The sequence below is a fragment of the Cherax quadricarinatus genome, chromosome 42 (assembly GCF_038502225.1).
Source record: "Cherax quadricarinatus isolate ZL_2023a chromosome 42, ASM3850222v1, whole genome shotgun sequence".
Taxonomy (NCBI): Eukaryota; Metazoa; Arthropoda; class Malacostraca; order Decapoda; family Parastacidae; genus Cherax; species Cherax quadricarinatus.
This window is the reverse complement of record NC_091333.1, coordinates 18,825,004-18,969,182: the sequence shown is the minus strand read 5'-3', so window position 1 is coordinate 18,969,182 and position 144,179 is coordinate 18,825,004. Positions and strand designations below refer to the sequence as shown.

Sequence of the window (144,179 nt, the reverse complement as noted above, 5' to 3'; positions counted from 1 at the left end):
GCTGAGTCTCTCGTTATTGTAATCTTTGAGTAATTTTTCTCATCAATCAGAAGTGAACTTCATTTGTTTTTTACACAAATCCATCTTACAGGCTAAAAGTTATTATCCTACCTCAGCTCATTTCACAGCCCAGCCTTGTGTAAGGTATACTGTCACCCCCCCCCAGGATGCCACCCACATCAGTCGAGTAACACCCAGGTACCTACTTACTGCTAGGTGAATAAGGACAGCAGGTGTAAGGAAACATGTCCCACTGCCGGGGATCGAACCACGGACACTCAGCATGTGAGCTGAGTGCGCTACTAACCGAGCCATAGGACACTTATAATGAACTCATTATTACTGTCATATTCTTGAGGTGATCTCTGGTGTTTTGTCACCGCCTTGTACACAGTCGCCACAACTCTACTTCTCTTGTTGTTGTGCTCCCCATTATACACTTTGTATACACAAGAAACTTTGTTTTATATAACTTTCCAATTTTACATTATTCCTTGATAGGGCGAAGAATTAAACACATGTGTGTAATTTTTTATATTGCGGGCATTATATGCCATTTATGTACAACTTGTCAGATAGCATCATGAATGTTGACAAATGGTTCAGGGAACCGATAAGTTGATAAATTAGACACGTGTACAACACTTGGTTATCTTTACAGAGGAAACGTTTCGCCACACAGTGGCTTTATCAGTCCATACAAAGAAGAATGGTGAAGATGTAATCAGTCAATGTAATCAGTTCATCAGTCTTTTCAAGACTGATGAACTGATTACATCGGCTCCAGGCTAAGGGACTGATTGCCTCAGCCTCTTTCTGATCTTCACCATTCGTCTTTGTACTGGACTGATGAAGCCATTGTGTGGCGAAAGGTTTCCTCAATAAAGATACCCAAGTGTTGCACATGTGTTTAATTCTTCATCTAGTGGGTATCATATACCGTTCATGTACTTGATAGGTTGTCCTGCTCTCCTGCTGTTGTTGACCCCACTGTTTTATCTTATTGCTTGGCATCTCCTTGGTTATATTGCTTCTGTTGGTATCAACATTGTTTTGTGTCTGTGATTACTATTACATTCACGTTGTCATTCTTCACCTTCTCTTCTAGTATATTCGCGGGGGCGTTGACCCCCGGAACTCTCTCCAGGTAAACTCCAGGTATTCGTGAGATGTGTGAAGTTGTACGGAAGCTGGGATGCTGAGTGTCAACAGTGGGATGTGTAGATTAAGTAAGTTTATTGAGGTACAGTTACACATAAGCACAATTATCATACACAGTAACATATGTGCAACAAGATCACAGTAAACAGATATCACAATATGCAAAACAACAAGTGGAAAAAATAGTGAGCTTCCAAGCGGGTTAGGTGTCTGATGCTGACCTTATAAACCTTTTTCTATGTTATTATTTTTACATTTCCTAGATAATGTGAGAAATCACGAATGCGCTTGGAAGGCCACTATTTTTTTCACAGTGGTTGTTTTGCATATAGCAACATACGTGTAAATTACCCAGCAGGATAACCCAAAAATAAGTAAAATTGGGTTGAAGTATTGGACACTGAGTCTGAGATGGTATAGCAGGAGGGACAGTAAGGAAGGGACACTGAAGATGATGGGAAGGTGTTGTGATGAGGTGGAGGATGATGGGTAGGCTGGAGGATGAAGAGAAAGAGGTTGTGGTGTAGTGGAGGATGATGGTTAGGCTGAAGGATGAACATTGGTGTCTCTGCTCACTACTTTCCATACACACACACACACACACACACACACACGGCTCCTTCTCCCTTTATAAGTCTGCAACCTCGTATACCCCCCCCCCCCCGACCTCTGACTTCTGTGACTGGCGTGTGTGTGGGGGGTGAAGGAGGGGGAAGGGAGCAGCTGATCATGATGGTTGCTCACCATTCACATCTTCCATTCTCTACCTCTGATCTCTCACCTCATATATTACATTATGCTTCTTAAATGAGATTAGTTAATTGTTCTGTATTATCATGTCCTAAATCCTAATATCATCTTGAAAAATGCTTATTGGTTGCAGGTTTAAAGATACGAGACATGTAATATTTGATTATTTTATTATAACGTACAATATGTCAGCATGTTTTAAATTGTAATCCGGTACGGATTACAATTTAAAACATGCTGACACATATTGTACGTTATAATAAAATAATCAAATATTACATGTCTCTGCCTTTTTGATTGGCACTTATAGTGGGCTGAAGAATCATCTCTTGTCAATGTCCAGCAATAGTCTGCAAGCATTCTTGTGCCCCATTTGCCCTGGTACTATTTTTCCATGGTTGAAATATCTTGGCGAAACCTTTCACCATGTTCGTCACTAACTGCCCCACAGTTCGCTGGAAAAAAAAGAAGTCTAAATGTGAGTCCAAAAAGTGGATTTTAAACGACATGTTACATCCCTTGGTCTTGATGAGGTTTTCCACTAATTCTTCATAGTTGCCTTCCCTTCTGTTTCCCAGAAATCCCTTCGCCACTAATTTGAATGCTTCCCAAGCAGCTTCTCCTCCCCATAAAGGTCTGATTCAAAGTCACCATCTTAGCGTCGCTCAGTGAGGGGAATTTTGATATTAAATACTTGAATCCCTGACCGGATTTGTCCATAGCTTTCACAAAGTTTTTCATGAGCCCCAGTTTTATGTGTAGTGGTGATAGTGAACATTAAAATGGCATAAAATACCGACAGGTTGTTAGGTAAGACACATATGCATATGTGTCTTACCTAACTTGACTTAAGAAATCGTAATGACACGATTGCAAATAAACCATACCCCCGGCCGGGATTGAACCCGCGGTCATAGAGTCTCAAAACTCCAGCCCGTCGCGCTAGCCACTAGACCAGCTAGCCACAATAAGATTCATCCAACTAGGTATATTTCTACACCATAGGAAAGTTAGCACAGGCACCTCTGTGACCACAAATGCAAGTTTTTACAGACGAATCTCCAGCTAGCGTGGCCGTGACGAACTCTAGCTCAAGTCCCTTCACTGCCGTCAACATGACTTAAGAAATCGTAATGACACGATTGCACGATTTGCAATCGTGTCATTACGATTTCTTAAGTCATGTTGACGGCAGTGAAGGGACTTGAGCTAGAGTTCGTCACGGCCACGCTAGCTGGAGATTCGTCTGTAAAAACTTGCATTTGTGGTCACAGAGGTGCCTGTGCTAACTTTCCTATGGTGTAGAAATATACCTAGTTGGATGAATCTTATTGTGGCTAGCTGGTCTAGTGGCTAGCGCGACGGGCTGGAGTTTTGAGACTCTATGACCGCGGGTTCAATCCCGGCCGGGGGTATGGTGTCTTACCTAACACAGTGGTGATAGTAAAATTTTGTTTGGTTCAATGAGAAATAGATGGTGAACATTTTTCATCCTACACTCCAATGATTGATGACGTGACCAGTTTCTTCTGATGTAGTGGGAACCTCTTGCACGGCTGTCCCATTCACATAGAAAGCAGCAGTAGTTGGTGTATCCCCCCTGCAAGCCCATCACAAGAGCAACAACCTTTAAGTCACCACAGAGCTGCCATTGATGTTCATCATATTTCATGCATTGCAACATATGCTTTATATTCTCATAAGTTTCTTTCATATGTGGTACATAGCTCACAGGAACTGATGGCTTGCTATTACCGTTATACAGCAAGTCACCTTTCAGATTCGTTTTTGATGAATCTATGAACAGCCTCCAGTGACTGGGTTCGTAGTCGATGCCAAGTTCTTCCATCAGAACATTAACATTGTTGCAGGTCACTAAATCACCTTCCTGAACCTGTACTCCCTGGAACGCAGGCGGGAGAGATAAATGATTATATACACCTGGAAAATCCTAGAGGGACTAGTACCGAACTTGCACACGAAAATCACTCACAACGAAAGCAAAAGACTTGGCAGACGATGCAACATCCCCCCAATGAAAAACAGGGGTGTCACTAGCACATTAAGAGACAATACAATAAGTGTCAGGGGCCCGAGACTGTTCAACTGCCTCCCAACATACATAAGGGGGATCATCAATAAACCCCTGGCAGTCTTCAAGCAAGCACTGGACAAGCACCTAAAGTCGGTACCTGACCAGCCTGGCTGTGGCTCGTACGTTGGATTGCGTGCAGCCAGCAGTAACAGCCTGGTTGGTCAGGCTCTGATCCACCAGGAGGCCTGATCACAGACCGGGCAGCGAGGAAGTTGACCCCCGGAACTCTCTCCAGGTAAACTCTGAACGTTTGTCATCGAGTGTGTATGTACTCTGTACGCTTGTCATCGTGTGTATATGTACTCTGTACGCTTGTCATCGTGTGTGTATGTACTCTGTACGCTTGTCATCGAGTGTGTATGTACTCTGTACGCTTGTCATCGTGTGTGTATGTACTCTGTACGCTTGTCATCGTGTGTGCATGTACTCTGTACGTTTGTCATCGTGTGTGTATGTACTCTGAACGTTTGTCATCGAGTGTGTATGTACTCTGTACGCTTGTCATCGTGTGTGTATGTACTCTGAACGTTTGTCATCGAGTGTGTATGTACTCTGTACGCTTGTCATCGTGTGTGTATGTACTCTGTACGCTTGTCATCGTGTGTGCATGTACTCTGTACGCTTGTCATCGTGTGTGTATGTACTCTGAACGTTTGTCATCGAGTGTGTATGTACTCTGTACGCTTGTCATCGTGTGTGCATGTACTCTGTACGCTTGTCATCGTGTGTGTATGTACTCTGAACGTTTGTCATCGAGTGTGTATGTACTCTGTACGCTTGTCATCGTGTGTATATGTACTCTGTACGCTTGTCATCGTGTGTGTATGTACTCTGTACTCTTGTCATCGTGTGTGTATGTACTCTGTACGCTTGTCATCGTGTGTGCATGTACTCTGTACGTTTGTCATCGTGTGTGTATGTACTCTGTATGCTTGTCATCGTGTGTGTATGTACTCTGTACGCTTGTCATCGTGTGTGTATGTACTCTGTATGCTTGTCATCGTGTGTGTATGTACTCTGTATGCTTGTCATCGTGTGTGTATGTACTCTGTATGCTTGTCATCCTGGTGTTACGTATCCATATGATTTCGTCTGGTAGGTTTAAAGCCCATCTGGTGCACGCTGGTTATTAACACTGTAACATACCTGTATGTTCCCAGTCAAGAATACTTTACTCCTTAAAATGGAAGGTAAAGTAGATTATATATATATATATATATATATATATATATATATATATATATATATATATATATATATATATATATATATATATATATATATATATATATATATATATTTATATATATATATATATGTATATATATATAGATGTATATATATATAGATGTATATATATATATATATATATATATATATATATATATATATATATATATATATATATATATATATTTTTATATATATATATTTTTATATATATATATATATATATATATATATATATATATATATATATATATATATATATATATTATATAGGATGGGGTCCACCTCTGGTGTAAATTGTGGGACCCACAGCCTCGGAGAAGTGGATAAAAAGGCTTCAAGGAAGAATATTTGGATTTCTTCCTTAAGCCGTATGAATATTCCACTTCCCCTACCACCCAATATTTTAATATATTTTTTTTACCAATAGGAGTATTTTATTACATAATATGGTACAGAAGATTTAAGAGATACATTGTTGATATAAAGGTGGCATATACGGTACATGTTGTTACGTGTGTATCACCGATTATAAGGCGAAAATCTCATCCAGCTCCTCAGAGCTGGGGCGTGTGCCCAAAATACAGCAGGCATTATCCCTTTGAACAGCCGCACTGAGCCGCTGGAACAGAAAACTAGCTGCCCTGGGATCCCTAGTTACCCTGATGAGTCTTTTTCCCAGCTCCTTAAGGAATTTAGATGCACTCTTTCCCCATGAGCCAAGGGTCTCTGAGCCTATTGGAACAAACATATAATGATGGGCAAGTTCTCCATATTTTCTAGACTTTTGGGACTCCCTGAAGCTGGCAGCTGCCCCTCCTTCCTCCCTGGTGTATTGGAGATAGGTATCAGCCAAGGTAGATGCACATGTATAGTCCCACACCACCTGTTTCCCATCTGTCCAGGCTTGAAGGGTGATACCATCTGGACGCTTCTGGCTGCCATCAGATCTGCATAGTTGGGGTGACTCCCTTACTGCTGGGCATCCAGCTGTTGTGAGGCTCCTCTTGATAATGTTATTAACCTCCTCATGTCTTGCAATCTTTCCCTCGCATTTACGGCACACAAGACCATGGTACCCGAATCGGTCTGCTGCTTCACTGCCACAAATACACCTGTGTTCGGCGAGAATAGGGGCGGCAAGTCGAAGGGCAACACCGATGCGGATGGTCTGTGGGTCGAGGCGTGTGCCAAGGCTGGAGTTGGGAACAGTCAACAGAAAGTCCCCAGCATGAGGGGCTCTCACTGCCAGGAGGCGGGCTCTATCCTTCCCTGACACACTCTGAAGCATTGTTGAGGTTATATTTTCCACTATTGGACCATCCCAGTGCGATTGTTTGTAGTTGTTGGGGGGAACAGGTCTGGTTTCAGAGCCCGTTAGATTATCCCAGATCATTGCTCCGTCAATGAATTTTTGGTCCTGGACTCCAATCTTGTCCCTAAGATGTTCAGGGAGAATCGCTGCTACAAGCCCTCTGGATGCAATACACGAGGACAGAAAAGCAGGTAGCGCAATCTGTGATGACTTGCGGACACCAATGCCTCCTAGTCTGACTGGAAGTGTAGCTTGGTTCCACTGCCCGTCTTCTAGAGTAAGGTTAAGTACTTTCGTAAAAATCTGCCTCAGAATACTGTCATATTCGTGCAGTATAGGGTTATCATATGAAGGTGCACATCTTAGGAAATATGTCAACCTGGGCAGACTCAAGCACTTTGTGAGAAGGTACAAAGCATCGTGGGTGTCTAGATTGCCTATTCGTTGTTCCATTCTCCTTAACTCTTCCAATTTCTTCCTGAGAATTGTGTCAGTGGAAATGTACTTAATTTTAGCGCATCCCACCTGTACGTTACCAGGTGTGATGCGGTAGATGGACTCTGAACCAAGTATAAGTAATTATCTGGATATATAGTTACCGATAGCAAGTATATTGAATAAGTGCATACACACCTGCAGGATGACATGCGTGTTGAGCAAGTGCATACACACCTGCAGGATGACATGCGTGTAGAGAAAGTGCATACACACCTGCAGGATGACATGCGTGTAGAGCAAGTGCATGCACACCTGCAGGATGACATGCGTGTAGAGCAAGTGCATACACACCTGCAGGATGACATGCGTGTAGAGCAAGTGCATACACACCTGCAGGATGACATGCGTGTTGAGCAAGTGCATACACACCTGCAGGATGACATGCGTGTAGAGCAAGTGCATACACACCTGCAGGATGACATGCGTGTTGAGCAAGTGCATACACACCTGCAGGATGACATGCGTGTTGAGCAAGTGCATACACACCTGCAGGATGACATGCGTGTAGAGCAAGTGCATACACACCTGCAGGATGACATGCGTGTTGAGCAAGTGCATACACACCTGCAGGATGACATGCGTGTAGAGCAAGTGCATACACACCTGCAGGATGACATGCGTGTTGAGCAAGTGCATACACACCTGCAGGATGACATGCGTGTTGAGCAAGTGCATACACACCTGCAGGATGACATACGTGTAGAGCAAGTGCATACACACCTGCAGGATGACATGCGTGTAGAGCAAGTGCATGCACACCTGCAGGATGACATGCGTGTAGAGCAAGTGCATACACACCTGCAGGATGACATGCGTTTTGAGCAAGTGCATACACACCTGCAGGATGACATGCGTGTTGAGCAAGTGCATATACACCTGCAGGATGACATACGTGTAGAGCAAGTGCATACACACCTGCAGGATGACATGCGTGTTGAGCAAGTGCATACACACCTGCAGGATGACATGCGTGTTGAGCAAGTGCATATACACCTGCAGGATGACATGCGTGTAGAGCAAGTGCATACACACCTGCAGGATGACATGCGTGTTGAGCAAGTGCATACACACCTGCAGGATGACACATGTATATTGCAAGGTAAACTGCCTTGATGCTGGTATTAGTCATGCAGTAACTTGCACACACTTGCTAGCACCTCACCTGTACCCTACACTTCTGCTGACTAAATTCTTAATCACAGCATCACAGTAACAGTTCACTGAGACGTCTGCAAAGTTTGTCAACACAGAAACTGAAAAAAAAATGTTCAGGTATCACACATTATTCAATAGCATGCAGTATATGTTAAACAATAACATACTGTATACTATAAGACGAAACAATATGCATCGAAGCTGTCTGAAAGCTGTGAGACCATCTGAGAGCAGCTGGTGGTCGCAGATGGCAGCCGTCAGGTTCGATTTCGTGACTGATTTTATTAAACCATCTTTTCCATATATATTTGAGTGTATAAACTTATTTTATGGCGGCGTGAGTGTAGTGTTATAAGTCACTCAACACCGTCACTTTCACTTTGTATTATGATGGTGGTGGAGACGTGTATACCTGTATGCTCCTCTCATACAACACTACTTAAAATTATACTTATACACTTACATACTCTGGAAAAAATATAGCACTTAATGTTTTATATTTAGGAACTGATGTAAATGAAAGTACAAGAAGATGTAACTTGTGGATGTTTGTGGTACTTACGAAGTTCTTTATATTACAGCGTCTGGCACCGTACTGTGTATGATATTTCACAATGATGGAACAGTAACTGTTTGCCTGACACACCAGTCATGCAGGATGATTTTCACGGCATACTTCATCACTAAGAATGGTTGTCAGGTGATGCTCCGTTACAAAGAATGGTTTTCGTGTCATATTGCACCATTCAACACAGGTTTCAGGAAATACTCCATCACACAGGATAGGTTTTGAAACCAGGTAATGGAATCGGTGAGCCTGAGATGACAGGCTTCAGTAGATGGGCTAAATATCTTTATTATACACCCTATACCCATGATATGGGTGGTAGTCACACCATACCAATGCTGTGGGTAGTAATCACACCATACTCATGGTGTGGGTGGTAGTCACAGAATACCCATGATGTGGGTGGTAGCCACAGAATACCCATGATGTGGGTGGTAGTCACAGAATACCCATGATGTGGGCGGTAGTCACAGAATACCCATGATGTGGGTGGTAGTCACAGAATACCTATGGTATGGGCGGTAGTCCAAAGATTACAGAGGTACCTAATGGGTCCAGGGCCTCGGCTGCTAAGTTCTGATACCTAAACAAGTTACAGTTACTGTATATTCTCCAAAAATACAGTGTACACGTTTACATCTGTTTACAGTCGTTATGAGGATATCATCAAGAATGGGTGGCATTGAAAATTGGGTTGGTCAAATGTTTGTTAGTGGGATGAATTGTAAAGGACCTGCCTAGTATGGGCCAACAGGCCTGCTGCAGTGTTCCTCCTTTCTTATGTTCTTATGTACTGTGTGGGTTCACCAGCTACTCCAGCTATGCATGTTTCCATCAAGCTGGGCTGGAGTCACTACCACACTGAGGATTACCAGTTTGGGTGCCAAATTACTCACAGAAGATAAGAATATCATGATATTTTTTGTTATAACCAACAATGAAACATGCCACAAATAAATGCAACTCAGAAAAAATCTGGTAAATTAATGCCATCAGGCAAAACAGCAAGATACGTTTGAACATGTAGTGCAAATAAGAGTTTGTAATATATTACTTACAAAGATTATCATAGCCAGCTTCCGCATACAGTCTCCCAGATCTCTTTCTCATATATAGGATGTGGTCAGTCTCACATTCCTTCCTCATACACAGGATGTGGTCAGTCTCACATTCCTTCCTCATACACAGGATGTGGTCAGTCTCACATTCCTTCCTCATACACAGGATGTGGTCAGTCTCACATTCCTTCCTCATACACAGGATGTAGTCAGTCTCACATTCCTTCCTCATACACAGGATGTGGTTAGTCTCCCTAAGTTGACCCCATCCTGAGTGACTAAGTATGACCAGAAAACCATCGTATGTGAAGAAGTGTGACCAAAAAACCATTCTGCACGATAGCGCATGACCTGAAAACCATCCTCCATGATGGAGTATGACAGGGGAGCTGTGGAAAATACTGTATATTCTCCAAAAATACAGTGTACTCTATTTTACATGCAAATTGTTGGCCTATATTGTAGGTAATAAAATTAATTTGTAAATAAATAAAGAAGCAGTGATGGGTGAGCATCGCTGGGGGGAGAGACGCCATTGTTTTGAATGTGGTAAAACCACGTTAGTGAAATGTGCATAAATTTTCGTCGTTCTAGGGGTTATATTGGGCTTAAAACCTCTCAAATAGGAGCCGAAATTGTTGGATTTGCAGTCCTGCATAACGTGAGCATTAAGCAGATGGACAGGACAGCTTCGGAACCCCAGCTAAGTCATGTCTATTTTGTGTTGAAATTCTGGCCAGTATTTTCTTCATAAATTTAGGCAGGGGGGTTTGTATGACACACCGTATTCTCCAGACTAATTGGTGAGTCTTATTATAAATTCTCCTTTAATGTATATGTATTCACATTTTAAATTTAATATACAGTCCACATATTTATATTTATGTTTTTACCAGAATTCCTGGTGATGTATATTTCATTTGAAATTAATATAGGTCCAGAGTGACTTATGGATATGACAGTAGTAGGTATCGAAGGAGGACATTTTTTGCGACCTAGATGTCCTAAAATTCCTACTTGTCTCTGTAACCTTGATAAAGAATAATTATCTTTGTTACCATTTACTGGTATGTATCTTATGAGTTACATCCAGGTAAATTTAATTTTCCACAATGGTTGCCATGCTGTGTGATGGTATATGCCAGGAAATAAATCCTGTAGGGTGGAGTATGACAGGTAAACCATCCTGTGTGAAGTTTGACAGGTAAACCATCCTGTGTTAAATATGACAGGTAAACCATCCTGTGTGAAGTATGACAGGTAAACCATCCTGTGTGAAGTATGACAGGTAAACCATCCTGTGTGAAGTATGACAGGTAAACCATCCTGTGTGAAGTATGACAGGTAAACCATCCTGTGTGAAGTATGACAGGTAAACCATCCTGTGTTAAGTATGACAGGTAAACCATCCTGTGTTAAATATGACAGGTAAACCATCCTGTGTGAAGTATGACAGGTAAACCATCCTGTGTTATGACAGGTAAACCATCCTGTGTGACAGGTAAACCATCCTGAAGTATGACAGGTAAACCATCCTGTGTGAAGTATGACAGGTAAACCATCCTGTGTGAAGTATGACAGGTAAACCATCCTGTGTGAAGTATGACAGGTAAACCATCCTGTGTGAAGTTTGACAGGTAAACCATCCTGTGTTAAATATGACAGGTAAACCATCCTGTGTGAAGTATGACAGGTAAACCATCCTGTGTGAAGTATGACAGGTAAACCATCCTGTGTTAAGTATGACAGGTAAACCATCCTGTGTTAAGTATGACAGGTAAACCATCCTGTGTGAAGTATGACAGGTAAACCATCCTGTGTTAAATATGACAGGTAAACCATCCTGTGTTAAGTATGACAGGTAAACCATCCTGTGTGAAGTATGACAGGTAAACCATCCTGTGTGAAGTATGACAGGTAAACCATCCTGTGTGAAGTATGACAGGTAAACCATCCTGTGTGAAGTATGACAGGTAAACCATCCTGTGTTAAATATGACAGGTAAACCATCCTGTGTTAAATATGACAGGTAAACCATCCTGTGTTAAGTATGACAGGTAAACCATCCTGTGTTAAGTATGACAGGTAAACCATCCTGTGTTAAGTATGACAGGTAAACCATCCTGTGTGAAGTATGACAGGTAAACCATCCTGTGTTAAATATGACAGGTAAACCATCCAAATATGACAGGTAAACCTGTGTGAAGTATGACAGGTAAACCATCCTGTGTGAAGTATGACAGGTAAACCATCCTGTGTTAAATATGACAGGTAAACCATCCTGTGTTAAATATGACAGGTAAACCATCCTGTGTGAAGTATGACAGGTAAACCATCCTGTGTGAAGTATGACAGGTAAACCATCCTGTGTTAAGTATGACAGGTAAACCATCCTGTGTTAAGTATGACAGGTAAACCATCCTGTGTGAAGTATGACAGGTAAACCATCCTGTGTTAAGTATGACAGGTAAACCATCCTGTGTTAAGTATGACAGGTAAACCATCCTGTGTGAAGTATGACAGGTAAACCATCCTGTGTGAAGTATGACAGGTAAACCATCCTGTGTTAAGTATGACAGGTAAACCATCCTGTGTGAAGTATGACAGGTAAACCATCCTGTGTTAAGTATGACAGGTAAACCATCCTGTGTGAAGTATGACAGGTAAACCATCCTGTGTTAAGTATGACAGGTAAACCATCCTGTGTGAAGTATGACAGGTAAACCATCCTGTGTTAAGTATGACAGGTAAACCATCCTGTGTGAAGTATGACAGGTAAACCATCCTGTGTTAAGTATGACAGGTAAACCATCCTGTGTGAAGTATGACAGGTAAACCATCCTGTGTTAAGTATGACAGGTAAATCATCCTGTGTTAAGTATGACAGGTAAACCATCCTGTGTGAAGTATGACAGGTAAACCATCCTGTGTTAAGTATGACAGGTAAACCATCCTGTGTGAAGTATGACAGGTAAACCATCCTGTGTGAAGTATGACAGGTAAACCAGATCACAAATAAACGGCTCGGTTGCCCATGGCTAACTAACAGCATACTAAGATCCATTGATAAGAAACATCAATATGAAATGCAATATAAACTGGGCTTAATACACAAAGATATTATTAAACACTATTCATCAGTTCTCACCAAACTAATAAAAAAAGCCAAACAATTGTACTACTCCAGCAGATTCACTGAAACAAGAGGAGATATATACAGCCTATTGATACAGTTAACAAGATAATTGAATTCTTCTCAACCATAGGATCTAATCCCGCCAGTAAAATCCCAGGTACTAACGCCCGAGCCAGTGATTACTTAGATGGAAATTTCCCAAACTCCTTCTATCTTGCACCTATTGAGCCCACTGAAGTCACCACGATTAACAAGTCACTTAAAAATAACTCAGGGAATCTGTCTCAAGTCCCACCATTATTGTACAAGCGAGCGGCCCATGTCCTCTCGCATGAACATAAGAACATAAGAAAGAAGGAACACTGCAACAGGCCTACTGACCCATGCGGAGCAGGTCCATGTCCCCCCCCCATATTAGGCCAATGATAACCCCCCCGGAAAAGCCCAATGCCCCACCCAGTCTGGTCATCTCCACTCAAGGATGGAGCACGGCACCAGACCCAGCAGCACAAGCTAGTCAGGTCCAACTCACACCCATCCACACCCACTCATGTATTTATCTAACCTATTTTTAAAACTACACAACGTTTTAGCCTGAATAACTGTACTCGGGAGTTTGTTCCACTCATCCACAACTCTATTACCAAACCAGTGCTTTCCTATATCCTTCCTGAATCTGAATTTTTCCAACTTGAAACCATTGCTGCGAGTCCTGTCTTGGCTGGAAATTTTCAGCACGCTATTTACATCCCTTTTATTTATTCCTGTTTTCCATTTATACACCTCGATCATATCCCCCCTAATTCTACACTTTTCGAGAGAGTGCAGATTTAGGGCCTGTCTATCCTCATAGGGAAGATTTCTGATACATGGGATCATCTTTGTCATCCTCCTCTGTACGTTTTCCAGAGCATTTATATCCATTCTGTAATACGGTGACCAGAACTGAGCAGCATAGTCTAAATGAGGCCTAACCAAGGATATATAGAGTTGAAGAACAACCTGAGGACTTTTATTATTTATACTTCTAGATATGAAGCCAAGAATTCTGTTAGCTTTATTGCGAACACTAATGCACTGTTGTCTTGGTTTTAGATTACTGCTAACCAGAACTCCTAAATCCTTTTGGCAATCAGTAGTATTAAGATCTACATCATTTAGTTTATATGTGGCATGGTTATTTAACTGTCCAACATTTACAACTTTGCATTTGTCAATATTAAACTGCATCTGCCACTTCTCTGACCATTGCATCAGTCTATTCAAATCATCCTGGAGTGCTCTAGTGTCCTCATTAGAATGAATTGGACGGCCTATTTTGGTGTCATCAGCAAATTTGCTTATGTCGCTATTTATTCCCTCATCTATGTCGTTTATGTAAATTGTGAACAACAACGGGCCCAACACTGACCCTTGAGGAACACCGCTTATGACGTGCCCCCATTCTGATTTCTCCCCATTTATGCAAACTCTTTGCTGTCTATTTGCCAGCCATGCCTCTACCCAGGAAAAAATTTCTCCTCCTATTCCGTGTGCCTTAAGTTTCCTCAATAGCCTCTGGTGTGGAACTCTATCGAAAGCCTTACTGAAGTCCATATACACAATATCATATTCATTACCATGATCTACCTCCTCAAACACCTTAGTGAAAAAAGTTAGTAAATTCGTAAGACAGGAACGCCCCTTTGTAAAACCGTGTTGAGATTTATTAATCAGTCTGTGCCTGTCAAGATGACTACGAATTGCTTCGGCAATTATTGATTCCATAAATTTTCCCACTATGGAGGTAAGGCTTATTGGTCTATAGCTTGAAGCCAAGGACCTGTCACCTGCCTTGTAAATAGGTATTACATTTGCCATTTTCCACTTATCAGGCACTATGCCAGTTTGTAGTGATATGTTAAAAAGATTAGCCAGAGGAATGCTAAGTTCCTCTTTACATTCCTTTAACACCCTTGCAAACAGTTCATCAGGACCTGGGGATTTGTTAGGTTTTAGTTTCTCTATTTGTCTGAGGACCATGTCACTAGTTACCGCAATCGTACATAGTTTATTATCATCCTGTTCTACATAATCTATTATTTCAGGAATATCGCTAGTATTTTCCTGGGTGAAAACTGAGAGGAAGTAGGTATTTAGAATTTCACACGTATCCTTATCACTGTCAGTGATCTGACCAGAGTTACTCTTAAGTGGGCCTATCTTGTCCCTAATCTTACTTCTGTATACCTGAAAGAACACTTTTGGGTTAGTCTTTGAATCCCTTGCGACATTAGCCTCATAATCCCTTTTTGCTTTTCTTATTCCTTTCTTTATTTCTCTCTTTAAATTAATTTATTGATTTCTTAACTGCCCATCCCCTCTTTTGATACGCCTATATATGCCTCTCTTTTGACCAATGAGATGTTTTAATCTATTGTTCATCCATTTGGGATCATTTTTGTTAGATCTAATTTCCCTACTCGGAACAAAAGTTGTCTGGGCAGCTAGAACTATGCTCTGAAAAACGTCATATTGGCAACCAAGATCACCTACCTGACCCATAGTCAGGACATCCCAATTTAGCCCACCCAGGTAATTTTTCAGTCTCATGAAGTCGGCCAAGCGAAAATCTGGGACAGAGATTTGATTGCAGTTATCTGGGTAATTTCATGATATATTGAAACTAAGTGATTTGTGATCACTTTCCCCAAGCTCATCATTAACCTCAAGATTATTAATTAGTGAATCTTTGTTGGCAAGAACCAAGTCAAGCAGATTGTTTCCTCTAGTTGGTTCTGTCACAACCTGTTCTAAAAAGCAATCCTGAACCGTATCAAGAAAGTCACTAGACTCAAAATTTCCTGTCATATTGCTCCAATCAATTTGTCTAAAGTTAAAATCTCCCATTATCACAACATTTCATGCTATTTCATTACTTTTTAACAAGTCACTAGAAACTAGCACTACTCAAGACAGTAAGGGTTACACCACTACACAAAAGTGGTGACCCCACAGATGTAAACAACTACAGTCCAATATCAAACTTACCATTGCTATCCAAAATCTTCGAGAAACTCGTGCACAAGAGAATACATTCGTTTATAACAGCACAAAGCATACTCAACCCCTGCCAATTTGGCTTCAGAAAAACAAAATCACAAACGATGCAGTTGTAAAAATGCTAGATCTGCTTTACACAGCACTGGAAAATAAGGAATATCCATTAGGACTTTTTATTGACCTAAGGAAAGTTTTTGACACAGTAGACCACGGCATCCTACTCCACAAACTTGACCATTATGGTATAAGAGGCCATGTACTTGCATATTTCAAATCCTAGCTTACTAATAGGTATCAGTACGTCACCATTAAAGACACAACCTCATCAACACGACCACTTGATACTGGAGTGCCACAGGGAAGTGTCTTTGGTCCCCTGCTCTTCCTCTTATGCATCAATGATCTTCACAACGTATCACAACACCTGAAACCAATTCTCTTTGCTGACGACACGACATATGTCATCTCCCACCCAAATTTTGCCACACTCAACACCATTGTTAACGAGGAGCTGCTAAAAAATATCTACTTGGATGACATCCAATAAACTTACACTTAACACTGACAAAATCTATATTATGTTTGGTAACATAGTGGGTGTTGCACAACCGAATATTAAGATCGACAACACTCTTATTGCCAAACATAATGAGGGCAAATTCCTAGGCCTACACCTCGACAGCAACCTGAAATTCAGCACCCATATCCAACACATAACAAAAAAGTATCCAAAACGGTTTTGATCCTCTCCAAGATATGTTACTACGTGCCACAAACAGCCCTTCTTAAACTGTACTATTCACTCATCTATCCCTACCTCACCTATGCTATTTGTGCCTGGGGATCAACAGCAGCAACACACCTAAAGCCAATAATAACCCAACAAAAAGCCGCAGTAAGAATAATCACGCAATCCAATCCCAGGTAACACCTCCCCCCTTCCCACTCTTCAAAGATATAAACTTACTCACTGTACAGAACATTCACACTTACTACTGTGCAACCTTCATTTACAGAACCATAAATTCCAATATTAACCCAGAACTAAAACACTTTCTTGATAGTTGTGACAAGACCCTCAAGCATAACACCAAGCACAAAAATCTCTATGACATTCCCCGTGTCCGGCTAAATCTATACAAAAATTCAATGTACATAAAAGGACCAAAAATCTGGAACACCATACATGAAAACTCTAGACCTGCAGATACAACTAACTAGCGTTAGAAGACATCTTATCTCCTTGACACACCCCACCGTCAGCTAACTACATGATAACCAGCCATTCTCTTGTATCATACACATGAAAAACAACCTCGACCTACTCTCGGTATCTGTGATTCCCCACAATTTACACTTACATTCACCCAAATGACTGTAAACATAAAATTACGTAATAAAGCTATTGCCTAATAAATCTTAAGCTAGTCATAAGTTTGCCTGAGATACTCCATTATAGGAGCTTTAATAGAAACTGTGTATCATACCAAGACAAAACCATTCTCATTGCTAAATTTACAAACTGTAATACAGTTATCTAGCTTTAATATCAACATGCTCCATAACCTGTATCAATATAGAGTTAGAATTAATCTTAGTCTGCCTGAAATGCCAAGTCATGCTATACATGATAATGGCCCTCTCTCTACTTAGTGTTTTATAATACGTAAACCACACATTGTAACCAATATTTTATCAGTGGAGGGCATGTTTTCCAGAGCCCTACCGAGAAATTACGGTCAATAGACTCCTTCATTTGGCGAGCTAATTATATGTAAGGGACTGGCTTCCTTTATAAGCGGGTTCACATTAGTTTTCGGAGGGGAAAGAGTATGAGGAAAGGTTTTCGCGAAAGAATGTGAGGGTCGGGAAGGTATGTAAAGAGTTGTGCTGTGTTGACATGTAAGTTTAGTGTGAAAGGTTTAGCATGGCTCAGGATTGTATAAATTAGGGCCTTGAGTTATAGAAGGAGAGGTTATGTGAAGCAATCAGGTTTAAAGATTGACTTAGAAAAATGGTATTGTACGTATGGTCATACCAGCAACATTGCGTTATTATAGGTTGTAGATGGCCACTAATAAATTTTTGTGTAATTCAGAATATACAAGACATGTGTGAACGACATCTTGTGAACGAGGTAGGCTGATGTTGTTTAAAAAAATGTTTGAATATCTTGCATATTGAATTTTTGAGTAATATGACAATGTTTCGAGGTTTGGGAGGCAGTTGAACAGTCTCGGTCCCCTGACACTTATTGTATGGTCTCTTAACGTGCTAGTGACACCCCTGCTTTTCATTGGGGGGATGGTGCATCGTCTGCCAAGTCTTTTGCTTTCGTAGTGAGTGATTTTCGTGTGCAAGTTCGGTACTAGTCCCTCTAGGATTTTCCAGGTGTATATAATCATGTATCTCTCCCTCCTGCGTTCCAGGGAATACAGGTTTAGAAACCTCAAGCGCTCCCAGTAATTGAGGTGTTTTATCTCCGTTATGCGCGCCGTGAAAGTTCTCTGTACATTTTCTAGGTCGGCAATTTCACCTGCCTTGAAAGGTGCTGTTAGAGTGCAGCAATATTCCAGCCTAGATAGAACAAGTGACCTGAAGAGTGTCATCATGGGCTTGGCCTCCCTAGTTTTGAAGGTTCTCATTATCCATCCTGTCATTTTTCTAGCAGATGCGATTGATACAATGTTATGGTCCTTGAAGGTGAGATCCTCCGACATAATCACTCCCAGGTCTTTGACGTTGGTGTTTCGCTCTATTTTGTGGCCAGAATTTGTTTTGTACTCTGATGAAGATTTAATTTCCTCATGTTTACCATATCTGAGTAATTGAAATTTCTCATCGTTGAACTTCATATTGTTTTCTGCAGCCCACTGAAAGATTTGGTTGATGTCCGCCTGGAGCCTTGCAGTGTCTGCAATGGAAGACACTGTCATGCAGATTCGGGTGTCATCTGCAAAGGAAGACACGGTGCTGTGGCTGACATCCTTGTCTATGTCGGATATGAGGATGAGGAACAAGATGGGAGCTAGTACTGTGCCTTGTGGAACAGAGCTTTTCACCGTAGCTGCCTCGGACTTTACTCTGTTGACGACTACTCTCTGTGTTCTGTTAGTGAGGAAATTATAGATCCATCGACCAACTTTTCCTGTTATTCCTTTAGCGCGCATTTTGTGCGCTATTACGCCATGGTCACACTTGTCGAAGGCTTTTGCAAAGTCTGTATATATTACATCTGCATTCTTTTTGTCTTCTAGTGCATTTAGGACCTTGTCGTAGGTTGATACAGTCCTTGCATAATAAAATCTGTGATTGGATATGTAATGGGCTTGTATGCTAAGTAACATTCATAGGTTGGTTTTGAGTCGCGTATTGTGTGAGGGGATGGATGAATGAAGTGTAGGGGTGTGAGTGAGAATGAATGGTAAAGTATGAGGCGTACGTAATGTGCTCAAAGAAAGGGAAGTTCACTGTATTTGGTATGATCTGGTGGAACTACAGTTAAGATGAAAGTTAATTGTGCCAGAGTTTATTTTGTAGTTTAGTTAGCACATATCATATGTAATTGTTAGTGATCATCAGAAAGCTGCCATATATAACGGACTTTTTGTTAGTAGAGCAGAATGAGGAAAGGAGATGGCAGTATGGTGATGTGGAACCAACTGTTAAGAAGTATGGTGATAATTGATGAAATGTTACTGACGGAAGCATAGGCAAATATTGTTGGCGAGTGTGCTGTTATAAATTGTGGCAGGGTGGGATAGGGAAGTGTAAACTTATTGGATACTAACAGAACAACGCCTTTGTTGGTAGTTATGACTAGGGTGGGGTAATGTAATTGTGATAGTGTATATAGACAATGTTAAGGCATTTGTAAGTTGGTATGCAGATTCTAACATGGTTTGAAAAAAATCTGTCTTAAAATAACATTATACTTCATGATTTTGTTAATTGGTAGAGTTTTCATATCATGTATATGTATATTGGATAAAAGTGTTTTTAGTTGCAAAATTTTAGGAAGAAAGGGGTTGTGCCATTATTGTGTGGCGGCAGCAAGGGTTTCCTCACCCTGCATATTGCAGGTTTTGAGTGCGTGTAATCAGAGTGTATATTTTAGTGTTCTCTAGATTGGGATAGATTATGTTGACGTTGTATTTTGTGGAAATTTTGATGTTGGTCCATATATTGGACAACATTTTGACGGTTGTGTACATTTGTGTATTCTGTAAGTTTTTAAATAAAATGTATAAATAAATGTAGTTGGGATAGTGCATATAGACATTGTTAAGACATTTGTCAGTTGGTATGTAAATACTCAAAAAGTTGGGCAAAATCTGTCTTAACATAACATGTTACTTAATGACTTAGTTTATGTAGAGTTTTCATATCATGTATATATATATATTGGGGAAAAGTGTTTTTTTAGTTGCAAACTAAGTTAAGGGGAAGGTGGGTGTGCCACTTTTGTGTGGCACCAAGGGTGCCTCATCCTGCACGCTGCAGGTTTTGAGGTAGTGTTATCAGTGTGTATGGGTTTAGTGTTCATTGGATTGGTATAGATTGTGTTGAGGTTGTAATTTGTGAAAGTTTTGACATTGGTCCATATGTTGGACAATATTTTTATGTTTGTGTACATTCTTGTATGCTGTAAGTTTTTTAAATAAAATATAAAAAAAATTAATCTTAGTCTGCCCGAAATGCCTAGTCATGCAGGACATGATAATGGCCCTCTCTGTACTTAGTATTTTATAATACTTAAACCACACATTGTAACCAATATTTTATATGTAAACCCCACGTTGTAATCTTTATAGAGAAATAGAGAATAAACTTTGATTGATTGATTGTGTGAAGTATGACAGGCAAACCATCCTGTGTGATGGGTCTGCTCAGTAAACAGTGTCAATTGTTTCTCTACACTGTTATATAGATCACAGTAGCCACACTGATATGCCTCCTTCCTAAAGTATATAATGAAAAAGGCGTGTTAAGATGAGTCCTGGGGCACCCGGAGAGGATAAGATGCTTAAGTGAATCCCAAACGGATTCAGGAACAGGAGATCCTGTCCTGACGAATCTAATGAAGTTCTCTGGTAATTACAGATATAAAACAACAGAGACTGGAGTGGGTGGACTGCATCTTCAGTTAGTTTAATATCTTTATTATGCAGCCCAGACCCATCCTGTGGACGGTAGTCAAAAGATTACAGAGGTACATAATGGGTCCAGGACTGGACCCCAAAGTTATGATAGATGAACTAGTTATAAAGGTAATGAAGACTGCAAGTACGCATTTTAACGTTCTTTTCTGCCAGCGACTGATTCATATGCTAAAAGAACAAGCAAGGGAGAAAAGGAAAGTTTTAAGTGGAAAACACAGCAGCTGAAAGACAAAAGAGAGGGACAGTAAGAGGGGAAGTGTGAGGATGGGCAAGGGTATCAGGTGGGATCCCACAAGGATCGGTACTAGGGCCGCTGCTGTTAGTGGAGATTTTTCTCTGCGCCACTTGTGCAACACCAGAACAACATCTGCAACACTAGAACAACATCTGCACTACCAGAACATCTACACTACCTGAACAATATCTGCACTACCAGAACATCTGCGCTACCTGAGCAATATATGCACCGCCTTCATTAGGGATTCCCGAAGAGGTATTTTATGCTGGTTGGAACTTCATCAGTAACTGACGATGGATATTCACTATTAATTGATCTGTACCAGTGATAGATCTTCACCGTCAACAGAGTTGTACCAGTGATAGATCTTCACCATCAACAGAGTTGTACCAGTGATAGATCTTCACCATCAACAGAGTTGTACCAGTGATAGATCTTCACCGTTAACAGAGTTGTACCAGTGATAGATCTTCACCGTCAACAGAGTTGTACCAGTGATAGATCTTCACCGTCAACAGAGTTGTATCAGTGATAGATCTTCACCGTCAACAGAGTTGTATCAGTGATAGATCTTCACCGTCAACAGAGTTGTACCAGTGATAGATCTTCACCATCAACAGAGTTGTACCAGTGATAGATCTTCACCGTCAACAGAGTTGTACCAGTAATAGATCTTCACCGTCAACAGAGTTGTACCAGTGATAGATCTTCACCGCCAACAGAGCTGTACCAGTGATAGATCTTCACCGTCAACAGAGCTGTAACAGTGATGGATCTTCACCGTCAACAGAGCTATATCAGTGATAGATCTTCACCGTCAACAGAGTTGTACCAGTGATAGATCTTCACCGTCAACAGAGCTGTACCAGTGATAGATCTTCACCGTCAACAGAGTTGTATCAGTGATAGATCTTCACCGTTAACAGAGCTGTACCAGTGATGGAGCTTCACCGTCAACAGAGTTGTATCAGTGATAGATCTTCACCGTCAACAGAGCTGTACCAGTGATAGATCTTCACCGTCAACAGAGTTTTACCACTGATAGATCTTCACCGTCAACAGAGTTGTACCACTGATAGATCTTCACCGTCAACAGAGTTGTACCACTGATAGATCTTCACCGTCAACAGAGCTGTACCACTGATAGATCTTCACCGTCAACAGAGCTGTACCACTGATAGATCTTCACCGTCAACAGAGTTGTACCACTGATAGATCTTCACCGTCAACAGAGCTGTACCACTGATAGATCTTCACCGTCAACATCTTCGTCAGTGGATCATTAGTCAGAGAATTGCGTCAGTGGTATAAATACAGGCTCTCAAATTTTCGAAAAATCGGTTACATTTTTCAATGTGAACAGCCTCTTATATCCCTATTTTATTAATGCTGACCTATTACATCACTTATACAAATTACCATTATGATATATCTGTAACTCCGTATTATAGAATCAAAATCAAACCAAAATCTAAATTCTTTATTTTTGTGTGTAGTATACAAACTGCAGCTTACGTGTAAAGTATTGTTAAGCGGCAAGAAAGTCACATACGTACTTTGTAACTTGCCATGATTGTGACCAGATCTAACTGGAGTTCATTACCTTTGTAACTAGTTCAACTATCATAACTTTGGGGTCCAGTCCCTGGACCCATTATGTACCTTTGTAATCTTTTGACTACCGCCCACAGGATGGGTATGGGCTGCATAATAAACATATTACACTTAAACTAACTAGTAACTGGATCACCCATCCAGTTATTGGCCAGTATGTATATTGATTACCTGCACCAGGAGCTACCTGGGTCACCCATCCAGTTATTGACCAGTATGTATATTGATTACCTGCACCAGGAGCTCCCTGGGTCACCCATCCAGCTATTGACTAGTATGTATATTGATTACCTGCACCAGGAGCTCCCTGGGTCACCCATCCAGTTATTGGCCAGTATGTATATTGATTACCTGCACCAGGAGCTCCCTGGGTCACCCATCCAGTTATTGACCAGTATGTATATTGATTACCTGCACCAGGAGCTCCCTGGGTCACCCATCCAGTTATTGGCCAGTATGTATATTGATTACCTGCACCAGGAGCTTCCTGGATCACCCATCCAGTTTTTGGCCAGTATGTATATTGATTACCTGCACCAGGAGCTCCCTGGGTCACCCATCCAGTTATTGGCCAGTATGTATATTGATTACCTGCACCAGGAGCTCCCTGGGTCACCCATCCAGTTATTGACCAGTATGTATATTGATTACCTGCACCAGGAGCTCCCTGGGTCACCCATCCAGTTATTGGCCAGTATGTATATTGATTACCTGCACCAGGAGCTCCCTGGGTCACCCATCCAGTTTTTGGCCAGTATGTATATTGATTACCTGCACCAGGAGCTCCCTGGGTCACCCATCCAGTTATTGGCCAGTATGTATATTGATTACCTGCACCAGGAGCTCCCTGGGTCACCCATCCAGTTATTGGCCAGTATGTATATTGATTGAGCCTGGATGATTGGAAGGTTAGTATTTAGGCTTCTAATCGTCCAGGCTCAATGTTTAGTGGCCCGGTGGTCTGGTGGCTAAAGCTCCCGCTTCACACACGGAGGGCCCGGGTTCGATTCCCGGCGGGTGGAAATTCCGACACGTTTCCTTACACCTATTGTCCTGTTCACCTAGCAGCAAATAGGTACCTGGGTGTTAGTCGACTGGTGTGGGTCGCATCCTGGGGGACAAGATTAAGGACCCCAATGGAAATAAGTTAGACAGTCCTCGATGACGCACTGACTTTCTTGGGTTATCCTGGGTGGCTAACCCTCCGGGGATTAAAAATCCGAACAAAATCTTATCTTATCTTACCTACCTGCACCAGGAGCTCCCTGGGTCACCCATCCAGTTTTTGGCCAGTATGTATATTGATTACCTGCACCAGGAGCTTCCTGGATCACTCATCCAGTTATTGGACAGTATATATATTGATCACCTGCACCAGGAGCTCCCTGGGTCACCCATCCACTTATTGGCCAGTATGTATATTGATCACCTGCATCAGGAGCTCCCTGGGTCACCCATCCAGTTACTGGCCGTACCTACAGTTGATTAAGTCAGACCAAAACGTCATCAATAAGTTTGATACTCCTATGTGCGCGTTATTTGTGTATTGTTGCAGTCACGGCAATGTGACTTTTTATTATTCAGGTAGAGTGATGACCTGCGCCGGGTAGGAGCGCACCAGCCACGCCTAACCTTTCCTCTTACTCCCTAGATCCAGTGATGACGTCGATATCCACATCCAGTTTCTCTCTCTTTTCCTGTAACAGTTTCCATGATTGAGTGGCTTTATGTTTCGTCTGTGTAATGTACTTGTGGAATTTTTTACGTAATTTCCTAAATGTAGAACAAAATGAATAATACAATAATTGTCTAATAAAATATTATGCTGAATGACCTTTTTGAGAAATTTCGAGTGGGGGGGGGGGGGGTAGAAGAGCTGCAGAGTGACGCCGGGGGGGGGACGCTATTTTGAATGTGTGAACACTAGTTATAGTGGGAAATTTTGTTAATAATCGGGCGTTCTCGGAGGCCTAATAGGGTGTATTGGCCTCAATTTGTAATTTAGAAATTGCCGACAAATTCCTTCTGAAGAATTGGGACAGGAACTTTGTAGGACCGCAAGAACTGAGTGTGGAGGACGAAAATAGAGGACGTCAATGAATCCTTCCCAAAAACACACATTAGCTAAGTGATGATTACCCATAAGGTACAGTAGTTTTTGCATTGACCATCGTAAATTCTAGCTGCCAGGGGTTAGGCTAGGGTGTGTTCCGTCAGTATTAAATGTCTTCCAGTAATTAAATAATAAGTGGTAATACAAAGTTCTTTATGCTACTAGTTATAATTTTGTGTATCCAGCAAGCCTAATCTCATACAATCCACTAAACTTCAATGTACCAGAGTAGCTGGTTTTAATATTTATTTATTTATTTATTTATTTATTTAAAAATTTGAGCACACATACAGAGGTACAAAAAATACAGATAAGAGCAGCATGCCAAAGCCACTTATACTATGCATAGCATTAATATTATAATTATTAATTTAATGTCAGGTCTAGCTTTTTGTGAAAGTGGAGAGGAAGTGGGCAGTCGAAGGAGATGCAGTTCAGTGACCTACTATGACTTAAGTCCCACTTACCTCATCCAAATTACTTACAGGAAAAAGTTCAGGTGATGTCCTGTAAGTAAGTAAGTAAGTAAGTAAGTAAATTTATTCAGGTATACACAAATACAGTTACATAGAATTATCATACATAGCAGCATATGTGTAGAGAACCTAGGATAACCCAAAAAAGTCAGACAGAGTGACTTATTTCTGCAGGTGATTTGCTCACATAATAATAATAATAATAATAATAATAATAATAATAATAATAATAATAATAATAATAACATAAAGTAAAAATAATATGAATGAAGATATGCATGACTCTAGTACATCTGGTTTATCAGTAAAGGCTGACAAACCATTTTTTTATAATTCATTGTGTGGCTGGCAGGAGATACATGCAACATGATGGTCACTGAACACACATAGTTACGTCTTAACTATGTAAGAGTTAAAAGAAAAAATAAACACTCAGCTGGGTGAAAGACACACACAGCTCTTGGTCTAACTTGGTAAATAATAATAATAATAATTATTATTATTATTGATCGCTAGTAAGACGCACATCGCAGGTGTTCTGGAGACCCAGACGTTGTTAGGGTTCCTTGAGATCCAGACGTTGTTAGGGTTCCTGGAGACCCAGACGTTGTTAGGGTTCCTGGAGACCCAGACGTTGTTAGAGTTCCTGGAGACCCAGACGTTGTTAGGGTTCCTGGAGACTCAGACGTTGTTAGGGTTCCTGGAGACTCAGACGTTGTTAGGGTTCCTGGAGACTCAGACGTTGTTAGGGTTCCTGGAGACCCAGACGTTGTTAGGGTTCCTGGAGACTCAGACGTTGTTAGAGTTCCTGGAGACCCAGACGTTGTTAGGGTTCCTGGAGACTCAGACGTTGTTAGGGTTCCTGGAGACCCAGACGTTGTTAGGGTTCCTGGAGACCCAGACGTTGTTAGAGTTCCTGGAGACCCAGACGTTGTTAGGGTTCCTGGAGACTCAGACGTTGTTAGGGTTCCTGGAGATTCAGACGTTGTTAGGGTTCCTGGAGACCCAGACGTTGTTAGGGTTCCTGGAGACTCAGACGTTGTTAGGGTTCCTGGAGACCCAGACGTTGTTAGGGTTCCTGGAGACCCAGACGTTGTTAGGGTTCCTTGAGATCCAGACGTTATTAGGGTTCCTGGAGACCCAGACGTTGTTAGGGTTCCTGGAGACCCAGACGTTGTTAGGGTTCCTTGAGATCCAGACGTTGTTAGGGTTCCTGGAGACCCAGACGTTGTGAGGGTTCCTGGAGACCCAGACGTTGTTAGGGTTCCTTGAGATCCAGACGTTGTTAGGGTTCCTGGAGACCCAGACGTTGTTAGGGTTCCTGGAGACCCAGACGTTGTTAGAGTTCCTGGAGACCCAGACGTTGTTAGGGTTCCTGGAGACTCAGACGTTGTTAGGGTTCCTGGAGACTCAGACGTTGTTAGGGTTCCTGGAGACCCAGACGTTGTTAGGGTTCCTGGAGACTCAGACGTTGTTAGGGTTCCTGGAGACCCAGACGTTGTTAGGGTTCCTGGAGACCCAGACTTTGTTAGGGTTCCTTGAGATCCAGACGTTGTTAGGGTTCCTGGAGACCCAGACGTTGTTAGGGTTCCTGGAGATCCAGACGTTGTTAGGGTTCCTGGAAACCCAGACGTTGTTAGGGTTCCTTGAGATCCAGACGTTGTTAGGGTTCCTGGAGACTCAGACGTTGTTAGGGTTCCTGGAGACTCAGACGTTGTTAGGGTTCCTGGAGACCCAGACGTTGTTAGGGTTCCTGGAGACCCAGACGTTGTTAGGGTTCCTGGAGACCCAGACGTTGTTAGGGTTCCTGGAGACCCAGACGTTGTTAGGGTTCCTGGAGACCCAGACGTTGTTAGGGTTCCTGGAGACTCAGACGTTGTTAGGGTTCCTTGAGATCCAGACGTTGTTAGGGTTCCTGGAGACCCAGACGTTGTTAGGGTTCCTGGAGACCCAGACGTTGTTAGGGTTCCTGGAGACCCAGACGTTGTTAGGGTTCCTGGAGACCCAGACGTTGTTAGGGTTCCTGGAGACCCAGACGTTGTTAGGGTTCCTGGAGACTTGTTAGGGTTCCTGTAGACCCAGACGTTGTTAGGGTTCCTGGAGATTCAGACGTTGTTAGGGTTCCTGGAGACCCAGACGTTGTTAGGGTTCCTGGAGACTCAGACGTTGTTAGGGTTCCTGTAGACCCAGACGTTGTTAGGGTTCCTGGAGACCCAGACGTTGTTAGGGTTCCTGGAGACCCAGACGTTGTTAGGGTTCCTGGAGACCCAGACGTTGTTAGGGTTCCTTGAGACCCAGACGTTGTTAGGGTTCCTGGAGACTCAGACGTTGTTAGGGTTCCTTGAGACTCAGACGTTGTTAGGGTTCCTGGAGACCCAGACGTTGTTAGGGTTCCTGGAGACCCAGACGTTGTTAGGGTTCCTGGAGACCCAGACGTTGTTAGGGTTCCTGGAGACTCAGACGTTGTTAGGGTTCCTGGAGACCCAGACGATGTTAGGGTTCCTGGAGACCCAGACGTTGTTAGGGTTCCTGGAGACCCAGACGTTGTTAGGGTTCCTGGAGACCCAGACGTTGTTAGGGTTCCTGGAGACCCAGACGTTGTTAGGGTTCCTGGAGACCCAGACGTTGTTAGGGTTCCTGGAGACCCAGACGTTGTTAGAGTTCCTGGAGACCCAGACGTTGTTAGGGTTCCTGGAGACCCAGACGTTGTTAGGGTTCCTGGAGACCCAGACTTTGTTAGGGTTCCTGGAGACCCAGACGTTGTTAGGGTTCCTAGAGACCCAGACGTTGTTAGGGATCCTAGAGACCCAGACGTTGTTAGGGTTCCTGGAGACTCAGACGTTGTTAGGGTTCCTGGAGACCCAGACGTTGTTAGGGTTCCTGGAGACCCAGACGTTGTTAGGGTTCCTGGAGACCCAGACGTTGTTAGGGTTCCTGGAGACCCAGACGTTGTTAGGGTTCCTGGAGACCCAGACGTTGTTAGGGTTCCTGGAGACCCAGACGTTGTTAGGGTCACTAGCACGTTAAGAGACCATACAATAAGTGTCAGGGGCCCGAGACTGTTCAACTGCCTCCCAGCACACATAAGGGGGATTACCAACAGACCCCTGGCAGTCTTCAAGCTGGCACTGGACAAGCACCTAAAGTCAGTTCCTGATCAGCCGGGCTGTGGCTCGTACGTTGGTTTGCGTGCAGCCAGCAGCAACAGCCTGGTTGATCAGGCGCTGATCCACCAGGAGGCCTGGTCACAGACCGGGCCGCGGGGGCGTTGACCCCCGAAACTCTCTCCAGGTAAACTCCAGGTAATATATATATATATACATATATATATATACATATATATATATACATATATATATATACATATATATATATATATATATATATATATATATATATATATATATATATATATATATTTCAACAAACCGGGGGTATCCCACCGAGGCTGGGTGACCCAAAAAGAAAAAAAGTTTCTCTGTTTAACTTTATTAATGTGTATAGGAGAAGGGGTTACTAACCTCTTGCTCCCGGCATTTTAGTCGCCTCTTACAACACACATGGCTTATGGAGGAAGAATTCTGTTCCACTTCCCCATGGAGATTGAATATTTCGACTTCAATTTCAAAATATATTTATTATCATTCGACAAAATAATTTAGTAGCTTTAAGTATTTAAAAGCATTAGGTTCGTAAAATTTCATTTGACAATTATTTGTTTAGTGTTATAATTTTACTTTCCTAGTTTTATTTTTACGGAAATTTCGTAAGTGTATCTGTAAGCGTCAAAAAAATACTTGGGAATTCGGCATTAGTTGCTTGTTCCCTGACACACAAAACGAGTCTTCCCTGTCCCTCTCATCGACCAATGAGAATTCCAGTCATTGGCAGAATATACCAGAAAGGCTGGAGCAGAGCCAATCAGAGCTCAGGAATTTGAAAGCAACCTTAAGTATGATTGGTTGTCTCAAAGAGGAAGAGCCAACGGGAGTCTTGATTTCATAGCAAGTGGGAAATATGAAAAACATAAACATGGCGATGTATGGCGATATGCATGAACAAATCTCAAAATAACATGCAACAGGTTAACAAGAATGAACAAAAAGAACGAGATTGGAGGTTCAATTGAGGTAGTGTAAAGTTCAGTGTTCAGCAGATGTTAAGTTCAAGTATACCAAGCAGGAAAATATGTAAGAAATGAAAGGATTTTCAAAATGTAAGACAACGTTTGGCGTTGTCGATCAATCATTGTAAGGATTTAGATATTTATTTAGGTTTACATTATCCCCAAAAATGTTAGGCAAAGAATTTTAGTCTTCATTGAGATTGGAAATTGTCTCCATTTTATAAATTTTTGTTGAAATTAAGAGCAAGAAGTCCCTTGATAGTGTTGCTGGATTAAGCATCTGGGCGCCGCCTTACACCTGTTGCTCGGGAAATATTTTATTACATAAAGATGACGAAACTTCGCTTATTACATCATTATTCGGGAAATAATACCTTGAGACTTGGGTTAGCATAGGCTTAAAAACTTTAGGTTAGTTTAAGTCCTAACTCGTTGACGAGCTCCAGTTTATGACTATAAATGACACCATTATCTACTCCACCCATTAACTTGGGGGGGTTGTAATAATGTTGGTAGAATTACCCACAATATGTAAAGTAAAAGGTCACAAGTGCAACTAATGTGACATTTTTATTGTGGCAACGTTTCGCTCTCCAGGAACTTTGTCAAGCTTTGACAAAATTCCTGGAGAACGAAACGTTGCCACAATAAAGATGTCACATCAGTTGCACTTGTGTTCTTTTACTTTAAACATGTAGGGGGGGGGTTCCACAAGCCAGTGTTCTAGGACCACTTATGCTTGTAAGGCATGAGTTATTAGGCCATTTATTGGAATATTGTGTTTATCAGGGGCTTTATCAGTTCAATACAGAGACCAGGAAACTGTATGTAAAGTGGGTCTAGTCAGGTGCTTCATGAGCTTTGGGCAGAACTTGAGTGATGGCAGTGTTCTGCTTAGGTACAATGACATATGGTGCCTCAGGCAGTGTTCTCGGCCCTCTGCTTATCCTCATGTACATCTATGATCCTCCCAGTACATATCAGATACTTTGTCCTGTTCTGTTTGCAGATTACAACTTTTGTCATCTCTGACTGAAATTAAAATTTTCTCAGTAACACTGTTAATGAAGAGCTCATAATTATATTTCCCTGGACGACTACCAATAAATTCACTCTTATTATTAACAAGACCTTCTGCATGATGTTTGGGAACAGAGCCACGGATGTCCAACTAAATATAATTAACAGTTCTCTCATTGCAAGACAAACTGAAGGAAAATTCTTAAAGTCTGTACCTTGACAGCAACTTGAAATTGAACACCCACATCCAGCACATAACAAAGAACATAAACAAATCAGTAGACATCCTCTATAAGATGCAAAGAGCACTACTTATTTTATACTATGGTATTCATACCTGGGGTTCTACAGTAGTTCACTTGAAACAAATAATAACTCAACAAAAGCAATTGTACAAATGATTGCCCAATGTAGTGTCAAACAATGTGCTTCCCCACTCTTCAGAAGTTTAAATTTTTTCAGTATACATAATATTCACTCATACTAATGTGCATACTATATATACAGGACAGTCAGTTCTAATATAAACCCTGCTCTGAAAGTCTTCCTTGATAGCTGCAACACAACTCATAGGCATAATACAAAACACAAAAAATCTCCTTCATATTTCGCAATGACCTCACTGGAAATGCACAAGGACCCCAGTGGAAATAAGTAATTTTGTCTTGACTTTTTTGGGCTATGCTAGGTAATCTACACATATGCTACTTTGTATGATAATTTATGTAACTGTATTTATGTGTACCTGTACCTGAATAAACTTACTTATGCCCAGTTCAGTCTGTAAAACGCTCAATGTGCATAAAAGGTCCTAAAATTCTTGGGTGTTGTATTCACCTTAACAGCAAACTTAAGTTTAACACACAACAAGCACATTCAAGACAAAGCTAAGTAAGTTTCCAAAATAGCCTTACTAGCCTTACTTCTTACTGCTCTTTAATCTATCCTTACCTCACTTATGGTAGACTGTGAATTGGGATCATAAGAACATAAGGAAGAAGGAACACTGCAGCAGGCCTACTAGTCCATGCGAGGCAGATCCAAGTCACCTACAGGCTTAAGCCACTGACCCAATCTAGTCAGGTCCAGGTCACATCCACTTAATGAAGGAGCATGGTATCATACCTATTAGCACAAGCTAGTCAGGTCCATCTCACACCCCACCCACACCCACTCATATATTTGTCTAACCTATTTTTAAAACTACACAACGTTTTAGCTTCTGTGACAGTATTTGGGAGCTTGTTCCACTCATCCACAACTCTTTTGCCAACCGGTGCTTTCCTATATTCTTCCTGAATCTGAATTTTTCCAACTTGAACCATTGCAGTGAGTCCTGTCATGGCTAGATATTTTTAGCACTATTTACATTCCCTTTATTTATTCCTGTTTTCTTTTTATACACCTCAGTCATATCCCCTCCTAATTCTGCATTTTCTAGAGAGTGCAGATTCAGGGCCCTCAGTCTATCTTCATAGGGAAGATTTCTGATGCATAGAATCAACTTTGTCATCCTCCTTTGTATGTTTTCCAGTGCATTTACATCCATTCTGTAATACAGTGACCAGAACTGTGCAGCATAATCTTAACAAGGCCTAACCAAAGATATATAGAGTTGAAGAACAACCTGAGGACTCCAAATATTTATGCTTCTCGATATGAAGAAGTCATAACATAACAGGCTTTGCATGAATGACATTCTTTTCAACATACAATCTTATCTTATTGTATTTGTTTCATAATAGTATAAAAATTGTAACCAAATGAATTGCAGATCCCATCCAATGTAACTTTTATGTATGTTTCTAAAGAAAAAGGATTATTAATTTTCAGAACAATCACTCAACCACCATTCCTCATCCCCACTATTTGAAGACTTGAACTTAGCCTACAAAGTATCTACACATGCTACTGTATATGCAAAACAACCACTGTGAAAGAATAGAGAAATTCAAAGTGCTTTCGTGACTACTCACATTATCAAGGAACATATTCTGAAATCACCTGTTTACTATGATCTTATTGCATACTACTGTATATATTATATATAAAATATATACATATAAGTTACATATATACAGTGGAACCCCGAGTTTCGGCCATAATTCTTTCCAGAAGGCTGTTTGAATGCCGTTACCAAACGAATTTGTGCCCATAAGGAATAATGTAAATTAGATTAGTCCGTTTCAGACCCCCAAAAATACACTTACAAAAGCACTTACAATAATACACTTACATAATTGTTCGAGTTGGGAGGTGGCCGAAACTCGGGGTACCACTGTATAAAGAATACGTAAACAGCAATTTGCCTGCACAACAGGCTTTATCAACCCTTTAATTATATTTTTATGAAGTGTCTGTAGGCCATGTATTATTTACTTGATGTTAATTTGCTACTGTTTTTGGCTGTTATGCACAATAGGTATGAAGCTAATATATTAGTCGCACTGACCCCTCAGAATTTGTTCCATATACATATGTCTGTTTAATCTGACATAGTCAGCTGTTAAGACATTTAAAAACTGAAAAAAATATAATCAATTTATCAACAGACATGGTACTTGATGAATTTTTGCCACCTAGTAATAAATTAGCATTCAAATACTAATTGCTAATTCATGAAATAGTCCTATGGATATGTCTTGTTAAATATTTCCAAAATTCCCTTCGTGGAAACACGTGTGTTTATACCTTTTTGTTTCTAAATTAGAAAAAGTCGATATATTGCATGACCCTTGCAATGACCTTAAAATAATTTTTACTAAAATCATTAGGCATACATACATCTGCAGCAGTGCTGAAATTGAACTGATACTTGAATCATTAGTTTGAGGATACAGTACATGAATAATTACACACAATGTATTTAATTACTGATTATAGAATTTTTTTCAACACTTATTTACCTCACTGTCTCTTTGTGTATGCATTAGTATTTTTTAATTGATTTATTATATAATTTCAGGAATATGATGTAGGGACACACTTGGGAAGGGGAGGCTTTGCCACAGTGTATTGTGCCAAATGTCGCAACACAGGAAGAGATGTGGCCATCAAGAAGGTACATTATAACATTTTTGAACTGGTGTTTAAATACAGTACTGCTTTTAATTTATAGATTAGTTAATGGAAAAATCTGAGTTGCCCAAGTGTGCTGGACCAGAAGAATATCAGACATTATTCAAAAGGGATTTTTGTAGGTACATTACTTTTATTACTAAATGTACAAAGAAGAAAGACTTTAATTTCTTCTTATTGGGTCACCCTGCCTTGGTAGAAATTGGCTAGTTTATTAAAAAAAAAAAATCTTTTAAGACTGGAAATTAAGGTGAGAGTTTATTCCATATAATAAATATTGAATGGAAAAAAGAGACAATGCTACTTTACTTTTCAGGAATAATAACAGTTTTGACATTTGAATTTCATAAAAATTGAAATCCCCATATGTAAAAGTTCTTTTGATATTTTTCTGTTGAATTAAAAATTTATTGTGTTTAAATTATGTACAGTATATGTAGAGAATGATAACACAGTTGTCTCCATTAGTTATCACTGGTCATTACATATTTTGAAGATAATGTTAACTAGAATACATGTATGTATGTACGTTTAGAAGTGACTTCGAAAAGTGGCTATTAAAGTGATGCAAGATTTTAAGATTAATGCTCATCTCTCTTTACTAGATGCTCCTATGAAGAAATTTGATGATTATGAAGGGTAGCAACATGAAATGTAACTGGTCAATTTTAAATGACTAAAGTACTGTATGCATACCATTGTCCAACACAATTTTTACCTAATTAGGAATATTGCATTATTACATTGTATATTATTTAGGAATATTGTGTTGCTACATTGTGTAATTTTGAGGGACATTAGAATGTGTGGGTGCTTTCTGTGTGCAAATTTCATATATAAACCTTTTAACCTCTATAACACCAGTAATACACTCCTGAACAGGTATTTTTTTTATGCTCAGTATGCCATATTGTTTACCTCGTGCAGATTCACTGTGCTTTCTATCTTTGCTTGATTGAAGACATTATTGTACCTTGAAAAAATATACATCGTTGCTCTGAACTTTCAAAGTTGCTCCTCTCTACTGACAGTGTTCTGTATTACTGTACGCAGTTACAGTGTTCAGAGTGTTTGGCTGCACCTGTTGATCAAAGTGAGGACTCAAACTCCCAAATCATTTAAAGTTTAAACTGTATCTGGTGTAGATACAATTTAAACTTTCCCTTCCCTGTCTAACCTGCATGTCAAGCATTCAATTCTTGTATTGTGATAAATATTTGGAATACTGAGCAAGGGGCTAGTAACCCCTTCTCCTGTATAAATTACTAAATTTAAAAAGAGAAACTTTTGTTTTTCTTTTTGGGTCACCCTGCCTTGGTGGGATGCGGCCAGTGCGTTAAAAGAAAGAAAAATTGGAATACTGCTCCTCCACTTAGTATTGGCTCCAACTCACTACTTAACAAACTACAAGCAGGCTCTGAAACACTCCCACATTTTTTTTGAGCATTTGCTGCTGGGGTTTTAGATCTCATGTTGATACTCTTCTGGTTTGCACTACTGTATTCTACAATATTTGGAAGTACAGCATGCCAATTCACCAGTCAGAATCTTGTTAGTGATATGCCCAGCCTGGGCTTAGCAATATTTTAGCAGCTACTGTACTGTATGGCTGATATTTACAAGGCTCACCCATTTGTGTTCATCCTATAGCAGTCACAATACATTACACCCAAATCAATATTTTCAGGAAATGCTTCTTTTGGTCAGGACTTGTTCTCTTCCCAAGAGTTTTGTTGGCCATGTCCCTAGTACTAGGACTTGACATTTTCAGGTTTGGCTCTCTCACACTTACCCTGTTCTGATAACTCGAATCCTCTTCTATACGAGTTCTGCCATATGTTGAAGAAGATTTGAAGGCTTACCCTTGTGATTCCTGGGAAAGTGATGCTCACCATTTCTGATATTTTTTTTTTTGTGAGGCAGAATATTCTACTGTGTTACATCATAGATACCACACTTTCTTTCCAGCATCTTCTTAACTATCATCAGGTTGTGTTTGAGAGATAGGAGGCCTTCATATTTCAGTGTACAACACTAGATATATAATTTTATGACTGTGGGGAGGGCAAATCAAAGTACTGTACTGTGTACTGTATTGAGGTTAGAATGGGCCTCCACCAGTTTACAGCTTCCCTGTGTCTGGAATATATTAGCTATAATGCCCTTACAATTTCTTCTGCCCATTTTAGTTCTTTTCAATGATTTGAAAGGACATAGTGACTTCAGTCCTTTCTGTTCAACTGTGGCAGTTTTTCCCCCTTATTACAGTTTTTCCTGCATAAATGCCTCATATTGTAGGATTCTCTAGTACCAGTCTCAAGGTTCCAGGGCTATCTTTGGAGATAACCCTCATGCCAGCCTATCATGTAGGTCTGGTACGAGGGATGCTAATGAAACTTTAGCCTTCATTGTTGGTGTTGCACTTTGTTAATGCTCTTCAGTAAAATAAGGTACTGTATTTTATTAATTTATTATATATTTCATTTGCACTTTCAGATTAACAAGAGTGAGATTACAGCTGGTGGTCTTATTAGCAGAGTGCGCCAAGAAGTTACAATTCACTCCCAGCTCAGTCATCCAGCTATACTTAAACTTTATACATTCTTTGAAGATCAGCAGTTTGTTTATCTAGTCCTAGAGCTTTGTACTAAAGGAGAATTGCAGAAACATTTAAAAAATCTACGAAGAGTCCTCGCTGAAAATGAAGGTGTGATAAGCTAATTATTGTTGTGTAGCACAGTGTTAATATTAAAGTATGTAATTATAACACCACTTAAAGTAGAAAGTTTATCATATACAGTCCTTTCAAGAAGAAAGGGATGCCTTGATGTTGGTTAAGAGCTCTTGATATTAACCTTCCCTTCATCAGATCAAACATGATTGTTTCCCATTCCTCGGGCAATGTATTACCCATACAGTTTTAGTACTTCCCAATGAATATACTGTAATAATGTAATATGAAGTGTCACTATACTAGAAATGAGGAAGGTTGTTTAATATAGCAAAATATCTATATAATATATTCTCTACTTTAGATTGTACTGTATGTACAGTTTAATTATTGTTATAATAAGTTTTCACTTGTAAATTTTATTGTGAATTTTACTTTCAGTAATGATATTCATGTTGCTGTTGGGTATTTTTATGCTTATTGCTCACTCCAAAACTGTCAATGGTATTTTTAATAAAATTTAAATAACAATAATAATAAAAGTAATGCTAAAGCAAAATTAAGTTAAGAGACCTGCAGCACGCAATGTATGAGTAATATTTATTTTCCATGGCTAGCCAGGGAATACTTGAGCCAGATCGTATCAGGAATGCTTTATCTTCACTCCCAGTCTATTATGCATCGGGATCTTACTCTATCAAATATACTTCTTGACAATCATGGAAGGATAAAAATAGCAGACTTTGGGCTTGCTACACAGCTTAGGCGCCCAGATGACAGGCACACTACCATGTGTGGCACTCCAAATTACATCAGGTTAGTTTTTTATTTTCTGTAACGTATCTTCCCATTTCACTTTTTTTTTTCAGCATTTGATATACATAGAAGCTTTTTCTTACTTTGCCCATTCTTTACCGTTACAACTCTTTTTAATATTAGCCAATTCTCACCAAGGAATTGATTATAAAAAGGAATCATTTACTATCACTCCCTCAAGGGAAGTTCCTTGATGCTGGTAAGGGGCTTTTGATGCAAGAAATTACATATATCCTCCCCTTCTTGGATCATATCTGACTGTCTACCAATTTCCCAGGTGCTGTGTAACCTCTATAGATTTAACACTTTCCTCTAAATATACTAATACTAACTAGATATATTTTGGTCATTATGCAGTCCAAGAAAGGTATCTCTGTATTCCATAACCCTAGTCCTCTGTACCTCTGAACAAATTGGGAATCCGAAGAGGCATTCTCAAGTCACGTGGAAGCTAATATCCTAATTTCTTCCATAAAAATGATAAATTAAGATGTACACAGCCAAATCTAATTGAAACCTTTCAGAGAGAGATGAATATCCAAAAGTGCACAAACACTTTAAGCTTGAAGCTGTTCAGACGTATTATCTAGTTCTTTCTCTTTCAACAAACCGGCTGTATCCCACCGAGGCTGGGTGACCCAAAAAGAAAAACAAAAGTTTCTCTTTTTAAATTTAGTAATTTATACAGGAGAAAGGGTTACTAGCTCCTTGCTCCTGGCATTTTAGTCACCTCTTACAACACACATGGCTTATGCAGGAAGAACTCTGTTCCACTTCCCCATGGAGATAAGAGGAAATAAATAAGAGCAAGAACTAGCAAGACAGCAGAAGAAAACCCAGAGGGGTGTGTGTATATATATGCTTGTACATGTATGTGCAGTGTGACCTAAGTGTAAGTAGAAGTAGCAAGATGTACCTGAGATCTTGCATGCTTTCTTTCTTTCAACACACTGGCCGTATCCCACCAAGGCAGGGTGGCCCAAAAGGAAAAACGAAAGTTTCTCCTTGTACATTTAGTAATATATACAGGAGAAGGGGTTACTAGCCCCTTGCTCCCGGCATTTTAGTCGCCTCTTACAACACACATGGCTTACGGAGGAAGAACTCTGTTCCACTTCCCCATGGAGATAAGAGGAAATAAATAAGAACAAGAATTAGCAAGAAAGCAGAAGAAAACCCAGAGGGGTGTGTGTGTATATATATGCTTGTACATGTATGCGTAGTGTGACCTAATTGTAAGAAGAAGTAGCAAGACGTACCTGAAGTCTTGCATGTTTATGAGACAGAAAAGACTCGAGCAATCCTACCATCATGTAAAACAAGTACAGGCTTCCGTTTTGCACTCGGCAGGGAAGTAGTACCTCCCTGGACAGTTGCTGTCCACCAACCTACTACCTAGGGTATTATCTAGTTATGAGCATGGAAAGGTTGAAGCTGATCACTTATTTATTTTTTTTTATTTACACATTGGCCATCTCCCACCAAGGCAAGGTGGCCCGAAAAAGAAAAACTTGCACCATCATTCACTCCATCACTGTCTTGTCAGAGGCACACTTACACTACAGTTATATAACTGCAACATTAACACCCTTCCTTCAGAGTGCAGACACTGTACTTTCCATCTCCAGGAATCAAGTCGGGCCTGCTGGTTTCCCTGAATCCCTTTATAAATGTTACCCTGCTCACACTCCAACAGCACGCCAAGTCCTAAAAGCGATTTGACTCCATTCGCCCCTATCTAACACGCTCACGCGTACTTGCTGGAAGTCAAAGCCCCTCTTACACAAAACCTCCTTTATCCCCTCCCTCCAACCTTTCCTAGGCTGACCCATACCCCGCCTTCCTTCCACTACAGATTTATACACTCTCGAAGTCATTCTATTTTGTTCCACCCTCTCTTCATGTCCGAACCACCTTAACCCTTAACCCTTTCAGGGTCCGTCCCGTAGATCTACGGCTTTACGGTGAGTGTCCAAACCGTAGATCTACGCCATGAGCTCAGGTCACTCTGATAAACTGTGAGTGGTACATTTGGGCCTAGATATGAGAGAATACATCTATGTGGTATGTGTGCACCACATAAAACAGATCCTGCAGCAGACTGTGTATAATGAGAGAAAAAAACTGAAATCATGATTTTTCGATTAAAACAGCAACTTTGCAGTGTTTTTTCGTATGTTTTTTATAGTTGTATTTGCGATTTCTTGGTCTCATTTGATAGAATGGAAGACATATTACAGAAATAGAGATGATTTTGATTGGTTTTAGCACTGGAAATGGCGTGAAACTGAGCTCAAAGTAGTGGAAATGTTAAATTTTTGCCGATATTCAAGAGTAAACAAACGACCTCACACATCTAATACACGTCAGCTGGTGGGTCTAATATACATTCACAAATATGGTGAAGATATTTATACAATTATTACAGTATTGCATAACAGTAAATCTTCTATTTTTTGGTGCGAATAAAAATTCATTATGTGAATAAAAAATCAAAATGGAATTTATTTGTAAAGCCTCAAAACATAACTAACGAACAGAGGAAATGTTAGTTTAGTGCCAGGAATGCCTACATTGTTTATTCTGGACCCTATTTTGAAATTGAAATATTTTGAACTTTGTGTAAAATTGGCCAAATTGACAATTTCCGATCACTTTATTTTGTAGTTGAAACACTTGACTTGGCGATTTCTTGTAATCAATCGATAGAATAGAAGTAATACTAGTGAAATAGCTAAGAATTTGGTTGATTGGAATAATGTAATTGGCCTAAAATGGGAGTCAAAGTCGGCAAAATCGCCGATTCGTAAATATCGCTGACACATCAAAATTCGCGAGAGCATAATTTCGTCAATTTTCCACCAAATTTCGTACTTTTTGTTTTATTACCTTCACAAAAAGATTCTCTACGATTTCATAAGAAAAAATAACAAATTTTTTTTTTGAAAATTCTTGGACACTGGTGCGTGACTCCAGATTTGGGCCTTGGACCCTGAAAGGGTTAAATGGTCCGAATGTATATATACGTTTTTTCAACATTTGAAAGTATGTAAAAAATTGTACATCATCTTTTTTTTTACATTTGAAAATGTAAAGTGCTCTAGCAATTGAGCTGTGGGACACCTAAATAATACTACAGTGGACCCTCGACCAACGGCTTTAATCTGTTCCAGAAAGCTAGCCTTTAGTTGAATTAGCCGTTAGTTGAATTAATTTTACCCATGAGAAATAATGGAAATCAAATTAATTCGTTCCAGACAGCCAAAAGTACTAAAAAAAAAATAATTTTTTTCTACATGAAATATTCATTTCCCTACACAGAAAACAATGAGACATGCCCAATACATGCATGAATAAATATTAAAATGACACTTACCTTTATTGAAGAGTATTGTTGAGTGATGAGACACTATTTTTCTTGAAAACACTGAGATTTTCACAGCAATCTCCACTAGCATTACAACAAAACATGAGAGTTAGCCTGTCTTTCATAGGCTTGTGTTCTGGGAATTCCTTTTCCTCTTGAGTAATGAGTAATGTAGGTCCTGTTTGGCATTTTCTTCCAGAACAGGCCTGTTTCGTCACAATTAAACACTTGTTGGGGTTGGAATTTTTCAGTTTCGCCATGCCTTATCACACTGTGTATGCCACTACGATTCTTAACCCCTTCAGGGTCCAAGGCCAAATTCTGAAGTGGTGCTCCAGTGTCCAAGAAATTTTGAAAAAAAAAAAATTTTTTTTTCTTACAGAATTAAAGAGCATATTTTTGTGAAGGTAATAAGACAAAAAAAAAAAAATTCTGATACAGCGCCAAGAAGTTTGTCCAAAATGATGTGGTGGCGGCAACATCGACGAATTCCACATACGCGCATTACTTTATTTAGCGGTTTTTGTAGTTTTTTCTTTTCTTTTCCAATTTTTTTCTTTTCCTACTAACATTTGGGGCCTGAGAGACCAATACTGTATATAATGTATATATATAAACTCACTGTATTGAACACAATAACCGCACTAAAGTTATTATCATATTATTGTTTACCACTGTTGTTTATTACAATAAACATGCACAAATCTTGTATAATACTAATGTTCTATCATATATTTACATATTTACAATCACTGGACATGGTTTTAGAACTGCTGGAGCTTGTGGAACTCCTTGAAACAAGGCACCATGCACAGAGGTACCTTACATTCCTCACACATAAACCGAGTGTCTTTGCGTCTTTGTTGCCGTCGTTTTGTTTGTGCACAGACGATGCATCTCTTCTGAGCAAATTTCTTCTGAGTTGAAGGAAGCTGTATTATGAAATGATCACCTTCCCTCCTCAAACGCTTGGGTATATCCTGAGGAGTTCGAGGACCTTGTTGTATAGCAGGTGTTCTTACCTGGTACTTCATAACGAGTTGTCTGACAAAAGACAAACAAAATTCACCATACGGTGTTCTGTTGCCAGTCTTTATTTGGTACATATTATATGCATTGAGCAGTGAAATGTCCATGAGATGGAAGAAAAGTTTCATGTACCACTTGTAACTCTTACGAACACAATCAACAAAACCAATCTGCATGTCACATTTGTCAACCAAGCGCATGCTTTGTGTATAATCAATCACTGTCACTGGTTTTCGAATACGTTCATTAGTCACTCGATCAACTTTGCCACTGTCTTGCATTTCATTACGGTGAATGGTTGTCAACAATGTGACATCTCATTTGTCATGCCACCGTAATGCCATGATGTCATTGGCAGTAAGCACCTGCACGTCATCACCACGAGCACCCGCGTTGAGCCTGGGCATATGTTTACGATTAGAACGCACTGTGCCACACACATCTGTCTTGTTCACTCGCATGAAATCACTGAGTAATGGGCTTGTGTACCAGTTATCGGTATATAATGTATGCCCCTTACCAAGATAAGGTGCCATCATGTTTCTCACTATGTCACCTGAGATACCCAATAACATCTTGGTATCTTTCAATGTTTTACTTCTCGTGTATACAACAATATCCAACACCAGGCCACTGTCACAGTCACAGAGTACAAACAGTTTTATACCAAAGCGTTTCCTCTTGCTCGGTATATACTGCTTGAATGACAGTCTACCTTTGAAAAAAATCAAAGACTCGTCAATTACAAGATTCTTGAATGGATAAAAGTATATGCTGAACTTTTGTTTGAGATACATGAAAACATTTCTAATCTTGTATAACCTGTCACTTCTGTCAGGCCTGGTTTTGTCAGAGAAGTGCAACATACGTAACAGTAAGATAAACCTGTTCACTGGGATGATTTCACTGAAGACCGGGATAGAAATTAGCCGATCTGTGGACCAGTATGCTTTTATATTATGCTTATAGACATGAGGCATAAGCATTATTGTTGCAAAAAGCAAATACATTTCTGCAACAGTCGTCTCTTTCCACCTGTGTAGTCTTGACTGTGGTGATATGATCGTATTTGCCATGGTGTACTCAAAATACTTATTACTTTCCCTGACAATAGTTTCCATCAATGGCTGGTCAAAGAATAATTCAAAGAATTCCAGTTCATTGGCCGTGGTTCCAAGGGGACAAGTAGGTAGAATTCCACTTTGAGAGTCATCAAAGTGGTGGGGCTTGGGTACAAAATTGGGATTTTGCTGCCAATCCCAGATATGGTTTGCTGGTGGATGCTGGACATCATAGGCTGGTTGTGCGGGTGGTTGTGGTTGTGGTGGGCTGGTGGCTGATGCTCCGCTTTGTCCTTGAACTGAGTCAGCAGCGTGGGTCCCAGCCTGGGCTGGTGAGTCACGCATGGCGGTGCCACTACCATCACCACTACCACCATCTACTGATGCCTGTGGTCTATCCATGCCAAGTGTAGCCACATCATCCTCACTATCACTATCTAAACCTGGTGTAGGGCCACGGGATGTACTCCGGGATGTACTCCGTCCCCTGGGCACAGCATAGGGTACCCTACCCGAGTGCATGCGGCGGCGCACATACCGACGCTTCACTGGTGAATATGATTCCTCACTATCACTACTCGAATGATCGTCAAGCGCAATAAAATCACAATCCACGTCACTATCATCATCATTACTGAAGTCAGTGGCCTGGCCATGCAAAAATATTAGTTTTCTCTTGCGTTGAGGTACAACCGACCGTGAGTCACGAGTGCCCACACCAGAGGTAGAAGGTTGAGGATCGTCAGGGTTTTCTGCACTATTATCGATATCCTGGTCATTCCTTTCGGTCACTAACTGATCAAAGCCATAGAATTCGTCTTCATTTGCACTTCCATCAGTGTCAGAACTATCAGATAGGAAGAGGAGAGTCCCAATTTTCCGGGGAGTGAGAGCTGACTTGCGACGAGGCATGGTGAACAAGGGTAACTGAGCCGGCGTTCCCACAATGCTATGCGGACGCCTAGATTTTTTGTTTATGGCGCACACCCACCACGCAGACCTGTTCTCTCACATGTAGGCCTATGAGCGCTTTCGCGCTAAATTTGACGGCGCTAGAATTTTGGTGTAGATCTACGGTTTGGACACTCAACGTGAAGCCGTAGATCTACGGGACGGACCCTGAAAGGGTTAAATCTCTCAAACCAACCTTTGCTGGCCTTAAATTCACCAATATGAGCACTAGTTCCAGGCATTTTTTCCTGTTCACCTGGGTGTTAGTCTACTGGTGTGGGGACAAGATTGAGGACCCCAATGGAAATAAGTTAGACAGTCCTCGATGACACACTGACTTTCTTGGGTTATCCTGGGTGGCTGGCCCTATGGGGTTAATTGTTTCTCGGTATTCTCGATCAGCCACACCAACAACAGTCTCTCCACATCTTCAAGTAGTACAGCTGACCGTGGTGCAGCAGCAGCTGACTGGTACGATAGTATTTCTCACCCTTTTTACCACAGGGTTGGCACTAGAAGCTTTCTTGGGGCCCATGGTGGCTTATTTAGCAGTTACAAGCACTAAAAACACTGGAATAATACAAAATATATCGCAGGTACACGTGGAATCGTCTGCAACGGCTTGTAAACATTGGCACACTGAGTCTTGGAGTGGCTGGGCCCACTCAGGCCATGCTCCGGCCGCATGGACACATTCAGGACGAAAGCCGTTAGACGAGTTTTTCGCCGTTGGTAGAGCCAATATTTTTACGATGCCGCCGTTGGTCGGGGATCCACTGTATACCATTTTGAGATTAAAAGTGGCAAAATGGCATCTGCACATTCAATTAAATATACCAGCCTTCTTCTAAGTAAGTATAAGTGTTAAAATTTTGAAACCAGTCAGAGGATCCTGTCCCCAGTTACTGCATAAACACGAAATTTGAGAATGGCCTGTGTAACATTGTGTATAGGGCACCCATGAATGCAAATAGTCCCGTGAGTTTTGCCAAGATACAGTCAAACCTCGGTTTTCGTATGCCATAGTTTTCGTACGATTTGGTTTTCAATGACTTTTTTCGTCAAATTTTGTCCCAGTTTTCATACATTAGCTCAGCTTTTCGTACAGTTGAAAATGGTCTGTACCAAACTTGTCCGCCTGCCCGCGTGATTCGGCCATTTCATTTCGAGCGCCTACACAAAGCATCCCATGCATTTGTGAGTCAGACTGCCTTTGTTTCTCGTTGAGTGAGCATCAACCCATGTATTCATCCGAAACACTTCGTAGTAATCCATTGTTTTTTGTGCTTGTTTATTAAGTGCGACTGCTAAATAAGCTACCATGGGGCCAAAGAAAGTTCCGAGTGCCAGCGCTTTAATAAAGAAGGCTAGAAAGACAATAGAATTCAAGAAATAACTCATAGCATAGTATGAAAGTGGCGTACGCGTGGCTGATCTCGCCAGGATGTACGGGAAGTCCGCATCAACGATCAGTTTCATCCTGACGAAGAAAAAAGAAATCAAGGAAGCTGGTGTTGTGAAAGGGGTAAATGTGCTAACAAAACAGAGATTGCAAGCAATCGAAGATGTTGAGAAGTTGTTGGTGTGGATCAACGAAAAACAGTTAGCGGGAGATAGTGTTTTGGAGGCGATAATTTGCAAAAAGGCAAGGTAGTTGCATGCGGATCTCGCAAAGAAAATGCATTGAATGACTGCTGCTGTTAGTGAATTTAAAGCCAGCAGAGGCTGGTTCGAGAAATTCAAGAAGCAAACTGGCATACACAGTGTGGTAAGGTATAGCATGGCTGCAAGTTCGGACAAATGTGGGGCTGAAGAATTCGTTGATGAATTCGAGGCATACGTAGAGGCTGAGGATTCCTCCCCCAACAACTCTTCATTTGTGACAAAACAGGCCTCTTTTGGAAGAAAATGCCAAAGAGGACCTATATCACACAGGAGGTAAAGGCACTGACAGGACACAAGCTTATGAAGGATAGGCTAACTCTTTTGTTTTGTGGTAATGCTAGTGGGGATTTTCAAAGTGAAGCCTTTACTGGTGTATCACTCAGAAAATCCCTGAATGTTCAAGAAAAACAGTGTCATCAAGAGTAAATTGTGTGTGATGTGGAAGGCTAACAAAAAGGCATGGGTCATGAGGCAAATTTTCATTGAGTGGGTCAATGAAGTGTTTTGCCTGAGTGTGAAGAAATAACTCCTGGAAAAGCAGTTGCCACTCAAGTGCCTCATGGTAGTGGACATTGCTCCTGCTCATCCTCCAGGCTTGGAAGACCAATTGTTGGAGGAGTTTAGTTTCATCACAGTGAAGTTCTTGCCCCCTAATACCACTCCTCTCTTCCAGCCCATGGACCAGCAGGTCCATGGGCTGGAGTGACCTCGGACACTGAATTGAAGTGACCTCAGACACTGAATTGAAGTGACCTCAGACACTGAATTGACCCTATGAGAGTTCTGGAGGAATCACTTCAGTATTCTCAATTGCATAAGCCTTATAGATAAGGCTTGGCAGGGAGTGACCTTCAGGAGGATGAACTCTGCTTGGAGAAAATTGTGGCCAGAATGTGTCCTCAAGAAGGATTTTGAAGGGTTTGAGGCTTATCCTGATGACCTTATGCCTGTTGTGGAATCTATTGTGCCTTTGGGGAAGTCCATGGGGTTGGATGTGAGTGAGCAGGATGTGGAAGAGTTGGTGGACGACCACAGGGAAGAGCTAACCACTGAAGAGCTGCAAGACCTTTAACTGGAACAGCAACAGACCGCAGCTGAGGAAATTGCTTTGGAGGAGGAGGAGGAGAGAGGGAAGAATGTGCTTTCTTCAGTAATTAAGTACGTGTGTAAAGTGGAATGAGTTGCAAAGTTTTGTAGAGAAATATCACCCTAACAAAGCTGTTGCACCCTGTGTCTGCAACATGTTCAATGACAATGCCTTGTCCCATTTTAGGCAAATCTTAAAGAGATGCCAGAAACAGACCTCTCTGGACAGATTTTTTTGTGCGACAGAGATCCAGTGACTCAATCTTGTCCTAGTGCCAGTAAAAGACAAAGAAGGGAAGTAACCCCAGATAGGGCCTTGATATCTGAATTCCTTATGGACAGGGATTTTCCTTCCAAACAATAACCTCTCCTCCTTCCTCTCCCCTCCTCGTCGTCTTCCATACGCCAACAAGAGTCTTCAATAAAGGTAGAAGTGATGTTAAATGTTGATTTATCCATTTCATTAGTCATTTATATTTATTTCTCATTGTTTTCTGTATGTAAAACTATAGTTATTCTCTATAAAATGTATTTTTTTTTAATTGGGTATATGGAATGGATTACAGTAATTGGATTTGCATTATTTCTTATGGGAAATATTGCTTCAGTGTTCGTACGATTCAGTTTTCGTCAGACTTTTTCGAACGGATTAATCACGAAAACCAAGGTTCCACTGTACATTATAATTACCAGTGTTGAAAAGTTGCTTGAATAAGGCTTTTTTGAGTAATTGAAAATGTGTAAGAAGGTAAATAAAAGTGTACCTGAAAATGTTGCAAAAATAAGAGTTTTCCCTCTTTAGCCCCTTACCTGTCCAAACATAGATCGACATGCTTACCGCTAGCACTCCAAATGTAGATCTGTGTTTTATTTTTCCTGCCTCCAAATTTGGCACAATTGCCCTGAGATGCCTGGTCAGTATAGGATGGGTCTTAACACTTGGTGTGCGTAGTATTAAAAAAAATCTGGGACCACTTAGTACCTTGTGGGATCACCAGTTCAATGGAGCACCAGCTAGAGCAAATAGTCTGGCAAACGCCAGAGAGTCACTGATGTCATGTCATATTAACACTCCCCTTTTAAGAGGAAAGTGATGGATGTAGTCACACGTGGTCAAGGAAATAACCTCGATAATAACCCATGTGTAGCATTTCTGCAACATCCTTTCGTTTTTTATACCACTGGCTGTCTCTCTGTCTTTATCTGTCTATATCTCTGTCTATATCTCTGTCTATATCTATCTGTCTATATCTCTGTCTATCTCTGTCTCTCACATGCATACATAAGTACAGTTCTTATACATAGTGTAAATTACCTAGGATAACCCAAAATTTCCAGGCAAAGTGCTATGTAGTGCTTGTAGATATAAGACATAATAAGCATGATTAGCAACTCAGTGGCAAGTAATACACATTTTCACTTCATCAGGAATCAGACTACTGCATCGTGTGTAATACCTGTTGGTTTACAAGCCGCTCTCTGAGACTAAAGGACAAGCAGATGGAAAGGCACACACACAGGCAGACAGAAAAACCTAGACACAGGCAGACAGAAAGACAGACACACACACAGGCAGACAGAAAGACAGACACACACACAGGCAGACAGAAAGACAGACACACACACAGGCAGACAGAAAGACACACACACACACACACACAGGCAGACAGAAAGACAGACCCATACAGGCAGACAGAAAGACTGAGACACAGGCAGATAGAAAGACCGAGACACACAGGCAGACAGAAAGATACACACACACAGGCAGACAGAAAGACAGACAGGCAGAAAGGAAGACAGATAAGCAGAGCTAGACAGATAGACAGACAGACAGACATGTTTGTGTGTAACAGTGAAAACAAATAAAGCCAGGGGTTCCCTGCAGCAGTGCATGATCATCAAGTGTCAAACCACTGATTACCCTGTCAGCAGTTTACTGACACTCATCATAAACACCATGCTTTAAGAAGTTTCATATATGTATACTCCAACATGTCTAAAACATTACTGAGGCATATAAATACTTTGTATATATTTCTAGACATTAGTAAATGACCAGGGCAGGTGAAAATCTTCACCTGTCAGTGTGATTGTTACAATTTGAGTACTATTTCAGTACATAATATTAGTGTCAGAACAAAGATTGGCTATGAAATCACAAGAACTATTATAAATTGTAATTATCAGAATATAAAAATTATATAAATTAAAATGAAAATGAGAAAAAACGGTATATCGGCAACACTTCTGCAAGCAGCAGGACTCGATGTTGCCGTCAAGTGAGCATCCAGTGCCAACTTCGCGGTCTTATATCTCGGTAAGTACTGGTCCTATTTTTTTTTTTTTTCAAATATTCAGAGCGCTGGGCGAGAGAACGTAGATCTACATATGGACAGTTAAGGGATTAAACTTAAAATTTTTTAAAAATATGAATTTTAATTTTTTTCCCAGTTTTCTTTTCTCATTTACATTCTGTTTAAAATTATCTTCACTCCTGCATTTTTGGCCCCAAGGTTAAAATAAGCCATGGTTGAGTGGTAGCCTTAGTGAGGGATAAAAAGTAAACATTGGGTATCAAAAATAAACTAATGTAAGTACATACACGTAAGATGATAAGGGATTAATGACGAGCCATGTTAAGATATTCATTGCTCGAAATAGATTAATATTTTACTTGTGAATCATTATCACTTAACCAGTAACCCTACCCTGGTACAGTAAAAACAATTTAAGCAACTACTGGAAAAATATTAAACATCTGCTTCTTTGTAACATAAAGTGCCTCTGGAGTTAACCTGGGGCCTAAAATGGTGGCAGGCACCATGTTTGAAGGCACAAGAATTAGATGTAGAATTACATTGTGCACAGATTGGCTCTCTGCATTCAGGTATATCACACTAGTTATGGGTTAATAAAGTCTAATTCTTCAGTAATGCTCATTGAATAAATGCTTAGGCAGGTAATAGAGGACAATAAGGTGAGCTAGGATTAGGTTTGAAATTGAATTCTGTCTCTTCTGTCACCTTTCTCTCCTTAACTTTACAATGTGATTTGTTAGTGCTTCTTGCACTAACATGTAACACGTGTCAGATTAGATAAGATTTTGTTTGGATTTTTAACCCTGGAGAGTTAATCACCCAGGATAACCCAAGAAAATCAGTGCGTCATATAGGGCTGTCTGTCTTATTTCTACTGGGGTACTTAAATCTTGTCCTCCAGGATGTGACCCACACCAGTCAACTAACACCCAGGTACTTACTTGCTTGCTAGGTGAATGGGACAGCAGGTGTAAACAAACATGCCTAGTGTTTCCACCCTTGCTGGGGATCAAACCACAGTCACTGTGTGAGATGAAAGGGTTGCTTACCAGGCCATGGGACACCATATTACCGTTCCTTCATTGCAAGAGCTTGTTAGCTATATACTATGACTCTCATATTCTTCATGATGTTCAAGACTACTACATCATTCACTCCTTTCCAATCATTACTTGGATGTCCTCTGCACCATGTTCCAGCCACCATCGATTTAAAATCCTTTTAGATAATAACAAAATTACTTCTAATGTGCAGGCATTGTCTCTGAATCGTTTCAGAGACACTTTGTATGTATTACCTTGCTCACGTTCCATGAGTACCTTTATTTAATTTTCATAAACCGGTTAGCAGGACTTGAGTCCTGGAGGTGGAAAGTACAGTGCCTGCATTCTAAAGGATGGTTTAGAGATATGTATTTGCTGTTTAGAGGGACATCTAAACTGTCGTATCTGTGCACGCCTCTGGCAAGACAGTGATAGTGTGAATGATAATGAAAGTGTTTCTTTTTCGGGTCACACTACCTTAGTGGGAGACAGCCAGCATGTTAAATAAAAAAACTGTACAATGTTGAACTTTTATTTAGATAAACATTTGACTACAGTACATCTTAATGGTAATGCACATTTATACCATACATTGATTTATACAGTCAGTTTTATTAATAAATAATAATTATGCAATTTATGTTTCAGTCCTGAGGTAGTTACTCGCAGTTCCCATGGCCTTGAGTCAGATGTGTGGAGTTTGGGGTGCATGTTGTTTATTATGCTTGTTGGTCATCCTCCATTTGACTCTAAGGGTGCCAAGGAGTCTATATTTACCAATGTTGTCATTGGTGATTATAAGGTATGTCAAATCGAGCTTCTTTTATTATTAACGTTCAGTATGACAATATGTATAGCATAGTAGCTTGGCACAGATATACAGTGGACCCCCGGTTATCAGCCGGTTCTGTTATCGGCAACTCAGTGATTGGCTGGTTTTTCGGCGCCCGGTTATCAGCAGTTAATTCGGTGATCACCCGTTTGGGATGCATCTGTCCGCTGGCTGGGACCGCTTGCGCATCAGTTTGGCTGTGTGTCTCAGTGGCTGAGGAAGCTTCTGCTCATACATCCAAACATTTCTCTTATTTCCCATTGTAGTTTGTGTTATTTTTGCAGTGCAACTGTGAAATAAGTAACCATGGCTCCAAAGAAAGTTCCTGTGGTAAAGAAAGTGAGAAACACCATGGAATTTAAGCGTGAAGGGATAGAAAAGTTTGAGAGTGGTATGAGGGTGGTGGAACTTGCCAGGATGTACAGCAAGAAGAAATCAACAATTACATCCATCCTGGCAAAGAACAAATCAAGGATGCTAATGTTGCAAAAGGAGTAACTTTTCTAACTAAACAAAGGCCATCAATAATGGAAGAGATGGAAAAGTTATTATTATTGTGGGTTAAGGAAAAAGAATTAGTGGGAGACAGTGTTATGGAGTCGATTATTTGTGAGAAGGCAAGACAGTTGCATGAGGATCTTACAAAGAAAAGGCCTGGAACAAGTGCTGCAGTTTGTGAATTTAGGGCCAACAAAGGATGGTTTGATAGATTTTAGAAGCGTAGTGGCATACACAGTGTTGTAAGGCATGGTGAGGCTGCAAGTTCTGACAAATGTGCGGCTTAAAAATTCGTGCAGGAATTCCAAGGGTACATAGAGGCTGAAGGATTCAAACCCCAACAAGTGTTCAATTGTGATGAAACAGGCCTGTTTTGGAAGAAAATGCCAAACAGGATCTACATTACCCAGGAGGAAAAGGCACTGCCAGGACACACGCCTATGAAAGACAGGCTTATTCTTTTGTTGTGTGGTAATGCTAGTGGGGATTTCAAAGTGAAGCCTTTACTTGTGTATCACTCGGAAAATCCCAGAGTGTTCAAGAAAAACAATGTCGTGAAGAATAGATTGTGTGTGATGTGGAAAGGTAATCATAAGGTATGGGTCACAAGGCAAATTTTCAGAGTGGGTTAATGTTGTGTTTGATCCAAGTTTGAAAAAATACCTCTTGAAAAAGAAATTGGCACTCAAGTGCTTCCTGGTACTGGACAATGCTCTTGCACATTCTCCAAACTTGGAAGACCAAGTGTTTAGGGACTTCAGTTTTATAAAAGGGAAGTTCTTGCCTCCTAACACCATTCCTCTCCTCCAGCCCATGGACCAGCAGGTCATTTCTAACTTCAAAAAACTTCACAAAAGCAGTGTTTCAAAAGTTCTTTGAAGTGACCTCGGACACTGAATTGACCCTAAGAGAGTTCTGGAGGAATCACTTCACTATCCTCCATTGCATAAGCCTCATAGGTAAGGCTTGGGAGGGAGTGACTTCTAGGACTTTGAACTCTGCTTGGAGAAAACTGTGGCCAGATTGAAGGGTTTGAGGCTGACCCTGACCCTGCCGACCCTGTGGACTCTATTGTGGCACTGGGGAAGTCCCTGGGGTTGGAGGTGAGTGGCGAGGATGTGGAAGAGTTGGTGGAGCACCACAATGAAGAGCTAACCACTGAAGAGCTGCAAGAGCTTCAACTTGAACAGCAACAGACTGCAGCTGAGGAACTTGCTTCAGAGGAGGAGGAAGAGGGAGTGAAGGAGGTATCTTCTTCATTGATTAAGAACATTTGTGCAAAGTGGAACGATGTGCAAAGTTTTGTCGAGAAGTACCATGCTGACAAATCTGAAACAAGTCATATCTGCAACATGTTTAGTGACAAAACCCTGTCCCACTTCAGGGAAATCTTAAAGAGATGCCAGAAACAGCACTCTGGACAGTTATTTTGTGAGACAGGGGTCCAGTGACTCAAGCTGGTCCTAGTGGCATTAAAAGACAAAGAAGGGAAGTAACCCCAGAGAGGGCTTTGCTGACGAAAGTCTTTTTGGACTTTCCTCCCTCTTTCCTCCTCCCTATCTTCCAGAAGCCAGCATTAGCCTTCAATAAAGGTATGTAATATTTATATAATTGTTAAAAAAAATGTTTTTTTGTGGATATTTTTGTCTGAAACAGATTAATTGTATTTACATTAATTCTTATGGGAAATATTATTTCGGTTTTCAGCCATTTCAGTTTTCGGCCAACCTTCTGGAACGGATTACGGCCAATAACCGAGGGTCCACTGTACTGTGGATTAGTCATTCTGGCATTATTTTATTAGGATGTCAGGATTTGTGAAGAAAAGAATAAATACATCTTTGCTGCAGATTTTTAAGACTAAACATTAAAATACTGTATCTCGAATAATTCACAACTGACCTGAAATCTGGGGAGGAAACTTTAGAAGACCTTTTCTACCTTTTGATGATTATCAGTTAGCAACAGTTGTGACTAAATAATGGTACAGGAAAGACTGAAATGTTTTCTGAGGTTTCCTCCAATTGGCAAGTTAGTTGTGAATTGCTAGAACTACCTATTTTTTTAACTAAAAATTTTTGCTTTATTTTTTATTATCACACTGGCCGATTCCCACCAAGGCAGGGTGGCCCGAAAAAGAAAAACTTTCACCATCATTCACTCCATCACTGTCTTGCCAGAAGGGTGCTTTACACTACAGTTTTTAAACTGCAACATTAACACCCCTCCTTCAGAGTGCAGGCACTGTACTTCCCATCTCCAGGACTCAAGTCCGGCCTGCCGGTTTCCCTGAATCCCTTCATAAATGTTACTTTGCTCACACTCCAACAGCACGTCAAGTATTAAAAACCATTTGTCTCCATTCACTCCTATCAAACACGCTCACGCATGCCTGCTGGAAGTCCAAGCCCCTCGCACACAAAACCTCCTTTACCCCCTCCCTCCAACCCTTCCTAGGCCGACCCCTACCCCGCCTTCCTTCCACTACAGACTGATACACTCTTGAAGTTATTCTGTTTCGCTCCATTCTCTCTACATGTCCGAACCACCTCAACAACCCTTCCTCAGCCCTCTGGACAACAGTTTTGGTAATCCCGCACCTCCTCCTAACTTCCAAACTACGAATTCTCTGCATTATATTCACACCACACATTGCCCTCAGACATGACATCTCCACTGCCTCCAGCCTTCTCCTCGCTGCAACATTCATCACCCATGCTTCACACCCATATAAGAGCGTTGGTAAAACTATACTCTCATACATTCCCCTCTTTGCCTCCAAGGACAAAGTTCTCTGTCTCCACAGACTCCTAAGTGCACCACTCACTCTTTTTCCCTCATCAATTCTATGATTCACCTCATCTTTCATAGACCCATCCGCTGACACGTCCACTCATAAATATCTGAATACGTTCACCTCCTCCATACTCTCTCCCTCCAATCTGATATTCAATCTTTCATCACCTAATCTTTTTGTTATCCTCATAACCTTACTCTTTCCTGTATTCACCTTTAATTTTCTTCTTTTGCACACCCTACCAAATTCATCCACCAATCTCTGCAGCTTCTCTTCAGAATCTCCCAAGAGCACAGTGTCATCAGCAAAGAGCAGCTGTGACAACTCCCACCCTGTGTGTGATTCTTTATCTTTTAACTCCACGCCTCTTGCCAAGACCCTCGCATTTACTTCTCTTACAACCCCATCTATAAATATATTAAACAACCACGGTGACATCACACATCCTTGTCTAAGGCCTACTTTTACTGGGAAAAAATTTCCCTCTTTCCTACATACTCTAACTTGAGCCTCACTATCCTCGTAAAAACTCTTCACTGCTTTCAGTAACCTACCTCCTACACCATACACTTGCAACATCTGCCACATTGCCCCCCTATCCACCCTGTCATACGCCTTTTCCAAATCCATAAATGCCACAAAGACCTCTTTAGCCTTATCTAAATACTGTTCACTTATATGTTTCACTGTAAACACCTGGTCCACACACCCCCTACCTTTCCTAAAGCCTCCTTGTTCATCTGCTATCCTATTCTCCGTCTTACTCTTAATTCTTTCAATTATAACTCTACCATACACTTTACCAGGTACACTCAACAGACTTATCCCCCTATAATTTTTGCACTCTCTTTTATCCCCTTTGCCTTTATACAAAGGAACTATGCATGCTCTCTGCCAATCCCTAGGTACCTTACCACTCCAAAACTATATCCCCACCTGCTTTTAACATTTCTATCTTTATCCCATCAATCCCGGCTGCCTTACCCCCTTTCATTTTACCTACTGCCTCACGAACTTCCCCCACACTCACAACTGGCTCTTCCTCACTCCTACAAGATGTTATTCCTCCTTGCCCTATACACGAAATCACAGCTTCCCTATCTTCATCAACATTTAACAATTCCTCAAAATATTCCCTCCATCTTCCCAATACCTCTAACTCTCCATTTAATAACTCTCCTCTCCTATTTTTAACTGACAAATCCATTTGTTCTCTAGGCTTCCTTAACTTGTTAATCTCACTCCAAAACTTTTTCTTATTTTCAACAAAATTTGTTGATAACAGCTCACCCACTCTCTCATTTGCTCTCTTTTTACATTGCTTCACCACTCTCTTAACCTCTCTCTTTTTCTCCATATACTCTTCCCTCCTTGCATCACTTCTACTTTGTAAAAACTTCTCATATGCTAACTTTTTCTCCCTTACTACTCTCTTTACATCATCATTCCACCAATCGCTCCTCTTCCCTCCTGCACCCACTTTCCTGTAACCACAAACTTCTGCTGAACACTCTAACACTACATTTTTAAACCTACCCCATTCCTCTTCGACCCCATTGCCTATGCTCTCATTAGCCCATCTATCCTCCAATAGCTGTTTATATCTTACCCTAACTGCCTCCTCTTTTAGTTTATAAACCTTCACCTCTCACTTCCCTGATGCTTCTATTCTCCTTGTATCCCATCTACCTTTTACTCTCAGTGTAGCTACAACTAGAAAGTGATCTGATATATCTGTGGCCCCTCGATAAACATGTACATCCTGAAGTCTACTCAACAGTCTTTTATCTACTAATACATAATCCAACAAACTACTGTCATTTCGCCCTACATCATATCGTGTATACTTATTTATCCTCTTTTTCTTAAAATATGTATTACCTATAACTAAACCCCTTTCTATACAAAGTTCAATCAAAGGGCTCCCATTATCATTTACACCTGGCACCCCAAACTTACCTACCACACCCTCTCTAAAAGTTTCTCCTACTTTAGCATTCAGGTCCCCTACCACAATTACTCTCTCACTTGGTTCAAAGGCTCCTATACATTCACTTAACATCTCCCAAAATCTCTCTCTCTCCTCTGCATTCCTCTCTTCTCCAGGTGCATACACGCTTATTATGACCCACTTCTCGCATCCAACCTTTACTTTAATCCACATAATTCTCGAATTTACACATTCATATTCTCTTTTCTCCTTCCATAACTGATCATTTAACATTACTGCTACCCCTTCCTTTGCTCTAACTCTCTCAGATACTCCAGATTTAATCCCATTTATTTCCCCCCACTGAAACTCTCCTACCCCCTTCAGCTTTGTTTCGCTTAGAGCCAGGACATCCAACTTCTTTTCATTCATAACATCAGCAATCATCTGTTTCTTGTCATCCGCACTACATCCACGCACATTTAAACAACCCAGTTTTATAAAGTTTTTCTTCTTCTCTTTTTTAGTAAATGTATACAGGAGAAGGGGTTACTAGCCCATTGCTCCCGGCATTTTAGTCGCCTCATACGACACGCATGGCTTACGGAGGAAAGATTCTTTTCCACTTCCCCATGGACAATAGAAGAAATAAAAAAGAACAAGAGCTATTTAGAATAAGGAGAAAAACCTAGATGTATGTATATATATATATGCATGTGCGTGTCTGTGAAGTGTGACCAAAGTGTAAGTAGGAGTAGCAAGATATCCCTGTTATCTAGCGTGTTTATGAGACAGAAAAAGAAAACCAGCAATCCTACCATCATGCAAAACAGTTACAGGTTTTTGTTTCACAGTCATCTGGCAGGACGGTAGTACTTCCCTGGGTGGTTGCTGTCTACCAACCTACCAACCTTTGTCAAATGTATATTCAAGAGTTTTGAGTCTTAAAATAGCTTTTGCTTTTTAGTCTTGGCATATATTTCATGGCTTGAATTTTTAGTTTTTACAATTTCTTAAGTTTGTTTATATATTAGTTTTGGTGTACTGTGGCATACTTCAGCTCTGACATATATTTGACAATTTATAAGATTAAGTGCCAGTCCTTAATTAGGCCATAAAAACATATGTACACTAAATGATTTTGTTTTTGTTTAATTTTGTGATATGTAGATTATTACATTAGCTGGCAAGTCATTTATATATATATATATATATATATATATATATATATGTTTTTTTTTTTTTTTCCAACAAGTCGGCCGTCTCCCACTGAGGCAGGGTGACCCAAAAAAGAAAGAAAATCCCCAAAAAGAAAATACTTTCATCATCATTCAACACTTTCACTACACTCACACATTATCACTGCTTTTGCAGAGGTGCTCAGAATACAACAGCTTAGAAGCATTTACGTATAAAGATACACAACATATCCCTCCAAACTGCCAATATCCCAAACATAACCGGTTTGAACATAAACCGTGAACATAACCGGTTTCCCTGAATCCGTTCACTAAATATTACCCTGCTCACACTCCAACAGATCGTCAGGTCCCAAGTATCATTCGCCTCCATTCACTCCTATCTAACACGCTCATGCACGCTTGCTGGAAATCCAAGCCCCTAGCCCACAAAACCTCCTTTACCCCCTCTTTCCAACCCTTTCGAGGACGACCCCTACCCTTCCTTCCTTCCCCTATAGATTTATATGCTTTCCATGTCATTCTACTTTGATCCATTCTCTCTAAATGACCAAACCACCTCAACAACCCCTCTTCTGCCCTCTGACTAATGCTTTTATTAACTCCACACCTTCTCCTAATTTCCACACTCCGAATTTTCTGCATAATATTTACACCACACATTGCCCTTAGATAGGACATCTCCACTGCCTCCAACTGTCTCCTCGCTGCTGCATTTACCACCCAAGCTTCACATCCATATAAGAGTGTTGGTACTACTGTACTTTCATACATTCCCTTCTTTGCCTCCATAGATAACGTTTTTTGACTCCACATATACCTCAACGCACCACTCACCTTTTTTCCCTCATCAATTCTATGATTAACCTCATCCTTCATAAATCCATCCGCCGACACGTCAACTCCCAAGTATCTGAAAACATTCACTTCTTCCATACTCCTCCTCCCCAATTTGATATCCAATTTTTCTTTATCTAAATCATTTGATACCCTCATTACCTTACTCTTTTCTATGTTCACTTTCAACTTTCTACCTTTACACACATTCTCAAACTCATCCACTAACCTTTGCAATTTTTCTTTAGAATCTCCCATAAGCACAGTTTCATCAGCAAAAAGTAACTTTGTCAATTCCGATTTTGAATTTGATTCCCCATAATTTAATCCCACCCCTCTCCCAAACACCCTAGCATTTACTTCTTTTACAACCCCATCTATAAATATATTAAACAACCATGGTGACATTACACATCCCTGTCTAAGACCTACTTTTACCGGGAAGTATTCTCCCTCTCTTCTACACACCCTAACCTGAGCCTCACTATCCTCATAAAAGCTCTTTACAGCATTTAGTAACTTACCACCTATTCCATATACTTGCAATATCTGCCACATTGCTCCTCTATCCACTCTATCATATGCCTTTTCTAAATCCATAAATGCAATAAAAACTTCCCTACCTTTATCTAAATACTGTTCACATATATGCTTCACTTGATCTACACATCCCCTACCCACTCTGAAGCCTCCCAGCTCATCTGCAATCCTACATTCTGTCTTACCTCTAATTCTTTCAATTATAACCCTACCGTATACTTTTCCTGGTATACTCAGTAAACTTATTCCTCTATAATTTTTACAATCTCTTTTGTCCCCTTTCCCTTTATATAAAGGGACTATACATGCTCTCCGCCAATTCCTAGGTACCTTCCCCTCTTTCATACATTTATTAAACAAAAGTACCAACCACTCCAACACTATATCCCCCCTTGCTTTTAACATTTCTGTCATGATCCCATCAGTTCCAGCTGCTTTACCCCCTTTCATTCTACGTAATGCCTCACGTACCTCCACCACACTTACATTCTGCTCTTCACTCCTAAAAGATGGTATACCTCCCTGGCCAGTGCATGAAATTACTGCCTCCCTTTCTTAATCAACATTTAAAAGTTCCTCAAAATATTCTCTCCATCTACCTAATACCTCCCTCTCCCCATCTACTAACTCCCCTACTCTGTTTTTAACTGACAAATCCATTCTTTCCCTAGGATTTCTTAACTTGTTTAACTCACTCCAAAATTTTTTCTTATTTTCATTAAAATTTCTTGACAGTGCCTCTCCCACTCTATCATCTGCTCTCCTTTTGCACTCTCTCACCACTCTCTTCACCTTTCTTTTACTCTCCATATACTCTGCTCTTCTTATAACACTTCTGCTTTGTAAAAACCTCTCGTAAGCTACCTTTTTCTCTTTTATCACACCCTTTACTTCATCATTCCACCAATCACTCCTCTTTCCTCCTGCCCCCACCCTCCTATAACCACGCTGCCCCACATTCTAATACTACTGCATTTTTAAAACTATTCCAACCCTCTTCAACCCCCCCACTACTCATCTTTGCACTAGCGCACCTTTTTGCCAATAGTCGCTTATATCTCGCCCAAACTTCCTCCTCCCTTAGTTTATACACTTTCACTTCCCTCTTACTTGTTGTTGCCACCTTCCTCTTTTCCCATCTACCTCTTACTCTAACTGTAGTTACAACTAAATAATGATCCGATATATCAGTTGCCCCTCTATAAACGTGCATCCTGGAGCCTACCCATCAACCTTTTATCCACCAGTACATAATCTAACAAACTACTTTCATTACGTGTTACATCATACCTTGTATATTTATTTATCTTCTTTTTCATAAAATATGTATTACTTATTACCAAATTTCTTTCTACACATAGCTCAATTAAAGGCTCCCCATTTACATTTACCCCTGGCATCCCAAATTTACCTACTACTCCCTCTATAACATTTTTACCCACTTTAGCATTGAAATCCCCAACCACCATTACTCTCACACTTGATTCAAAACTCCCCACACATTCACTCAACATTTCCCAGAATCTCTCTCTCTCCTCTACACTTCTCTCTTCTCCAGGTGCATACACGCTTACTATAACCCACTTTTCACATCCAATCTTTATTTTACTCCACATTATCCTTGAATTTATACATTTGTAGTCCCTCTTTTCCTGCCATAGCTTATCCTTCAACATTATTGCTACTCCTTTAGCTCTAACTCTATTTGAAACCCCTGACCTAATCCCATTTATTCCTCTCCATTGAAACTCTCCCACCCTCTTCAGCTTTGTTTCACTTAAAGCCAGGACATCCAGTTTCTTCTCATTCATAACATCCACAATCATCTCTTTCTTATCATTTGCACAACATCCACGCACTTTCAGGCTTCCCACTTTGACAATTTTCTTCTTCTTATTCTTTTTAGTAATCTTTACAGGAAAAGGGGTTACTAGCCCATTGTTCCTGGCATTTTAGTTGACTTTTACAACACGCATGGCTTACGGAGGAAAGATTCTTATTCCACTTCCCCATGGATATAAAAGGAAAAGTAATAAGACCAAGAACTATTAAGATAAAATCAAAGAAAACTCAGATGAGTGTGTGTAAATAAATGTGTACATGTTTGTGTAGTGTGACCTAAGTGTAAGTAGAAGTAGCAAGACATGCCTGTAATCTTGCATATTTATGAGACAGACAAAAGACACCAGCAATCCTACCATCATGTAAAACAATTACAGGCTTTCATTTTACACTCACTTGGCAGGATGGTATTACCTCCCTGGGTGGTTGCTATAATTATCTACATTATCTAGCAAGTCAGATTATTATATTATCTACAATATCTGGCAAATCAGATTATTACATTTTCTACAGTATCTAGCAAGTCACTTATATATTGTATGTGAATAATTGCAATAATTATGTATATTTTCTGGCAAGTTGGAGTTTAAGCAGGGTAATATTTTGTGAAGGGATTCAGGAAAACCAGTAAGCTGGACTTGAATCCTGGAAATGGGAAGTATAATGCCTGCACTTTAAAGGAGGGGTTTGGGTTATTGGCAGTTTGGAGGAACGTTTAAGCTGCCATGCCTGAGCGCCTCTGCAAAGACAGTGATTATGTGTGAGTGATGGTGAAAATGTTGAATGATGATGAAAGTTTTTTCTTTCTTTTTGAGTTTTTTTCTTTTTGGGTCACCCTGCCTCGGTGGGAAACTACCGATGTGTTAAAAAAATGTGAATAACTGCAAATAATAATACAGTATTGATATTTTCAGGTACCAAGTTATGTGTCGGTTAATGCCCGTAATCTGATATCAGAGTGCCTTCAGAAAAACCCAAAGGAAAGAATCAAGCTTGAAGCTATTCCTAATCATCCTTTCATGAATACAGGAAATAAAGTGGATGTATCAAGGATGTCTGACAGTGGGTTATATACCATGACTACTGTAACCACCACCCATCATACTAGAGCTCCACTAGCTTCCATATCAGAAAGTGATCTGTCTTGTTCTGAAGGCAGTGGCAGCAGCCATACAGGGCAGATAAAACCATGTTCTGAGCCCCTTCTTCGCCATCCCTCTTCTCCACCAGTTAGGATGAAATCTAGGTGACATAAATTAGTTAAATATTGATCATTGCTATTCCTTTGTTGCTAACAATTATGTTATATTCATTAAATGAATATTAATAATTAAATATTATAACTTGCAATTTTTATTGAATAATTATGTCTGATTATTCTTACAGTCCAAGAGATCTTCTACCTCCGAATGCTGGAGTTATTGATAGTTTGAAAAAGAAATTTACACCCCTGCCGTCACTGAAGGGTGGAGGAAATTTTGCTTTTACTACACCACTGCTGCCACCTTCGATAAAGCGGGAACGAGATGTGTCTGAGGAGCGGAATAGGCAGCAGAATTCAAATGAGCTTAGATGCAGTTCCTCCAGTTCTTGTGATGACCAGTGTAACTCTGTACAGTATTCCTCTTCTCGCATTAAAGATGAGGTATCTCATCACATTCCGGGGGAAAGGAAAGGTAGGGCTAGAAGTAACTCGAGAAGTAGAAGCAATGATTGTGGCACAGTAGAACACAATTGCACTAGTGAAACTCATAATCCTTCAAGAAAAGATAAATCTGGTGATTACAATGATAATTCTGGAGAACGGTCAAGGATATCTTATGAATGCTCTTCTGAGAGTCACAAAAATGAATTATGTAATCAGTATTCAGGTCACCAAAATCAAGGCTCTGGTATGAGATCAAAAGAAATATACAGTGATTGCAGAAGTAGATCCCTTGAAAAAAAATGCACTTCAGGACAAGAAAGTCGTAGATTAATTGAAAACCAACTTAGGTCTGTGGAAAATTGTCAACAAGATGATCCAGGATATAGATTTTCAAGATCTAGAGAGAGGTGTGGTGTGCCAAGAAGCAGTGAGTTTCCACAAAGTGGCACTTCCAAACATATGACCAGCTCACGGGAGAAACCCAGATATGATTTCAAAGAAAGTTCTAGAAACCAGACAAAACCTGAATTACAGAGTTCCAAGCATAAATCTAAAGAACATTATAGTGAGAGAACTTATTCATGCTGTCAGAGCTCACAACACAAGTCTTGGTGTGAAAAAAGAAAGAGGGCTTCAGAGGATGTAGATTCAGTGTACAGTAGTGGTAAAAACAGTGGAACTGAAAGAAGAATTAATTTAAATCCTGAAAATTGTTCTAGACATTGTCATAATGCATGTAACAGTATGTGTAACATAAGTTCTAAATCATGTTGCAAGGAGCATTGTGTATGCGTTTCAAAAAATAAGCAACAAAACAATATTCTAAGTGACATTCCACCAGTTGTAAACAGATCAGTTGACAGTGAGAATGTAAATCCAAAAGATGCAGAAGTGCCTGAGAACCCGCAACGAACTGGAACACCAAAAAAACGGGGTGCAGCAAACAGTCAATCTTTGAGTCAGCAAACTTCACCCCTTTCTTCATGCAGATTGAAAAAAGTGAGATATAGAAGCAACAAGTACTTCCTAAACATCTTGAGTAATGGAGAGGTTTGTCTTGAACATCTGTGCAGCAAACGAAGTCAAGAAATGGTAGATGATGTATGCAGAATTTCTCCAGATGGAATGAGGGTATGATTTTTTTTTTTTTCAAAAAAGAAAATACTTTCATCATCATTCAACACTTTCACCTCACTCACACATAATCACTGTTTTAGCAGAGGTGCTCAGAATACAACAGTTTAGAAGCATATACATTTAAAGATACACAACATATCCCTCCAAACTGCCAATATCCCAAACCCCAATTAAATTATATTAAGACTTGAACTGTCTTCATCACTAATATTGAATGTTTTATCCTATTTTTTGTGTATAGTGCATTATGACTTATATTTTTTATTTTGTTTTATGAACATACATTTTTTACCCATAATAGTGCAGTATATAATAATTTGTGCATTTGTAAAGATGATTGATGTCTGCAGAGATACAAGAGGGGGGTATTTCTATACAGTGATTTGTATACATTTTAAATAAAGTTATTTGTGTATATTATTTCAGATAGTTATCTATCAGCCAAATAATGGCTTGGGTTCAGTGCCTGGAGATTCTCCACCTCCACTACCAGATGAAGGAGCACAGTTATTGTTCTCTTATGACAATCTCCCTGTGAAGTACTGGAATAAATACAAAGCTGCTTCAAGGTAGGATCAATAAATGTCTAATGTTAAAATGCTCAGTATAAGCAGATGTGCATGAGTAAATATTACAAAGGAGGTGGAGTCGTCATACTCAACACCAGTGACTACAACACTAAAATGATGGACCTTTTGAATGATCAATCTACATACGAACCTATCAGCACTCAACAGTGGGAGACGCTCACCAAAGACTTTCTATACAAAAGCAGACAAATACTCAAACGCACTAGAGAAGGGAAGAAACTTCTGTACTTGTTACCAAGCAACCCTAAACCAGCACACATGTATGGTTTACCCAAGACCCATAAACACAATATTCCTCTCAGACCAATCACGTCAGGAATAGGCAGTGCTCCACACAAGCTAGCCGGAGTTCTTGCCAAACATCTTTCCTGCCTTCTGGGGACCATCAGCCCCGCTCATCTTAAACACTCAGGCGACCTTCTCAACCGCATCCGTAACCTCTCCATCCGTAACAAGAAACTAAGCAGTTTGGATGTGACTTCCCTCTTCACAAAAGTACCTACCAAAAAAGCCATCGAGGTTCTACGACGTAAAGTCAACCAGGACCTTAATCTTCCTTTACCTCCCGGAGATTTTGTTGACTTGATTGAACTCTGTGTTAACTTCAACTGTTTTTCCTTCAATAACAAGCTCTACAAACAAACCTACGGCATGGGAATGGGGTCCCCAATAAGTGCCGTCCTAGCCAACTTATACATGGAACACCTAGAGTCTGAACACTTCGCCAACATCATCCCTTCAAGCGTCACTTGGTTACGTTACGTGGACGATGTCCTCGTAATAACTCCAAAACGTTTTGATGTACGGGATCTTCAGGCAAGGCTCAACGCAGTTGAACCAGCGATTCAGTTTACACTGGAAGAAGAGTCCAATGACAAGCTACCTTTCCTCGACGTCCTCATTCACAAAGTAGACAACAACCTAAGATTTCAAGTTTATCGGAAACCCACCAATAAAAATGATCTCACACACTTCTATTCCAGTCAAGATACCAAGACCAAAAGAGGCATCATCATCGGGTTTTTCCTAAGAGCATACCGAATTTGTAGTCCTGAGTTTCTTGACGAGGAATGTACTTACATTCACCAAACATTTACTGAGTTACAATTTCCTTCTTTTTTCATCAAAGACTGCAAGAAAAGAGCTCTTCAGATCATCAATTCTCCACGCATCAACGCCGCTCCCAACAAAGTTATAATTCTTCCCAACAGCCAGGTTGCACTAAACGTCTCAAAAGTACTTTCACAAGCTAACACCAGAGTCGCCATCGCTTCTACCACTTCAATAAAGGATCTAACCAGGACAAAACCCAAGCACCACGAACCAGTCAATGCAGGAGTTTACACTATACCCTGTGGAGGCTGTGACAAGATCTACGTAGGTGAAACAGCAAGAAACCTCGACACCCGCCTCAATGAACACATATACGCATGTAGGAACGACAACTTAAACAACGCCTGTGTACAACACCGAAATTCCACCAATCATCATGTTGAAATTATATATTTAATGCAGTGGAAAGAAAATTAATTGTATTGGAAGGTGTGCAATAGAGCCTTGCAATGTAGCTTTGTGCCAGAGGATTGTGTGCATTTTTTGACAATAATGATTGGGATAGATTGAACCATGCTGTATGTACCCAGGTGTCATGGGTAGCCAGGTAAATAAATGGTTATGTTATCTATGTGAATGGCTTAATAGATTATTGTCTCATGAACCAGTTTCAGACCAGGTCTCCTAAATTGGAAAGGAAATATTTCAGGAATAATACCAATGGCATTAAGATTTTTTTTTTTTTGTCAACAAGTCGGCCGCCTCCCACCGAAGCAGGGTGATCCAAAGAGAAAGAAAATCCCCAAAAAGAAAACACTTTCATCATCATTCAACACTTTCACCTCACTCACACATAATCACTGTTTTTGCAGAGGTGCCCAGAATACAACAGTTTAGAAGTGTATATGTATAAAATACACAATATATCCCTCCAAACTGCCAATATCCCAAACCCCTCCTTTAAAGTGCAGGCATTGTACTTCCCATTTCCAGGACTCGAGTCCGGTTATATAAAATAACCGGTTTCCCTGAATCCCTTCACTAAATATTACCCTGCTCACACTCCAACAGCTCGTCAGGTCCCAAATACCATTTGTGTCCATTCACTCCTATCTAACATGCTCACACACGCTTGCTGGAAGTCCAAACCCCTCGCCCACAACACCTTTACTCCCCCCCTCCAACCTTTTTGAGGACGACCCCTACCCCGCCTTCCTTCCCCTACAGATTTATACGCTCTCTATGTCATTCTTCTTTCATCCATTCTCTCTAAATGACCAAACCACCTCAACAAACCCTCTTCAGCCCTCTGACTAATACTTTTATTAACTCCACACCTTCTCCTAATTTCCACACTCCGAATTTTCTGTATAATATTTACACCACACATTGCCCTTAGACAGGACATCTCCACTGCCTCCAACAGCCTCCTCGCTGCAGCATTTACAACCCAAGCTTCATACCCATATAAGAGTGTTGGTATTACTATACTTTCATACATTACCTTCTTTGCCTCCATAAATATAAATTATTAATTTCATATTGTGAACTTGAAGGGTATAATTAATTATATTTTTTTCAACAACCAGCCATATCCCACTGAGGCAAGGTGACCTAAAGAGAAAAACTTTTGTTTTTCTTTTTAAATTTAGTAACTTATACAGGAGAAGGGGTTACTAGCTCCTTACTCACAGCATTTTAATTGCCTCTTTCAACACACATGGCTTACAGAGGAAAATTTTTTTTCCACTTCTCTATGGAGATAAGAAATAAAGAACAAGAACGATTAGGAGAATAAGAGAAAACCAGGTGGGTGTAAATATAGATGTGTGGACGTGCATGTATAGTGTGACCTAAGTGTAAGTAGAAGTAGCAAGATATACCTGTTATCCTGTGTGTTTATGAGATAGAAAAGACAGTAGCAATCTGTTGCGAATAAGAAATTTTTTAAAGAACTTCAGAATGTGGCCTGTTACCATTTATTTCTTATGCAACAAGATTTTTGGATCCGAGTTATTTAAAGGTATTTTAGAGTCTAGGGGAAATAATTTCAACTGGGAAACTCCATAGAATAATATTCAAATTTATTAAAGTATTTAAATACAATACTTTATCTTCTCTTTGTAGTTAATGTAACTTAATACTTTGTACAATAAATTTACCATATACATTTAGTTCAAAATCATGGAAATGTCACATTAATAAGGAAGTTTAATTATTCTTCCTGTAATTCAGTCTTCAATAACATTTACGTCTTTGTCTTAACAAGACTGTAAACTCAAAATACAAAAGGTACAAGATTTAACAAGACCTTTGAATCTGGCTGTAAAGTATCTCTATGGATTACTGAACTGACCAAGAATATAATTATCAAAAGAGTCTTTCAGAGCAATGAGGAACAAAGTGAGTCAGCTCTTGAGTCCAATTCTCAAAACCATTCAACTGTACACCGTAAGAGCCAATATACGATCAGTTGTCAGGGCTAGAGCAGGGATCAGACTGACTACTTGCCAGTCTGTTGACGCGTCATCAGGTTGGATCACCTGACTCAACGTCAGTCAGCCGGACATAAACAATTGAACAATTCACCGGATGGTTCCGAGACTTAAACTCTACTCTATATACACAAGAAATCCTACCTAACAATAATAATAAAATAATAGTGATAATACAAAATAGTGATAATAACGATAATACCATGGTATTGTTCATATACAGTGGACCCCCGCATAACGATGGCATCACATAGCGATTATTTCGCATACCGCTTACTTTAATTGCAAAAATTTTGCCTCACATACCGCTTAAAAACCCGCTTACCGATTTTCGTCCGAGACGCGCTCACATGTTCCGCCGGTGGCATTGTTTACCAGCCAGCCTCCGCGGTAACATCCAAGCATACAATCGGAATATTTCGTATTATTACAGTGTTTTCGGTGCTTTTTCTGGAAAATAAGTGACCATGGGCCCCAAGAAAGCTTCTAGTGCCAACCCTACAGCAATAAGGGTGAGAATTACAATAGAGATGAAGAAAAAGATCATTGATAAGTATGAAAGTGGAGTGCATGTCTCCGAGCTGGCCAGGTTGTATAATAAACCCCAATCAACCATCGCTACTATTGGTGGTACAGCTGCTGCTGCACTGTCAGCTGCTGCTGCACTGTCAGCTGCTGCTGCTGCTGCACTGTCAGCTGCTGCTGCTGCTGTAGCACCGTTGTTGGTGTGGCTTATTGAGAATACCAAGAAACAATTAACCCCAGAGGATTTGCCACCCAGGATAACCCAAAAAAGTCAGTGTCATCGAAGACTGTCTAACTTATTTCCATTGGGGTCCTTAATCTTGTCTCCCAGGATGCAACCCACACAAGTCGACTAACACCCAGGTGAACAGGGAAAAATGCCTGGAACTAGTGCTCATATTGGTGAATTTAAAGCCAGCAAAGGTTGGTTTGAGAGATTTAAGAATCGTAGTGGCATACACAGTGTGATAAGGCCTGTTCTGGAAGAAAATGCCAAACAGGACCTACAGTACTCAGGAGGAAAAGGCACTCCCAGGACACAGTGTCTCATCAGTCATTGCTGCATCTTCAATAAAGGTAAGTGTCATTTATTCTTCATTTAGTAGACTAGTACATGCACAATATATACTGTGCATGTACTACTCTACTATTGTGCATGTATCCTTCTCTTTGTGTGTGGGAAAATGTATATTTCATGTGGTAAAATTTTTTTTTTCATACTTTTGGGTGTCTTGCACGGATTAATTTGATTTCCATTATTTCTTATGGGGAAAATTCATTCACATAGCGATTATTTCGCATAACAATTACCCCTCTTGCACGGATTAAAATCGTTAACCGGGGGTCCACTGTATTAACAGATAATAATATAACGCCGAAAGTCTCTATTTTAGCTATAAACGGGGACTTTTGCGCTATAATATTAACCCTTTGACTGTTTCAGGCCCCTCTCTGAAACTGTCATTCTATGTCGCCAAATATTCGAAAAAAAAAAATTATTTTTTCTTATGAAAATGTTAGGAATATTTTTACTAGTGTTTTAAGCCTAAAAAAAATGTTTGCCATCAGTACTTACCGAGATATAGAGCCGCAAAGTTTGCAGAAATTGATGTGCGTACGGCAACAGCGGCGACTGCCGCCCACCCGGTATTCTTTTATTTACTCTAATTCAAAGGTTTCTTGCATTTTTCAATATTTTTCTTTTCCAAGTAACTTATGTGGCCTGTGAGACCAATGTAAGGTGCATTGTTCAAATATACACTCATTATTTACAACACAATAACAGAACAAACTTTATCACTATTAGTTTGTGTATACACTTTGTTTACACAAACAAACAATACAAAACAATGTTTATTACTATTGTTCCATAATATATATACATATGTACAGTCACTAACCACGTTCCTAGAACTGCTGCAGCTTGTGGAACTCTTTGAAACGTGGGTATATGCAGAGGGGCACTTCACACTCCTCACACATAAAACGAGTGTCTCTGCGTGTTTGTGGGCGTTTTGTGGTATGCATACATACATAACACCTCTTCTGAGCATTTTTCTTGGCAGTAGTAGGAGGCAGTTGTATGGGGTAGTGATCACCAGGCCTCATACGAGATGACGTCTGTGGGCGCTGGTCTATTGCAGGAGTTGCTCCTTGGTACTTTGCAATTATTTGTCTGATTACTGACAGGCTAAATTCACCATATTTTGGTGTTTTGTTGGTCTTCAACTTGTATATGTTATAAGCATTTAGCATAGAGATATCAACAAGATGGAAAAAAAGTTTGATATACCACTTATAACTCTTGCATACACAGTCTGCAAACCCAATCTGCATGTCACATTTGTCCACTAAGCGCATATTGAGGTTGTAGTCCATGACAGCTGCAGGCTTTAGAATGGGTTCATTGGTCTCTCTGTTGTCCCTGCCACTGGGTACCATTTCGTTTCTGTGAACTGATGTCAACAATGTGACATCATGTTTGTCATGCCACCGAAATGCCATGATGTCATTGGCAGCAAAGGCTTGCACCTCACCTCTGCGAGTGCCAGCGTCGAACCTTGGCATATGTTTGCGATTACCACTCACTGTGCCACACACGTCTGTCAAGTTCACTCGCAAGAAATCACTGAGTAAGGGGCTTGTGTACCAGTTATCAGTAAATAACATATGCCCCTTACCAAGATATGGTTCCATCATTGTTCGAACCACATCACCAGAGATACCCAATAACTTCATGGTATCTCTCAAAGTATTACTGCCAGTGTACACAATAATATCTAAAACAAGACCACTTCTGCAATCACACAGTACAAATAGCTTTATACCAAAGCGTTTCCTCTTGCTTGGTATATATTGCTTGAATGAGAGTCTTCCTTTGAATAAAATCGAGGACTCATCAATAACAAGCTTCCTGAAGGGATAAAAATACATGCAGCACTTTTGTTTCAGGTACATAAACACATTTCTTATCTTATATAACCTGTCGCTTCTGTCAGGCCTGGTTTTGTCTGAAAAGTGTAACATACGTAACCGTATCAGGAAACGATTGACACCTATAATGTCACTAAAACCTGGAGTTGAAATCAGGCGATCTGTTGTCCAGTATGTGGTGACAGTGTGCTTATACACATGTGGCATAAGCATTATTGTGGCAAAAAACAGGTACATCTCTGCCACAGTTGTCTCCTTCCACTTGTGTAGTCGTGATTTTGGTGAGAGAATTGTATTTGCCATGGTGTAATCAGAGTATGTGTTTGTTTCCCTGACAATGATGTCCATCAGGGGTTCATCGAAGAATAACTCAAAGCAGTCCAGTTCACTGGCATTGTTCCCAAGTGGACAAGATGGCTTTATTCCACTTTGTGTTTCATCAAAGTCATGGGGACTGGGAACAAACTCGTCACCGTCCTGCCAATCCCAGATGCGGTCTGCTGGTGGGGTCTGGATATTGTACTGTGGTTGTGGTTGTGCAGGTTGTGGTGGTGCAGATTGTGGTGGTGCAGGTTGTGGGAGTGTGAGGTAGGGTGAGGCTGGTTGTTCTGCTGAGTCAGCCGCGTGGGTAGTAGCGTGGCCCGGTGATGGTGCCACATGGGCCGTGCCACCCTCACTATCACCACCACTGCCTCCTCCCTCACTGTCACCATTCATACCCATCGTTACAATATCGTCATCTTCACTATCAGGTCATGGTGTAGGGCCACGGGATGTGCTCCCAGAGTTTCTCCTTCCCCTTGGAACAACATATGAAACACTACCAGACCGCACACTACGTTGTACATACTGGCGCTTCACTGGGGAATATTCACTCTCACTGTCACTAGAACTGCTTTCAATGACCTTGAAATCACTATCACTATCACTATCACTGCTATCATCTGGGTGTTGTACACGACCAAATAGCTTCCTCTTTCGTCCTGGTACAGGCGAACGTGAACGTGAACAAGCCGGCACAGCACCAGAGGTCGAAGGTTGTGGGTCATCTGGGTTTTCGTCACTATTTACGTTATCCTGGGCACTTTTTTCAGTAACACTCACTTCAACACCCTGGAATTCACTGTCACTGACATTTTCATCGCTGTTAGAGCTATCACTTGGGAATAAAAGACCTCCAATCCGCCGAGGAGTGAGGAACTTCTTACCGAGAGGCATGGTGAAAATGGACTGACAACATGGCGTTCCCACAATGCACCGCTGGGTCCCAGATTTTTTTCACAGGGTGCACACCGACCACTGAGACCCATTCTCTCCCGTGTAGGCCTACCAGGCCTTTGGCGCTTGATTTGAAGCCGCTAGAATTTGTGTGTATAAATACGTCAGAAACATTGGCTCGTAAGACGTATTTATACGTCGGAAACAGTCAAAGGGTTAAGTGATGAACATATTCTCTTACAATAGTTAAATAACACAGGATGACCAATTTCGAAGATATAACACCCCCCCATACGACAATAGGTCGCAGTAGGGAGTTTGCAAGCGTCCTTGGTAATATCTCCTTTATAATAAGCGTCCTCTTGGTAAATAAGGCATGTAGTATGACGGAAGAATGGAGAAGAAATAACTCGATCAGCATGGTTATTTGCCAGAGATGAGCTTTTGGAACAATGGCCTGAAGAACTATCTGGAGTGGCTTCCATCATAATTCGAGAATAAGAGTCTCGGACATGACTGTCAGGGTCGTCCATGTGGACTTAATACTTCGTCCCATCAACGAAATGGCTTTCATAGTCATACTGTCAATATAAAAGAAAATCATTAACAAAAATATAATATATATATATAAATTAGGCTCTAAGAGTACTCATTTCTTAACTTTACATTTTAAGGTGTACATTTTTTTTTTTCAAGGGCGAGAAAGGGCATCAGCAATTATGTTAAGGGATCCACTTAAGTGTTGAATACTAATCAGATAAGGTTGGATCCTCAGAGCCCACCTGAGGATTCGGGTGTTCTTTGATTTCATAGAATTAATATAAATTAAAGGGTTGTGATCAGAAAATACCATAATTTTATGGGGGGAGGTTCCCAGATAAATGTCAAAATGTTCCAAAGATATTACTAGGGCAAGAGCTTCTTTCTCTACAGTGGCGTAATTCTTTTGGTGACGTTTTAACTTTGAAGAAAAATAAGATATAGGATGCAAAATATCAGTAGAGGGGGATTTCTGAAGTAACACCGCCCCCACAGCATAACCGCTGGCATTGATGTGTAAATAGAAGGGTTGATTAAAGTCAGGACTTTTCAATACGGGTGACGAAGAAAGTAACCGCTTCAACCGATTAAAAGCTATCTCACAATCTTTCGTCCAGCAAAACTTCATCTTACTACTGGTTAACTCAGTAAGAGGAGATGCAACCTGAGAAAAATTAGGACAGAAATGACGATAATAACCAGTCATTCCAAGGAATCTCTGTATAGACTTTCTATCTTGAGGGATAGGAAACTCTGCAATGGCCCTAACTTTTACATCAACAGGACGTACTTCACCCTGACCTATACAAAAACCGAGGTATTTAATCTTGGCTTGTCCAAACTGACACTTGGCTAAATTTATGGTGAAGTTGTACTTTTCCAACTTCTTAAATTAGGTTTCCAGGCGAATTAAATGTTGCTCCCACTCATTGCTATATATAACAAGATCATCTAGATATGCATCCACTCCTTCTAAATCATTGGTCAGCAGGTTCATCAGGCGCTGAAAAGTAGAGGCCGTGTTACACAACCCGAAGGGCATAACACGATAATTGAATAATCCTCCTTGTATAGTAAATGCGGATATTTCTTGGGCTTGCTGGGTAAGCGGCACTTGGTAATAGCCCCTTAATAAATCCAGGCGGGTGACATAGGCGGCTCCTGATACTCTGTCTATTAGATCATCAATATGGGGTAGTGGGAAACCATCTGGTACCGTGAGAGCATTAACCTTACGATAATCAGTGCACATTCTAGAAGTTCCATCAGGCTTGGGAACTAATATACAGGGCGAGGCCCACGGACTTTTACTCCGTTCTATGAGTCCATGGGACAACAAAAATTCTACTTCTTTGTTTAATGTTTCTTGTTTGAGTGGACTTGCCCTATAAGGTGACTGTTTGCAAGGTTTTGCTCCTTGTACATCTATGTCGTGAATTCCCAATGTACAACACCTAGGGACGTCATCGAATAAGACCTCATAACGTAATATTAAGTCTTTGATATCTTTGGCTTTCTTCAAATCAAGTTCCATAAGAAAGGTATCAAGAGATTGCAATGTCTCTGAATTTTTTAAACGTACTTCTATCGCTTTAGAGATGCTGGGCTGACTTACATTTTCAGTTTCAGCTAAAGGAAGAACTGTCGAAACTGGTACAATACTAGGGTGGTAAGCCTTAAGTTGGTTTATGTGATAAGTACGTTTTGCTTTTCTCTTTCCTGGAGTTTGTAGTACATAATTTACCTTATTGATTTGACAAACTCTACTCTTGGTTTGACAAACTCTACTCTTGGTTTGACAAACTCTACTCTTGGTCATGACAAACTCTACTCTTGGTTTGACAAACTCTACTCTTGGTTAGACAAACTCTACTCTTGGTCAGAAAAGTGGCAGATGCAGTTCAATGTAGATAAATGCAAGGTTCTGAAGCTCGGGAGTGTCCATAACCCTAGCACTTATAAGTTAAATAATGTAGAACTTAGCCATACAGATTGCGAAAAGGACTTGGGGGTTATGGTAAGCAGCAACCTTAAACCAAGACAGCAATGCCTAAGCGTACGTAATAAGGCAAATAGATTACTGGGATTTATATCAAGAAGTGTAAGCAACAGAAGTCCAGAGGTCATACTGCAGCTTTATACATCATTAGTAAGGCCTCACCTAGATTATGCAGCTCAATTCTGGTCTCCATATTACAGAATGGACATAAATTCGTTAGAAAACATTCAGCGTAGGATGACTAAATTAATACATAGCATTAGAAATCTTCCTTATGAAGAAAGATTGAAGACTCTTAAGTTACATTCACTTGTTAGACGAAGAATGAGGGGAGACCTGATCGAAGTGTATAAGTGGAAGATAGGTATTAATAAAGGGGATATTAACAAGGTCTTGAGGATATCTCTCCAAGAGAGAACCCGCAGTAATGGATTTAAATTAGATAAGTTTAGATTTAGAAAGGACATAGGAAAGTATTGGTTTGGAAATAGGGTAGTTGATGAGTGGAACAGTCTACCTAGTTGGGTTATTGAGGCTAGGACTTTGGGTAGTTTCAAATTTAGGTTGGATAAGTACATGAGTGGGAGGGGTTGGATTTGAGTGGGACTTGCACATTGGAGCTTGTTTCTTGGGTGGCATTGAAAATTGGGTTGGTCAAATGTTTGTTAGTGGGATGAATTGTAAAGGACCTGCCTAGTATGGGCCAACAGGCCTGCTGCAGTGTTCCTCCTTTCTTATGTTCTTATGTTCTTATGAGCCGCTCAATCACTTCCAAAGGACTTTCGTATCTAGGTTGCAGACCGTGTCCAGGTAAGAATTTCTGTGCCATCACACTGTCACCTGGTTTGAAGAAACGAGAGCGTGTGTGTTTGTCATAACAATGCTTCATCTTGGATTGGGCCTTAGCTAAGTTTTTTGAGGCTAATTCCCTCAGTTGTGCCAAACACTTTTGCATTAGAGTTGGAGTTGTTTTAAACGAGGGTTCTGATTTTCCGGTCCATGAATCTTTTAGTACGGCGAGGGGGCCGCGTACTTGGTGTCCGTAAATTAATTCAAATGGACTAAACCCAGTGCTTTCTTGTTCGCTTTCCCTTAAGGCGAACAAGAGGAATGGTATTCCTTCGTCCCAATCTCTGGAAAACTGCTCGCAGTACGCTCTCATCATTGATTTTAATGTTTGATGAAATCGTTCGAGTGCTCCTTGCGACTGAGGGTGATAAGCAACAGAAAATACGGACTTAATTCCGAGGCGAGATAAGGCATCACGAAACAACTTAGAGGTAAAATTTGAACCTTGATTGGATTGAATTATTCGGGGAATCCCCACCTGTGAGAAAAAATTTTGCAAAGCTCGAACAATGATGCGAGAATTAATTTTTCTCAAAGGGATAGCCTCTGGATATCGAGTAACGACATCCATAATTGTAAACAGATATTGATTCCCTTGTTTAGTCCTGGGTAACGGACCAACACAATCTATTATCAGGCGTGAGAAGGGCTCACCACTGACGGGAATTGGAATGAGGGGAACTGGTGGAGGTGTGTGCGAAAGTTTGCCGGTCACTTGGCAGACTTGACAACCTTTTAGATAGCTTTCCACAGTCTCCTTCATTCTGGGCCGATGAAAATGCTTGGCTATTTTGCCCAGCGTTTTCTTTACTCCCAAATGTCCTCCCATGGGACTATGGTGGGCGAAACTAATAGCCAATTCTCTAAAGGTGCTAGGTAGCACTACTAGATGTTTGCTGGTAGACAGATGATCGTCGGAAGACAAAAGAGACTTTTCCTTTCTCATTAATATACCATTAGCAAGATAGTAACAATTGTCCAGGTCTTGGGCGTCGTCTTCTGTAATAGCTATCTCTCGTAATTTCTCTAGGGATGGATCAAGGAACTGATCCCTTATTAAATCTTCTTTCGATAGCATTTTAATATCAGAATCTTGAAAAGGGCTGATCATAGAATATTTCAGATTTGAAGATCCGGGTTGTAAGGATCGGCTGAACAATAAATCGAGACCTAAATCTTCGCCTTCACTTAGGACTTCAGTTGATAAAGGATTTTGAGGCGCTCTAGACATTGCTCTAGTTATAACATTGAGAGGAAATAAGGTAGGAGCCTCTTTTCGAGCTTCTATGGCATAGTTAATGTCAGTAGAATTATCAATAACTAGAGGCTCTCGGCTTATACCCGGATAGTCTAGATCATTGCCTATGAGTAAGTCAACGCCCTGAATAGGAAAAGTTTCACTGGATATACCTACCGACACAAAGCCAGTATAGGTTGGTGTTTGGATGTACAGTGGTCCCTCAATAATCGTCCGGCCTGAAAGTCGTCCATTTCGGAAATAGTCCTGTTTTCTCGTCAAAATATTGGCTCGCAAATGGTCCGGTAACTCGCTAATAGTCCTCATAGTCCTTCGTCTTGGACGCGTACTCACGCTCTGAGCCCCCTCGGCCTTTCCTTCCCAGCCAGTGTGCCGTTGTTTACCAGTGAGTGACGGTCCCCTCACATGCTCCTACGAAATATTTCATAATATTCCATTGATTTTAGTGCTTGCAAGTGCTAAATAAGCTACCATGGCTCCAAATAAAGCTTCTAGTGCCAGCCCTTTGGTAAAGAATGTGAGAAACACATAATTTATGAAAAAGTTTGTAGAAAAATACAAAGATGGTGGTGGTAGAGTGGAAGCAGTTGTGATAGTGGTTGATGAACATAAGAAAAGAGGATCACTGCAGCAGGCCTGTTGGCCCATGCTCGGCAGGTCCTTTACAATTCATCCCACTAACGAAACATTTTCCCAACCCAGTCCTCAATGCTACCCAAGAAATGAGCTCTGATAACTCTATCCACTCATTTGGGACTTGCAAATGAGTGGATAGAGTTATCAGAGCTTATTTCTTGGGTAGCGTTGAGGACTGGGTTGGGAAAATGTTTCATTAGTGGGATGAATTGTAAAGGACCTGCCGAGCATGGGCCAACAGGCCTGCTGCAGTGATTCTCCTTTCTTATGTTCTTATATTCTTATGTTCATCAACCACTATCACAACTACTTCCACTCTACCACCACCAGCTTTGTATTTTTCTACAAACTTTTTCATAAATTATGTGTTTCTCACATTCTTTACCAAAGGGCTGGCACTAGAAGCTTTCTTTGGTGGTAGTGATGGTGGTAGAAGGTAGTAGTGATGGTGGTAGAGTGTTCCTTCTTTAGTGATTCAGCGATTCTACCAACTCCTCCAATGTTGTTGGAGTTATATAGGGCTACAGAAACCACCGCCGCCTCACCACCATTATGGACAGCTTACACTCAGTGGCCCTTATATACCCAACAACAACACAACACAACACCTCTCGTGACATACGTAATGACTTATTTTATTCATTCTAGAATATATTCCATGTTTCTATGTTATTAATATTGTTTATTATGTCATATTAGTTGAATTGTGATAGATAAATAAGCCATAGAGTTGATATTAGTGTCATATTCTCCAACAATAAACTTGCCATCCCTCCCTCACAAACAAATAGCCAGTAAAAACAACAATGGAAGAACACTGCAGGTCTACTGGCCCATACAAGGCAGGCCCTTATCAAAATGACCTCCACCCAAAACTACCCAAGAATTTACTCCCGTACCCAATGACACAAATCAAACTCAGCTCCTCCAACTCGTATATTTGTCCAATCTCTTCTTGAAGCTACCCAAGGTCCTAGCCTCGATCACCCTACTGGTAAGTGTGATGTTAAATAAGAACTTAAGAAAGTAGGAACACTGGAACAGTCCTGCTGGCCCATACTAGGCCGGTCCTTCACAAATCCAACCCACTAACAGAACAAATGCTACCCAAGCAATAAACTCAGGTTCAAGTCCAACTCAAATCCAACCCATTTCACTCATGTATTTATCCAACCTAAATTTGAAACTACCCAAGCCATAGCTTTTAGAACATTGGAAAGGAGGAACACTGCAATAAGCCTGTTGGCCCATACTAGGCTGGTCCTTCACAAATCCAACCCACTAACAGAACAAATGCTACCCAAGCAATAAGCTCAGGTGCAAGTCCGACTCAAATCCAACCCCTCTCACTCGTGTATTTATCCAACCTAAATTTGAAACTACCCAATGTTTTAGCTTCGATCACCCTACTAGGCAGACCGTTCCACTCATCAACTACCCCTATTACCAATGTTCATTTATACATTTTATTAGTGCCCTAGAGTCCTTATGGAGAGGGATTCCCCTTCCAAATAACCTCTCTTCCCTCTCTCTCCTCCTCCCTGTCTTCCATTCATCAACAACAGCCTTCAATAAAGGTAACTGTCATGTTGAATGTTCATTCTTTTGTGCATGTAAATCTATCTTTTAGGTAAAAAAAAAAATTGTTGTTGATACTTCTGGGTGTCTGGAACGAATTAATTGGATTTACATTATTTCTTATGGGGAAAATTGATTCGAAAATCGTCCATTTCGATAATAGTCCCACTTCCAGGAACGGATTATGGACGATTATTGAGGGACCACTGTATATCCTGTGAAGAGGCACTCTTATAATGGCGCCTCCATAGGCTTCTAATAAGACATCTAGCTTTGTGCGAGTCATATCACTTACAGGAAGTATGTCCTGCTTCAACAATGTTAAATAACTTCCAGTATCATGGAAGGAATTAATTTCAACTAATTGAGTCTCGTCTATTCCAACTTTCACTTTAGCAAAGTAGGGACTCATAGCTGAGTGAATATCTTTTTCTGAAACAGCTCTAGTATTGAGTCATCTAGAATGACTACTGATTCATTCTTGTGAACCTTGTTTGGTACTAGGGTTCAGTTTCTTTTGAGTTGTCGATGAAGATATTACCTGAGTTGGGAAACGAAGTCGCTCGTTCCTGGTATCCCTCTCTAGCCAATAACAGTGTTTCCTTAAATGCCCTTTCTTATTACAATAAGTGCAGTTCAACTCACTGTTATGCCTTAGTGGTTTTGAACCTTTCCTAGAGTTAGATCTAAATTTATTATTAATGGGCGTGGAGGCATCATAGGAGGTCGGGTAAGGATTCTGTATGCGACGCATCTCTGTAAGATTGGATCGTCCTTTCTTAGAGGCATATTTAGTCACTGTTTCCTTACTTTTTGTTTCGCCAATCAATTGTTGAGATATTTCATAATTATCGGCGAGCGAGGCTGTTTCTAGTATATTTACTATGGGGCAACTAATCAAATACCTATGCAAGTCTTCTGGTAAATTATTATAGAAATCCTCATGCAGGATCAATTGGGAAAGACTTTCCATAGATTTACAGTTAGAAGCTCTACACCATCTCTCAAAAGCGATTTTCTTTTCACGTGCAAAATCTACATATGACTGAGTTGGCTGGCGTTTTAATGTTCTATAGGTTTTTTGATAACTTACTGGGAGGAGATCATAAGCCTCTAGGATAGCCTTCTTAACGGAATTATAATCCACATATTTCTCAAAAGGTAACGTAGCCGTACAACTTTGAGCTTTACCAGACAACGAAGTATGTAATAAGGTTGCCCAGTGTTGTCGGGGCCAGCTCATAGTACGTGCTTGATTCTCAAAGACTTCAAAATAAGTATCTAAATCTCCGTCATTAAACCTTGGAACAATAGATGCAGCTTTTTGTATATTGAAAGAATCATTTGAGGATTCAGTACATCTTTCACTCACATTTCCTTGTTGTTGTTGTCTTATATAGCGGAGCGTTTCCCTTTGAAAGTCTTCTTCATTTAATTTACGCTGAGCCTCAATTTGAGCAGTCTGTAAAATAAATAGTCTCTCTAATTTCTCAAACTGACTTTGAGAAATATGCCCCGATGGTATCGATATCGAAAATGAGGGAATTGAACTGGCGGCATGTGGATATTCCTTTGGACGTGCACCTTGGTGAGGGCCAGGCTGACCATTAATAGGAATTCCTTCAGTAAAGGGCAAATGCCGAACAGCGGCTGCACCCTGCAATACTTCATCTACTTTATTAGAGGCCAAAGTGGGACCTAATCTATCTGATTCAATTTCAAGATCAACTCTTTGAAATTGTTCTTCTAATACATGTGTAATTCGATTCTCGACTGGTAGCTTACTTGAGAAACTAAACTTTCAGAGTCAGAATCTCCTGCTACATGATGGTTAGAGGCCCCTGGAAACAATTTGTTTCTAATTATTGCCCTTACGGTATTGGCTGTGTAATATCTATCGTATGGCACTCCCAATTTACGGGCTATCTGCCAGCACGTTTGAAGTTTCAAGGAGTCCAGCTTTGACAATATTAAATCTTCAAATAACTCTTTAATGTGATCTTCCATGATCAATATTTTGAAATTAACTAAAGATAAATTCCCAGTTTAATATTGTTCTTTTGATCAATGTCTTAGAACAACAGAGATCCCGGACGGGTACCCCATTTGTTGCGAATAAGAAATTTTTTAAAGAACTTCAGAATGTGGCCTGTTACCATTTATTTCTTATGCAACAAGATTTTTGGATCCGAGTTATTTAAAGGTATTTTAGAGTCTAGGGGAAAATTATTTCAACTGGGAAACTCCATAGAATAATATTCAAATTTATTAAAGTATTTAAATACAATACTTTATCTTCTCTTTGTAGTTAATGTAACTTAATACTTTGTACAATAAATTTACCATATACATTTAGTTCAAAATCATGGAAATGTCACATTAATAAGGAAGTTTAATTATTCTTCCTGTAATTCAGTCTTCAATAACATTTACGTCTTTGTCTTAACAAGACTGTAAACTCAAAATACAAAAGGTACAAGATTTAACAAGACCTTTGAATCTGGCTGTAAAGTATCTCTATAGATTACTGAACTGACCAAGAATATAATTATCAAAAGAGTCTTTCAGAGCAATGAGGAATAAAGTGAGTCAGCAATTGAGTCCAATTCTCAAAGCCATTCAACTGTACACCGTAAGAGCCAATATACGATCAGTTGTCAGGGCTAGAGCAGGGATCAGACTGACTACTTGCCAGTCTGTTGACGCGTCATCAGGTTGGATCACCTGACTCAACGTCAGTCAGCCGGACATAAACAATTGAAAAATTCACCGGATGGTTCCGAGACTTAAACTCTACTCTATATACACAAGAAATCCTACCTAACAATAATAATAAAATAATAGTGATAATAACAAAATAGTGATAATAGTGATAAAATAGTGATAATAACGATAATACCATGGTATTGTTCATATATTAACAGATAATAATATAACGCCGAAAGTCTCTATTTTAGCTATAAACGGGGACTTTCGCGCTGTAATATTAAGTGATGAACATATTCTCTTACAATAGTTAAATAACACAGGATGACCAATTTCGAAGATATAACACAATCCTACCTTGTAAAACAATTATAGGTTTCTGTTATACACTCACTTGGCAGGACGTTACTACCTCCCTGCCTACTACCTATAATAACTGATTATACAACTGTACCAAATAGCTTTAGAAATTAAATACAGTATTTTATTTATGTGTAAAGGAAGAAAGTTGAAAGTGAGCATAGAGAAGAGTAAGGGGATGAGAGTATCAAACGATTTAGATAAAGAAAAATTGGATATCACATTGGAGGGAGGAAGTATGGAAGAAGTGAATGTGTTCACATATTTAGGAGTTGACTTGTCAGCAGATGAGTTTATAAAGCACATGGTTAACCATAAAATTGATGAAGGAAAAAAGGTGAGTGGTGTTTTGAGGTATCTGTGTTGACAAAAAACATTATCCATAGAGGCAAAGAAGGGAATGTATAAGAGGATAGTGGTACCAACACTCTTATATGAGTTTGAAGGATGGATTGTAAATGTTGCAGCAAGGAGGAGGCTGGAGGCAATGGAGATGTCATGTCTAAGGGCAGTATGTGGTGTAAATACGGCCTGTCCTCACTTAGTGACGTACTCGTTTACTGACACTGCGGTATTCATCTAAATAATGTATATTAGAGCTGATTTCCTCTATTCTGTTTATTTCAATATACAGTACACTACTGTATAAACATTTAAAAATATTCCAGAAATATTATAAGTGATGCGAAGGTGACATTAAAGCAATATCAAAGATGGTTGACACAAACTCTCTGCCTTTATAGTATGCTACTCACTTAGCGACGAATTCATTTAATGACGTGGTCTTAGGAACGGAACTCTGTCATTAAGTGAGGAGAGTATGTACTATGCAGAGAATTCATAGTGTGGAAATTAGGAGGAAGTGTGGAGTTTATAAAAGTATTAGTAAAAGGGCTGAAGAGGGGTTGTTGAGGTGTTTTAAATTATGTATTAAATGTGTAGATCAAGTGTTTACATTGAAGCATATATGTGAACAGTATTTAGATAAAGGTAGGGAAGTTTTTATTGCATTTATGGATTTAGAAAAGGCATATGATAGAGTGGATAGGGGTGCAATGTGGCAGATGTTGCAAGTATATGGAATAGGTGGTAAGTTACTAAATGCTGTAAAGAGTTTTTATGAGGATAGTGAGGCTCAGGTTAGGGTTTGTAGAAGAGAGGGAGACTACTTCCCAGTAAAAGTAGGTCTTAGACAGGGATGTGTAATGTCACCATGGTTGTTTAATATATTTATAGATGGGGTTGTAAAAGAAGTAAATGCTAGGGTGTTTGGGAGAGGGGTGGGATTAAATTATGGGGAATTAAATACAAAATGGGAATTAACACAGTTGCTTTTTGCTGATGATACTGTGCTTATGGGAGATTCTAAAGAAAAATTACAAAGGTTAGTGGATGAGTTTGGGAGTGTGTGTAAAGGTAGAAAGTTGAAGGTGAACATAGAAAAGAGTAAGGTGATGATATTAAATTGGGGAGGAGTAGTATGAAGTGAATGTTTTCAGAGTTGACGTGTCGGTGGATGGATTTATGAAGGATGAGGTTAATCGTAGAATTGATGAGGGAAAAAAGGTGAGTGGTGCGTTGAGGTATATGTGGAGACAAAAAACGTTATCTATGGAGGCAAAGAAGGGAATGTATGAAAGTATAGTAGTACCAACACTCTTATATGAGTGTGAAGCTTGGGTTGTGAATGCAGCAGCGAGGAGGAGGTTGGAGGCAGTGGAGATGTCCTGTCTAAGGGCAATGTGTGGTGTAAATATTATGCAGAAAATTTGGAGTGTGGAAATTAGGACAAGGTGTGGAGTTAATAAAAGTATTAGTCAGAGGGCTGAAGAGGAGTTGTTAAGGTGGTTTGGTCATTTAGAGAGAATGGATCAAAGTAGAATGACATGGAGAGCGTATAAATCTGTAGGGGAAGGAAGGCAGGGTAGGGGTCGTCCTCAAAAAGGTTGGAAGGAAGGGGTAAGGGAGGTTTTGCGGGTGAGGGGCTTGGACTTCCAGCAGGCGTGCATGAGCGTGTTCGATAGGAGTGAATGGAGACAAATGGTATTTGGGACCTGATGATCTGTTGGAGTGTGAGCAGTGTAATATTTAGTGAAGGGATTCAGGTAGTAGGTTGGTAGACAGCAACCACCCAGGGAGGTACTACCGTTCTGCCAAGTGCGTGTAAAACGAAAGCCTGTAATTGTTTTACATGATGGTAGGATTGCTGGTGTCTTTTGTCTGTCTCATAAATATACAAGATTACAGGTACGTCTTACTACTTCTGCTTACACTTAGGTCACACTAAACATACATGTACACGTTTATTTATACACACTCATCTGAGTTTTCTTTGATTTTATCTTACTTCTTGTTCTAATTACTTTTCCTTTTATATCCATGGGGAAATGGAATAAGGATCTTTCCTCTGTAAGCCATACGTGTTGTAAAAGTCAACTAAAATGCCGGGAACAATGGGCTAGTAACCCCTTTTCCTGTAAAAATTACTAAAAAGAATAATAAGAAGAAAATTGTCAAAGTGGGAATTCTGAATGTGTGTGGATGTTGTGCAAATGATAAGAAAGAGATGATTGTGGATGTTATGAATGAGAAGAAGCTGGATATCCTGGCTTTAAGTGAAACAAAGCTGAACGGGGTGGGTGAGTTTCAGTGGAGAGGAACTTATGGGATTAGGTCAGGGGTTTCTAATAGAGTTAGAGCTAAAGAAGGAGTAGCAATAATGTTGAAAGATAATCTATGGCAGGAAAAGAGGGACTATAAATGTATTAATTCAAGGATTATGTGGAGTAAAATAAAGGTTGGATGTGAGAAGTGGGTTATTGTAAGGGTTTATGCACCTGGGGAAGAGAGAAGTATAGAGGAGAGAGAGAGAGAGATTTTGGGAAATGTTGAGTAATTGCATGGGGAGTTTTGAACTAAGTGTGAGAGTACTTGTGGTTGGGGATTTTAATGCTGAAGTGGGAAACAATGTTGTGGAGGGAGTAGTAGGTAAATTTGGGGTGCCAGGGGTAAATGAAAATGGGGAGCATTTAATTGAGCTATGTGTAGAAAGAGGTTTGGTAATAAGTAATACATATTTTATGAAGAAGAGGATAAATAAATATACAAGGTATGATGTAGCACGTAATGAAAGTAGTTTGTTAGATTATATATTGGTGGATAAAAGGTTGATTCAAATTCAAAGTTTATTCTTTATAAAGATTGCAATGTTGAATTTACAGAATTTGGTTGTTGTGTGGTTTACATGTAGTTAAATAATGATTACAGAATTTGGTTGTTGTGTGGTTTACATGTAGTTAAATAATGATTACAGAGTGTACCACTAGAACGCCTAGCATGGCTAGGCATTTCGGGCAGACTTAGTTTAATTCTTTATTTTAAAATATTACAAATTATGAGGTAAGTTGGTATTATGGCTAAGTGACTAAATACTAGTTTGTGAGTTTAGCAATGTGAATGCTTTTGTTTTGGCACAGTACATAGTTTCAGTATTGGAGTATCATAGGATTCATTATTTTAAGATTGAGATTAATATTTCTGTTTATGGTCAAATGGGTGAGTGAGTGTAAGTGTGAACCACCAGGTGGTATTCGTGTAGTTAGTTGATGGGGTTTATCAGGGAGATAAGATGTTTTCTAATGGTAGTTTTGAAGGTGATGAATGTGTCTGCAGTTCTAGAGTTCTCAGGTAGGGTGTTCCAGATTTTAGGGCCTTTGACATACATTGAATTTTTGTAAAGGTTTAGTCGGACATGGGGAATGTCGTAGAGATGTTTGTATCTGGTGTTATGCCTGTGGGTTTTGTCACAACTATCAAGAAAGCGTTTTAGGTCAAGGTTGATATTGGAGTTTAAGGTCCTGTAGATGTAGATTGCACAGTAGTAAGTGTGGATGTACTGAACAGGGAGTAAGTTTAGATCTATGAAGAGTGGGGGTGTGTGTTGCCAGGGATGGGATTTAGTGATTATTCTTACTGCAGCTTTTTGTTGGGTTATTATTGGCTTTAGGTGTGTTGCTGCAGTTGATCCTCAAGCACAAATAGCATAGGTGAGGTATGGATAAATAAGTGAGTGGTATAGTGTGAGAAGGGCATTTTGCGGCACGTATTATCGTATCTTGGAGAGGATCCCAACTGTTTTGGATACTTTTTTGGTTATGTGTTGGATATGGGTGCTGAAATTCAGGTTGTTGTCAAGGTATAGGCCTAGGAATTTGCCCTCATTATGTCTGGTAATTAGAGTGTTGTCGATCTTAATGTTAATTTGTGCATCTCCTGCTCTGCTACCAAACATAATATAGTAGGTTTTGTCAGTGTTAAGCGTAAGTTTATTGGCTGTCATCCAAGTCGATATTTTGATCAGCTCCTCGTTAACAATGGTGTTGAAGGTGGCAAGATTAGGGTGAGAGATGACATAAGTCGTGTCGTCAGCAAAGAGAATGGGTTTCAGGTGTTGGGATACGTTTGGAAGATCATTGATGTATATGAGGAAGAGCAGGGGACCAAGGACACTTCCCTGCGGAACTCCAGTATCAAGTGGCCGTGTTGTTGATGCTGTGTCTTTAATGGTAACATACTGATACCTATTAGTAAGGTAAGATTTGAAATAAGCAAGCGCATGGCCTCTTATACCATAATGGTCAAGTTTGTGGAGTAGGATGTCGTGGTCTACTGTGTCAAAAGCTTTTCTTAGGTCAATAAAAATTCCTAGTGAATATTCCTTATTTTCCAATGCTGTGTAAAGCAGATCTAGCATTTTTATGATTGCATCATTAGTGCTTTTATTTTTCCTAAATCCAAATTGGCAGGGGTTGAGTATGTTTTGTGCTGTTATAAATGAATATAGTCTCCTGTGCACGAGTTTCTCAAAGATTTTGGATAGCAATGGTAAGTTTGATATTGGCCTATAGTTGTTTAAGTCTGTAGGGTCACCACCTTTATGTATTGGTGTAACCCTTGCCATCTTGAGTAGTTTCGGGAAGGTGCTAGTTTCTAGTGACTTGTTAAAAAGTAATGAAATAGCATGCGAAAGGATATGGGCCGCTCGCTTGTACAGTAATGGTGGGACATTAGACAGATTCCCTGAGTTGTTTTTAAGTGACTTTATAATCTCGGTGACTTCCGAGGGCTCAGTTGGTGCAAGATAGAAGGAATTTGGGAAATTCCCATCTAGGTAGTCCCCGGCATGGGCATTAGTATGTGGGATTTTATTGGCGAGATTAGATCCTGTGGTTGAGAAGAAGTCGTTTATCTTGTTAGCTGTGTCAGTGGGATGTAGTGGTGTTTCATTAGGTTTAGTTAGGACAATATTCTTGGTTTTTTTCAGTTTGTGGGTCCCTAGAATCTGAGAGAGTGTTTTCCAGGTCTTTTTTATATCTCCTCTAGTGTCTGTGAATCTGCTGGAGTAGTATAGTTGTTTGGCTTTCTTTATTACTTTGGTGAGAACTGATGAATAGTGTTTAAGAATATCTGTGTATTAAGCCCTGTCTATATTGCTTTTCATATTGGTGTTTCTTGTCAATGGATTTCAGAATGGTGCTGGTTAGCCATGGGCAACCAAGCTGTTTGTTTGTGATCTGTTTCGTTTTTATAGGATAATGTTTGTTGTATAGTCTAAGTAATTTGTTAAGAAAAATGTCTGTCCAGTCATCAATACCATTGGCCTTGGAGAATTCTGTAGGCCAGTCAACAGTCTCTAGGTCAGCTGTGAACTTCCTTACTGAGGCCTCGTCATGGAGTCTAAATGAGACTTTGTTGTATTCAAGTGGTGGTTTACTAATGTTTGTCAGGAGGAAGGTAGGGTAGTGGTCTGTAGTGCTATCTGTGATTATCCCTGATTTAAGGGGGGCTAGTATATTGGTCCATATGTGGTCTATTATGGTTGCACTTGTCTCAGTGAGCCTGGTTGGTTTAGTTATTGTTGGTATGAGAAGTGTGTTGTTCATATTGTTGATGAAATCAGTTACAGGCTGATCATCTAGTAAGCCAAGGTTGATGTTGAAGTCTCCAGCTAAGAGAAGGTGGTGCTTATTCATTTGTCTGTTTGTTATTAGTGACTTTAATTTCTCACTGAAATTTGGGATGTTTGTGTGAGGTATCCGGTAAATGGCACCGATTGTTATAGGTGTCTTAAGGTTTTTTACAGTAAAATTAGCAAAAATGTATTCCCCATATTCATCACTAAAGCAAGTGGTGCTAATACAAGATAATTGGTTAGAGTAATAGATTGCAATACCACCCCCAACTTGGTTTGGTCTGCAGTTGTGAATTGCTGTGTATCCTGGTAGACAGGTAGAGGGTAGATATCTATTGTGTCCTGCTTAAGCCAGGTCTCAGTAAGAATAATGCAGGAGAAGGGTGTCTTTAGTGATTCAAGGAGTGCCAGGAGGTCATCATAGTGTTTGCTTAAGGACCTAATGTTGTAGTTAAGTACTGATAGACTTTTAGCATTGTTTAGGATAGTGCTGGCTTGTGATGCTGTGTAGTAAAGGCAGTTACTTTCCAATAGGTTTTGATTGGGTGTCAGATTATGGAGGTTTAGATCAGGGTCAACGTGATCAATCATCTTCTAGGTTTAAATTATGGTTATTTATATCCTGAGTTATGTGTTGAGTTCTAGTACTGATATCTGTAGTGGTGGGAAGCTTGGATAAGTATATAACTAGAGTATTTTGGTCATATAGAGTATAGTCACTACTACATATAATGAAGTTGATGTTGTCTATGTATTGTGCTGGAATGAACTAAAGTACAACTAGGTATAAACTAGTAATATAAAAATACAAATTTAAAATAGAACAAGACTCTCACTTGTTATTGCACTAAGGTCTAATATAATGACTTTTGTGGAGTCTATGTTTTGAGCTAGAATGAGCTATAGTACAACTAGATTTAATCTAATAATATAAAAATACAAATTAAAAATAGCACCAGTCTCTCACTAGTAATTGCAATATGGTCTAATATAATGAATTTGGTATTAACTATAGTACAACTGAGTTTAATCTAATAATATAAAAAAGGCACAAGACTCTCAATTGTAATTGCACTAAGGTGTTATATAAGTTGTTTACAAGAATTAGAGTATAACTAGATTTAAATTGACAGGATAAAATATACAAGTTAAGGTAGCAAAAGAATAAAAAAAGTAGAAAAAAATGGGTAGGCTCCAGGATGTACACGTTTATAGAGGGGCAACTGATATATCGGATCACTATCTAGTTGTAGCTGCAGTTAGAGTAAGAGGTAGATGGGAAAAGAGGAAGGTGGCAACAACAAGTAAGAGGGAGGTGAAAGTGTATAAACTAAGGGAGGAGGAAGTTCGGGTGAAATATAAGCAACTATTGGCAGAAAGGTGGACTAGTGCAGGTATGAGTTGTGGGGGGGGCTGAAGAGGGTTGGAATAGTTTTAAAAATGCAGTATTAGAATGTGGGGCAGAAGTTTGTAGTTATAGGAGGGTGGGTGCAGGAGGAAAGAGGAGTGATTGGTGGAATGATGAAGTAAAGGGTGTGATAAAAGAGAAAAAGGTAGCTTATGAGAGGTATTTACAAAGCAGAAGTGTTATAAGAAGAGTCGAGTATATGGAGAGTAAAGGAAAGGTGAAGAGAGTGGTGAGAGAGTGCAAAAGGAGAGCGGATGATAGAGTAGGAGAGGTACTGTCAAGGAATTTTAATGAAAATAAGAAAAATTTTTGGAGTTAAACAAGTTAAGAAAGCCTAGGGAACAAATGGATTTGTCAGTTAAAAACAGAGAAGGGGAGTTAGTAGATGGGGAGATGGAGGTTTTGGGTAGATGGCGAGAATATTTTGAGGAACTTTTAAATGTCGACGAAGAGAGGAAGGCGGTAATTTCATGCACTGGCCAGGAAGGTATATCATCTTTTAGGAGTGAAGAAGAGCAGGATGTGAGTGTGGGGGAGGTGCGTGAGGCATTACGTAGAATGAAAGTGGGTGAAGCAGCTGGAACTGACGGGATCATGACAGAAATGTTAAAAGCAGGGGGGGACATAGTGTTGGAGTGGTTGATATTTTTGTTTAATAAATGTATGAAAGAGGGGAAGGTACCTAGGGATTGGCGGAGAGCGTGTATAGTCCCTTTATATGAAGGGAAGGGGGACAAAAGAGATTGTAAAAATTATTGAGGAATAAGTTTACTGAGTATACCAGGAAAAGTGTACGGTAGGATTATTATTGAAAGAATTAGAGGTAAGACAGAATGTAGAATTGCAGATGAGCAAGGAGGTTTTAGAGTGGGTAGGGGATGTGTAGATCAAGTGTTTACATTGAAGCATGTATGTGAGCAGTATTTAGATAAAGGTAGGGAAGTTTTTATTGCGTTTATGGATTTAGAAAAGGCATATGATAGAGTGGATAGGGGAGCAATGTGGCAGATGTTGCAAGTATATGGAATAGGTGGTAAGTTACTAAATGCTGTAAAGAGTTTTTATGAGGATAGTGAGGCTCAGGTTAAGGTGTGTAGAAGAGAGGGAGACTACTTCCCAGTAAAAGTAGGTCTTAGACAGGGATGTGTAATGTCACCATAGTTGTTTAATATATTTATAGATGGGGTTGTAAAAGAAGTAAATGCTAGGGTGTTCAGGAGAGGGGTGGGATTAAATTATGGGGAATTAAATACAAAATGGGAAGTGACACAGTTACTTTTTGCTGATGATACTGTGCTTATGGTTGATTCCAAAGAAAAATTGCGAAGGTTAGTGGACGAATTTGGGAATGTGTGTAAAAGGTAGAAAGTTGAAAGTGAACATAAAAAGAGTAAGGTGATGAGAGTATCAAATGATTTAGATAAAGAAAAATTGGATATCAAATTGGGGAGGAGGAGTATGGAAGAAGTGAATGTTTTTAGATATTTGGGAGTTGACGTGTCAGCTGATGGATTTATGAAGGATGAGGTTAATCATAGAATTGATGAAGGAAAAAGGTGAGTGGTGCATTGAGGTATATGTGGAGGCAAAAAATGTTATCTATGGAGGCAAAGAAGGGAATGTATGAAAGTATAGTATTACCAACACTCTTATATGGGTGTGAAGCTTGGGATGTAAATGCTGCAGCAAGGAAGTGGTTGGAGGCAGTGGAGATGTCCTGTCTAAGAGCAATGTGTGGTGTAAATATTATGCAGAAAATTCGGAGTGTGGAAATTAGGAGAAGGTGTGGAGTTAATAAAAGTATTAGTCAGAGGGCTGAAGAGGGTTTGTTGAGGTGGTTTGGTCATTTAGAGAGAATGCATCAAAGTAGAATGACATGGAGAGCGTATAAATATGTAGGAGAAGGAAGGCAGGGTAGGGGTCGTCCTCGAAAAGGTTGGAAGGAGGGGGTAAAGGAGGTGTTGTGGGCTAGGGGTTTGGACTTCCAGCAAGCGTGCGTGAGCGTGTTAGACAGGAGTGAATGGAGACAAATGGTATTTGGAACCTGACGATCTGTTGGAGTGTGAGCAGGGTAATATTTAGTGAAGGGATTCAGGGAAACTGGTTATTTTATATAACCGAACTTGAGTCCTGGAAATGGGAAGTACAGTGCCTGCACTCTAAAGGAGGGGTTTGGGATATTGGCAGTTTGGAGGGATATATTGTGTATTTTTATACGTATATACTTCTAAGCTGTTGTATTCTGGGTACCTCTGCAAAAACAGTGATTATGTGTGAGTGAGGTGAAAGTGTTGAATGATGATGAAAGTATTTTCTTTTTGGGGATTTTCTTTCTCTTTGGATCACCCTGCCTCGGTGGGAGATGGCCGACTTGTTGAAAAAAAAAAAAATCAGGGAAACTGGTTATTTTTGTATAGCCGGACTTGAGACCTGGAAATGGGAAGTACAATGCCTACACTCTAAAGGAGGGGTTCAGGATATTAGCAGTTTGGAGGGATATGTTGTGTATCTTTATACGTATATGCTTCTAAACTGTTGTGCTCTGAGCACCTCTGCAAGAACAGTGATTATATGTGAGTGAGGTGAAAATGTTGAATGATGATGAAAGTATTTTCCTTTTGGGGATTATCTTTCTTTTTGGGTCACCCTGCCTCAGTGGGAGATGGCTGACTTGTTAAAAAAAAAAAAAAAAAATTCTTGTCACTGAAGATAATTTTTCTGACTACAGTGGTAAAAGTAAAAATAATATCACTTTTATTTCTGTTGAACAGGTTTGTGAAGTTATTGAAGTCTAAAACTACCAAGATTACCTATTACACAGATCAAGCAAAGTTTTTTCTTATGGAAAATTCACCAGATCCAGATTTTGTGGCTACATTTTATCATGGTAATGTAAACAAATTATTCATTTTCGCTTTCATCCCTGAGTTATATGATATTCCATAATACTGTATAGTTTATTTTTTTTTTAGTTAAACAATTTAAGCAGCTTTTTTGAAGTTATTTTTGCTTTATTATTGCCGGCAGTTACATTAGGGTGCCTCATTGTAAAATTACTTTAGGGTATCTCATTGTAAAATTACTTTAGGACCTTTTTTTTTTTTTTTCAACAAACCGGCCGTATCACACCAAGGCAAGGTGGCCCAAAAAGAAAAAAGAAAGTTTCTCTTTTTAAATTTAGTAGTTTATACAGGAGAAGGGGTTACTAGGCCCTTGCTCTCGGCATTTTAGTAGCTCTTACAACACACATGGCATACGGAGGAAGAGTTCTGTTCCACTTCCCCATGGAGATGAGAGGAAATAAACAAGAACAAGAACCAGAAAGAAAATAGAAGAAAACCCACAGGGGTGTGTATATATATGCTTGTACATGTATGTGTAGTGTGACCTAAGTGTAAGTAGAAGTAGCAAGACGTACCTGAAATTTTGCATGTTTAAGAGACATACAAAAGATACCGGCAATCCTACCATCATGTAAAACAATTACAGGCTTTCGTTTTACACTCACTTGGCAGGACGGTAGAACCTCCCTGGGTGGTTGCTGTCTACCAACCTACTACCTACAACTTTAGGACCTCTCATTGTAAAATACAGTAGGGCCCCACTTTACGGCATTTCGCTTTATGGCGTTCCGCTAATATGGACATTTCAAATTATGACCAGAACTCGCTGTATGGCTCCCCTTGTCTTTCTAATACGGTCACTGTGACCCACCTGGTTTGTTTACATTCTCTGTGAGCATGACTCTCCATTGTGTTTGGAAACTTTCCAAAATTTCAAGTGTTTTAAAGTTCTAAAGTATTTTATATGGTATACATTGTACTCTGATAATCATACTTATGTGTAACTGCACCTAAATAAACTTACACACTGCTGGCACACACGAAAACATTAAAATTACTAAAACTACCTTATTAGTCTTGAAGATGCCATATTAATGATGGTAATTATAATTATTATAATTATAATGATAATTATATATTGGTGGATAAAAGGTTGATTCGTAGGCTTCAAGATGTACATGTTTATAGAGGGGCAACTGATATATCAGATCATTATTTAGCTGTAGCTACAGTTAGAGTAAGAGGTAAATGGGACAAGATGAAAATGGCAACAACAAGTAAGAGAGAGGTGAAAGTGTAAAAACTAAGGGAGGAAGAATTTCTGGTGAAATATAAGCAACTGTTTGCAGAAAGGTGGGCTGGTGCAAGTATGAGTAGTGGGAGGGTTGGAATAGTTTTAAAAATGCAGTATTAGAATGTGGAGCGGAAGTTTGTGGTTATAGGAGGGTGGGTGCAGGAGGAAAGAGGAGTGATTGGTGGAATGATGAAGTAAATGGTATGATAAAAGAGAAAAAGGTAGCTTATGAGAGGTTTTTTACAAAGCAGAAGTGTTATAAGAAGAGCAGAGTATATGGAGAGTAAAAGAAAAGTGAAGAGAGTGGTGTGAGTGTGTAAAAAGAGAGCAGATGATAGGGTGAGAGAGGCATTGTCAAGAAATTTTGATGAAAATAAGAAAAAAATTTGGCTTTGCGGCTCTGTCCTCTCATTTACTCGTTCTCTCTCACTCATTGATTTGTTATCTCGTTTACTCACCTCTCACCCAACATTAAGACTACAAATATTTTAAGGTAAGTAATGCCTGTACTGTACATATGCATTTTATCGCTCTAGGGTGCTTTAAATGCCTAGTACAGGTCTCCCTCAACATTAGTGTTTTCAACTTTTGCGGGCTTCACACATTCGCGAATTCCCAACCGCTAAATTCCCAGCCACCAAATTCCCAGCCACCAAATTCCCAGCCACCAAATTCCCAGCTGCCAAATCATATTTAAGTTTCCCGCCACCTGCGAGTCCCTACTACCCTCCTTCCAGCCCCCACAACTGGCAGCCAGCCCTCCCACCACTCAGTGTGGTGAGTGTTTTGTTTGTTCATTATTTGCTATTAAACTACAGTATAAATAATATAAACCCATTCATGACTGCATATTGGAATGGCTATTCGGACAGGTATTGGACGGTGACATCATGTGTTTACTCTTGAACACAGCAAAGAATCAAACATTTCTGCTACTGCTAATAATAACAATAGTAATAATAATAATAATAATAAATACGATAGAACTGAAGAAGGAAATTGTACAAAAATACGAGGGAGTGGTTGACACATCGTCAGTGTGGCTTTGTTTATGCTGGAGTGAGCATTAGTCTCCAGGCTCTTACAGACATTTCACAATAATTTTGGTTTGGTGCTTGTAGATTGAGTGTGACTGGAGTGGTAGAGGCAGTGGGTGAAGCAGTGGGTGAGGCAGCAGTTGAGGCAGCGGTTGAGGCAGCGGTTGAGGCAGTGGTTGAGGCAGCGGTTGACGCAATGGTAGAGGCAGCAGTTGAGGCAGTGGTATTTAATAATAACAATGGGCTAGTAACCCCTTTTCCTGTAAAGATTACTAAAAAGAATAAGAAGAAGAAAATTGTCAAAGTGGGAAGTCTGAATGTGCGTGGATGTTGTGCAAATGATAAGAAAGAGATGATTGTGGATGTTATGAATGAGAAGAAACTGGATGTCCTGGCTTTAAGTGAAACAAAGCTGAAGGGGGTGGGAGAGTTTCAATGGAGAGGAATAAATGGGATTAGGTCAGGGGTTTCAAATAGAGTTAGAGCTAAGGAAGGAGTAGCAATAATGTTGAAGGATAAGCTATGGCAGGAAAAGAGGGGACTACAAATGTATAAATTCAAGGATTATGTGGAGTAAAATGAAGATTGGATGTGAAAAGTGGGTTATAGTAAGCGTGTATGCACCTGGAGAAGAGAGAAGTGTAGAGGAGAGAGAGAGATTCTGGGAAATGTTGAGTGAATGCGTGGGGAGTTTTGAATCAAGTGTGAGAGTAATGGTGGTTGGGGATTTCAATGCTAAAGTGGGTAAAAATGTTATGGAGGGAGTAGTAGGTAAATTTGGGGTGCCAGGGGTAAATGTAAATGGGGAGCCTTTAATTGAGCTATGTGTAGAAAGAAATTTGGTAATAAGTAATACATATTTTATGAAAAAGAGGATAAATAAATATACAAGGTATGATGTAGCACGTAATGAAAGTAGTTTGTTAGATTATGTATTGGTGGATAAAAGGTTGATGGGTAGGCTCCAGGATGTACATGTTTATAGAGGGGCAACTGATATATCGGATCATTATTTAGTTGTAGCTACAGTTAGAGTAAGAGGTAAATGGGAAAAGAGGAAGGTGGCAACAACAAGTAAGAAGGAGGTGAAAGTGTATAAACTAAGGGAGGAGGAAGTTCAGGTGAGATATAAGTGACTATTGGCAGAAAGGTGGGCTAGTGCAAAGATGAGTAGTGGGGGGCTTGAAGAGGGTTGGAATAGTTTTAAAAATGCAGCATTAGAATGTGGGGCAGAAGTTTGTGGTCATAGGAGGGTGGGTGCAGGAGGAAAGAGGAGTGATTGGTGGAATGATGAAGTAAAGGGTGTGATAAAAGAGAAAAAGGTAGCTTACGAGAGGTTTTTACAAAGCAGAAGTGTTATAAGAAGAGCAGAGTATATGGAGAGTAAAAGAAAGGTGAAGAGAGTGGTGAGAGAGTGCAAAAGGAGAGCAGATGAAAGAGTGGGAGAGGCACTGTCAAGAAATTTTAATGAAAATAAGAAAAAATTTTGGAGTGAGTTAAACAAGTTAAGAAAGCCTAGGGAAAGTATGGATTTGTCAGTTAAAAACAGAGTAGGGGAGTTAGTAGATGGGGAGAGGGAGGTATTAGGTAGATGGCGAGAATATTTTGAGGAACTTTTAAATGTTGAGGAAGAAAGGGAGGCGGTAATTCCATGCACTGGTCAGGGAGGTGTACCATCTTTTAGGAGTGAAGAAGAGCAGAATGTAAGTGTGGTGGAGGTATGTGAGGCATTACGTAGAATGAAAGGGGGTAAAGCAGCTGGAACTGATGGGATCATGACAGAAATGTTAAAAGCAGGGGGGATATAGTGTTGGAGTGGTTGGTACTTTTGTTTAATAAATGTATGAAAGAGGGGAAGGTACCTAGGGATTGGTGGAGAGCATGTATAGTCCCTTTATATAAAGGGAAAGGGGACAAAAGAGATTGTAAAAATTATAGAGGAATAAGTTTACTGAGTATACCAGGAAAAGTATACGGTAGGGTTAGAATTGAAAGAATTAGAGGTAAGACAGAATGTAGGATTGCGGATGAGCAGGGAGGCTTCAGAGTGGGTAGGGGATGTGTAGATCAAGTGTTTACATTGAAGCATATATGTGAACAGTATTTAGATAAAGGTAGGGAAGTTTTTATTGCATTTATGGATTTAGAAAAGGCATATGATAGAGTGGATAGGGGAGCAATGTGGCAGATGTTGCAAGTATATGGAATAGGTGGTAAGTTACTAAATGCTGTAAAGAGCTTTTATGAGGATAGTGAGGCTCAGGTTAGGGCATGTAGAAGAGAGGGAGAATACTTCCCGGTAAAAGTAGGTCTTAGACAGGGATGTGTAATGTCACCATGGTTGTTTAATATATTTATAGATGGGGTTGTAAAAGAAGTAAATGCTAGGGTGTTCGGGAGAGGGGTGGGATTAAATTATGGGGAATCAAATTCAAAATGGGAATTGACACAGTTACTTTTTGCTGATGATACTGTGCTTATGGGAGATTCTAAAGAAAAATTGCAAAGGTTAGTGGATGAGTTTGGGAATGTGTGTAAAGGTAGAAAGTTGAAAGTGAACATAGAAAAGAGTAAGGTGATGAGGGTATCAAATGATTTAGATAAAGAAAAATTGGATATCAAATTGGGGAGGAGTATGGAAGAAGTGAATGTTTTCAGATACTTGGGAGTTGACGTGTCGGCGGATGGATTTATGAAGGATGAGGTTAATCATAGAATTGATGAGGGAAAAGAGGTGAGTGGTGCGGTGAGGTATATGTGGAGTCAAAAAATGTTATCTATGGAGGCAAAGAAGGGAATGTATGAAAGTATAGTAGTACCAACACTCTTATATGGATGTGAAGCTTGGGTGGTAAATGCAGCAGCGAGGAGACGGTTGGAGGCAGTGAAGATGTCCTGTCTAAGGGCAATGTGTGGTGTAAATATAATGCAGAAAATTCGGAGTGTGGAAATTAGGAGGTGTGGAGTTAATAAAAGCATTAGTCAGAGGGCAGAAGAGGGGTTGTTGAGGTGGTTTGGTCATTTAGAGAGAATGGATCAAAGTAGAATGACATGGAAAGCATATAAATCTGTAGGGGAAGGAAAGAGGGGTAGGGGTCATCCTCGAAAGGGTTGGAAAGAGGGGGTAAAGGAGGTTTTGTGGGCGAGGGGCTTGGACTTCCAGCAAGCGTGCATGAGAGTGTTAGATAGGAGTGAATGGAGACGAATGATACTTGGGACCTGACGATCTGTTGGAGTGTGAGCAGGGTAATATTTAGTGAAGGGATTCAGGGAAACCGGTTATTTTCATATAGTCGGACTTGAGTCCTGGAAATGGGAAGTACAATGCCTGCACTTCAAAGGAGGGGTTTGGGATATTGGCAGTTTGGAGGGATATGTTGTGTATCTTTATACGTATATGCTTCTGAGCTGTTGTGTTCTGAGCACCTCTGCAAAAGCAGTGATGGTGTGTGAGTGTGGTGAAAGTGTTGAATGATGATGAAAGTATTTTCTTTTTGGGGATTTTCTTTCTTTTTTGGGTTACCCTGCCTCGGTGGGAGACGACCGACTTGTTGAAAAAAAAAAAAAAATTGTTATAAATAATAATACTGTAGTACATGTTATTAATAACATGTATTATTATTATTATTAATAACATGTATGTTATTAAATACCACTGCCTCTACCACTGCCTCACCCACTGCCTCAACCGCTTCCTCAACCACTGCCTCTACCACTCCAGTCACACTCAATCTACAAGCACCAAACACAATGAATTATTGTGAAATGTTTGGAAGAGCCTGGAGACTAATGCTCACTCAAGCATAAACAAAGCCACACTGAGGCTGCGTCAACCACTCCCTCGTATTTTTGTACAATTTCCTTCTTCAATTCTATCGTATTTATTATTATTATTATTATTATTATTATTATTATTATTATTATTATTGTTATTATTAGCAGTAGCAGAAATGTTTGATTCATTGCTGTGTTCAAGAGTAAACACATGATGTCACCGTTCAATACCTGTCCAAATAGCCATTGCAATATGCAGTCATGAATGGGTTTACATTATTTATACTGTAGTTTAATAACAAATAATGAACAAACAAAACACTCACCACACTGAGTGGTGGGAGGGCTGGCTGCCAATTGTGGGGGTCGGAGGAAGGGTAGTAGGGACTCGCAGTGGTGGAGGCAGTGGTATTTAATAACATGTTATTAAAGCATAACATGTATGTATTTAGTACAATTTACGACGTTTTCATGTATTTTATGATTGTTCATGGTTCAACAAGTTAAGGAAGCGGTATTGTATTATATTTCCCTACAATATATTGGGGCACCAAACATTCACGATTTTTCAACATTCGCGAGGCTCTTGATCCCCTAACCCTCGCGAATGTTGAGGGAGACCTGTATATTATGTGCAGGTGGGTTGGCCAGATGGGCTACCATACCTACCACACCTGACATTCTGCAGATAAATACTACATGTTTTCATCTTGAACTCAATATTAAGACCATTAAGACTACAAATATTTTAAGGTAAGTAATGGGTGTACACTATATGCATTTTAACACTCTAGGCCACTTTAAATGTTGTAGTATATTATGTGTGGGTGAGTTGGCCAGGTGGGCTACCATACCTCCCACACCTGACTTCTAACAATAAACACTACTCACTTCTCACCCTATATTAAGACTACAAATATTTTGAGGTAAGTAATGAATGGACTGTGTGTGTATCTTACTTTTTATTGTTTTTTAATGCCTAGTTCTGTTGCTAACTTTATATATGTTAGTGTAAACTTATTATCTGACGTATATAAGTGGAAACAAATGGCATTCTGCTTTTTGGCGGTAGCTTGAAACTTAACCTGCCATATAAGTGGGGCCCGACTGTACTTTAAGATCTCTCATTGTAAATTGGAAGTATTGAACACAAATTTTCCTCCATGTTAACAAGTGAAAAATGCTACAGTACATTTATTTAATGCACAGGAAATAAGCTATGACCAATTACACTCTGGCTACTAAAGAGTTCATACAATTCAGAAACCCACAACATTCAGATTAGTTTACATATTATTTAGCTAATTTGAAGTCATAATTTAATATCTTTTTTGCTTGTCAGGAGCCAATAACATTTTTCTTGTCAGGAACCAATAACTTTTTTTTCTTGTCAGGAACCAAGCTAACAAAGAGTGGAAACAATTTGGTCATCAAATGTCCTACTGGGGCCTCTCATTCAGTATCACTGACCCCTGAACATAAACTGTTGCCTGATAATCTGGAGCCACTCTATCTACATTTTAAACAGGTAACGTATTACTGTATAATATTCTGGCTTAGTAAAGAGTGCTTCCTTTATGTATTTCATTTGAAATTTCTTCTTAATTTGTGTGAATATAATTTTTTTTTTCAACATGTTGGCTGCTTTCCACTGAGGCAGGGTGACCCAAAAAGAAAGAAAAAACTTTCATCATTCAACACTTTCACCATCACTCATACGTAATCACTGTCTTTGCAGAGGTGCTCGGATATGACAGTTTAGACATCCCTCCAAATTGCCAATATCCTAAACCTCTCCTTTAAAGTGCAGGCATTGTACTTCCCATTTCCAGGACTCAAGTTCGGCTAACCGGTTTCCCTGAATCCCTTCACAAAATATTACCCTTCTCACACTTCAACAGCTCGTCAGTCCCAAAAACTATTTGTCTCCATTCACTCCTATCTAACACACTCACACATGCTTGCTGGAAGTCCAAGCCCCTTGCCCACAAAACCTCCTTAACCCCCTCCCTCCAACCTTTGTGGGGATGATCCCTACCCTACCTTCCTTCCCCAATAGAGTTATACGTTCTCCAAGTCATTCTACTTTGTTCCATTCTCTCTAAATGACCAAACCACGTCAACAGCCCCTCTTGAGCTCTCTGACTAATACTTTTAGTAACTCCACACCACCTCCTAATTTCCACACTTCAAATTCTCTGCATAACATTTACATTACACATTGCCCTTACACACGACATCCCTACTGCCTCCAGCCTCTATGCTGCAGCATTTACAACCCATGCTTCACACTCATATAAAAGTATTGGAACCACTATACTCTAGTACATTCCTTTCTTTGCCTCCATGGATGTCGTTCTGTCTCTACAGATGCCTCAACACGCCACTCACCTTTTTTCCTTCATCAATTATATGTTTAACCTCGTCCTTCATAAACCCATCCGCAGACAAGTCAACTCCCAAATATCTGAAAACATTCACTTCTTCCATACTCCCTCCCTCCAATGTGATATCCAATTTTCCTTTATCTAAATTGTTTGATACCCTCATCACCTTACTCTTATCTATATTCACTTTCAACTTTCTACCTTTACACACCCTCCCAAACTCATCCACTAGCCTTTGCAACTTTGCCATTGCCCAGTGGTGAGAGAAGTGACTCCATTGCTGAAGTCCTGGGAATAAACCCTGGACTTTAATATAAAAAAAATTAAATTAAGTTGGTAGTAGGTTGGTAGACAGCAACTGCCCAGGGAGGTACTACTGTTGTGCCAAGTGAGTGTAAAACGGAAGCCTGTACAGTGGACCCCCGGTATACGATATTAATCCGTTCCTGAGAGCTCATCGTATGCCAAAATTATCGGAAGGCGAATTAATTTTCCCCATAAGAAATAATGGAAATCAAATTAATCCGTGCAAGACACCCAAAAGTACTATGAAAAAAAAAGTTTTACCAAATGAAATATTAAGTTTAATGCACACAAACTGAAGAAGACATGCACAGGTAGTAGTACTCTACTAACAATAGAATACATGACACTTACCTTTAATGAAGATCTGGTGATGATTGATGGGATGGGAGGAGGGGAGAGTGTCGAAGTTGTTAATGTTTAGAAGGGGAATCCCCTTCCATTAGGACTTGAGGTAGCAAGTCCTTTTCCGGGGTTACTTCCCTTCTTCTTTTAATGCCACTAGGACCAGTTTGAGAGTCACTGGACCTCTGTCACACAACAAATCTGTCCATAGAGGTCTGTACCTCCCATGCCTTTAAGATTTGTCTAAAATGGGCCACAACATTGTCATTGTAATAGTCACCAGCACGGCTTGCAATAGCTGTGTTAGGGTGATTTTCATCCATAAAGGTTTGCAGTTCAACCCACTTTGCACACATTTCCTTAATTTTTGAAGTAGGCACAATGGATTCCACAACTGGCATAGGCTTCTCAGGGTTAGCCCCAAACCCTTCAAAATCTTTCTTAATTTCCATGCTAATTCTCACCCTTTTTACCACAGGGTTGGCACTAGAAGCTTTCTTGGGGCCCATGGTGGCTTATTTTGCAGAAACAAGCACCAAAAACATTGTGATAATATGGAATGTACCGAATGTATGCTTAGATGCGAGCACACTGGCTGGCTTGTAAACACTGGCACGCACGGGGCAGTTCAGGCCACACGACGCGTCCCGGGCGAATCGCGTTAAAATGTATTGTATACCGGATTTAATGTATACAGATGCCATCGTATGCCGGGGGTCCACTGTATTTGTTTTATATGATGGTAGCATTGCTGGTGTCTTTTTTCTGTCTCATAAGCATGCAAGATTTCAGGTACATCTTGCTACTTCTACTTTCACTTAGGTCACACAATAAATGCATGTACAGGTCTCCCTCAACATTCGCGTTTTCAACTTTCGCGGGCTTCACACATTCGCGAATTCCCAACCGCCAAATTCCCAGCTGCCAAATCATATTTAAGTTTACCGCCACGAGTCCCTACTACCCTCCCTCCAACCCCTGCAACTGGCAGCCAGCCCTCCCACCACTGTGTGGTGAGTGTTTTGTTTGTTCATTATTTGCTATTAAACTACAGAATAAATAATGTAAACCCATCCATGACTGCATATTGGAATGGCTATTCGGACAGGTATTGGAATGTGACATCATGTGTTTACTCTTGAACACAGCAAAGAATCAAACATTTCTGCTACTGCTAATAATATTTTTTTTATTTTTTTTTTATTATCACACCGGCCGATTCCCACCAAGGCAGGGTGGCCCGAAAAAGAAAAACTTTCACCATCATTCACTCCATCACTGTCTTGCCAGAAGGGTGCTTTACACTACAGTTTTTAAACTGCAACATTAACACCCCTCCTTCAGAGTGCAGGCACTGTACTTCCCATCTCCAGAACTCAAGTCCGGCCTGCCGGTTTCCCTGAATCCCTTCATAAATGTTACTTTGCTCACACTCCAACAGCACGTCAAGTATTAAAAACCATTTGTCTCCATTCACTCCTATCAAACACGCTCACGCATGCCTGCTGGAAGTCCAAGCCCCTCGCACACAAAACCTCCTTTACCCCCTCCCTCCAACCCTTCCTAGGCCGACCCCTACCCCGCCTTCCTTCCACTACAGACTGATACACTCTTGAAGTCATTCTGTTTCGCTCCATTCTCTCTACATGTCCGAACCACCTCAACAACCCTTCCTCAGCCCTCTGGACAACAGTTTTGGTAATCCCGCACCTCCTCCTAACTTCCAAACTACGAATTCTCTGCATTATATTCACACCACACATTGCCCTCAGACATGACATCTCCACTGCCTCCAGCCTTCTCCTCGCTGCAACATTCATCACCCACGCTTCACACCCATATAAGAGCGTTGGTAAAACTATACTCTCATACATTCCCCTCTTTGCCTCCAAGGACAAAGTTCTTTGTCTCCACAGACTCCTAAGTGCACCACTCACTCTTTTTCCCTCATCAATTCTATGATTCACCTCATCTTTCATAGACCCATCCGCTGACACGTCCACTCCCAAATATCTGAATACGTTCACCTCCTCCATACTCTCTCCCTCCAATCTGATATTCAATCTTTCATCACCTAATCTTTTTGTTATCCTCATAACCTTACTCTTTCCTGTATTCACCTTTAATTTTCTTCTTTTGCACACCCTACCAAATTCATCCACCAATCTCTGCAACTTCTCTTCAGAATCTCCCAAGAGCACAGTGTCATCAGCAAAGAGCAGCTGTGACAACTCCCACTTTGTGTGTGATTCTTTATCTTTTAACTCCACGCCTCTTGCCAAGACCCTCGCATTTACTTCTCTTACAACCCCATCTATAAATATATTAAACAACCACGGTGACATCACACATCCTTGTCTAAGGCCTACTTTTACTGGGAAAAAATTTCCCTCTTTCCTACATACTCTAACTTGAGCCTCACTATCCTCGTAAAAACTCTTCACTGCTTTCAGTAACCTACCTCCTACACCATACACTTGCAACATCTGCCACATTGCCCCCCTATCCACCCTGTCATACGCCTTTTCCAAATCCATAAATGCCACAAAGACCTCTTTAGCCTTATCTAAATACTGTTCACTTATATGTTTCACTGTAAACACCTGGTCCACACACCCCCTACCTTTCCTAAAGCCTCCTTGTTCATCTGCTATCCTATTCTCCGTCTTACTCTTAATTCTTTCAATTATAACTCTACCATACACTTTACCAGGTACACTCAACAGACTTATCCCCCTATAATTTTTGCACTCTCTTTTATCCCCTTTGCCTTTATACAAAGGAACTATGCATGCTCTCTGCCAATCCCTAGGTACCTTACCCTCTTCCATACATTTATTAAACAATTGCACCAACCACTCCAAAACTATATCCCCACCTGCTTTTAACATTTCTATCTTTATCCCATCAATCCCGGCTGCCTTACCCCCTTTCATTTTACCTACTGCCTCACGAACTTCCCCCACACTCACAACTGGCTCTTCCTCACTCCTACAAGATGTTATTCCTCCTTGCCCTATACACGAAATCACAGCTTCCCTATCTTCATCAACATTTAACAATTCCTCAAAATATTCCTTCCATCTTCCCAATACCTCTAACTCTCCATTTAATAACTCTCCTCTCCTATTTTTAACTGACAAATCCATTGTTCTCTAGGCTTTCTTAACTTGTTAATCTCACTCCAAAACTTTTTCTTATTTTCAACAAAATTTGTTGATAACATCTCACCCACTCTCTCATTTGCTCTCTTTTTACATTGCTTCACCACTCTCTTAACCTCTCTCCTTTTCTCCATATACTCTTCCCTCCTTGCATCACTTCTACTTTGTAAAAACTTCTCATATGCTAACTTTTTCTCCCTTACTACTCTCTTTACATCATCATTCCACCAATCGCTCCTCTTCCCTCCTGCACCCACTTTCCTGTAACCACAAACTTCTGCTGAACACTCTAACACTACATTTTTAAACCTACCCCATACCTCTTCGATACGATAGAATTGAAGAAGGAAATTGTACAAAAATACGAGGGCTGAAGCAGTGGTGGAGGAAGTGGTTGACGCAGCGTCAGTGTGGCTTTGTTTATGCTGGAGTGAGTATTAGTCTCCGTGCTCTTCCAAACATTTCACAATAATTCATTGTATTTGTCACTTGTATATTGTGTGTGACTGGAGTGGTTGAGGCAGTGGTAGAGGCAGTGGTAAAGGCAGTGGGTGAGGCAGTGGGTGAGGCAGTGGTAGAGGCAGTGGTAGAGGCAGTAGTAAAGGCAGTGGGTGAGGCAGTGGGTGAGGCAGTGGTAGAGGCAGTGGTAGAGGCAGTGGTGAGGCAGCAGTTGAGGCAGTGGTTGAGGCAGTGGTAGAGGCAGTGGGTGAGACAGTGGTAGAGGCAGTGATAGAGGCAGTGGGTGAGACAATGGTAGAGGCAGTGATAGAGGCAGTGATATTTACTAACATATATGTTACAAATAACAATAGTACATTATGAATAACATTTATTATTATTATTATAAATGTTATTAATATTAACATGTACTATTATTATTTATAACATATATGTTAGTAAATACCACTGCCTCACCCACTGCCTCTATCACTGCCTCTACCACTGCCTCACCCACTGCCTCACCCACTGCCTCACCCACTGCCTCACCCACTGCCTCACCCACTGCCTCACCCACTGCCTCACCCACTGCCTCTGTCACTGCCTCTATCACTGCCTCTATCACTGCCTCTACCACTGCCTCTACCACTGCCTCACCCACTGCCTCACCCACTGCCTCTACCACTGCCTCAACCACTCCAGTCACACACAATCTACAAGTGCCAAATACAATGAATTATTGTGAAATGTTTGGAAGAGCAGGGAGACTAATACTCACTCCAGCATAAACAAAGCCACACTGACGCTGCGTCAACCACTTCCTCCACCACTGCTTCAGCCCTCGTATTTTTGTACAATTTCCTTCTTCAATTCTATCGTATTTATTATTATTATTATTATTATTAATATTATTATTATTATTATTTTTATTATATTATTATTATTATTATTATTATTATTATTATTATTATTATTATTATTAGCAGTAGCACAAATGTTTGATTCTTTGCTGTGTTCAAGAGTAAACACATGATGTCACCTTCCAATACCTGTCCGTATAGCCATTCCAATATGCAGTCATAAATGGGTTGACATTATTTATACTGTAGTTTAATAGCAAATAATGAACAAACAAAACACTCACCACACAGTGGTGGGAGGGCTGGCTGACAGTCGGAGGGAGGGTAGTAGGGACTTGCAGTGGTGGAGGCAGTGGTATTTAATAACATACATGTTGTAAAGGTAGAAAGTTGAAAGTGAACATAGAAAAGAGTAAGGTGATGAGGGTGTCAAATGATTTAGATAAAGAAAAATTGGATATCAAATTGGGGAGGAGGAGTATGGAAGAAGTGAATGTTTTCAGATACTTGGGAGTTGACGTGTCGGCGGATGGATTTATGAAGGATGAGGTTAATCATAGAATTGATGAGGGAAAAAAGGTGAGTGGTGCGTTGAGGTATATGTGGAGTCAAAAAACGTTACCTATGGAGGCAAAGAAGGGAATGTATGAAAGTATAGTAGTACCAACACTCTTATATGGGTGTGAAGCTTGGGTGGTAAATGCAGCAGCGAGGAGACGGTTGGAGGCAGCGGAGATGTCCTGTTTAAGGGCAATGTGTGGTGTAAATATTATGCAGAAAATTCGGAGTGTGGAAATTAGGAGAAGGTGTGGAGTTAATAAAAGTATTAGTCAGAGGGCAGAAGAGGGGTTGTTGAGGTGGTTTGGTCATTTAGAGAGAATGGATCACAGTAGAATGACATGGAAAGCATATAAATCTATAGGGGAAGGAAGGCGGGGTAGGGGTCGTCCTCGAAAGGGTTGGAGAGAGGGGGTAAAGGAGGTTTTGTGGGTAAGGGGCTTGGACTTCCAGCAAGCGTGCGTGAGCGTGTTAGATAGGAGTGAATGGAGACGAATGGTACTTGGGACCTGACGATCTGTTGGAGTGTGAGCAGGGTAATATTTAGTGAAGGGATTCAGGGAAACCGGTTATTTTCATATAGTCGGACTTGAGTCCTGGAAATGGGAAGTACAATGCCTGCACTTTAAAGGAGGGGTTTGGGATATTGGCAGTTTGGAGGGATATGTTGTGTATCTTTATATGTTTATGCTTCTAGACTGTTGTATTCTGAGCACCTCTGCAAAAACAGTGATAATGTGCGAGTGTGGTGAAAGTGTTGAATGATGATGAAAGTATTTTCTTTTTGGGGATTTTCTTTCTTTTTTGGGTCACCCTGCCTCGGTGGGAGACGGCCGACTTGTTGAAAAAAAAAAAAAAAAAAAAAAAAAAATGTTGTTAAGGCATAACGTATGTATTTAGTACAATTTACGACGCTTTCATGTATTTTATGATTGTTCATGGTTCAACAAGTTAAGGAAGCAGTATTGTATTATATTTCCCTACAATATATTGGGGCACCAAACATTCACGATTTTTCAGCATTTGCGAGGCTCTTGATCCCCTAACCCTCGTGAATGTTGAGGGAGACCTGTACAGTGGAACCCCAGATTTTGTCTGGTGCAGATGTTGTTCAATTTGGATTTCGACTACTTTTTTGGGCAAAATTTTACCCTGAGTTTTGTACCTTCGCTTGGAAATCACCCGTATCAGACACGTCCGCCTGCTTGGGATGCAGCCGCTCACACATATGTGACTCCATCTGCCTCTGTCACTTGTTCAGTGACCAATACGCTACATTTTCATCTGAAACATTGGTGGTAGAGGGTGGTAGTGACAGTGGTAGAGGGTGGTAGTGGTTGTGATGGTGGTAGAGGGTGGTAGTGATGGTGGTAGAGGGTGGTTGTGGTTGTGATGGTGGTAGAGGGTGGTAGTGATGGTGGTAGAGAGGGTGGTAGTGATGGTGGTAGAGGGTGGTAGTGATGGTGGTAGAGCATGGCAGTGATAGTGGTAGAGGTTGTAGTGATGGCAGTAGAGGGTGGTAGTGATGGTGGTAGTGGGTGGTACTGATGGCAATCGAAGATGTTGGGAAGTTGTTGTTGGTGTGGATCAACAAAAAACAGTTAGCAGGAGATAGTGTAGTGGAGGCGATAACTTGCAAAAAGGCAAGGCAGTTTCATGCAGATCTTGTAAAGAATATGCCAATAAAAGTCTTCAATAAAGATAAAAGTGATTTAAATGTTAATTTATCTATTAAAATTGGTGCTTTATATTAATTTCTCATTGTTTTCTGTAGGCAAAACTACAGTGCACCCTCAGTTAACACTTGCATCGGCTAACGTAAAAATCAGATAACGCTTCGCTTTAGCGTTAAAAAAATTGGCTTGGATAACACCTAAAAACTCGGTTAGGAACTTTCGTCCCGAACGTGTCCGCACGGTGCCCTGAGTGGGCCCAGCCACTCACCCCATGTACCAGCCAGTGTGCCATTGTTTACAAGCCACTGAGGACGAATCCATGCGTACATGCGATATATTTTGTATCCAGTACGTATTTTTAGTGCTTGTAACTGCTAAATAAGCCACCATGGGCCCAAAGAAAGCTTCTAGTGCCAACCCTGTGGTAAAAAGGGTAAGGTGTACTATCGAATTCAAAAAGGAGATGATAGAAAAGTATGAGAGTGAAGTGTGTATCTTGGAGTTGGTAAAGTTATACAACAAACCCCGTTCAACCATCACTACTATCTTGTGCAACAAAAAGGCAATCAAGGAAGCTGTTGTTGCAAAAGGTGCAAGTGTGCTTACAAAACAGAGATGGCAAATACTCAAAGATGTGGAGAGATGTTGTTGGTGTGGATAAATGAGAAACAATTATCAGGAGATAGTATTTCTCAGTCAGTAATAAGTGAAAAGGCAAGGCAGTTGTATGAGGATCTCATTAAGAAAATGCGTCCAAATAGTGCTGCTGTTGATGAATTTAAGGCCAGCAAAGGCTGGTTGGAGAGATTTAAGAATCGTATTGGCATACACAGTGTGATAAGGCATGGTGAGGCTGCCAGTTGTGACAAAAAAGCGGCTGAAAAATATGTGCAGGACTTTAAGGAGTACATAGACACTGAAAAATTAAAACTCCAACAAGTGTTTAATTGTGGCAAAACAGGCCTGGTTTGGAAGAAAATGCCAAACAGGACCTACAATACTCAGGAGGAAAAGGCACTCCCAGGACACAAGCCTATGAAAGACAGGCTAACTCTAATGTTGTGTAGTAATGCTAGTGAGGATTGCAAAGTGAAGCCTTTACTCGTGTATCACTCTGAAACTCCTAGAGTGTTCAAGAAAAACAATATAGTCAAGACTAAATTGTGTGTGATGTGGAGAGCAAACAGTAATGGCATGGGTCACTAGAGACATGTTTATTGACTGGTTCTATGACGTGTTTGGCCCCACTGTGATACAGTACCTCCTGGAAAATAAATTGGAACTCAGGTGCCTCATGGTAATGGACAATGCTCCTGCTCATCCTCACGACTTGCAAGAGCAAATTGCGGGGGAGTTGAGCTTCGTCAAAATGAAGTTTTTGCCTCCTAATACCACTCCTCTCCTCCAGCCCATGGACCAGCAGGTCATTTCAAATTTCAAAAAACTGTACACCAAAGCAGTGTTTCAGAAGTGCTTTGAAGTAACCTCAGACACTGAATTGACCCTAAGAGAGTTCTGGAAAGATCACCTCAGTATCCTCCATTGCATAAACCTTATAGGTAAGGCTTGGGAGGGAGTGACTTGCAAGACTTTGAACTCTGCTTGGAGAAAATTGTGGCCAGAATGTGTACAAGAGAGGGATTTTGAAGGGTTTCGGGCTGACCCTAAGGAGCCTATGCCAGTTGTGGAATGTATTGTGGCATTGGGGAAATCCATGGAGTAGGAGGCTAGTGGCGAGGATGTGGAAGCATTGGTGCAGGACAACAATGAAGAGCTAACCATTACAGAGCTGCAAGAGCTTCAGGTGCAACAGCAACAGACCAAAGCTCAGGGATTTCCTTCGGAGGAGGAGGAAGAGAGACAGAGGAAGTTGCCTTTGTCAAAGATTACGGAAATGTGTACAATATTTACAGAGTTGCAAGCATTTATGGAGGAATATTATCCTGACACAACTGTTGCAAGCTGTGTTGGCAACTTGTACAGTGACACTCTTGGGGCCCATTTTAGGGAAATCTTAAAGGGACGCGAGAAATAGAGCTCTCTGGACAGATATTTTGCGCGACAGGGGTCCAGTGACACTCAAGCTGGTCCTAGTGGCATTAAGAAACAAAGAAGGGAGGTAACCCCAGAAAAGGACTTGTTACCTGAAGTCTTCATGGAAGGGGATTCCCCTTCCAAACACTAAAACACCTGCATCCTCTGCCCTCCTACTGCCTCATCACTCATCAACAAGTCCACAATAAGGGTAAGTGTGATGTTATTATTGTTTTATTGTGCATGTATCATTGTTTTCTATGTAGGGAAATGTATATTTCATGTAAAAAAAATTATTTTGTTTAATGCTTTTCAGTGTCTGGAACGGATTAATTGGATTTCCATTATTTGTAATGGGGAAAATTAATTTGGGTAAAGGCTATATTGGTTAAAGGCTAGCTCTCTGGAACGGATTAAAGGCATTAACTGAGGGTCCACTGTATACTTATTCTCTATAAAATGTATTTTTTTGTTAATATTTTTGGGCATCTGGAATGGATTAATTTGATTTACATTATTTCTTATGGGAAACATTACTTTGGTTTACATCCATTTCGGATTTCGACTGACCTCCTGGAACGGATTAAGGATGAAAATCGGGCTTCCACTGTACACATTTATGTATACATACTCATCTGAGTTTTCTTTGATTTTATCTTAATAGTTCTTGTTCTTATTACTTTTCCTTTCACATCCATGGGGAAGTGGAATAAGAATCTTTCCTCAGTAAGCCATGCGTGATGTAAAAGTCAATTAAAATGCCAGGAGCAATGGGCTAGTAACTCCTTTTCCCGTATAGCCTACTAAAAAGAAAAAGGAGAAAACTGTCCAACAACATGTCAAATCATAAAAACCACTTGCCTCCACTCACTCCTATCTAACATGCTTACACAATCCTGTTGGATGTGCAACAGGCAGGGTGACCCAAAAAAGAAATACTTTAGTAAAGTTTTTTATTTTTACACTTAGTAATTTATACAGGAGAAGGGGTTACTAGCTTTTTGCTTCCAGTATTTTTAGGGGGTAAGGCAGCCGGGATTGATGGGATAAAGATAGAAATGTTAAAAGCAGGTGGGGATATAGTTTTGGAGTGGTTGGTGCAATTGTTTAATAAATGTATGGAAGAGGGTAAGGTACCTAGGGATTGGCAGAGAGCATGCATAGTTCCTTTGTATAAAGGCAAAGGGGATAAAAGAGAGTGCAAAAATTATAGGGGGATAAGTCTGTTGAGTGTACCTGGTAAAGTGTATGGTAGAGTTATAATTGAAAGAATTAAGAGTAAGACGGAGAATAGGATAGCAGATGAACAAGGAGGCTTTAGGAAAGGTAGGGGGTGTGTGGACCAGGTGTTTACAGTGAAACATATAAGTGAACAGTATTTAGATAAGGCTAAAGAGGTCTTTGTGGCATTTATGGATTTGGAAAAGGCGTATGACAGGGTGGATAGGGGGGCAATGTGGCAGATGTTGCAAGTGTATGGTGTAGGAGGTAGGTTACTGAAAGCAGTGAAGAGTTTTTACGAGGATAGTGAGGCTCAAGTTAGAGTATGTAGGAAAGAGGGAAATTTTTTCCCAGTAAAAGTAGGCCTTAGACAAGGATGTGTGATGTCACCGTGGTTGTTTAATATATTTATAGATGGGGTTGTAAGAGAAGTAAATGCGAGGGTCTTGGCAAGAGGCGTGGAGTTAAAAGATAAAGAATCACACACAAAGTGGGAGTTGTCACAGCTGCTCTTTGCTGATGACACTGTGCTCTTGGGAGATTCTGAAGAGAAGTTGCAGAGATTGGTGGATGAATTTGGTAGGGTGTGCAAAAGAAGAAAATTAAAGGTGAATACAGGAAAGAGTAAGGTTATGAGGATAACAAAAAGATTAGGTGATGAAAGATTGAATATCAGATTGGAGGGAGAGAGTATGGAGGAGGTGAACGTATTCAGATATTTGGGAGTGGACGTGTCAGCGGATGGGTCTATGAAAGATGAGGTGAATCATAGAATTGATGAGAGTAAAAGGGTGAGTGGTGCACTTAGGAGTCTGTGGAGACAAAGAACTTTGTCCTTGGAGGCAAAGAGGGGAATGTATGAGAGTATAGTTTTGCTAATGCTCTTATATGGGTGTGAAGCATGGGTGATGAATGTTGCAGCGAGGAGAAGGCTGGAGGCAGTGGAAATGTCATATCTGAGGGCAATGTGTGGTGTGAATATAATGCAGAGAATTCGTAGTTTGTAAGTTAGGAGGAGGTGCGGGATTGCCAAAACTGTTGTCCAGAGGGCTGAGGAAGGGTTGTTGAGGTGGTTCGGACATGTAGAGAGAATGGAGCGAAACAGAATGACTTCAAGAGTGTATCAGTCTGTAGTGGAAGGAAGGCGGGGTAGGGGTCGGCCTAGGAAGGGTTGGAGGGAGCCGCCAAAGGAGGTTTTGTGTGCGAGGGGCTTGGACTTCCAGCAGGCATGCTTGAGCGTGTTTGATAGGAGTGAATGGAGACAAATGGTTTTTAATACTTGACGTGCTGTTGGAGTGTGAGCAAAGTAACATTTATGAAGGGATTCAGGGAAACCGGCAGGCCGGACTTGAGTCCTGGAGATGGGAAGTACAGTGCCTGCACTCTGAAGGAGGGGTGTTAATGTTGCAGTTTAAAAACTGTAGTGTAAAGCACCCTTCTGGCAAGACAGTGATGGAGTGAATGATGGTGAAAGTTTTTCTTTTTCGGGCCACCCTGCCTTGGTGGGAATCGGCCGGTGTGATAAAATATTTTAGTTGCTTCTTACAACACACATGGCTTATGAAGTAAGGATTCTTCTCCACTTCCCCATAGAGTCAGAAATACTGTATGTTTAGAATTAATTTTCTTGTACTCTTTGTTGAAGCACATCCATTTTCATGCTTCTGCTTCTTCTCAATTTTGTTTTCAGGTGCATGATCACTGCCTGTACCTGGAGCGAGTTTTATCCGAGGTGAAAGATAAGACAAAAATGGATTGTTTTCCTGTAATTTTGGGCAGAAAGCCAGTGTCTACATCTTCACCGTCAGAGTCTACGTGTGGTAAACTTCATCCCACATCAGATAAAGAAAATTTCTCACCCACATCCATACAGTCCTATAGATCTCCAAGAAATATTTTAACACAGGTATGTGGAATAAATTCATTTAGAATGAAGTTACCAATCACAATGTGATTAAATGATTGAAAATGTTTGAGAATTTTCTTAAGAATTATTTTTTTAATTGTGTTTGATAGTTTGGCATTTATGTTACTATTAAGAATATGGAATTGTGTAAGAGTAGGGTTGGGTAATTTCTCCAGAATTGTACTCTTTTATACATATTCATCATACCTTTACTTAGAGCTCTATATGGAGCCTGTCTCCACTTCTCATCGAGATCATTGCACTTCATGACCACTCTGAGACTTAACCAGCAGGTGCTGATACTGTGTCCAACATGCTAGTACACACCATTTTTCATACCCACAAGTCAAACAGTGTGAATAATTTCCATGTTTTGATTTGTATTACACTCAAATAATTGTAATATTAGAAGTATTCATTATACATAGCCTTAGAAGACCAAAATAGTGAAAAAATATATAAAATAACAGTTATGAAGTATATACAGCCTCTCTCTAGCAACATACTCATTTACCAATGACTTGGACTTATGATGGGCTCTCTGACCAGTATGCATACCTAAATAATGAATATTAGAGCTGATTTTCTCTATTCTGTTTATTACAATATACAGTACATTGCTGTATAACATTAAAAAATATACCAGAAATGTTATAAATACTGCAAAGGTGACATTAAAACATTATCAAAGATGGTTGACACAAACCCACTACCATTATAGTATGCTCCTCACTTAGCGGCAAATTTGTTTACCAACGTTGTCTTAAGAATGGACCTCCGTCGTTAAGTGAGGAGAGGCTGTATATATATACCATATGTATGACCCAGTAAGTCAGTCAGTGTAACATATTTCTATGTTTTTTGAGGAGTATCACTCTGAAACAGTTGTAATGTTTTAGACCAAAATAGTAATGTTAGAAGACCAGAATAGAAAAAACAGAATAAAAACCAGTCGTACTATATCTTGCTTTCAACACATCGGCCGTATCCCACTGAGGCGGGGTGGCCCAAAAGGAAAAACGAAAGTTTCTCCTTTTACATTTAGTAATATATACAGGAGAAGGGGTTACTAGCCCCTTGCTCCTGGCATTTTAATCATCTCTTACAACACGCATGGCTTACGGAGGAAGAATTCTGTTCCACTTTTCCATGGAGGTAAGAGAAAATAAACAAGGACAAGAACTAGAAAGAAAACCCAGAGGGGTGTGTGTATATATATGCTTATACATGTATGTGTAATGTGACCTAAGTGTAAGTAGAAGTAGCAAGACGTACCTGAAATCTTGCATGTTTATGAGACAGAAAAATGGACACCAGCAATCCTACCATCAAGTAAAACAATTACAGGCTTTCGTTTTACACTCACTTGGCAGGACGGTAGTACCTCCCTGGGTGGTTGCTGTCTACCAACCTACTACTATAAGTCATACCATATATCCTGATTATATACTGATTCTTCTTTCTTTCAACACACCGGCCGTATCCCACCGAGGCGGGGTGGCCAAAAGGAAAAACGAAAGTTTCTCCTTTACATTCTTCTTTAACACACCAGCCGTATCCCACCGAGGCGGGGTGGCCCAAAAGGAAAAACAAAAGTTTCTCCTTTCACATTTAGTAATTTATACAGGAGAAGGGGTTACTAGCCCCTTGCTCCTGGCATTTTAGTCGCCTCTTACAACACGCATAGCTTAGGGAGGAAGAATTCTGTTCCACTTCCCCATGGAGATAAGAGGAAATAAACAAGAACAAGAACTAGTAAGAAAATAGAAGAAAACCCAGAGTGGCGTGTATATATATGCTTGTACATGTATGTGCAGTGTGACCTAAGTGTAAGTAGAAGTAGCAAGACGTACCCGAAACCTTGCATGTTTATGAGACAGAAAAAACACCAGCAATCCTACCATCATGTAAAACAATTACAGGCTTTTGTTTTACACTCACTTGGCAGGACGGTAGTACCTCCATGGGTGGTTGCTGTCTACCAACTTACTACTACAAGTCATACCATATATCCTGATTATATACTGATTATATACTTATTATTCTGCGCCATTTGCGGGCGCAGAAAAAATTTTCCCAGCTCAAGCTGCCGCCTTGTTATGGGTCAGCGGGGGTGACCTCCCGCCATCCCCTGACTGCTACCACCACCATCCCAGCCTTCATGGATATGTGTTCAGTTCCATTCTGTCAAGGAGCTAGCTGTGTTTGAGGTTGTTCTTCAATTCTATATATCCTTGGTTAGGTCTCATTTAGACTATGCTGCTCAGTTCTGGTCACTGTATTACAGAATGGATATACATAAATGCTCTGGAAAACGTACAGAGGAGGATGACAAAGATGATCCCATGTATCAGAAATCTTCCCTATGAGGATAGACTGAGGGCCCTGAATCTGCACTCTCTCGAAAGGCATAGAATTAGGGGGGATATGATCGAAGTGTATAAATGGAAAACAGGAATAAATAAAGGGGATGTAAATAGTGTGCTGAAAATTTCCAGCCAAGACAGGACTCACAGCAATGGTTTCAAGTTGGAAAAATTCAGATTCAGGAAGGATATAGGAAAGCACTGGTTTGGTAATAGAGTTGTGGATGAGTGGAACAAGCTCCTGAGTACAGTTATTGAGGCTAAAACGTTGTGTAGTTTTAAAAATAGGTTAAATAAATACATGAGTTGGTGTGGGTGGGTGTGAGTTGGACCTGACCAGCTTGTGCTGCTGGGTCTGGTACAGTGCTCCATCCTTGAGTGGGGATGACCAGACTGGGTTGGTCATTGGTCTAATCCGGGGGGGGGGGGGGGACATGGACCTGTTCCGCGTGGGTCAGTAGGCCTGTTGCAGTGTTCCTTCTTTCTTATGTTCTTATATTTTTTGTGTGAATAAAAATTACAAATTATTTATATAATAATAATAATGATGATAATAATAATAATAATAATAATAATAATGAAAGAAATCTAAGCATAAATAATGGAGTTCACTTCTCAGCAATTAGCCACTCCTTAGCGGTAATTTCAAATGGTTTTTATGGTTGTATTCTCATTTTTTTGGTCTCATTTGATAGAATGGAAGATATATTACAGAAATAGATGTGATTTTGATTGCTTTCATGATGAAAAGTGCCTTGAAATTGAGCTCAACCTAGGAGAAATGGTCCATTGCTTGGCTGTTTCAGAGTAAACAAATGACGTCACTGTCCATTCCAATATGCAGTCGTGAATGGGTTGACATATTTATACAATTATTGCAGTAAGGAATAACAGTAAATCTTATATTTTTTGTGTGAATAAAAATTACAAATAATTTATATAATAATAATAATAATATGTATAATAATAATGTTAATAACGATACATATAATAATAATAATAGTATAATACAATAATAATAATAATAATAATATAATATGTATAATAATAATACATATATAATAATAATGTATGACATATAATAATTATAATAATAGATGGCTTCAAAAGGCCGTCACTAGATGGCAGCGTTTACCACAACAAAGAGGAAGCAGTTGTGGCCGCCTCCACCTGTTACATGATGACATATTTTATTCATTCTAGAGTATATATCGTGTTTCTATGTTATTTATATTGTCTGTTATCTCATATTAGATGAACTGTGATATATAAATAAACCATAAAGATGATATTAGCGAAATTATTCATGAAGTATTTTGCCCGGTCTCCAGACAAACTCTCGTCCACCGCCGACACCGCCCATACCACTACATGAATGACATATTTTATTCATTTTAGAGTATATATCAGGTTTCTATGTTATTTATATTGTTTATTATGTCATATTAGATGAAGTGAGATAGATAAATAAGCCGTAGAGTTGATATTAGCAAAATTATTGAAGTACAGAATTCCACTGGAACGGATTAATTGCATTTCAATTAATTTAAATGAGGAAAATTGATTCTGCAAACGAGCAAATCCAGTTGCGAGCAAGGTCATGGAACGGATTAAACTCGCAAGTAGAGGTTTCACTGTATATACACACCCCTCTGGGTTTTCTTCTATTTTCTTTCTAGCTCTTGTTCTTGTTTATTTCCTCTTACCTCCATGGGGAAGTGGAACAGAATTCTTCCTCCGTAAGCCATGCGTGTTGTAAGAGGTGACTAAAATGCCGGGAGCAAGGGGCTAGTAACCACTTCTCCTGTATATATTACTGAATGTAAATCTAAATCTAAAGGAGGGATTTGGGATATTGGCAGTTTGGAGGGATATATTGTGTATTTTTATATGTATATACTTCTAAACTGTTGTATTCTGGGCACCTCTGCAAAAACAGTGATTATGTGTGAGTGAAGTGAAAGTGTTGAATGATGATGAAAGTACAGTGGACCCCCGGTTTACGATTAGCTCCCAATGCGATCAATTATGTAAGTGTATTTATGTAAGTACGTTTGTATGTGTATGTTTGGGGGTCTGAAATGGACTAATCTAATTCAAAATAATCTAATTCACAATATTCTAATTCACAATATTCCCAATAATAGCACCTGTACATACTTCTGGAATGAAATAATATCGTAAACCGGGGGTCCACTGTATTTTCTTTTTGGGGATTTTCTTTCTTTTTGGGTCACCCTGCCTCGGTGGGAGACGGCCGACTTGTTGAAAAAAAAAAAGGAGAAATTTTTGTTTTTCCTTTTGGGCCACCCCGCCTCGGTGGGGTATGGCCAGTGTGTTGAAAAAAAGAAAGATCTTGTATATAGGTACAGTGGACCCCCGGTTAACAATATTTTTTCACTCCACTCCAGAAGTATGTTCAGGTGCCAGTACTGACCGAATTTGTTCCCATAAGGAATATTGTGAAGTAGATTAGTCCATTTCAGACCCCCAAACATACACGTACAAACGCACTTACATAAATACACTTACATAATTGGTCGCATTGGGAGGTGATCGTTAAGTGGGGGTCCACTGTATATAGGTAGTAGGTTGGTAAACAGCAACCACCCAGGGAGGTACTACTGTCCTGCCAAGTGAGTGTAAAGCGTTTTACATGATGATAGGATTGCTGGTGTTTTTTGTCTGTCTCATAAATATGCAAGATTACAGGTACGTCTTGCTACTTCTACTTACACTTAGGTCACACTACACATACATGTACAAGTTTATTTATACACACTCATCTGAGTTTTCTTTGATTTTATCTTAATAGTTCTTGTTCTTAGTACTTTTCCTTTTATATCCATGGGGAAGTGGAATAAGAATCTTTCCTCCGTAAGCCATGCGTGTTGTAAAAGTCAACTAAAATGCCGTTAACAATGGGCTAGTAACCTCTTTTCCTGTAGAGATTACTAAAAAGAAGAAGAAGAAAATTTTCAAAGTGGGATGTCTGAATGTGCATGGATGTTGTGCGTATGATAAGAAAGAGATGATTGTGGATGCTGTGAATGAGAAGAAGCTGGATGTCCTGGCTTTAAGTGAAACAAAGCTGAAGGGACTGGGAGAGTTAAAGTGGAGAGAAGTAAATGGGATTAGGTCAGGGGTTTCAAATAGAGTTAGAACTAAAAAGGAATAGCAATAATGTTGAAGGATAAGCTATGGCAGGAAAAGAGGGAGAATAAATGTATTAATTCAAGGATTATGTAGAGTAAAATAAAAGTTGAATGTGAAAAGTGGGTTATAGTAAGTGTATATGCACCTGGAGAAGAGAGAAGTGTAGAGGAGAGAAAGAGGTTTTGGCAGTTGATGAGTGAATGTGTAGGAAGTTTTGAACCAAGTGTGAGAGTACTTGTGGTTGGGGATTCAGTGCTAAGGTGGGTAAAAATGTTGTGGAGGGAGTAGTAGGTAAATTTGGGATGCCAGGGGTAAATGAAAATGGGGAGCCTTTAATTGAGATATGTGTGGAAAGAGGTTTGGTAATAAGTTATACATATTTTATGAAAAAGAGGATAAATAAATATAGAAGGTATGATATAGCACGTAATGAAAGTAGTTTGTTAGATTGTATGTTGGTGGATAAAACGTTGATGGGTAGGCTTCAGGATGTACATGTTTATAGATGGCAACTGATATATCGGATCATTATTTAGTTGTAGCTACAGTTAGAGTAAGAGGTAGATGGGACAAAAGGAGAATGGCAACAAGAAATAAAGGAGAGGTGAAAGTGTATAAACTAAGGGAGGAAGAAGTTCGGGCGAGATATAAGCAACTATTGGCAGAAAGGTGGGCTAGTGCAAGTATGAATAGTGGGGGGGGTGGGGGTTAAAGAGGGTTGGAATAGTTTTAAAAATGCAGTATTAGAATGTGGGGCAGAAGTTTGTGGTTATAGGAGGGTGGGTGCAGGAGGAAAGAGGAGTGATTGGTGGAATGATGAAGTAAAGGGTGTGATAAAAGAGAGAAAGGTAGCTTATGAGAGGTTTTTACAAAGCAGAAGTGTTATAAGAAGAGCAGAGTATATGGAGAGTAAAAGAAGGGTGGAGGGGGTGGTGAGAGAATGTAAAAGGAGAGCAGATGATAGAGTGGGAGAGGCACTGTCAAGAAATTTTGATGAAAATATGAGAATATTTTGGAGTGGGATAAACAAGCTAAGAAAGCCTAGGGAACAAGTGGATTTGTCAGTTAAAAGCAGAGTAGGGAAGTTAGTAGATGGGGAGATGGAGGTATTAAGTAGATGGCGGTAATATTTTGAGGAACTTTTAACCCGTAAACGGTCCAAACATATACATACGTTCTTACCGCTAGCTCCCCAAATGTAAATTTACGTTTTATTTTTCCTGCCTCTAAACTTGGCACGATTGGCCTGAGATGCCTGGTCAGCATAGAATGGGTCTTAACACTCAGTGTGCACCATATTAAAAAAATCTGGGCCAGTTATATTGAGGGCCAGCTAGAGCAAACAGTGGGGCAAACACCAAGGATTCACTGATGTAATTTAAGAGGAAAGCAATGTTAACCCCAAGTTCAGGGTCTGTCTATCTGTCTCTGTCTATTTATGTCTATCTCTGTCTCTGTCTATCTCTCTGTTTTTGTCTCTATCTGTCTCACAGGTACACACAAATACAATTATATATGGTGTAAATTACCTAGGATAACCTAAAAAATCTGGAGTGCTATATTGTGCTTGTAGATATAATGCATAAGAATACCTGTTGGTTCACAGTGGCTCTCTCTGAGACAGACAGACAAGCAGAGAGACAGAATGAGACAAGCAGACAGAGAAATAAGACAGAGAGACAGATAATTAGAATCACTGTCAGAACAAAGATTAGTTATGAAATGACAAGAACTACAATAAATTGTAATTATCAGAACATAAAAATTATATAAAATAACATAAAAATGAGAAAAAATGGTATATCGGCAACACTTCTGCAAGCGGCAGGACTATATGTTGCCGTCAGGTGAGCATTAAGTGCCAACTTTGCAGCCTCATATCTCCGTAAGTACTGGCCCTAATTTTTTTATTTTAATCCTGTAACACTTAGGAAAATGTGCTCTTTATTTTCATTAAAAAATGATTTTTTTATTTTTCAAAATATTCAGGGCACTGGGGTAGTGAACGTATATATACGTTTGGACTGTTTACAGGTTAAATGTCGACGAAGAAAGGGAGGCGGTAATTTCATGCACTGGCAAAGGAAGTATACCATCTTTTAGGAGTGAAGAAGAGCAGGATGTGAGTGTGGGGGAGGTGCGGGAGGCATTACGTAGAATGAAAGGAGGTAAAGCAGCTGGAACTGATGGGATCATGACAGAAATATTAAGAGCAGGGGGATATATAGTATTGGAGTGGTTGGTATTTTTGTTTAATAAATGTGTGAAAGAGGGGAAGGTACCCAGGGATAGGCAGAGAGCATGTATAATTCCTTTATATAAAGGGAAGGGGGACAAAAGAGATTGTAAAAATTATAGAGGAATAAGTTTACTGAGTATACCAGGAAAAGTGTATGGTAGGGTTTTTATTGAAAGAATTAGAGGTAAGACAGAATGTAGGGCTGCAGATGAACAAGGAGGGGATGTATAGATCAAGTGTTTACATTGAAGCATATATGTGAGCAGTATTTAGATAAAGGTAGGGAAGTTTTCATTGCATTTATGGATTTAGAAAAGGCATGTGATGGAGTGGATAGGGGAGCAATGTGGCAGATGTTGCAAGTATATGGAATTGCTTAGTTAATCTTAAGTTAATTTTAAGCCTGCCCATAATGCTCTGCATACAACGGGCTTTTGGCATGTTACACTTAACCACTGTATTTCTTTGTACATCTGTGTATCATGTCCAAATTAATAATAAATAAATAAATAGGCAGTAAGTTACTAAATGCTGTAAAGAGTTTTTATTAGGATAGTGAGGCTCAGGTTAGGGTGTGTAGAAGAGAGGGAGATCACTTCCCGGTAAAAGCAGGTCTTAGACAGGGATGCGTAATGTCACCACGGTTGTTTAATATATTTATAGATGGGGTTGTAAAAGAAGTAAATGCTAGGGTGTTCAGGAGAGGGGTGGGATTAAATTACGGGGAATCAAATACACAATGGGAATTGACACAGTTACTTTTTGCTGATGATACTGTGCTTATGGGAGATTCTAAAGAAAAAGTGCAGAAAAAAAAGGGCAGAAAGTTGAAAGTGAACATAGAAAAGAGTATGGTGATGAGGGTATCAAACGATTTAGATAAAGAAAAATTGGATATCAAATTGGAGAGGAGGAGTATGGAAGAATAGAGTGTTTGCAGATATTTGGGCAACTGATGCCTTACTGTCACTTGTATAATGTACTGCGGGGTAAAATGAAACAGAAATCCATTACAGAATTTATGCACACTCCAGTACAACCATCGGCTTCAGTACCAGAACCTCTACCATCCACCTCAGCCCAGTAGGGCCACAGCATAACTCTCCACTCTTCACAATCATCCACAAACACTAGCACCCACAATTTAAGGTAAGAAATACTATTATTTCTGTTGCATTTATAGTCTTAAGCAGTAAAAACAACATAATACATCATGACAGTGAACTACAGTTACATATTCACTTTTATTTTTTTAAGATCTGGAGGTCTAAAAAAAAGTTGTTTGGCTTTTTTTGGGCTCCCAGGAACGTAACCCTATTTTTCCCATAAGTTCTTCAGTTTATCTAACTCAGATTTAACCAACATGGCATTTTCAGGAACGTAACTACTGTGTAATATAACGATCTACTGTACTTCCTAACATCCCTGTGGCTCATCTGTGTTTTTAACTTCCAGCTGTGTCCCCAGGTTCCTGCTTCTTGCCTCTTAAACAGTTTGACCTTATCTTCCCTATCAATTCCCCCAAGTATTTTGTATGTTGTTATCATGTCTCCATTGGTTCTTCTGTCCTTCAATGTTATTACATTCAATTTCGTTACCTTCTAGTAGCTCATGCCTCTTAGCTGAGGAACAGTGAGTTGAATCAAAAATAGAAGTAAAGTACACAGTGTTGATAACTTGTTTGTTTGCTTATTTGTAGTTAGACTAGAGCTATGTTTGTAGTGTCCCATCTTCACAAGTGTTTTCTGATGCAGGTCTTAGTCATACAATGATCCATAGCTTTTGGTCATCTGACTGAGGCTTTCCACTGGCTTACTGGTTCACCCCCTTTAAAAGTTATGGTATAAGATGTGTATTTATATAGCACTTAGTACCACTTTGTGAAGAAAAGCTTTCTTGGAATTATTTGGTGAAATTTTTTCCCAGTTTACAACTATGATTTGTTGTTGTTCTTCCTCTTGATGGTGCTTTAGAAATCTTCATTTTTTCCTATCCTTTTATGTTCCTGTATATTGTTAATCATGTCTCATCTTTATATATCACCTAAGGAAGGTAGGCATTTCTAACTGTTCGACTTTCTTTGTAACTCATACTTTTTTAGACTGTACCCATTTTATAGCTCAAATTTGAACATTCTTTCTCCTCAAGGCTGATTCCTCAGTGCTAGTGAGGTGGCTCTTGGCCTGGTAGGTGAAGCTCTCGCTTCACATGCTGAGGGTCTGGGTTCGATTCTCAGCAAGGGTGGAAACATTGGGCATGTTTTCTTACACTTGTTGACTATGTTCGCCCATCAGTAAAATGGGAACCTGGGTGTTAGTCAACTGGTGTCGGCCGCATCCTGGGACAAAATTGAGCTAATTTGCCTGAAATTTTCTGCATAACAAAGGGGCTTTGTCATTGATGTCAGCTAGGCCTGTATACCTTGTACATGTATTTGTAGAACTAAAGATATTAAAAATTATTATTAACTCTTTCAGGGTTTCCGACGTACTAGTACGACTTATGCACTAGGGTTACTGACGTACTAGTACGCCTAAATTCTAGCGCCTTCAAATTTAGCGAGAGAAAGCTGGTAGGCCTACACATGAAAGAATGGGTCTATGTGGTTAGTGTGCATGATATAAAAAAAAATCCTGCAGCACACTGCATAATGAGAAAAAAAACTTTGACCCGTGTTTTTGGTTCAAAACAACAACTTTGCACTGCATTTTCGTATGGTATTTATGGTTGTATTCTAGTTTTCTTGGTCTCATTTCATAGAATGGAAGACATATTACAGAAATTGAGATGATTTTGATTGGTTTCACAATGAAAAGTACCTTGAAATTGAGCTCAACGTAGCAGAAATGTTCGATTTTTACCCAAGTTCAAAAGTAAACAAATCATGCCACGCGTCCAATACACGTCAGCTGGTGAGTCTGATATTCTTTCACAAGTGCGCTGATATTATTTATACCATTTCTACACTAATGCAGTAGTCTGCATAACAGTAAATCTTCTATTTTTTGTGAGAATAAAAATTCAAAGTGGAAAGCAAAAGAAATGTAAGAGGGGCATGGGGATGTGACTAATGAACAGAAGAAATGTTATTTTAGTGCCAGGAATGTCTTTATTGTTTATTCTGGACCCTATTTGGAAATTGGCATCTTTTGAAATTTGTGTGAAATTGGCAAAATTGCTAAATTCTGACCACTTTATTGGATAGTTGAAATCGGTAAATGGGTGGTTTCTTGTACTCATTCGATAGAAAAAACGAAGTTCTAGTGAAATAGTTATGATTTATGTCGACTAGTACACTGGAATTGGCCGAAAATAGGGCTCAAAGTGGGCAAAATCGCCAATGCGTAAACATCGTCGAGACCGCTAACTTTATGAGAGCATAATTCTGTAAGTTTTCCATCAAATTTCATACTTTTGGTGTCATTATGATCGGGAAAACATTCTCAATCTTTTCATAAGAAAAAATAATTTTTTTTTTTTTAAATTTTGGTGACCCTGAGAACAAGTCTCTGAGAGGGTCTGGTGACCCTCAAAGGGTTAAATCTCCAGCCCATCTTTCATGGGGGACTGATTGATAAACCTGTCTTTACCTTCATTCAGCCTTAATTTTATGTAAACTAGGCTGTGTGATCAAATATATTCTTCATCCTCCCCCTATTATTCCTTCTAAACTTGATCCCATTCATAATCTAGGGTTACATTTGTGTGTTGGGGCTTTTCAGTCTTCCCCAGTCAAGAGCCCATACTCAAAGGCGAATACCCTCTCTCTGCAAGGTCAACACAATGCCCTGTGTGTCTTATTTGTCCACTTCTACAACCTTCACAATCCTTCCATATCTATAATGTAAACAAATGTTAGTATGTTTGATTTGTTTAATCATTATCCCATTTATTATGCCTATTTCCTCTCCATATTTACTCTGTGTTGACTTCCTTGATTTGCCTCAGCTTAATGTTCACCCTGCATTTTACTTTTCCTTCCCCTCTTCCATGTGCAAAAGCTCTCTTTGCCTACTACAACTTCATACTCACTCTTTGTTCAACATTTCCATTCTCATTTTCCTGCTATTGCACTATACACTGAAGGTTTTAAATTCCTCGGTGGTGTTTGGTATTCAGTTGCTTTTCCCAAAAGAATAATCCAAGGTCATTTACTAGAAACAGCCAGTGTTTTCACAGCAGAATTATAACCAGTTCTCACTGCTATTGTACACAGTGCACCCATGTCTGCCTCATCATTCTTAGTTATTTTGGACTCATGGAGTGCATTACAGACTACTCAAAAATTAATCTCCCCTCACCCCAGTGTTCTTAGTATATGGCTTTGGTTTTGTTATACAGTGGACCCTCGACTAGCGATATTAATCCATTCCTGAGAGCTCATCGTTAGACGAAATTGTCTTTAGCTGAATTAATTTTCCCCATAAGAAATAATGGAAATCAAATTAATCCGTTCCTGACACCCCAAGTATGAAAAAAAAATTATCACATGAAATATACATTTTCTTACACACAAAAAGACATGCACAATTACTACTGTACTAAATAAAGAATACATGACACTTACCTTTATTGAAGATCTGGTGATGATTGATGGGATGGGAGGAGGGGAGATGGTGGAAGTTGTTATTGTTTGGAAGGGATATCCCCTTCCATGAGGACTTGAGGTAGCTAGTCCTTTTCCAGGGTTACTTCCCTTCTTCTTTTAATGCCACTAGGACCAGCTTGAGAGTCACTGGACCTCTGTCGTACAACAGATCTGTCCATAGAGCTCTGTACCTCGCGTTCCTTTAAGATTTGCCTAAAATGGGCCACAACATTGTCATTGTAATGGTCACCAGCATGGCTTGCAATAGCTGTGTTAGGGTGATTTTCATCCATACAGGTTTGCAGTTCAACCTACTTTGCACACATTTCCTTAATCTTTGAAGTAGGCAACTTCTTCAATTTCTCTCTCCCCTCCTCTGAAGCAGTTTCCTCAGGTCTGGCCTCTTGCTGTTGCATATGCTCTTGCAGCTCATCAGTGGTTAGTTCTTCATTGTCCTCCTCCACCAACTCTTCCACATCCTCCCCACTAACCTCCAACCCCAAGGACTTCCCCAATGCCACAATAGATTCCACTACTGGCATAGGCTTCTCAGGGTTAGCCCCAAACCCTTTAAAATCCCTCTCTTCTACACATTCTGGCCACAATTTCCTCCAAGCAGAGTTCAAGGTCCTCTTAGTCACTCCCTCCCTTACCTATAAGGTTTACACAACTGAGGATACTAAAGTGATCTTTCCAAAACTCTCTTAGAGTCAATCGAGTGTCTGAGGTCACTTCAAAGCACTTTTGAAATAGCTTTTGTGTAGAGTTTTTTGAAGTTTGAAATGACCTGCTGGTCCATGGGCTGCAGGAGAGGAGTGGTATTAGGAGGCAAAAAACTTCACTTTGATATAGCTCATGTTCCCAGAAATTTGCTCTGCCAAGTCTGAAGGATGACCAGGAGCTTTGTCTAATACCAGGGGGCATTTAAGGTCCAATTTATTTTCCAGGAGGTAATTTTTCACAGTGGGGGCAAACACATGGTGAAACCAGTCATAGAAAAAGTCCCTAGTGACCCATGCCTTACTGTTTGCCCTCCACATCACACACAAATTAGCCTTGAGGACATTGATTTTCCTTAACACTCTGGGAGTTTCAGAGTGATACACCAATAAAGGCTTCACTTTGCAATCACCACTAGCATTACCACACAACAACAGAGCAAGCTTGTCTTTCATAGGCTTATGTCTTGGGAGTGCCTTTTCTCCCTTAGTAATGTAGGTCCTGTTTGGCATTTTCTTCCAAAACAGGCCTGTTTCGTCACAATTAAACACTTGTTGGGGTTTCAATCCTTCAGCCTCTATGTACTCCTTGAATTCCTGCACATATTTTTCAGCCGCTTTTTGGTCCGAACTGGCAGCCTCGCCATGCCTTATCACACTATGTATGCCACTACGATTCTTAAATTCTTCAAACCAACCTTTGCTGGCCTTAAATTCACTCACATCACCACTAGTTGCAGGCATTTTTTTTTAATTAAATCGTCATGCAACTTCCTAGCCTTTTCACATATGATTGCTTGAGAGATGCTATCTCCTGATATCTGTTTTTCGTTTATCCACACCAATAACAGTCTCTCAACATCTTCGAGTACTTGCGATCTCTGTTTCAAAAACAAACTTGCACCTTTTGCAAGAACAGCTTCCTTGATTGCCGTTTTGCTGGCCAAGATAGTGGCGATGGTTGATTGGGGTTTCTTATACAACCTGGCCAGCTCCGAGACATGCACTCCACTTTCGTACTTTGCAATTATCTCTTGCTTCATTTCCATACTAATTCTCACTCTTTTTACCACAGGTTTGGCACTAGAAGCTTTCTAGGGGCCCATGCTGACTTATTTTGCAGTTAAAAGCACTTAAAACACTGTGATAATATGAAATGTATTGAATGTATGCGTAGATGCGACCTCACTGGCTGGCTTGTAAACACTGGCACACATGGGGCAGCTGAGGTGCGCTCAGGCCAAACGTGGACGTGTACCGGATGAATCACGTTGGGCGAGTTTTTTATCATTAGCCAGGCCAAAATTTTTAAGCTCAAACGCTTCGTTGGGTGGATTTAACGTTATGCGATGTGTTCGTTAGCGACCAATTATGTAAGTGTATTTATGTAGGTGCGTTTGTACGTGTATGTTTGGGGGTCTGAAATGGACTAATCTACTTCACAATATTCCTTATGGGAACAAATTCGGTCAGTACTGGCACTGAACATATTCTGGAATGAAAAAAATATCGTTAACCGGGGGTCCACTGTATTTCCAATAAACACAAAGGAGTCTTCACTACAGATTCATACACTCTCCAAGTCATCCTATTTTGTTCCATCCTTCTTAAATATCCAAACCACTTCAACAGCCCCTCTGTAACTCTCTGGATAATACTTTTAGTAACCTTGCACCTCCTTATCTCAAGCTACAGATTCTCTCCATAATATTCACACCACACATTATCCTCAGACATGACATCTTCACTGTCCCCAGCCTCCTTCTTGCTGCAACATTCACAACCCATGCTTCACACTCATATAGGAACATTAGTACCATTATACTCTGATACATTCTCCTTTTTGCCTCCATAGATAACACTCTTTGTCTCCACTGATGTTTCAATGCACCTTTTTCCCTTGTCACTTATATGGCTCACCTCATCTTTCATAGACGTATATGCTGGCAAGTCTACTTCCATATATCTGAACACATTCACTTCTTCTATGCTCCCTTTCTCCAATCTGATATTCAAGGTTTGCAACAAGCACTCAGCCTTCAGCTTACAATTGAAAATCTGGGTTTGATCCTGGGCTGGTGGAGAGGTTGGGCCTGTTGCTATATACCTGTTGCCCCTGTTCATCTAGCAGTAAATAACTAGAGTACCTGGGTGCAAACCAACTGTTGTGGGTTGGATCCCATGGGAGGGAATATATATATATCTTACATAACTTTGGAATAACTTTAGGTAGGATAATACCTCTTTGCTTATAAATTCAGCCGTGTAAATATTATCTGTGATCATCCCCACAAGGATGGGGAGTGCAGAGGAAGAAACACTGCTAAGTATGAATGTGTTGAAATGTTATCAGTGACCAATTCTTGAATGGGTACAACACTACAACAGGGCACTTATCTTTTTTTTTTTTTAAATTTTCCTTTAAAAAATATGTATTTGAGGTACTTCTGGTTAGGATTTTTATCAGTGAGACATATTCATTATTGTTTAAAATACCTTTCATATATTAAGCTTTTTCTTTGTTTTTCCCATCAGCTTGGATCATTTGAAGATTCACTTGCTAGCTATCAAGTATTGGGAAATTCAGCTCCTCGTGTGAGAGTGCCGCACACTCCTCACACCTACAGTAACCTTCTGGTGAATACGTGTGAGGTCAAGCATCCTGTGTCTCGTGTGTATGTACAGAATATTGGCTGGGCATCTCGGGTAAGAACCACAAATTTTTAAAGCCATAATACTGTGTTAGCACTTTATTCATTGCTTCATTTATTATAAAAAATCATGAACTATAAGAAAGCTTAATTAAAAAGCTTTGTGCTAATAATGTCTTCCTATTTTATGAAATGAGGATGTACTTGTCCTTGAAAAGAAGATAGAGAAGATGAGTCCCTAGTTCTGTCTTTTCACTCTATATTGCAGAGTGTGGGGCTATTTACACTGTATTTTTGTCATTATAAACACAGTATGACAAAGTGCTTGAGACCATTTCAACATATTGCTAGACTATGTCTTGGTAGATAAAATGTTGAAGGGTAGACTTATGGATGTGCACATTTTTAGAGGACCAAATGGTATGTCAAAACAATTATTAATTGATAAGTTAGATAGAGTAAGAGGAAAGCAGAGTAAAAGGAGAATGGCATTTTTTTACAAAAAAAAAACAAAACAAAAAAGAGAATTAAAAGTGAATGAATTAATGAAGGAGAACACCTCTACTTATTGTCTGGGGATGGGGTAAAGCTATGCATACAAAAACTCCACATTTACTTCAAATGCCTGACCTTAAGAATTTACCATGAATAGTATAACCCCATATTCACACCAGCAAGGTAAATGCTGTACATGACTGGTATCTTTCTTTCTTTCAACAAACCGGCCGTATCCCACCAAGGCAGGGTGGCCCAAAAAGAAAAACAAAAGTTTCTCTTTTTAAATTTAGTAATTTATACAGGAGAAGGGGTTACTAGCCCCTTGCTCCCGGCATTTTAGTCGCCTCTTACAACACACATGGCTTACGGAGGAAAAATTCTGTTCCACTTCCCCATGGAAATAAGAGGAAATAAACAAGAACAAGAACTAGAAAGAAAATAGCAGAAAACCCAGAGGGGTGTGTGTATATATATGCTTGTACATGTATGTGTAGTGTGACCTAAGTGTAAGTAGAAGTAGCAAGACGTACCTGAAATCTTGCATGTTTATGAGACAGAAAAAAAGACACCAACAAATCCTACCATCATGTAAAACAATTACAGGCTTTCGTTTTACACTCCCTTGGCAGGACGGTAGTACCTCCCTGGGTGGTTGCTGTCTACCAACCTACTACCTATGACTGGTATATAATACCAATAAGATGAAAATTAGACACATATGCAACATCTGGGTATATTTAACCCTTTGACTGTCGAGGTCGTATATATACGTCTCATGAGGTACCGTGTTTGACGTATATATACTCATAAATTCTAGCGGCTTCAAATCAAGCAGGAGAAAGCTGGTAGGCCCACATGTGAGAGAATGGGTCTGTGTGGTCAGTGTGCACCAAAAAAAAAAAAAATTCTGGAGCATGCAGTGCATAATGAGAAAAAAAACTCCGACCATTTTTTTTAATTAAAATGCCGAGTTTGTGGTCTGTTTTCGTATAGTATTTATAGTTGTATTCTCGTTTTCTTGGTCTCATTTGATAGAATGGAAAACATTTTATAGAAATAGAGGTGATTATGATTGATTTTACTATAAAAAGAACCTGGAAATGGAGCTCAAATTAGGGGAAATGTTTGATTTTTGCTGATGTTCAAAAGTAAACAAATGATGTCATTTTCCAATAAATGTCCAACTAGCCATTCTAATATGCAGTCATGAATGGGTTGACGTTATTTATACAATTCTTACAGTATTGCAGTAGTCTGCATAACAGTAAATCTTCTATTTTTTGTTTGAATAAAAATTCAAAATAGAAAGCAAGAGTAATATCAGATGGGCTTGGAGACATGACTGATGAACAAAGAACATGTTATTTTAGAGCCAGGAATGTCTGCATTGTTCATTCTGGACCTTATTTTGAAATTGTCATATTTTCAAATTTTTGTGAAATTGGCCAAATTGCAAATTTCTGACCATGTTATTGGGTAGTTGAAATCGGTAAATGGGCAGTTTCTTGTACTCAGTCGATAGAAAAAATGGATTTCTAAAAAATAGTTATGAGTTTGGTCGACTGGAACAATGGAATTAGCCGAAAATAGGGCTCAAAGTGGGCAAAATCTCCAATTTGTAAATGTCGCTGAGGTCGCTAACTTTGCGAGAGCGTAATTCCGTCAGTTTTTTTTTATCAAATTTCGTGTTTCTGGTGTCATTACAATCGGGAAAAGATTCTCTATCATTTCATAAGATTTTTTTTTTTTTTTTTTGTTGTTTTTTTTTTGAAATTTTGCGACACCAGGAGACACTTCAGGATTGGGGGTTGCGACAGTCAAGGGGTTAAAGTAGACATTTCACCATCCAGTGGCTTTATCACTACAAATTCTAGGAATTTGCATTGATAGAATTTGTATTGATAAAGCCACTGGATGGCAAAACGTTTACGTTAAAGATACCCAGATGTCGCATATGTGTCTAATTTTCATCTCGTTGGTATTGTATACCATTCATGTACAACATGTCAGACACTGCAACATCATGGAATCTTGGTTCAGAGGACATCTGCACAACCTTCACTTCTACTAACCTGTTCCTTGGGTATGACCTATGTCCACTGGGGAATCCCGCCTACCATCGACAATGCCTTCATCTGCTACCTGTCCCCTTTTCACCTGATGCCAGTATATAAGTGCCAGCCTTCTTGCCTATGCTCCAGATTCTTCATGGCTACGGTGCTCTTCACACCAACTCCAAGGCTGAGGGACTGATTACCTCATCTTTTGTATATAGTTCAACTGTCTTCAAATTATGTCCTAGAATTTGCATTGATAAAGCCACTGGATGGTGAAATGTCTACATTAAAGGTACCCAGATGTCGCATATGTATCTAATTTTCAAGATAAAACCTAACAAAGCGATAAAAATATTAGGGGTGTCACAGTATCGATATCGGCTAAATTTGATGGTGTCAGTATTGACCTAAAATTAAGTACGTACAGTGGTACCTTGACTTACGAGTACCCCAACTTATGAGTTTTCCGAGTTACGAGCCATCGCTTGGTAATATTTTTGCTTTGAGTTGTGAGCCAAAATCCGAGTTATGAGCGAGCTTCAGATACACCACCACTCGCAGGAGATATGGAGGAAATATCAAAAGCCTCGATAATAACCAATGCTTAACATCCTTTCAATTTTGACACCACTGGTAATGTCATCCTGCCGGAATGTTCTATAACGTATGCCCTAAGTAAAGAAAAACAATTCTGGAACATGAGTAATGCATGTTCGGCAGGCCGGTTGGTTGGGTGGCCAGCTGGCTAGCCAGCTGGCTGGCCGGCTTGCTCTGGCTGTCTCTATCTCCTTCTGTCTATCTGCATCTATCTATGTCTGTTTGTGTGTCTATCTCTGTCTCTATCTCACAGGTACACATAAATACAGTTATACATAGTGTAAATTACCTAGGATAACCCACAAAATCCAGACAAAGTGCTATACTATGCTTGTAGATATAAGGCATAATAGGCATGACTGTCAAGTTATATACGTTTTTACTTGTTCAGGAATCAGATGTGACAACTCTGTATCATGTGTAATACCTGTTGGTTCATGAGCAGTTCTCTCACTCAGATAGAGAGAGACATAGAGAGAGAGAGGAAGACAGAAACACATTTTCTTATTTAAAAACCCGTAACAAAAAAATTGGGGTGGTTTTTTGGGGGCTGGAATGGATTAATGGCATTTCAATTAATTTCAATGAGGAAAATTGATTTGATATACAAAATTGAGTTATGAGCTCTGTCACGGAATGAATTAAACTCGTAAGTCAAGGTACCACTGTACAGTGGACCCCCGCATAACGATGGCATCGCATAGCGATTTTTCCGCATAACGATTACTTTTATCGGAAAATTTTTGCCCCGCATACCGATTAAAAACCCGCATACCGATTTTCGTCCGAGACGCGTCCAATGTGCCCTCAGCCAGCCTCACATGTGCCGCTCCGTCCCATTGTTTACCAGCCAGCCTCCGCGGTAACATCCAAGCATACACTCGGAATATTTCGTATTATTACAGTATTTTCGGTGCTGTTTCTGGAAAATAAGTGACCATGGGCCCCAAGAAAGCTTCTAGTGCCAACCCTACACCTCAAAGGGTAAGAATTACTATAGAGATGAAGAAAGAGATAATTGATAAGTATGAAAGTGGAGTGCGTATAGCCGACCTAGTCAAGCTGTACAAGAAACCCCAATCAACCATCGCTACTATTGTGGGCACCAGAAAGACAATCAAGGAAGCTGTTCTTGCCAAAGGTTCAACTGTGTTTTCGAAACAAAGATCGCAATTGATGGAAGATGTTGAGAGACTCTTATTGGTGTGGATAAATGAAAAACAGATAGCAGGAGATAGCGTCTCTCAAGCGATCATATGTGAAAAGGCTAGGAAGTTGCATGACGATTTAATTAAAAAAATGCCTGCAACTAGTGATGATGTGAGTGAATTTAAGGCCAGCAAAGGTTGGTTTGAGAGATTTAAGAAGCATAGTGGCATCCATAGTGTGATAAGGCATGGTGAGGCTGCCAGTTCGGACCACAAAGCGGCTGAAAAATATGTGCAGGAATTCAAGGAGTACATAGAAACTGAAGGACTGAAACCTGAACAAGTGTTTAATTGTGATGAAACAGGCCTGTTCTGGAAGAAAATGCCAAGCAGGACCTACATTACTCAGGAGGAAAAGGCACTCCCAGGACATAAGCCTATGAAAGACAGGCTTACTTTGTTGATGTGTGCCAATGCTACTGGTGATTGCAAAGTGAAGCCTTTATTAGTGTATCACTCTGAAACTCCCAGAGCGTTCAGGCAAAAGAATGTCCTCAAGGATAATTTGTGTGTGCTGTGGAGGGCAAACAGTAAGGCATGGGTCACTAGGGAATTTTTCTATAACTGGTTACACCATGCATTTGCCCCCAATGTGAAAAATTACCTAACTGAAAAGAAATTAGAACTTAAGTGCCTCCTGGTGTTAGACAATGCCCCTGGTCATCCTACAGACGTGTCAGAGCGACTTTATGGGGACATGAGCTTCATTAAGGTGAAGTTTTTGCCTCCTAATACCACTCCTCTCCTGCAGCCCATGGACCAGCAGGTTATTTCCAACTTCAAGAAACTGTACACAAAAGCTCTGTTTGAAAGGTGCTTTGTAATGACCTCAGAAACTCAACTGACTCTAAGAGAGTTTTGGAGAGATCACTTTAATATCCTCAATTGTGTAAACCTTATAGGTAAGGCTTGGGAGGAAGTGACAAAGAGGACCTTGAACTCTGCTTGGAAGAAACTGTGGCCAGAATGTGTAGACAAAAGGGATTTTGAAGGGTTTGAGGCTAACCCTGAGAATCCTGTGCCAGTTGAGGAATCCATTGTGGCATTGGGAAAGTCCTTGGGGTTGGAGGTTAGTGGGGAGGATGTGGAAGAGTTGGTGGAGGAGGACAATGAAGAACTAACCACTGATGAGCTGCTAGATCAACTTCAACAGCAAGAGGCCACACCTGAGGAAATTGCTTCGGAGGAGGGGAGAGAGAAATTGAAGAAGTTGCCTACTTCAAAGATTAAGGAAATCTGTGCAAAGTGGCTTGAAGTGCAAACCTTCATGGATGAAAATCACCCTCACACAGCTATTGCAAGCCGTGCTGGTGATTATTACACTGACAATGTTGTGAAACACTTTAGGCAAGTCATAAAGGAACGAGAGGTACAGGCCACTATGGACAGATATCTTGTGCGAAAGAAGTCCAGTGACTCTGAAGCTGGCCCTAGTGGCATTAAAAGAAGAAGGGAAGTAACCCCAGAAAAGGACTTACTACCTCAAGTCCTAATGGAAGGGGATTCCCCTTCTAAACACTAACACACTCTCTCCCCTCCTCCCATCCCATCAATCATCACCAGATCTTCAATAAAAGTAAGTGTCATTTAATTGTGCATGCCTTTTTCAGTTTGTGTGTATTAAAATTAACATTTCATGTGGTAAAAAAAATTTTTTTTCATACTTTTGGGCGTCTTGCACGGATTAATTTTATTTCCATTATTTCTTATGGGGAAAATTGATTCGCATAACGATTATTTCGCATAACGATGAGCCCTCTTGCACGGATTAAAATCGTTAACCGGGGGTCCACTGTATTAGTATTGATATTGGTGGTCACGGCCTAAAATTGAGTGTTTTTATCGTCAAAAATTGTCCCATCCCTTAAAAATATTAAATTAGGAGTGGAAGGCAGAAGGGAAAGGGGTCTTCCCAGGAATGGTTGGAGGGAGAGAGTGAGGTTTTGAGTGTTAGGGGCTTGAGTATCCAACAGGCTTGAGTGAGTGTGTTAGGCAGGAGTGCATGGAGACAAGTGGTTTTTAATGGACATGCTGTTGGAATGTAAATGGGGTAACTTTTATAAAGGGATTCAGGGAAACAGGTTAGTCAGACTTGAATCCTGGAGGTAGTAAGGGTAGTGCCTGCTCTGTAAAGGAAGGTTAGGTATGTTGCAGTTAGAGGGGTAATCTGATAATAATGTCAGCATACTTCGCTCGCAACACTTGCTCTATTCTCAGCTTCTCATGAGCAAAATCTTTTGTTAATTACAATAACATATAGGATAAGACCTGAAACACATCAGTCATATTGTGCTTCATATTCATGCTTGTTAATTTACATCTTATCTCAGAGGCTCTCTGAAGAGTTTGCAATCTTGTATCTATTCTTCATTCATTCTTGCAGTACTGGCATGTACAGTAGTCCGCCCATATCTGTGGGGGATTGTTCCAAGACCTACCATGGATACCTGAAACCGTGGATGGTAGCGAACCCCATATATAAGTTCTTTTTCGTTTACGTACATACATGTGATAACGTTTAATTGATAAATTATATACAATAAATGGAGAATTATCACTTTTTCACTGATGGGAAGAACTTCACATCCATCATCACTACTTTTGCATTTTGTGACCATTATTAAGCAAAATTAAGACTTATTTTTGGGTCACAGTAAACAGCGGATAACTGAAACTACAGAAATGGAATCCATGGATACAGGGGTTCTACTGTATTATTGTAGGTTGATCATTGTAAACAAAGAAAGTTGAAAGTGAACATGGATAAGAGTAAGATGATGAGGGTATCAAATGAAAAATTGGATATCACATGGGAGGGAGGGAGTATGGAAGAAGTGAATGTGTTCAGATATTTGGGAGTTGACTTATCAGCAGATGGGTTTATGAAGGATGAGGTTAACCATAGAATTGATGAAGGAAAAAAGGTGGGTGGTGCTTTGAGATATTTGTGGAGATAAAAAACGTTTTCCATGGAGGCAAAGAAATGAATGTACTAGAGTATAGTGGTACCAACACTCTTATATGGGTGTGAAGCATGGGTTGTAAATGCTGCAGTAAGGAGGCTGGAGGCAGTGTAGATGTCATGTCTAAGGGCAGTGCATGGTGTAAATATTATGTAGAGAATTTGTAGTGTGGATATTAGGAGGAGATGTGGAGTTAATAAAAGTATTAGTCAGATGGCTGAAGAGGGGCTGTTGAGGTGGTTTGGTCATTTAGAGAAGATGGAATCAAGTCGAATGACTTGTAGAGCAAATAAATCTGTAGTGGAAGGAGAGCAGGGTAGGGGTCATCCTAGGAAAGGTTGGAAGGAGGGGGTAAAGGAGGTTTTGTGGGCGAGGGGCTTGGACTTCCAGCAAGCGTGTGTGAGTGTGTTAGGAGTGAATGGAGACAAATGGTTTTTGGCACCTGACGAGATGTTGGAGTGTGAGCAGGGTAATATTTTGTGAAGGGATTCAGGAAAACTGGTTAGCCAGACTTGAGTCCTGGAAGTGGGAAGTACAATGCCAGCACTTTAAAGGAGGTGTTTGGGATATTGACTGTTTGGAGTGACATCTAAACTGTCATACCTGAGCACTTCTGCAAAGACAATGATTATGTATGAATGACAGTGAAAGTGTTGAATGATGAAAGTTTTTTCTTTCTTTCTTGGCTTACCCTGCCTTGGTGGGAAATGGCCGATATGTTTAAAAAAAAAATCTTTAAATTTACCAGAGTTTCTAGGAGTGTTTCTGTTTGTGGCTGCCACCTTAACAAAGGGAAACTATGAAGGGAAGATATAAAGATACAGATTTGCTTCCACTTCCAGTTTAGGGGACATATACCAGAATAACTGTAAGAATTACTGAAATCTCAGAGAGCAATAAATCTGTTAGGTTTCAGTGAAATTGGATGAACTGTACCACTGACAGTCTTTTTTTTTTTTTCAACAAACCGGCCGTATCCCACCAAGGCAGGGTGGCCCCAAAAGAAAAACGAAAGTTTCTCTTTTTAAATTTAGTAATTTATACAGGAGAAGGGGTTACTAGGCCCTTGCTCCCAGCATTTTAGTTGCCTCTTACAACACGCAAGGCTTACGGAGGAAGAATTCCGTTCCACTACCCCATGGAGAACCACTGACAGTTACTTGTGCATATTTGATATGGGGTAACCCATGCAAGATACAGTGTATGTAATAGATTAGTTCATGTAATTAGTTCATGTAATTTTACTAACTGAATAGGAAATTTGAAAAGATGTTCAGTTCAGTACTGGTATATGAAATGTAGTCAGTGAGGCAAGGAAACTGATTTTCAAATCATGATGTTTAGGGTAATGATAGCATTTATCATTTTATTACCAAAACCAGGGCCGTAATGGTGTAGTGTGTGTGGAGTATCTGGATGGAACGCAGGTTGAAGTAAGCAGTAACTCTCCCAAAGTGATCTTCACCGATGCTTCTGGTGTAGCTACAACATTTGAAGTGAAGGACAAACTGCCATTAGCACTGCAAAACAAATTGTCTCATATGTCAGCCGTGTTAAATTCTCTGACATATTCTCCTGCATCAAGTACGCCGCCTCCATCTTCATATGTGGGTGGCCTCCGCTGATATCACTACAACTCTATACCTGAGAATAAATGAATTTAAGAATTTTAGTTATGCTGAATACAGTTAATAATGCATATGAAGATTACCTGACAAATGTGCTGTAACCTTGCACATCATGAATATATTAGCTCGAATATGAAACTTTTGGGAAAATATATGTTGTATGTAGTGCACTGGAAAACTAGTTTGAATGAAGTTGTTGATGCATGTTTTCATGTCTTTTATGTTGTTTTACTAGGCTCTTCCACTAGACTTTAGCTAACTCAAAATAATAGTTTTTAATAAAACTGAATCTCATAAATGTAAGTCATTGTTTATGAAGTAGGAAATTTACAATATTCATTTGCAGCTAGAGATGAAATATAAAGAATTAGATAGGCATAATTATGGAACAATAATGAGAGAATTATTATGACTCAGGATAAAAAAAAAAAAAACAAAGGGATACAACAGAAACTATAGCTTGTGGACTCAAGTTAATGAATGTCTTTTTCAAGTCAAAATAACTCGTCTTCCATACGAAACTGTACAACCACTGTGTCTTCCTTAAAGGATGATAAAATCTGTGCAAAACAAAATTTGCACAGAAACAAAACCAATATTTTCACGATTGTTCCTAGATTGCCATGGGTGTCAATAATATTATGTCAACAATTTTTATAATTTTTTTATTAAAATAAGTGTCTGAGAACAAATGGGCATAGCTTAGTATTTCTATGAAAGCAAAACACGCATACATGTACGCCCTCTCACCCACCCACCCACCTGCCTAAAGGAACTCCCACCTGTCTGCCTCTCACACACACTCACACTCACTCTCACACTCTCGCTGTCACTCATTCACTTTGACTTGTTGTAGGTTTTATTTTTTTTCTCTTAGTAATAAGGGTGTTTAATTAAAGCTCCTTGTAAAAAATAATACTTATTATTGGTGTGTACAGAAAAATTAAATTATAGCTTCCATGGAAGTCTTCCAATATTTTGTATTTTTAAAAGATTAAATCAATATAAAATATTAAATATAAATGTTAGGGACAGGTTCTTCCTCCAGTATCTTTAAGATCTTTGCACAATTTTTAATATTTATATGCTTTTGTTTACTTATACAGATAATGTAATATTATTACAGTATATTGAATCTTAATAAAATGTATTTGCTTTTAGATTTTTATTTTTTTTTTTATTAACATATTGGCCATTTCCCACCACGGTAGGGTGGCCCGAAAAAGAGAAACTTTCACCATTATTCACTCCATCACTGTCTTGCCAGAGGCACACTTACACTACAGTTATAAAGCTGCAATATTAACACTCCTTATTCAGAGTGCAGACACTGTACTTTCCATCTCCAGGACTCAAGTCCGGCCTGCTGGTTTCCCTGAGTCCCTTCATAAACATTACCTTGCTCACACTCCAACAGCACGTCAAGTCCTAAAAACCATTTGTCTCCATTTGCTCCTATCTTAACACGTTCATGCATGCTTGCTGGAAGTCCAAGCCCCTCACACAAAACTTTCTTTTCCCCCTCCCTCCAGCCTTTCCTAGGCCAACCTCTACCCTGCCACTACAGATTTATACACTCTCGAAGTCATTCTATTTTGTTCCACCCTCTCTACATGTCCGAACCACCTCAAGAATCCCTCCCGAGTCCTCTGGATAATAGTTTTGGTAATCCTACACCTCCTAATTTCCAAACTACAAATTCTCTGCATTATATTCACACCACACATTGTCCTCAGACACTACATCTCCACTGCCTCCAGCCTACTCCTCCTGGCAACATTCACCACCCATGCTTCACACCCATATAAGAGCGTTCGTATAACTATACTTTCATAAATTCTTCTCTTTGTTTCCATGGACAAAGTTCTTTATCTCCACAGATTCCTCAGTGCACCACTCTCCTTTTTCCCTCCGTCAATTCTGTGATTCACCTTATCTTTCGTAGACCCATCTGCTGACATGTCAACTACAAAATATCTGAATACTTTCACCTCCTTCATACTTTCTCCCTCCAACCTGATATCCAATCTTTTGTTACCTAATCTGTTTATCTGCATCACCTTACTCTTGACTATACATATTCACTTTCAATTTTCTTCTTTACATACCCTACCAAACTCATCCACCAACCTCTGCAACTTCTCTTCAGAATCTCCCAAGGCGAGTTACGTTACAGGTCTGGGCTAAACTGAAAGATCAGTGATAATAAGGACCAGACTGCCCACCTCACATCCTGCAAGAATACCCAGCTGGTCATAAAAGAAATTAACAAAACATGACAGGGATGCCTGAAAGCTGCGCTACTCTAAACATAAAAGACAACCCAGCAGAATCAAGGAGCTTTCAACTTAGCCAAACTGGTACCACACCTCATCTTACATGAACAGGTCATGGGAAGGACTGGTAGGCCTCCTGCAGTGCTTCCATCACACAATACACCTCACACAGTGATCTCTCAGACCTAACCACTCACCTGACTATGCATGATGTTCATACCTGTGTATTAACTGAAGAAGTCTGTCCACAGGCAAAATGTCTCAATAATATTCCTCTCTACAAGAGTGTTTTTTTTACCAAATGGCAGGTGTTAAAAATGTTATGATACAAACTGCCCTGCATTCCACATGAAGGGAATAAGATAAGTGAAGTCCCTCGAACATCAAAATGAACATGGAAATTACAACCATATATACATAAGAGACTTTTTTAATGCCAGGAAGTGAAAAAATGGTAAAAAAAAAAAAAATGATAAGAATGTATCATTACCTCAGAACCATAATGGATGGAAACAAAGCCAGTGGGTGGCACATTAGAGCTGCATAATGCCAACAAACTCCCTCTCCCAAGCAAAACAACAAATAACATAACATCATTTGTTTGCAAACATATAGTCTTAAACTAAATGACAAGGAAAATACTGTTTATTAGTGGAATCTTCACTGAGTCAAAAATAATGTTTGCGGCATTCACACACTAATATTAAAGCCTACATTGACAATGAACTAGATACCTGGGTACAATCATGCAGATACAACCAAAAAGGTGAATGTGTTCAGGTATTTAGGAGTGGACGTGTCGGCAGATGGGTCTATGAAGGACGAGGTGAATCACAGAATTGATGAGGAGAAAAGGGTGAGTGGTGCACTTAGGAGTCTGTGGAGACAAAGAACTTTGTCCGTGGAAGCAAAGAGGGGAATGTATGAGAGTATAGTTGTACCAACATTCTTGTATGGGTGTGAAGCATGGGTGATGAATGTTGCAACGAGGACAAGGCTGGAGGCAGTGGAGATGTCATGTCTGAGGGTAATGTGTGGTGTGAATATAATGCAGAGAATTTATAGTTTGGAAATTAGGAGAAGGTGTGGGATTACCAAAACTATTATCCAGAGGGCTGAAGAGGGGTTGCTGAGGTGGTTCGGACATGTAGGGAGAATGGAACAAAACAGAACGACTTCGAGAGTGTATAAATCTGTAGTGGAGGGAAGGCGGGGTAGGGGTTGGCCTAGGAAGGGTTGGAGGGAGGGGGTAAAGGTGGTTTTGTGTATAAGGGGCTTGGACTTCCAGCAAGCGTGCGTGAGCAAAGTAACATTTATAAAGAGATTCAGGGAAACCGGCAGGCCGGACTCGAGTCCTGGAGATGGGAAGTACAGTGTATGTACTCTGAAGGAAGGGTGTTAATGTTGAAGTTTTATAACTGTAGCGTAAAGCACCCCTCTGGCGAGACAGTGATGGAGTGTATAATGATGAAAGTTTTTCTTTTTCGGGCCATCCTGCCTTGGTGGGAATCATACGATGTGTTAATTTAAAAAAAAAAACAACAACCAAAAAAACTAAATACAAGGGGAGATAGACGAGTCTATGTTAAAAAAGACTGTTATCTGCATCGAGCTATATAACACTGCAAATGATGTACAGGCAGGCCCCATTTGTATGGCTTTTAGGTTCATGCTCCCATAGGGTACGCGAAAATCACTGGCAGGTGGAAAAGTTCAGGTTTTCATTATTGAATTCATCTAAAAAAATTGATAGCATGTTTATATTATCATATATTAAGTGCTCAATACAGTTATGCATAAAAAAATAGATAAAAAAGTAAAATAAATGCATATGTACATATAATATTTACCTCAAAATATGGTGCCGGTCACCCTTCCTTTACACAACTGTTGCATAAAAACAACAGAAAAGCAGTAAAATCACCAAATATGATGAAGAATGACTTAACTGAAAGCCAATGAAAACATGGAGCACCGAAAAGAGGGTGCTGTATATGCGGGACCATCCTGTATAATAGTTGAAGTTCAGGCTGTGAAGAAATTAAATCTGAGGCTGCCACAGTGAAATGCTCTGTTCCTCAAGGTACAGCACACTCCCCAGTTCTCTTTCATTCTCATATTCCATAGGCAAATTGTAGCATCATATCTATCATCTTTTGCAGATATTAATAGTTTAAATGAGACTGGCATCCACTGATGATAAAATAAGTCTCCATGACAACATAAACCAAGTCTTCCAATTAACCATGAAAAACAACATGTTCAATGAGGATACTTTTCAATTACTCCACTGTGAATAAAACAAAGACAAAAATTGGGATGGAGTATAAAACAAAATCAAAACCACTCCTTAAAGCATTAATCTGAGGAACTTAAGAGTAATATATGCAGACAGAAATTATATTCAAGGATCAAAAGTGTTATCACAACTGCAAGGAAATTATTATTATCATAAAGAAGTGCTAAACCACAAGGGTCATACAACACAGCAACTGCAAGGAAAATGATGCTTAACCCCCTTCTAAGGCAGGCAAAACTGAAAATCTGGAGAATGTAGAGAACCTTTACTGCCTATATCAATTCAGTCAAGCACCTAAATTACCATGAGTGAATGAAGTCTCTTGAAGTGTACTCCCTGAAACAAATGCAAAAAAGATACATCATAATTTACAGCTGGAAAATCTGGAGGGACTGGTCCCTAATCTGCACAGTGAAAGGTGCTCAAGTGTATGGTGCAAAATATTCCAATGAAAAATGAGGTACAATGAGTACACCAAGAGATAACTCATTAGGTGTGATGGAACCAGGTCTTGTCAACATCCTCCCTTCATACAGAAGGATAATTACCTATAGATCCCTCACTGTCTTCAGGAAGCATATTAAATTTGTTAAGTCAGATCTTGATCAGCTGGGCTGTGGTGCATACATTGGACTGTGTGGCTAGCACCATCAGTCTTGCTGATCAGGCTATCAACTAGCAGGCCTGGCCTGGGACCAGGTCCCAGGGATAGACTCCCCTGAAATTGTCGACAAGTAAAGATGGCTCAATCCTGGGGTAGGTAATGTAGAGAATGTTCCTTTACACCTGTTGCCCCTGTTCAACTAACCAAGTTATCAATGTTGAAGGAGTGAATGCCTCAAATTACCTCTTCACTATTTATTTTATATACTGGACTGATGAAGCCACTGGTTGGCAAAACATCTCCACAATAAGGATACCTGTGTTGCACATGTGTCTTGCTCATCTACTTGTTGGTTTTGTAATACAGCAAGTTGATACAATTGAAAATCCTTTATCCAAAATGCTTGGAACCAGAAGTGTTTCTGATTTCAGATTTTTTCAGATTTTGGAATATTTGTTTATGTATTTGCATCCATAAAATAGGATAGCTTGGAAATGGGACCCAAGTTTAAACACAGTACTGTATTGTACAGGTACTGTACCAAGAAAACATGATCACTGCTTACAAAAAAGAAAATAAATGCAAGTCCAGACACTACAAGTACACCAGGTCTAAGAAACTTGAAGGAGAGGGTACATCATTGATGACATCCCTTTGAGGAGGAACATCAGCAACAGTAGAGGAACCTGGCAGCAGATGCTCTATGAATGAGGAAGCATTGTAATGGATGGCTTTTTTAATGTTTCTTCCAGTTATCCACCTGCTTGGGAGAGGGAGTTTGTTGGCATTATGCAGCTCTAATGTGCCACTCACTGGCTTTGTTTCCATCCATTATGGTTCTTAGGTAATGATACATTCTTATCATTTTTTTTTTTACCATTTTTTCACTTCCTGGCATTAAAAAAGTCTCTTATGTATATATGGTTGTAATTTCCATGTTCATTTTGATGTCCGAGGGACTTCACTTATCTTATTCCCTTCATGTGGAATGCAGGGCAGTTTGTATCATAACATTTTTAACACCTGCCATTTGGTAAAAAAAACACTCTTGTAGAGAGGAATATTATTGAGACATTTTGCCTGTGGACAGACTTCTTCAGTTAATACACAGGTATGAACATCATGCATAGTCAGGTGAGTGGTTAGGTCTGAGAGATCAGTGTGTGAGGTGTATTGTGTGATGGAAGCACTGCAGGAGGCCTACCAGTCCTTCCCATGACCTGTTCATGTAAGATGAGGTGTGGTACCAGTTTGGCTAAGTTGAAAGCTCCTTGATTCTGCTGGGTTGTCTTTTATGTTTAGAGTAGTGCAGCTTTCAGGCATCCCTGTCATGTTTTGTTAATTTCTTTTATGACCAGCTGGGTATTCTTGCAGGATGTGAGGTGGGCAGTCTGGTCCTTATTATCACTGATCTTTCAGTTTAGCCCAGACCTGTAACGTAACTCGCCTTACATAAACAGGTCGTTGGAAGAATCAGTAGGCCTTTTTCAGTGCTCCCTCTCACAGTGACCTCACTGACCTGACTACACTTGTATGGATTTGCTTGTTGCATATTCTTGTGTATTGACTGAAGAAGCCTGTCCACATACAAAACAACAACTTTCAACAAACCAGCCATATCCCACCAAGGCAGGGTGGCCCAAAAAAGAAAAACAAAAGTTTCTCTTTTTAACTTTAGTAATGTATACGAGAGAAGGGGTTACTAGCCTCTTTCTCCCAGCATGTTAGTTGCCTCTTACAACATGTATGACTTACAGAAGAAGAATTCT

At 39.9% G+C, this 144,179-nt stretch overlaps 1 protein-coding gene across 3 annotated transcripts; it reads left to right on the top strand.

Moving 5' to 3' along the window:
• The first annotated feature begins 29,602 nt into the window (after positions 1-29,602).
• Positions 29,603-138,391, top strand: LOC128695712 (serine/threonine-protein kinase PLK4-like). 3 transcript variants are annotated; one of them, XM_070093376.1, is made up of 13 exons: positions 29,603-29,741; positions 33,723-33,818; positions 36,332-36,542; positions 37,124-37,322; positions 50,491-50,644; positions 61,232-61,563; positions 61,704-63,096; positions 63,529-63,671; positions 91,493-91,608; positions 99,064-99,197; positions 112,346-112,561; positions 128,165-128,335; positions 136,986-138,391. In XM_070093376.1, exons 1-13 carry the CDS (start codon positions 29,706-29,708, stop codon positions 137,226-137,228), a joined length of 3,444 nt encoding a protein of 1,147 aa, XP_069949477.1. In that variant the 5' UTR covers positions 29,603-29,705; the 3' UTR covers positions 137,229-138,391. The 3 variants fall into 3 exon arrangements, with proteins under 3 accessions (XP_069949477.1, XP_069949479.1, XP_069949480.1); XM_070093378.1 differs by lacking the exons at positions 128,165-128,335; positions 136,986-138,391 and adding an exon at positions 121,339-121,469; XM_070093379.1 differs by lacking the exons at positions 29,603-29,741; positions 33,723-33,818 and having other exon boundaries at positions 36,404-36,542; positions 37,177-37,322.
• The last annotated feature ends 5,788 nt before the right edge of the window (positions 138,392-144,179 follow it).

What these genes read in the sequence shown, in the direction of transcription:
- LOC128695712 (XM_070093376.1), top strand. Translation starts at nt 29,706, where the DNA reads ATGAACAAAAAGAACGAGATTGGAGGTTCAATTGAG. An exon ending in TTTCTCCAGATGGAATGAGG is followed by an intron (nt 63,097 to 63,528) that starts GTATGATTTTTT and finishes ATATTATTTCAG; the next exon opens with ATAGTTATCTATCAGCCAAA. An exon ending in CAAGAAATATTTTAACACAG is followed by an intron (nt 112,562 to 128,164) that starts GTATGTGGAATA and finishes TTTTCCCATCAG; the next exon opens with CTTGGATCATTTGAAGATTC.